Source organism: Oryza brachyantha, chromosome 3 (assembly GCF_000231095.2).
Source record: "Oryza brachyantha chromosome 3, ObraRS2, whole genome shotgun sequence".
Taxonomy (NCBI): domain Eukaryota; kingdom Viridiplantae; phylum Streptophyta; class Magnoliopsida; order Poales; family Poaceae; genus Oryza; species Oryza brachyantha.
In genome coordinates, this window is record NC_023165.2 from 11,919,268 (window position 1) to 12,058,605 (window position 139,338).

A 139,338-nucleotide genomic window follows, 5' to 3' on the forward strand; every position below is an offset into this window, starting at 1 on the left:
AAGAATGGAGAGGAACTTCTCTTGCCTCGGGAAGAAGAAGAAGCAAAAAGGAAACCCGAATCCACGTCCCCGGAATTCGAAATTCTTTCCTTCAATTCCCAGCCGTTGCAAAAGGAAGGGGCGGGCGGGCACCGCGGCTGGACGAGCCGACGCCGATGCCACGTCCTGGACCGAACCGGCCGGCCGGCGCGCGTGTGGCGGTCTTCCTACCGTCTCAACTAGTCAACGGAGAGTCTCACTAACTTCTCTATTTAAGTTGAGCTTCTCCACTTTAAATCTCCAAGGTGGTATTATTGTCTCCACCATTCATTATGTGCTAGTGGAATTTTAATTAACTCTAATTGCGTCTAGTCCATTTTGATTAACAATCCCTACCAAAGTTCATAGCCCACAAGAAAAGTTCTCAAGACTTATCTTGTTTATTATACCAGTGTTTCGGTGAAGACTGTTAAGTTGAACTTTCACCTAGGTAAAGAGCTACACCAGACCACAACTGAATAATAGACTATGCCTTGAATTGTCAGTCTTGTGCGGTCGGATTTTACTCAGAACCTTTACTGATACTAGGCTGCCGTCTGCATCCCCTCTTGTTTGGAGCATATGAGTCAAACTCCATGCCATTTCATGAGTATGTAGAGATTACCCAAATCTCATAGACTGTTATTAGCAGTCGAACTTATATAGGTGTGTTCCTTATAAGATGTTCTATAGGTCAACATCTCTGCTTTGAGAAAAGCCATTCGGATCATATTAAAGCATAAGCCATCTTACCATACAGAGTAGAAGTAAAATACACTATGGAAATGAGTCCTTTCAAGGGTCTTTTCTCTCAGTTATACAACAGCTTGTCTCACCATCCAAATTTACGAGATCTTTGATCACAATGGATAGGTTTCCACTATTGTGCAACTTTAAGTGGGTCTCAAACACATTTCCCTTGATGCATTGTCTATCACATTACGTGATAGTCTCTTGGTAAACTGATCTGCCAGATATTTAGCTGTCTGAACATAGTCCAGTGCTATCACTCCGGAGTTTTTCTGTTTCCTAACAGACTTCAGTCTTCTTTTTACATGCCTAGATGATTTCATGTTGTCCTTTGAATTGTCCACCTTAATAATCACTGTTTGATTATCACAGTTCATTAGAATTGCTGGTACTGATTTTTCAACCACCGGCAAATCCATCAGGAGTTTACGAAGCCACTCGACCTCAACTGTGGCAGTATCTAGTGCTATGAGTTCTGCTTCCATTGTTGACCTTGTTAAGATGGTCTGCTTGCAAGACTTCCATAAAACAGCGTCACCTCCAAGTGTGAACACATATCCACTTATGGCCTTTATCTCATCAGCATCAGATATCCAGTTAGAGTCACTATACCCTTCTAGTACTTTTGGGTACCCAGTATAGTGAATGCCAAAATTGATTGTCCCTTTTAGATAGCGCATAACTCTTTCTAGAGCCCGCTAGTGATCATCTCCCGGATTTGAAACAAACCGGCTCAGTTTGCCAATAGCAAATAAGATGTCAGGCCTTGTTGCACTAGCTAAGTACATCAATGAGCCAATGATTTGGGAGTATCTCAACTGATCCCTTGCTATCCTTCGGTTTTTCCTTAATAGCACGCTAGGATCATAAGGAGCAGAAGCTGGCTTGCGGTTACTAAACCCAAAGCGATTCAAGATCTTGTCCACATAATGAGATTGCACAAGTGTAATCCCACCCTCATCTCCTCTCAGTAGCTTAATGTTAAGAATAACATCAGCCACTCCCAAGTCCTTCATTTCAAAGCTTTTAGACAGAAAGTCCTTAACCTCCTTAATCACATTGAGGCTGGTTCCAAAGATCAATATGTCATCGACATATAGACACAAGATTACTCCCCCTCCCCTACCATAGCGATAGTACACATATTTGTCAGCTTCATTCACAACAAAGCCAGTAGATGTGAGTGTTGTGTCAAACTTCTCATGCCATTGCTTAGAAGCTTGCTTGAGGCCATACAAGGATTTCAACAATTTACACACCATTCCCTCCTGGCCTTCTAGTACATAGCCATCTGGTTGATCCATATAGATCTCCTCCTCTAGCTCTCCGTTTAGGAAAGCAGTCTTAACATCCATCTGATGGATGAGAAGACCATGACAGGCTGCCAGAGCTAACAGTACCCTAATCGTGGTCAAACGAGCAACTGGTGAGTAACTATCAAAGAAGTCCTCGCCTTCCTTCTGGGTATAACCCTTGGCCACAAGCCTTGCCTTGTACTTTTCAATTGTACCATCAGGTCTAAGCTTCTTCTTGAAAACCCATTTGCATCCAACAGGCTTGCACCCATATGGACGCTCAACGACTTCCCAGGTACCATTAGACATAATAGAATCCATCTCACTGCGTACCGCTTCCTTTCAATAGTCAGCGTCAGGAGATGAATATGCCTTTTCTATGGTTCTTGGAGTATCATCTATGAGATATACAATGTAGTCATCTCCAAAAGATTTTGCAATCCTTTGTCTCTTACTCTTTCGAGTATCTACAATGTTATTCTCCTCGGGATTTTCCTCAATAGTTTGATCATCATGTTCTATTGATTCAAAGTGCTCACGGGATGTAACAGGTTCTTGACTAGAAGTGCTAGATGTACCCTTCATGGGAAATTCATTCTCAAAAAATGTAGCATCTCTGGACTCAAAAATTATACCTACACGCATGTCTGGTACACCAGAGTTTACTATTAAGAATCTATAACCCACGCTGTGGATAGCATAACCAAGGAACACACAGTCAACGGTTTTTTTTTTCAAGTTTTCGCTTTTTGACAATATGTACATTCACCTTTACCAAACAGCCCCATGTACGTAGGTAGGAGATATTTAACTTCTTCTTTTCCCATTCCTTGAATGGTGTTACTTCCTTGTGCTTCATTGAAATTTTATTCAGGACATGATAAGTAGTCAAAATTGCCTCACCCCACCATTTCTTAGATAGTCCCGCGGTATCTAACATGGCATTCACCATCTCAGTTAAAGTGCGGTTCTTTCTTTTGGCAACCCCATTTGACTGGGGTGAATAGGGAGGTGTCCTCTCATGAATAATTCCAAGCTCTTCGCAAAATGATGTAAAATCATTGGAAAAATATTCTTCACCTCTACCAGACCTCAACCGTTTGATTTTTCTCTCTAATTGGTTTTCTAGCTCAGCCTTATAAATCGTAAAGTAATGCAGTGCTTCAACTTTTGATTTTAGCAAATACACATAGCAAAATCTAGTGCAATCATCTATCAGTGTCATGAAGTATTTCTTTATGCCTTCAGTCAACACACTGTCCATTTCACACAAATCTGAATGAACAAGTTCTAGAGGTGCCAAATCCCTCGCCTCTGCTGCCTTGTGAGGCTTGCGAGGTTGTTTCGACTGAACACAAGTATGTCACTTAGAACCTTTGGCTAAAGTGAATTTTGGAATTAAACTCATGTTGGCTAAGCGCATCATACAACCGAAATTCATATGACAGAGTCGCGAATGCCACACATTGGACTCATCATTCTCACAAATATAATTCACAACTTTATTATTACACATATCATCCAAAGAAAAGCGGAACAAGCCTCCGCTGTTATAGCCTTTACCAATAAAAGTTTCATATTTTGAAACAACACATTTATTCGACTCAAACACAAGACTAAAACCATCTCTACACAGTAGAGAGCCACTAACTAGATTCTTCTTTATTGAAGGGACATGCTGCATGTTCTTGAGTTGCACGGTCTTTTCCGAAGTAAACTTCAGATTGATCGTACCAACACCATGAACAGCCGCAAGTGACCTGTTTTCCATCAACAAGGAGGAACCTCTCCTGACCTGGTAAGAAGAAAATAAGGAAATGTCAGCACACACATGAATATTAGCACCAATATCAATCCACCAATCAGGTGAATGAAAAACAAAGAAAACTGTAGGTAAAAGATTACCATACCCCAATGTTCCTCCGCCCTCGCTAATGACCATGTTGGCAGCCTTCTTGTCCTTGCGATCATGACAGTTCTTGGCCCAATGCCCAGGTTTACCGCACACAAAGCAGTCACCCTTGGCCTTTCCCTTGCCTTTCTTCTTAAAGGCAGTAGTGGCGTTTGGTTTGACGTCAGGCTTGACTTTCTTCTTGTTGTTGTGGGGTGTATGAGGGTTCTTCTTCTGCACCAAATTGGCGCTACAACCTCGCTCAACCTTTTTGCCTTTGCTGTCTTTTGCTCTTGCCTTCTCCTCAACACCCAAAAAGCCAATGAGATCAGTAACACTGAACTCCTGTCTCCTGTGTTTTAGAGAGGTAGCAAATTCTGACCAAGAGGGTGACAGCTTGTCAATAATGCCACCAGCCACAAACTTATCAGGCAACTCACAGCGGTTGTTCTCAAGTTTCTTTGCCAGCATCTGAATCTCATGAGCCTGTTCTACTACAGAACGATAATCGACCATTTTGTAGTCATAGTACTGCTCCATGACATACAGCTTACTGTCGGCGTCGGAAACTCCAAACTTGGCCTCAAGTGTATCCCACATCTCCTTCCCCGAAGGCATATGCATATACACGTCCACTATGTTGCCGGCCAGTACACTGATTAATGCCCCACGAAACATGCAATCCGTCGACTCAAATTTGAAAATAACCTATAAATTATGAATACAACATGTAGCAACATGCTTAATATATGATAAGCACAAGCATCCATTTGATCATAATATAGCAATGAAATCATTGCTAATAGGCATTCTATAACAATAAACAGAACGAAGGAGAATGCGGTATACCCTGAAAATGACCCTCTGCTGGTGTTTGAGGCAGTACTGCCTCCGTTGGTGTTGTTGTTCCCGTTGACATTGCCGCCGTCGTCGTGCGCGCCACCGCTCTGGCTCCCGTTCCCGTCAGTCGACATGGTGCAGTGAGCAGTCGTGCAAACGCACTCCCCAAAAACCTTAGCATCCGCCTACCTGAGCAGGTACTTTGGCGAGAGGGATTCCAGAGGCCTGCTCGTTCCGAACTCTCGTTCCGAAGGCCACTTTAAATCTTTAGGATGGTATTATTGTCTTTACCATTCATTATAGGCTAGTGGAATTTTAATTAACTTTAATTAAGCCTAGCCCATTTTGATTAACAAAAGTTAGAGGTGGAACCAGTGATTTATTAAGCCTAATGCTCAACAATAGAGTATAGATTTTTTAGATAAATTTTAACTAAAATATAGTAATTTTCAAATACAATTTTTTCGCCGGACGTCGGGCTCAAGCCTAAACCGCTCCACACATGATTCCGCCCATGGTGAAAGTATTCAGTGATTGATCTCAGATGCAAGAGGTGAAAGCTGTTATATTCAAATTGCATTAAAGTGTACAAATACAGTGTAAAATTAAAGTATCGAGGATAGATTATATTCTAATGAACCAGCTGATCTTATGCCGACAGGATTACAAAATACATACTACTAGTTTCTAGGCCTACAAGTTGTTGTCAATTGTGAATGCTCGTACAAAAAATGCAACTAAAGGAGACACTTTTGTTGTCTTTCTTCTCGTGGAGAAGAGAATGTGATGCCATTTCTCGTCGGTTCATGCATGATCTGGCTTGGCTTTTTTAGTATGTGCGCTGGGTATCTCAAGAAAAATAAATCAAAGGAAGGATGCAACCTAATGCTTGTTCCATTTAAGGATGGCTATGGATGTAGTAATTTAAAACCCAAAATATGTTTCACCATAAAATAGTATTCAATTCATTTAATTAGAATTAATTCTAAAATACCAGCGGGTCGACCGATGATATCGCTGGTTCCATTCGTTTCACTTCACCTTCAAGCTAATGGAGTGTTTTGCCTATATAAGCACTACGAGTTCAGGCTCCGCTTGCTGCAATTGAGGTTTGTGCAGGACACGATGCAGACGGAGAAGGAGGAGTCTGCTGCCGTCGCCACCGGCGCCGGCGGGAAGCCGCCGGGCTTCTGTGACCGGCTGCAGAGGGCTTTCCACTCCCGGCCGGCGTTCCGGCCTCTCCGCCGCCTCGGCGTCCGCCCCGGCCATGACGGCGGCGCCGCGCCTGGAACAGGCAAGCCCGCAGGCGCCGCCACTCCTGGCGCTGCGGCGGCGACGCACGGCAACGGCGGCGGCCCACCGAGGCCGCGGCCGGTGACGTCTCCGGCGGGCCATGCCCCGGCGCCTGTCGTGTTGCCGCCGGCGCCGGCCCCGGTGAAGCCGGCCGCCAAGCCTGCAGGCAACGCTCCGGCGCCTATCGTGTTGCCTTCGGCGCCGGCGCCGGCGCCGGCTGCAGGGTCACCACCACCGCGTCGTCGTCATGGCCATGCCCCTACCTCGTCCGGGAGCGCGCCAACCGCAGCGGCTGCAGAGAAGGTTCCGGCAGCGCCGCCACCAGGGATCCCGGTGCCCGTGCCGCCGCCGGCTGCTGCCACCGGAACGCCACCGGCGCCTGACGCGAAGGACGGCGGTGGCAAGGACCAGCAAACCAAGGGGAAGACCTGGGTGAGCTCCAGAGTCCGCAAGGCCTTCTCCTCCAAGTAGAGGCATGCCACGTGGACACAGTAGCGGAATAAGAAAAAAATAATCGTTTGTTTATTTTTTTCTTCTTTTCCTTCTCAGAAGTATTGAAACGTTGTAATTTGAGGGTTTTGTCCGAATCGAATCCAGTATTTTCAAAAACCTTATATTCCCTTCATATATATATATATGACGCGACTTTCGTGTCCACGTTAACAATTTATCTTTTTTAAATTTTATATCCAAATATATAAAACTATAGGACATATTTAAAGCATCGAACAATCTAACCAAAAAATCAAATTCATAGTACAGTAGATAAGGTTCCCGTCTACAGGTGAGAGGTCGTGAGTTCATCTATGATTGACTGCACTACGCGTCTTTTTAACTTTTCTTTTTGCTGTTTTAGCTGCAGCCCGACGCTGTCTCGTCTCTTTAATTTTTTAAATTTAAATAACTAGAAAAAATGCCCATTACACCGGGCCAAGTTCTTTTTGCTGTTTTAGCTGCAGCTCGACAAAATATATATGCATTACACCGGGCCAAGTTAATTTTAATTGTATAAATTAAAGTAAGTTTTGAAAATAAATTGCATATCATGGTTTGTATGTTTTTTAAAAAGAAACCAAGTACATGTTTTGTCTAAATCGGACGTAAAATTCACGTCCAATTCAGATTTCAAGCATATGTTTTTGCTTGAATCGGACTTGGATTTTAGTCCATTGTTTTACAATTGCACAAGAAGAAAAATAGTTTGTGTGGGGGATAAGAAGGGAAAAGAAAAGAGGAGAAAGGAAAAATGGAAAAGAAATAAGAAAATAAGAAGAACGGGTAGAAAAGAAAATAAAGAAAAGGGAAATAAGGATATTTGTAAAAAAAACAAAAATTAAAAGGTTCTCAGTAGCCGCACTGTTTTAAATGAATATTTGTATTAAAAAATTAAAGGGTGTAGGACTTAAAAGAACTTGGTTGAAAATTGATAATAGCGTCTAGAGCGCCTCCATCTTACTTTATACTCCAAATATTATAAGATCATGGTCATGATCAATGTTTTGTGATGAACAATTAGCTTATAAATTGGTGTTGGTGTGAGTGTGCATGACCAATATGGGTTATGTTGCGATATCTGTGTCCGAAAACGGTTTGTTTGTCTCTATGTGTGCAGCTGACTTGAGGTTACATGTGGTCAATGGCGAGGGCCATGACTTGGTTCAGAGAGGAACCGAGGTTTGAATGGCGAGGACTATGACTAGGTTCACGGAGGAATTGAGGTATGGATGGTCGGGATGCTATGTAAGCGTCGGAAAAGTCGCGAAGTAAATCGGATGGAAATTGGACGAAGAAATAAGAAAAACTGTAGCATGCTTGAAGTGACCGTACGGACACCATGGCGTATGTATGGCGGCCGTATTGGACTCGATTTGTGATGTGTGCGTCCGAGTAGATGAGTCCGGTACATGCGCGGGAGTTTAATTTGTTCGGCCAGGAATTTGGGTCGGCCGTGCGGCTGTGTCCGCGGAGTCGGTTACAAATTCGATTCGATTGTTTGAGATAGATTATTTCGATATAAATAGAGACCGAGAGGTATGTCTTTGGTGTGCTTTTGTCAGATTTAGTTGTTAATTCTAGATTGATAATTTTGAGAGAAGTGCTGTTGGTGCACTTGGTAAATAACAGTTGAAGCAATAAAGTTAAGAGCATTCAATCTACATCTTCTGTTTTTTATCTACTAGTGATTTTCTGGATCCCGACGATCTAATCGGCGGCACAGGAGCGGCGCAATCAAGTTAATCTCAGGAGCATCATAAACAGATTGGCGGCATAGGAGCGGCGTAACTAGAGGTAATATCAAGAGCGGCGCAACCAAAGGTAATGTTTTATTTCCGCTAAAAGATTTTAGGGTTTTGGTTCTACCTACCATTTACCCCTCTGGTAGGCGTGCTTAACTCTATTTTGATCTTACAAATATCACCTATCTTAATTTTTTTTACGATATTGAACACAATTTACTATTCTCAAATATAAGCTTCTCGATACAATGTACGTTTTCCAAATCAATTCAATTGTATGTTGACTATAATTTACTGTTCCTATTCCTGACTCGACGTGTAATCTATTTTCAAAACTTATTTTAAAATTTATTTTAGTTATATAATTAAAACTCACTTGATCTGATGCAACGCATGTACATCTTTTCTATCTACTATTGTAAAAAATTGATCGTATTTCTGTTTATCCATCCGCATCGCCCGAGTGAGCCGGTTAGGTCGCGTCGCGAATGTCGCGCGCAGTGTGCAGGCCTTCCGTCTGCCCGAATGGTCTACCATATGATTTATCTTTATTAGATTGTAAATGCAAATAATTTTACAAATTATGAACCAATTTAACATTCACATGCCTATTATTTGATCATATATATATTGAAAATATGTAATGATTAATTTATACTCTTTATGGATTTGATCGTTTATTAAATTTTGCAATGGATAATTAATTAATTCTGAGTTTCATATATGTTTTAGGGATGTCTTCTAAATGTAATGACTTTTTTCCCACAGCGAAGCACGAGAGTAACAATAAAATAGTTAAATATTGAACCACTGCATCACAAAGACATATTTGGACTGTGCTTGAGCGCAACATTAGAATCCTCACGCTGTACGTTAACGGATTGCTTTCTTTTATAATAGGTCTAGGTCTAGAAAGACATGATGGAGGTCCTAGCACGAACACCATGTAGGAGGGAGTATACCGTGGGGCCTTAATTTTTTTTGCCACCGCTACAGTACATTTACATATTTATCACTCTATGTGCTTATGATATGTGGGTTCCGGGTTTACATGTTTGATTAAATGTTAAATCTAAGAGTGACAAATACTCACTCCGTTTTTTAAGTCAGTGTCGTTGTATTTGTCTTGTATAAAAATATTAATTATTAATTATTTTGTTATAATTTGATTTAATAGTAAAACCATGATTTATCATTTTGCACATTTATAATTTTTAAATAAGATTAATGGTTAAACGTATATCCACGAGTCAGCCACGTTAATTAAGAAACTACTTTTGCTATTGATCAAACATTTGATTTTTTGTTCTTCCATCAAACATGCGTGCAATGCATGCATGGGGGCTAGGAGGAGAGCATATATAGGCTTTTTAAGTTGCATGCACGTCTTCAGATTAACTAGACGAATCCTTAAGAAAAGACGGAGAGAGGAGTTAAATATCCCGTATATATAGTAAGTACTCCGTACTCTGATATCGTATCGTATTGTTAGTGGTGCCGGTTGCACATACGAGAGTCCGTACCGGCAACGTCCCGCGGTAGCGAGAAGGGAACCGGATCGATCGTCGTCTAGTCGATCTCGTTCTCTCTCTATATATAGTATAGTATATACCCTCGCTTGCTTCTTTCTCGATCCGCCGCATCTGTCCTCGGCGACCAGTGAGCACCCGTACCTCCTTCGCAATCTGAACCTTCGTCCACCCCACCACAAATTTAGGTGCCAGGCGTCAGGGGATCGGATGTTGTGGCTGAAGCGGTTCATGGCTGGGCGGCGGCGGCAGCGGCGGCGGCGGCGAGGTCGTCAGAGAGCGGCGCAGCAACCCCACAGTAAGCCTCCTCCTCCCCGATCCCTTGTTTGCCACGGGCTGGGTTCATATTTACTCTCCCGTTTTTTTTAACTGATGTTGGTTGACCTTTCATTTTATTTATAAAAATTTATATACTTATTAATTATATCGTTATGATTTGATTTATTACTTTAAAACTTTGAATTTACGTAAAAGATTAAACAGGACGACCGGTCAAAGCGCGGATGAAAAGCCAATAGTATTAAATAAAAAAAACGTAAAGAGTATTATATTATATATTATTGAAAAGCTAATTTGTTGTTTTCTATGTTAGTATCTGTATTATTCATAACGATACACGATTTTTTTGTTGCAGATGGATCAATTACCAAAAGAAAAGAGACACCCTGCCAACAAGATAATCAGGGTGATAAGAGATTAAAATATTCAGAGCCAGACTTACCAGAGGTATGCGTTCTAAAATATTGATTAAGGATGATTTTAATCATTACCAACAGACCTACCACTTTACTACTACTTTGCTGTTAGGACATGAAAATTAAGGGTTCTAGCTTCCTCATAACCAAGGCGAGTTCATTTACAAGGCAACAAACCATATTATTTAGAAGTTACAGTTTTTAAAAACCTGAAAACCTTTGCCCCCTCAGTTAAAAGCATGGAAATACAAATGGACAAATTTCATCCGATCCTGCCATAATCTATTTGACTACCTAATTACCCCCTCCATCCATAAATATTTGACACCGTGAACTTTTTTATACACGTCTGACTATTCGTCTTATTTAAAAAATTCACATAATTATTAATTATTTTTATATCATTTTATTTATTGTTAAATATACTTTTATGTATATATATAGTTTTATATATTTGACAAAAAAAATTAAATAAGACGAATAGTCAAACGTATATAAAAAAGTCAATGACGTTAAACATTTAGGGACGGAGGTAGTACTGGAATACTACCATGAGCAGTTAAAAGTCACAGACTGACATCAGCACTTTGACATGCGTTACTTGAGGGGTCAGAAATTTCTGCTTTCGAAGTCGCTTTCCACATGCTAAATAACTGCTGAGGCATATAGGAGTCAGTGGAGGTAAATAAAAAGACCCTAACTCCAATCAATTAGCTAACCGTAACTAGGAAATGCAAGGGTAAATGAAGCATCTCATTAGGAACTGAACCACTAGCTCCTATAATTATGCTTGGTACAATATTCTCAAATCAAGTAGTCAGTCCATTTATAGTTTTATAGCGCATATTCTATTGACATTGTTTTCAAAATTGGACTTTGGCAACTAATCTATACAAGTATACAATATATTACTAATGACTAGAAAACCAACATAGTTTGAAAGCCCTTTGAAATATGAATATGTTCACACCATTTTATACCATAATTGTATTATGATTTGAATAAGTGTTGGTAAAAATGTACAAAATGTTGATACTAAGATACATGAACACCTTATAGAAGGTGGCATCCCAATGAAAGGAAAGCTCAACTAGCTAGGAGTAGATTCAAACAAAAGAGAAAGTGTCTATTAATGGTCCAATGCATCATTTACTTATTTGATTCAGAACAGTTTAATATGCACAAAGCACCTGTGGTAGAATGTTATTCTGCATGGTCCTATTTTTAGTTGAAGTGCCCATCTGTCTTTCTAATCCCAATGATTCAATCCTTATACAGCATATGTGGTGGCATATACACTCCCTATTGCCACTGCGGGATGCCGCCCGTGTTGCTTGTGTATCTCGTGTATTTCTACGTTCATGGAGATGCCATCCCAACCTCATCTTCATTACGGAAACACTGGGCTTGGAACCAAATGCTGGCAGACAACGTGATAGAACAAGGGCTTTCACTAGCATAGTTAACCACATACTGAAAAATCACTCAGGCAATGGAATAAAGACACTCAACCTTCAGTTGTATGACTATCCCGATATCAACCCGTGCGATCTCAACAATTGGCTTCAGAATGCAATTAAGCCATGGATCGAAGAAATTACGCTGGGATGTATTGATTGCAAGTACATAAAAATGTACAACTTCCCATGCTCACTTTTATTTGGTGAGAATGGAAGGTCACTTCGGTATCTTGACATCCATGGCTGTGCCTTCCGTCCCACGGTTGGCCTTCGCTTGAGAAGCCTAAGACAGTTGTGTTTATATTATGTGTGTATTACAGGGGATGAGTTATGGTGCCTTCTTACCAATTCTTTTGCTTTGAAGGAGTTGGAGCTTTCGGGTTGCAGTGAGATAATCTGTCTGAAGGTACCACCACTAGAGCAACTCAGCCACCTGAATGTGTTTTCATGCAAGATGCTGCAGATGATAGAGATGACAGATTCGAACATCTCCACTTTTAACTTCATTGGTAGCCTACCACAATTCTCAGTTGGACAATTGTCGAAAGTGAAGGATTTGGATATGGAGTGTTCAAATAAATCCAACTTTCTTTTTAATGCTATTACCAGGCTTCCATGTGTTGCGCCAAATGTTGAAAGTCTTGTCCTATTTTCAATCAGCGAGGTATGATCTGCAACTTGTGATGGCATATACCAGTAATCATGCCTTGAGATTTACTTAACATTTATCTTTATGCAGATGGTTGATACTCCAATGGTCGCTGCCAAATTCCTCCACCTCAAGTACTTGGACATAACGCTTTCTGATGCCAATTTTTCACCAGAATATGATTACCTGTCTTTGGTTCATTTTCTCGATGCTTGTCCTGTTCTAGAGACCTTCATCTTGTCGGTAAGTAATGTCCTTGCAAAGATATAGTTTCTAAAAAAACTGCTAGGGGTAGTATGTAAGGCGTACCATTTACAAGTGACATTACCTAATTTTTAATCCTTTTCAGATATTACAGGAGCGCATGAAGCATGTTTCGGTTTTTGGGGATGCCTCTTTACCTATGAGGCAGATGACTGAACACAAGAAGCACAAGAGCCTAAAACATGTGATGATGTTAGGCTTCTGCTCTGCAAAGAGCTTGGTCGAGTTAACATGCTGCATTCTCGAGAAGGCGACATCACTGGAATGCATTACACTGGACACCATAAATAATTGGTATTCTGATGAAAGCGGTATTATTAACCGGTGTTCCGACACCAGCAACACCCGTAAATGCTTACCTATAGGCCGGAAGATGATATTAGAGGCTCATAGAGCGCTCCTGGCCATCGAAAGATACATAGTGGGCAAAGTTCCCTCGGCTGTTAGGTTGGATGTTCTCAGACCTTGTACCCGTTGCCATACCGTTTGAACTTTAATCGTCAATTATACTCTCAATTTATTATAATTTGACTAGCAAAATGCCCATGCGTTCCAATGGTCTTAAACAAAATTGGAAAGTTATAAAGATGCTCGATTGACCTATGCTTGTTTAAAGATTATAACTGACATGCAACGCCTTTTTTTGATTTTGTATTTAAACATGATTTTTTTATTTTAACTTGGAAAATGGACAGTTTCAAATATAACTAGACGGAAATAACATCATTATTTTATTTCATGAAGAATTCAACTATTTAGTGCCAAATTCTAAAGTAGATAAAATGCATCATAAAAAGTAGAAACACAAGAAAAGACGACGAGGACTTACCTGTCGTGAACCGAAGTTAAGAAAGACGAGATCGACATTGCGGTTTCCTCGGGATATTGCCGCTAAGTTGTAATACATGTGTGTTCAAATATGATTTTTTAGACAACAATTAATAGGAGGTGTAAAAAACACAACTTTTATACCATTCCTCAAATCGATGATCGGAGACCATGGACGCGTAGGGTTCATCGAGTAGCGTGAAATAGAGTTTAAGTTTTTATTAATCAGAGTCTGTATGAATCGGCAGTGACCGAATAAATTTGGATAGTTGGATTTTCATTAATATCATCTATTTAAGCAATAAAAAATCGATGATCGGAGACCGTGGATGCGTAGGGTTCGTCGAGTACTACAAAATAGATACAAAATAGAGTTTAAGTTTATATTAATCGGAGCCTGGATGAATTGACAGTGATCAAAAAAATTTGGACCGTTGATTTTTCTTTAATATCATCTATTTAAGCAATAAAAAAGAGAAATAGAGAAATAGAGATCGATCGGATCGATCTACCCAGCCTTCTCAGCCAGTGGGCCACGCACGCGGTCGCATCACTTGTCCTCGTTTCCGTCCACAACGCCGAGATAAACGATCGGCCCACGTGCGGCAGCCCACGCGTGTCTAGTTGGCCTAAGTAGACGACGTACCAATATGCTAGGCAAACAAGGCCGAGAGAAAGCGCTCGGCCCACGCGCGACTGGTCGGCTCAGTTGGACGACGGACGAAAAATGCTGGCAGAATGGTTATCGTTTTTTATAATATTAAAGATATAGATATAGATATAGATTTGATTGACAGTAACTAAATGAGAATGTCTTGATGTCATGGGAAGCATATCTATACATATATTGAGTAATTTTATAGTCTTTGAATATGTACTGAGAGGTACTAAAATTTTAGTATAAAATTCGGTACCTCATGGTATCTAGGTACCAAGAGATATCAAAATTTTACACTGAAATTTTAGTATCTCACGGTATCTTCTCAATAAATGTAAAATTGCTCATACATATTATAAAAGTGAGTACGTCGTCCGTCGTCCGTTTGAACCGTACAGTCATATAATATATCAGTTGCGCTCAATCTCAGTTCAAACCCGCTGCCGTGGCACAGTGGAAAACCGTCTCGCTCCGGAACAGCAGTTCCACATCTTCCTGTTCCTGTGTCTTTTTTTGCCGTAGACTAATGTCAGCTAATTAATTATTAGAATTTAGGTTTAGTCATAAATTTATAGAGCTGTATGTTTTCCTTTTTAATCATTAGATATATCAAGACGATATAATGCAAATTCTAACACTAACTAAATTCTCAAAGGGACTGTCTAAAGAGCAACCGGCTGTAAATTTTGTAGATTACAGCTGAATTTTGGATCATGGGATCAGACACGTGTCGAACATCCAATGCACTTGCTTAGAGTGCGTGGGGAGCAGATTAGTAAAGCGTGCGTGTTGCCGACTGATATTTTATACGACCCATTTTGATGTTTAGTCCTTTTTACTGGCTGACATTGTATGTTTTAAGCCCAATTTCACATATTTACACCGCTAAAACTTAAAAGCCACTATAATCCATCAAATAAACAAAGTGATAATCTTGATTTATGTAAAGATCTGTTAGGACACAAAATGGTGATCTATGTAAACATCTATTAGGACGAAAAATCAAGTGTGGTTTGTTCTAGCCCATTAAACGAATCTTGCTTTGGTACAAAATAAACCAAGCAGAAAATAAAGGGAACTCAGATAACCAGGAATGAACGGAGAAAAAGTTTTAAGCCTCACACATGTTTGTACATGCTTCTTTGCTTTGTACTATCTATGCCTTGAATATATTCTAGGCATCAGCTTTGAGGTGCTCAAAAGAAGGCTGCATCAATTAAAGAAACATGTACAGGTTATCTCTGCAAGGTTGAAAAAACTAGCAATGTTACATGCATCATGCAAGAAGTACTGCTGCATCTGGGATATGGTTTCTCTGTGTTCCATTCTGTAGCGTAATCAACTACAAGTCCTTGTACTTTCATTCTTAATCATAAAGAAAATCGCACTAGGGCTAATAGTAAGTAGTAGCATTCTTAAAAAATATAGTACATGATTCTCGGAGTGAAATTTGTGGCCCCAAAAATCAAAATGAGTAATGGCTTAGTGTTCTTACAAAAATGGCACATGAACAAAAGCACTGAACTGAATTTAGTCCATATCCAAAACATGCACTATATATTTCATAAAGAATCGATAGCTGCATTACGTAGAATTGATGTTGATACTTAATAGTTCAAATGTAGTGGCATGCTAGGTGCAATTTCGACACAGAATTTAGTGAACTTAAACTAATCATACTAACTGCTAAAATAAGAACTTCAAGTACTGACCAAATACATGCTAGCTGAAAGTTTGACAAATCTAGTCTATGATTTTTAGCACTTAAATTAACCGTGTCATTCCTAACTTTATTATGGAATAAAAGTTCCCCATCCAGAAAGTTTATATGTTAATTGTGGAATACAATTTCTCCCTTCAGGGATGTTATATGTTGTGTTCCTAGTCATCTAGAGAACAATTAGGTCAGGTTAGTTCAGTGTGAAAATTATGGTTTAGAATGTTTAGAATATATAGGGATCTAAGCGAAGAATTGTATGGACAAGTGTCACACTGAAATCCATGAAAGGAGAATGAAACTATGGATTTTCAGAGTGAGAGCACCAAAAGAAAAAAAAATACTTACAAAATAGTTATACTCACATTGCTACAAGCTAACTGAGGTAATGTGAAATTTCGCTTCATCTTTTGCTCACCCTCAGTCGTTTCCACGATGTACAATGCTTGCATTCTAAATAAAACACACCAATTAATTACAAATCTAAGGACATAAAATAAACATTTTGCTCACGCCACTCGCCAAGAGAACTAGCGTATATTCTTTGCCATAGTCCCTGCGTCAACACAAGAAAACGCCATGTTGCTTATATTCTTTGCCATAGTCCCTGCGTCAACCAGAGGAAACGCCAGAAGCATCATGGTTGTGTCGCTGCATCGTCGTCGTTGACGAGCACTAGCTGATCTCTCTCTGTTGCATGAATAGAGGAGAAAATGGGAATCCGATTTTGCACTGTAGCAACAACGTGTATTTGTGGTTGGAGACATGATGGACACGCAGCATACGGCTGCCCGCCTGCGCCTCTCTATTGGGTCCATGTACACGAATCTTAGGACATATCGAACGAACGCAAATTCAGTTGAAACAAACAAATAAAACAGCAGGCAACCGTATAGCGCATCCCTAAATATTTTATTTACATTGCTACAAGCTAACTAAGGTAATGTGAAATTTCGCATCATCTTTTGCTCACCCTCAGTCGTTTCCACGATATACAATGCTTGCATTCTAAATAAAACACACCAATTAATTGTAAATCTAAGGACATAAAATAAACATTTTGCTCACGCCCACTCACCAACGGAACTAGCGTATATTCTTTGCCATAGTCCCTGCGTCAACAGGAGAAAACGCCATGATGCTTATATTCTTTGCCATATTCCCTGCGTCAACAAGAGAAAACGCCATAATGCTTATATTCTTTGCCATAGTCCTGCGTCAACCGGAGGAAACGCCAGAAGCATCATGGTTGTGTCGCTGCATCGTCGTCGTTGACGAGTACTAGCTGATCTCTCTCTGTTGCCTGAATGGAGGAGAAAATAGGAATCCGATTTTGCACTGTAGCAACAACGTATATTTGTGGTTGGAGACATGATAGGCACGCAGCATACGGCTGCCCGCCTGCACCTCTCTATTGGGTCCATGTGCACGAATCTTGAGACATATCGAACAAACGCAAATTCAGCTGAAACAAACAAATAAAACTGCAGGCAACCGTATAGCAAATCTCTAAATATTTTACTTATATAAAATTTTATAAACATAAATATTTTATTTATGTTAGAGGCTTACGAATATCTATGCATAAACTTTATAATTAGAAATATTTTATCTATATGTAAAGCTATGAATGTTTATATGAAAAATTGATGAATGGAAATATCATGTTCATGCATAGAAATATTTTCTTTATGTACATAGTTTTCCAATGATTTTTTCATTATATATATAATTCCAAGTAGAAGGTTGAAAATTTAAGTTCACTTTTATTTGAAAATAGAACTTAATATAATAAAAAAGGGGAAGAAAAAAACTGTATAGTCCGGGGGATCGAGCCTGAAACCCCTTATTCAGAGGTAGATCTCGCAAACACTGGACTAACTAGTCATTTTCGACTTTAAATACCCCACGGCCCTAATTAAATCGTCACCGCGCCCACCACCTCGCAAACCAATCCCCACGCCGCCATCGCCATGCGGCGCAGGGCGAGCAGCAGAGCGAGGGGTCGTCCTGCTCGTGTCTCGTCTCTCCGCAAGGTTGAGGAGCTCATCGACTCGCGTGGACGCAAGCGCGGTCTCCGCGTCAAGGTCGCGTTCCTGTCGAGGATGAGCGAGGCGCCGGAGATGCGGAGGCTGCTCCGCCAGCGGGTCCGTACGAAGGGGTGGAGGATCGACGGTCTCGAGCATCTGGACCCACTGGTGGGCATCCACCACATCCTCGCCCTCGCCGACGCCGTCCTCGACCACGTGATCGCCGATTACACCGGCGCTCCCGCTTCCGCTTCCGTCCCGTGGCCCGACGTCCTACAGCTCGCGCGGATGGCGCGGGCGGTCGCACCACGGCGGCGGCGGCGACGACGGCGCGCCCGAGCTCCCACGTCGATCGCGCTCCTCCGCGACGCGGGTGAACCGCTGTGCGACGTCCGCCTCGGAAGCATTGCTCTGGAGGACGTCCTGCGGCAGCTCGGCGAGCTGCTTGAGGAAATCGGTTGTCGGATTGTTGGTTGATTTATCGGTTAGCCGATATTTAGGAAAAGATATAACCACCGTAATCCTATCCGAAATCCATCTCTAACTCTGAAATTCGTAACCCTTATGGGCTGTAACTGCGATCGGTGGTTACGGGTCAGAATCGGATTAGGAAAAGCCCCCGAGGCCCACCAGTGCTATATAAAAAGAGGAGCCCACGGGGACGCTCGTGTCGCTTATTCTCAAAACCAGAAATTCGAAATCAAGCTCTCCCGATCAGAGAAGCGCTGGAAGGGTTTCGTGCGGCGATTCCAGGGCAGTGCCGTTGGAGACCCGAAGGTCGGAGATTCAAATCAGATCACCGGCGAACTAATCTTGCCGGAGACGAAGGAAAGAAGACGGAATTGAAGAAAAGACAAGAAGGGAATCAGATGGCTTCGCCTGCAGGTTATTTAGTTTTCCGCATTTGAAGTAATCGGTGATCACGTGCTGATTAGGGTTTAAATTCGTAATCTATTGTTTATGATTGAGTTGAATTATCTAACATTGTGGTATCAGAGCAATCCTAATCGGATTTGCTCCCATCACTGATTGATTATGAATCAATTGATTGTTTTTCGGCCTGTTAATTAATCTAATCGGTGAAGGATTCGAGTTAGCTGCATACACTGTTGTTGATTCGAATTCCAAACCGAGAAATCAAAACCTCAAACCCAAGATCAAATTACAGTCAACCAATCTATTCGATTCGGCTTCGGATTGAAGAAAGCTCACCGGAGCAATGCCGGTCGTCGCCATCGCCGTCGGGTGGGCTTCGCCCATCCGTGCGTGCGCCGGTGCCGCCGCTATTTGCGCCGGGGATCGGGCGCCATCCACCGCCGCCGCCGCCGAGCGGGCTTCGACCCGTGCATGGCACGCGCGCGTGCGTGGTTGCCGCGCGCCGGCGCAAGGGCGCCGACGCCTCCGCTCTCCTCCTCCGGCCACGCCGGCTCCGCCGCACGTGCGCCGTCACCGTCGCCGGACCTCCGTACCGACGGGAAACGGCCGGCTTGGGCGCCGCTGCCTTCGGGCGCGTTCGCCCCCCCAGCCGACGGGCGACGGGCGTGCGCCCTCCCCGCCGGACCGCCGCCGCCATCCAGCGCCGGGCGCTCGCCGCCCGCCACCAGAGAAAGAGGAGAGAGAGAGGAGTTCGAAGAGTAAAAAAAACGGCTAGGGTTAGGGTTTCGGTCGCGGGTTTTGATCTCGTCGCACCAAATCCTGGCCGTCCGATCAGATCGGACGGCCACGGGCCGAGCGCCCTTATTCCTGGGCCGCCGCCATCATAAGGGCCGTCGGCGCTCATGGGCCGACTCGGCCGTGTGGGCCGGTGCCCTACGCGTGCGCTGTCTAATGGGCCGGCCTCTCGTGGGCCGGCCCGATAAATGGACAGGCCAAAAAAAAAATTGATAAAATATATTTTATTGCTCAGAAAATTATTTCTAGTCAAATGGAACCAACGGGAAGTTTGCTAGAAAGAATTTATGATGTGAAGTTATTTATTGACCAACGTTATTTATGATTTCATGTCAATTTAAATTTGATTAATTCTTCCTTGATTATTTCTGCCCAACGGTGATATAATTAAGGATTTATTTTATTTTTCTAAGTCTTTTCTGCCCAACGGTGATTAGATTTGGAGAAGTATTATACACATATTATTTTATTTTGATCAAATGTTTTATAGTATAAATTGTCATCTGCAGCTTTGTCACAGCTCAAAAGGATTGAGCCACTTGATGGGGCTAATTATGCTGAATGGAAAAACAACATGCTCCTGAATTTGGGGCTGTTGGAAAATGATCTCGCACTTAGAGAGGATCCACCCGTGGAGCCAAAATTAGCTGACTTCATGGATGAGAATGATGAGGAATACACTAATCTCAAGTGGGCTTACGATGAAAAGTGGCCCGCTTGGGAGAAATCAAACAGAGTGTCCCTAATGTACATCAAGAGCAACATCTCTCCTTCTATTATAGGGGGATTGCTGACTCTGACAATGTTAAGACGTACCTGGCAAACATTGAATCGAACTACCAGGCGTGTACCAAAACCTATGCCAGTACTCTTATCATGAAAATGGGCTCTTCTGTCTATGATGGAAAGAAAGGCATCCGACAACACATCATGGAAATGTCACACATGGCTCATCAACTAAAAACGATGGACATGGAAATTTCGGAAGCCTATCTTGTCCATTTCATCCTGAACTCTCTAAACTCTGATTATGATCCGTTCAAAATTCACTACAATACTCAAAGAGAAAAGTGGACCATTTCAGAGCTTATCTCCCATGCAGTGGAAGAGGAAGAGCGTCAAAAGGCCAAAAGGCAGAAACACATTGACCAGCTCAACCTCGTCAACTCTAAGGGCAAGAGGAAGTTCCATCAAGGAGAAGCCTCTGGATCAAAGAAAAAGGGCAAGCCACCTCATCCTCCGAAACAAGGAGGGAGTAAGGCTGCGCAATCAACTGCTCAACCTTCAGCTGGGCCGAAATTCAAGAATCCTCACTGCACTTTCTGTGACAGTGATGGACATTGGCACAAAGACTGCCCCCGCTTCAAGGAGTGGTTGGCCCGTAAAGGTATAAATGAAATTAATGAAATTTCCAACGTTAATGAATCCCTATATATTGAGTTTTCCCGGAATTCTTGGTGGGTTGACTCAGGTGCCACCGTGCATGTTACTAATTCATTGCAGGGATTGAATGGCGTCCAGACGCTAAGAAAAGGGGAGCACATCCTAAGAGTAGCTGATGGAGCAGAGATTGAAGTGGAGGCTGTTGGAGACCTCGCACTCAAGCTTCCCAGTGGCTACAATTTAATACTTAATAATGTCTTAGTTGCTCCTTCCGTTAAAAGAAATCTTATTTCAGTCAGAGTCCTAGCAGAGTCAGGATATGACTGTTATTTTTCCAAGAGAACTTGTTACATTAAGCATCTAAATAAAGTAATTGGTCTTGCCTTCGTGCGAGACAAACTCTACTTGCTCTCTTTGGATCATACTGTGATGAATGTCATAAATGCCTGCAATGATAAAAATGAGACTTCATCGAAATTGTGGCACTGTCGCTTAGGCCACATTTCTAGGGGGAGAATCGAACGTCTCATTAAAGAAGAATTATTACTCCCCTTAGATTTTTCTGACGCTGATCATTGCATAGATTGCGTTAAAGGAAAATTTGCTAAATCAATTAAGAAAGGAGCCACTAGGAGCACGAGTCCACTAGAAATAATTCACACTGATATTTGTGGACCGTTCCCAGTGACATCTATAGATGGTTTTGATTCATTCATTACATTTACGGATGATTACTCCCGTTATGGATATATTTACCCCATAAGCGATCGTTCTGAATCTCTCGAAAAATTCAAAATATTCAAAGCAGAAGTTGAAAACCAGCACAACGCGAAAATTAAAATAGTGAGATCAGACCGTGGTGGTGAGTACTATGGGAAACATGCTCCATTTAGGCAAAGTCCTGGTCCATTTGCTCAATGTCTTCAGATTCATGGGATTATTGCACAATATTCCATGCCTGGGGAGCCTCAACAAAATGGAGTGGCAGAAAGACGCAACCGCACACTCATGGAAATGGTGCGGAGCATGCTTAGTCACTCCAACTTATCAAATAAATTATGGATTGAGGCATTAAAAACGGCTGCACACATACTAAACAGAGTTCCAAGCAAGTCCGTGCTGAAAACTCCGTATGAACTGTGGACCGGAAGAAAACCGACATTAAATTATTTGAAAGTATGGGGCTGCCATGCAGAAGCAAAATTATTCAACCCCCAATTAAAGAAACTAGACCCCAAGACTGTGAGCTGTCATTTTATCGGTTACCCGTCACATTCTAAGGGATATCGATTTTACTGTCCAGACCGTGTCACTAAATTTGTAGAAACCAGACACGCTGTCTTCATGGAAAATTATGAAATGGGGAGCTCACAGGAAAGGGAAATTAATCTTGAGGAAATTCGGGTGAGTGTTTCTTCTCCTCCGAAAATCCAAGAGAATAATGTCCCTATTTTTCATAATGTACCACAAACTGTAGTTCCCACAGTTGGCGCTACGGCTACTGCTGAGGAAAATATTGAAACCCATGAAAAATAATGAGCCTCAACAGAGTCCTGTGATACATAATGAAGAAGAAATTCCGCAACCTGATCCTGAACCGTCTGTGGTCAATAATGAAAATCAAGAATTAAGACGATCACAACGGAACAGGAGATCTGCAATCCCTGATTATTATGAAATTTACATGGGAGAAGATATTGGGAAGGTAGACGACCCCACCTCATTTAAAGAAGCCATAAGTAGTAAAAATTCATCCAAGTGGGTTCAAGCCATGGAAGATGAACTCAAATCAATGAGCCAAAATAAAGTGTGGGATCTAGTAGAAATTCCTAAATGAGTAAAAACAGTAGGCTGCAAATGGGTCTACAAAACTAAATTGGACTCCAAAGGAAATATCGAACGATTCAAAGTAAGGCTTGTGGCAAAGGGTTTTTCGCAGAAAGAAGGAATTGATTACAATGAAACATTCTCTCCTGTCTCTAAGAAAGACTCATTTAGAATTGTCATGGCGCTAGTGGCACATTATGATTTAGAACTCCATCAAATGGATGTGAAAACAGCATTTCTAAATGGCGACTTAAATGAAAATGTTTACATGGCTCAACCGGAAGGTTTTGTTGTGGAAGGAAAGAGCCATGTGGGATGTAAACTTAAGAAATCCATCTATGGACTTAAACAGGCGTCAAGGCAATGGAACCTTAAGTTCGATGAAATTATCAAGAAGTTCGGATTTAAGGAAAATAAGGTGGACAACTGCATTTATACCAAAATTAAAGGTGGGAAATTCATTATACTAGTACTCTATGTAGATGACATTTTATTAGCAAGCAGTGACAAGAATCTGCTGCGAGAAACCAAGGAATTTTTGTCATCGAAATTTGATATGAAAGATCTCGGTGATGCGTCATACGTTTTGGGTATTGAGATTCACCGAGACAGGTCCAAAGGGGTGCTAGGTTTATCACAGAAATCATATATTTCCAGAGTATTGGAAAGATATAATATGAGCAAATGCTCGACATCACCTGCTCCAATTATGAAAGGGGACAAGTTTGGTTCATTCCAAAGTCCAAGAAATGAATTGGAAGAAAAAGAAATGACTAAGGTACCATATGCTTCAGCTGTCGGAAGCTTGATGTATGCTCAAGTTTGTACACGACCAGACTTGGCGTTTGTAACCGGGATGCTTGGCAGATATCTGTCTAAACCAGGTATGGACCACTGGAAGGCAGTAAAGAAAGTATTGCGTTATTTGCAAGGAACTAAACATTATATGCTCACATACAGAAAATCTGATAAGCTTGAAGTTATAGGCTATTCGGATGCTGACTTCGCAGGGTGTTTAGATACCAAGAAATCTACTTCTGGGTATATATTCACTCTTGGGGGGGGAGCCATTTCATGGAAAAGTACTAAACAAACACTGACTGCATCGTCGACAATGCAGGCAGAATTTGTGGCATGTTATCACGCAACGGGGCAGGCTGTATGGGTTAAAAATTTTATCCCGGGATTACAAGTGGTTGACAGCATTGAAAGACCACTGACGATATACTGCGACAATGAGGCCGCAGTGTTCTATACGAGTAACAACAAGTCAAGTGAAGCTGCCAAACACATCGACATTAAATACCATGTTGTGAAAGATAGAGTACAGGATCAAACAATCAAAATTGAATACATAAACACTAAATCAATGCTTGCGGATCCGTTAACTAAAGGCTTACCTCTCAACTTGTTCAAAGAACATGTGGCCAACATGGGATTGTGTAATGACCTTGAATAAAGATCCTGGAAACCGGGGCAATTAAGTTCAATCAACACCCGCTTAATTAATCAAGGGTTTATTCGTATGATATTGTGAACTATAAGTCTTGTCGTCTCAATGATGCGAAATGTTGTTGTGACACATTGCTTTAGGGAGCTGTATTGTGTGATGGACTCGTAATTAACCTCTAAATCAAGGGGAGAATGTTGGTTGATTTATCGGTTAGCCGATATTTAGGAAAGGATATAACCACCGTAATCCTATCCGTAATCCATCTCTAACTCTGAAATTCGTAACCCTTATGGGCTGTAACTGCGATCGGTGGTTACGGGTCAGAATCGGATTAGGAAAAGCCCCCGAGGCCCACCAGTGCTATATAAAAAGAAGAGGAGCCCACGGGGACGCTCGTGTCGCTTATTCTCAAAACCGGAAATTCGAAATCAAGCTCTCCCGATCAGAGAAGCGCTGGAAGGGTTTCGTGCGGCGATTCCAGGGCAGTGCCGTTGGAGACCCGAAGGTCGAAGATTCAAATCAGATCACCGGCGAACTAATCTTGCCGGAGACGAAGGAAAGAAGACGGAATTGAAGAAAAGACAAGAAGGGAATCAGATGGCTTCGCCTGCAGGTTATTTAGTTTTCCGCATTTGAAGTAATCGGTGATCACGTGCTGATTAGGGTTTAAATTCGTAATCTATTGTTTATGATTGAGTTGAATTATCTAACACGCATCAGTACCGAGCGCTGCCGCCGCCCCGGGATGATCGAACTCCTTCGTGGAGACCAGAGGCTGACTCGGACCCTGTTGAACATGAGGATTCCGGCAAGAGAATTCAACCTGCTGCTGTGAGGTGATCCTCGTGCTTCCTCCCCTCCTCCTCTTCCATCTCCATGCCTTCTTCGGCCACACATTGTGCTGCTGCCTCTGCATCCGCCATATCGTCGCTGTGCGGTGATCCTCGTGCTTCCTTCCCTTCTCCTCTTCCATCTCCATGCCTTCTTCGGCCACACATATCTCCATGCCTTCTTCGGCCACACATATCTCCATGCCTTCTTCGGCCACACATTGTGCTGCCGCCTCTGCATCCACCATATCGTGTCGCCAGTAGAGATGCTCCGGGCGGGCGCGGCGATCCTCCCATTTGCTCGTTTTCCCTGTAGCTCGTTTGCGCTCGTTTCCCTCTATTCCTCTCGTTTCCCCTGTAGCTCGTTTCCTCTATTTTTCCCCTGTAGCTCTGTAGCGAATTTCCTCTATTCTGAATCTGTTATTACTCTGTCGGTCTGCTGCGAATTTAGAATTTGATGAGATTTTCGAATTTGATGAGATTTTCTATGCTGCGAGTTTAGAATTTGATGAGATTCAGAGAAACATCATACGAAATATATGTGATTCCAGTTAGATTTTACTGGTGGGATTCAAAGAAACATGGTACGAAATATACGTGATCCCAATCATAAGATTTTACTGAATTTATATGCTCCCTTATTAATTGTTTGTACTGGCTAGCTCATCTTCTAGTTTCATTTGTAGCATTTGGAAGCTGAACACACACTGTAGATCCACCGGTATTAGCACTGCTTCAGCCACCAGATTGTTAATTTAAATGATAGTACCCACATCACATGTCATAACAAACATATCAACATTTCTGTCACTAGAGAACAAAATTCGTTGCACTAATTAGGTGTATAGTGCATCTAGTTCCTACTGTTCCATTTCATACTCAAAAAATTACATGTATTCAGTAAAGACAGTTTCCTAAACCATCTATTCCATTGATTCAAGTGACTATCATGCTGATGGGCAGGCCAGCTTCTGGATCTCCTGAATAATTAGATCCCTCTCCTCATCAAGTTCATCTTCGCCTGTAAGATGAAGTGAAATCAGTACTGTTAAACATATCTGCACAACCTTCCTTACACTGCAATGGACTGTTCAGATTATGCCAATGTGGACTGCAATTAACAGTTCAGATTATGCCAATGTGTTGTCCACAGCTTTAGGGAAAGCAATTTATATTATTTTGAATCTTTCTCCCCATGGGGTTTCAAGGGGAGATAATATAAAAGAATCAGAGCGGCCACCTTTACTCGTAGGAAGATTTTGGAGTAGCTTCAGCAGTTCTCTGCGATTTTCGATCAAAGCCTCGATGATGCTGCGATGCTTGTTTGGATTGGCAACAAAAACCTGGTATTGCAAAGAAAATTTAAATGAATTAGATGAATCGTGTCAGTTTTTCAGCATCATCTTAATTGAACTACTACAGTCTGATCAATTTAATGTCATATGTAATGTCATCTTAGTTGGATAGATTTTGTTTGATTACATAGGATTAGACTGGGTTCCCTATCCTGAAAGGTAGGCGTTACATTGCATAATTCTCTATTCTCTTTCTCCATCCCTTGATGGTGCGTTGTCGATCATGACTTCACCGTAGGTTCAGGGTGCTTCCCTATTTCCTTCTACTATAATCGAGCTAATTCAGGCCCTTCACCCAAAATATCCCCCCTTTCACTTGACATGTAATGCCTTGTGTGCGTTTAAGTGTCGTGTGTTTATGTGCACATCCATGTATGCTGCAAAGACCTTGCTCATGCACACAACCATATTATGAACCTACAGCCTACAGCAAAGCACTTGCGCATGCACAATATCAAATATAGTACCTTAAAAACGTGGAAGGCGCATATTCTAATGTTTTTGCTTGAATCCTACAAAAAGGCTGCAGGTTAGTGACATGGAAGAATAAAAATGTTTATCTGAAATTTGATTATTATATGCAGAAAGTAACAGCTTCTAAATAAATGTGAGATTTCTTCGCTTGATGGTTTCAGAAGATCTGCAACAATGTATTAGCCTTTTAATGTACATCAGATAAGGGGTAGAAATTTGTGTCCAAAAGATTAACAAAATGGTCAACCAAAAGGAAGTAACTGGCTTACTACCATAATCTGTTGTTAAACATTTATGAATGAACAGTATGTATATAAGTAATACCTTCAGTAGAGTAGTCATAATATTTAAGAAACGAACTTCCGTGATATAACGCTTCATTATTCGAGAATTTGGGGCCTCCAACAGAAATTCTGAAAGGAACTGAGACAAAATAGATCACTTTAAAATTCATATCAATTGAATGATGATTAAACAGAATGCTTGAAGGTAATCTAACCTTCACTGATTGTCTTCTTGTTACATAATTAGCTGATGTTAAGAGTCTTGTGTAGAGTTCAAAGAACTGTACAAGAGTATATCATCAGAGACACAAAACAAATGATATTATTCTTTCAAAAAAAATGGAATATCTCAAGTATATTAGTAATATGATTCAAGCTTTCACAAAATTGAGGGAAAACAGATTTTGTAGCACCGTCGGCTAACAAAAGTTTGACATGTAAACGTTTTGATGAATTGGAATATCAGTATAGTCTATCATATTAAAAGGAATTCCGAATTATTGTTTTATGGTGTTATTGAAGAATATTATTTTGATGATATGGACAGACTGTATTTCAGAGCAAGGTAGGGACCTGCTCGTAGTGGGAGCTCAAGAACTCAGCGACAACCGTTTCATGTTTGGTAAGCAGATCCTGAAACCATCTTGTCAAGAACAACCATCAATCTAGATTCTTACTCCAATAAAAAGTTCTTAATTTACATAAACTTAAATATGAAAATATGGATTTACCTTGAAGGTGCTCAGAGCATCAGAAGCAATATCAAAGTTTGGCAGTTCAACGTACTCAAAAAACAGCTCGAAGCTACTGGATTCCAATATGTACCTGAAAGAGGGCTATAGATTCAAATCCATACAAATTAACTACTACCTCCGTTTTATATCGTAAGACTTTTTAGTTTTGACTAAACTCATCAATTAATGAATGTATATAATTTATATATATGTCTAGATTCATTATCATTCATATGAATCTAAGCAATACTAGAAAGTATTACATTACGAAACGGAGGAAGTGGTTAATTAGTGAGCAATTTACCGTCCTTGAGAAGGTAATATGAGGTACCAAAATTTCAGTATAAAATATTAGTACCTAGATACTAGGAGGTATCAAATTTTACACTAAAATTTTGGTATCTCTCAATACCTACTTAAGAATTGTAAAATTGCTATTAATAAGTAATTCTTTTCTGCTTCGAGAAAAAACATCTTGAAACTACTGGATTCCAATCTGTTATGGATCCACTTTATCATAAGGTGGAAAAAATCATTCGTGGATGAGAACCCGTGGTAAGAACCATTTGAAATAACTTCATAATGTAAGAGTTGTGATTTTCTATAACAAATATCATTAAACAACATGCCATTTTTATGTGTTATTTCCGTTTAGAACCAATGAGTTTCTAGAAAAGGAAAATCATCATAAAAATGCAGGTGCAGATAATTTCAGAACAATCACGAACAAAATGATGTCCCAACTGAATGAAAAATCTTGGATCCTTACTTGGTAAGCGTAGGGTATTTTATGCATTCTCTCAACATGCTCCCACAATTCAGTGCAACGTCCAAGTTCTTGTAGCTGCCACAAGAGTTACTCAATTAAGCTTCAAAAGATATTGTGTAGAACCATGGATTTAAAACTAAATGATGTTTCTTCACTAGTAGACAGAAAATGATCAGGAATTTTTTTTGTCTAAAAAGCTGACACCACAGGCGAGGCTCCAAAGTGTAGAAACCTTTAAATACACGCTATGGCTAAAGCCATAACCACCAATTACAGAAAGTCTATAAAGGAGAAAATGTGACAACTGACAAGTGAAAATAATGAAAAGCAGCCAGCTATAACTAAAGGCCACGAGTAGTCAATATCTTGTAAAATATCTGCACGGTCATGTTATTACTATTTACTACAGAATTTTTCTAGTGTTCCAAAAATCATCTGTGACATTAATTAACTCAAGAAATGGATGGCTTACCAGCCAACTAGGAAATCTAAAAGCTCCAGGTGGTTCTCAATATACTTCACACAGCAGTAGCTCTCATCAACCTTCTGTTTGAGCAAAATGCACCAGCAGTGAACCAGATCTTTCCTTACCTGCAATTTATAGCTAATGATTTCAGCAGGCTGGTTAAGTGGAAATACAGGCAGATTTTAAGTGACAACTTAACCACCACTCACTCCCCAACCCAACGAAGGTAGGTTCTGAACAAAGAGGGAAAGGACGTCCTCCTTGCAAATTTCAAGCGTTATTTGCAAGACTTGTTCTTGGTTTGGTTCTGCATCCCCATCGCCAGCGAGCATTTGCCGCAACGATGAGAGATTTTTCTCAACCTCTTCGAGGGCCTAAGATGAAATCAAAAATGGGATTAGGATGCACTTAGTCATTCAAAGTGCGTACAAGAAATCTTCAGAAAACAGAACGAAAAAACATGAAACAAAATGGATGGCTCATCATAATACGACATCACTGACTAGTGAAAACATCGTACTAATCATCATGATTCAAAGCTAACAGCACTATGCATTGAACAGCGACTGAATAAAAACAAAACAAAAATAAACATACGCAATTATGCATTCTACGACAAACCACGACAAACTACAGAAGGAAACTGAAAACTGTATACAAAGGTTTGCTGAAAACTTGGTTCAATAATCATGACGAATTACGCATCATCCACCCCAATTACATTTAATCTCATCACTATTAGGCAGGGCAACCTGCCCCCTGATTACAAAGAAATGATCCCCAGGAAGAGAGAGAGGGAGAGGCAAGAAAAGTCTTCCCGTCGACCGTCGGCAAGATCGCCCGATTTTAATCCACCACCAGATGCACGCGTGGTCAGCGACTAATCTGGATCGGCTCGCATGGATCCCCTCCCTGATCGATCGACCAACGCGGCGGCGACCGGGCCAAGAAAAAAGCAGAGGAAACAAGAGACAGAGGAGAGACAGAGGAGAGAGATTACCCTGGCGCCGGTCTTGGTGTGGAGGGCGTGGAAGGAGTCGTTGATGGAGCGGACCACCTCCTCCGGCGTCGATGGGCGCAGCCGCGACGCCATGCGGAAGAAGAAGGACATCGGCTCGCCTCGCCGGCCGGGGCGACGAAACGGAACGGAACGGGACGGGACGAAATTACGCCGTTGCTATCGCGGGTCCTGGGCGGCTGCGATGGCCCTTTCTTCTTCTTGGTTGGCATGTTTTGCGTTTAGCACCCTCCTATTTAATTTATTTTCTTTCTTTTCTTCCTTTTTTTTTTCTCTTCCGATTACGTAGTAGGCGCACACGTATATACGAAACACCACACTCACGTATTCACGAATGCGTCTTCTAAGACATGCTCGAAACACCCACAGATATATCCCCTAACAGATGTTTAAAGAGACGGAAACGTGAGGCATATCTCTGATCTCACTAAATTTATGTTGAGAGTAATACTTGTCATATCAAGATTTAAATCCTTGTAGGTTAAGTCATGCACCCCCGGCTTCACTGTTGCACCACATATGCTTCCCCCGTTTTGTCTTCAATCATGACATAATTTTATGCGCATAAATAGTCAAAGAAAACTCATCGTTTTGCTTATATTATTAATTATACGTAGATCGGTTTATTAGCGATTAAAAGAGCTAGTTATGAATAAAATGTTTATATACATGTACTTAGTAATTAAAAATAAAAAAATATTTATAATATTTAAAAAATATCTAAAGTAGTAAACTTTTTAGTACTTCTAACTAGGTGCCCGGAGAACCAAGGTTTTCTCAACCACGGTGGAGAACATACTACGGTAAGAAAAAAGTATCAGAATTAACTTCGAGTCTTAAGTTTTAGCGCTTGTGCTTATCAAGGCTAAACGACAAGCCTGCACATTTGTAGAATTAAAATAATAACATTAGAGTTTTGATACAGAGGTTACATAGGCAGGTATATTTAAGCATGGTAGTGGATTGTAACCCAATCAAATCCGCTCAAATCTATTTTTTTTAATTAGTCTACCAAACCAATCCGTACCGATTATTTTTCATTAGAATCCAATCCAAACCAATCCAATTTTGATTTTAGTCCAACCCACACCAATCCATTTGGTTAAAATGGATTCAATCCACTCTTGCAGAATGGATGCACCATTTAATAGGTATAAACTCGGACCTAAAATTTTAAAACTCGCGTTCACACTATAAAAGTTTATCAAATTTAGCTGAAATTTGGTAGGATGATCTGTTATGTATAAAAGCAACTTTGTGCAAATTTTGGTCGATTTCTACATGTGGACCTCACGTATGTCTATTATCTTATCCATTAGCTATCTAATTAAAGGATCTATTTACCCTCCACGGGTTAAATCCATTTAGAACCTAAAATCACCTAACCAAATCCAGTCCATACCAATTCATTTGTCTCTATAACCCAATCCAATCCAGACCATTTGAAGTTACAATCCATTTACACCCAACCAAACACAATCCAAATTAAAACCAACTCATTTAACTCATTTCCATCTAACCCATTAGCAAGCCTAGGTATATTGTTAGAAGAGTTTCACTTATGGTTCCGTAAGGTGAAATTGCACGTCAGCGATACCATAATTATCGACAAACCGCATGAATTTGAATTCACCTTTTCTTTAAAAAAATCATCGTGGTTTGGAGATGATAATCGTGGTATCTAGGAATCACGGCGATTTTCGTGATATCGATGTCGCATTTTTTGTGTGAAAGTGTGAAACCACGTGATATGTCATTGTTATCACAATATATCTCCATGATTTTACTTTTAAATATTTTCAATTTTTGAAATTTTTATAATATTTACTGAACCAAACCCTGGTTTATGTCCTGACGAGATGGGCAACATGGTCCATCCCTTTAGAGCAGGGCTCCGTACCGCTATGTAACATATGCTTTGCATTTTATAGGAAATAATTATAATTCCTGCACTCAAAACTAGAAGACCACACTTTTTTACATAAATATTTGTACTGTCTTATTTTCTGTTGTCTTGATATGCCAGTTACAAAAGCGCCGACATTATATTGAAGATATTACCTTATCTCTAGTTTCTATAAAGTTAAGTCGTTCTCTCTTCTCTCGGATAATACATCAAGAATGTAATTAAGCCATAACATCTTAATTGTTTTTAATCTTAGAATAATATATCAAGGGTGTAATTATATATCTTCACATCATCTCAATTATTTTTAGCCTTTAGATGATTTGTAAATTGCATCTCTTCCCTAAGAAGGCACACCATACGACCCAACCATTTATAACCTATGGGTAATTGATAAAGACACAAAAATATATAAACAAATAAAAAACAATGGTAGAAATTTTTTTAGAATTCATATCTATTATATTATATTATCTAACTGTTCTCTCACAGCAACACACGGAGTCCTCCTAGAGAGAAACGAGATCAAATCCGACACAGTTAATTACGGGATAAACCAAGCTAAAACCCTCATCACACCATCACCACCGCGATCAGGCAATTCTGACTTCAACCATACGTTGTAAGCACCAACATACAAAGATATCCGTAGCAAAGAAAAGAAGCACATTAAATTAATGCTTGGGTACATGACCCATTTGTGCAGCTTAACCTGAGATTGTTTTTTTTATTTCGCAATTCGGTGTGCATCAACAAAATCTGAGTATTCCGTATATATAGTACAGTACAGTGAAATGTTCATACATTTGTCAGCATAAGTCGTTAATTTCCCCCACCTAGCTCCCAATATTCACACTAATCCTCACAAAATTAATTACATGTGACCTATACAGAGATAGCCAAGAGTGTCATGAAGCAATTTGTACACGCATATCATCCTCATCGATTTGCTTAATTTTTTTCCCAATTAATCAGCAGCCCAAAAAGACAGATCATGGTTAGAGATCTATGAGATTGATGCATGTGGCATGCAAGAACATGTGAAGTGATCTCCTTGAAAAATGATTTTTCTTGCTTTTTGTTTTCTTTTTTGCCATTTGATTTTGATCTTTGAGCTTGTGCATGCAAGAAGTGGTTCTGTGTTGGTTTTGCATGGCGAGCTGCGGCGGCTGCTCACTCCTCGAGCACCGGCGAGGATGGCCGGAAGAGGTCGTAGGGCGCCCAGAGGTAGTCGACGGAGCAGGGGCGGCGGGCGTCGAGGCGGATCCATGGCTTGCCCTTGCCGCTCCAATGGAGGAGGCTGATGGGGCCAGGGTGGAGGCCGCGGCACCGGCCCTTGACGTTGTCGCCGCCGAGGCCGTGCTGGTTCCACCGGTGGTCGACGGCCTGGATGTCACCGGCGAGCACGAGGAGGAAGGGCGGGAGGGAGCCGAGGTGGTAGATGCGCGTCTGCTTCTGGACCTCCATCCACTGCTCGACGCGGCGGGTGTAACCGCCGGCGCGCCACTTGCCGACGTCCATGACCATGACGCCGGTGTTGAAGTAGCAGGGGCGGCGGCCGTGGAACGTGCCGTTGAGCGCCGGGTCCGACCAGAAGGCGTCGGTGAAGTAGTTGGTGAAGTTGGCGTGGCAGTACTCGGGCGCGCCGACGACGTGGCCGCCGAGGTCGACGGAGGCCAGGGTGCGGATGTCGTCGACGACCACGACGTCGGAGTCGAGGTAGATGACGCGGCGCACGCCGGGGGGCAGCGTGTCGGCGAGGTAGATGCGCGCGTAGTTGAGCGGCTGGTCGAGCGCGTGGCGGATGGAGCGGGAGATGCGGCCGCGGACGCGCGACGGGTCGAAGCGGTAGACGCGGAGGTCCAGGTACGGGAACGTGGCGCGCACCGCCGCGGCGAGGTCGGCGTCCATCCCGGCGGCGAGGAAGTGGAACGACACGCTCTCCGGGCACGCCGTGTGCTGCAGGATGGACAGCACCCCGGCCATGGTGCCCCGGAGGTAGTTGGCGTCCAGCGTCATGGCCACGTCCACCCGCCCGCCCGCGCACTCCTCCCCGTTGCGGAACGCGGGGGCCTCCCGGAAACTCGGGATCGACGACGACGGCCGCCGGATCACCATCGCGGCGGAGTCGCCCCGCCTCCCGGCGGCCGCGTGCCCGCCGCCGCCGAGCAGTACGAGCAACGCCAACGACGCCACCGCGGCAATGGCGCCGCACGCCATGGTGGTGCCCGCGGCCGTTGCTAGCGGCGGCCGGGCAAGAAAGAGAGCAAATTCAACAAGGACAGGTGGGTGGCCGAGTGGGGGAGGGGGGCTGTAGAGGTATACGTCGCCGGAAAGCCGGCGGCGAGAAAGAACAGCGGCGTGCGGGGGGGAGGAGGAGGAAGGAGAGGTGGCCACCCTGGTCCTTGCGCACCGTGGGGTCTAGGAGACGAGGGGGGCCACCATGGAAATGGTGGGGAAAGGAGATGGCAGTGGTGGAAGAGAGAGGGATAAAAGTTGGCGGCGATGGTGGTGCATGGCGGTGGAGGGACGGGAGCGAAGGTCGGAGACGACGACGATGCTGCCATTCATTTTTTATTTAGAGATATTCTCTTTTCTATGAGCATTTCTCTCTCTCTCTTTTATTTTATTTAGAAAGATTTTTTTCTCATTTACAAAGAAGCTTAATTTTATTTTCCGGTTACACCAACGATAACACTACACTCATGTTCTTATAAATGTGTTAGGTAAACTTGTATCGTACTTCCTCTGTCCCTAAATGTTTGACACGGTTGACTTTTTTATATATGTTTGACCGTTTGTCTTATTTAAAAAATTTACTTAATTATTAATTATTTTTATATCATTTCGTGTATTGTTAAATATATTTATATATATATAGCTTTACATATTTGATAATTTTTTTAAATAAGACGAATAGTCAAACATGTATAAAAAAGTCAATGGTGTCAAATATCTAGGGATAGAGATAATATGTTGCAAAATGCAAATTATCCTGTGGAAATGCAGGATTCAAGGCTTTATATGAATAGGTTTGGTTGCTACAAGATTTGGGGGAAAATGCTAGTATATTTCAAATGAGGCCTAAAATATTGCAAATTGATGGCTACGCAATGCCACATTGCTCTACTGCTATTCAATATAAGTTTGTGTGGGACAAATCGATTGCATGCAGCATTGCTCTACTACTATTCAATATAAGTTTGTATGGGACAAATCGATTGGACTGCATGCAATGCCAAATGGCTTCTACTATTCAACAAGGTTGTTTGGGAAGAGGACGAAGATTAGTTGTGTATTATTAGAGAGAGGGAGGGAGAGATCGATCCAATGATTCGATATTTTTTCGCTGGTTTGTTTGTGCAATTGTGCTTTGCGTCTTGAGGCGGCTAACTTTAGGGGTGAGAGGACCAGTGTTGGGCTATCTTGCGTGGCAGATTCAGTTGCATTGTCACACATCAATAAAAGGTTTCTGTGAATCATGAACAGTTGAGCTAGTCAATTAATTCTTAATATATACAGGTGTTCCTACCGTTTCCAAATTATTTTGGACAGGAAGACGACGAAGAACTAACAAACAAACAGCGACGTATGAACAATACAATGGAAACAGATAAGGGGGGCCATAAGGACTGTGTGCCCAACTAACTATGGGTCTATGGCTGTTGATCAGATATCAGATGCCAAATTTGATTCTTGCTCCTAACAACAAGACCATGTCACCTTAATGAAGATCGAAATATGAGTGAACATGACTGCAAGAAGCAGTCTGTCTGATAAAATTCCGCATGTATTGTACTATGTTTAATGCAGTTGGAAACGATCTGTAGCTTTATAACTAATAACTACCACTTTTAAACACATTTTACTTTAGTCGCGGTTTCTTTGACTTAAGTCAGAACGAACGTGGAGGGCTGACATGTGGTCCACACAGCATGGGTCAATATCAGTGACTTAAGTAGGAGGATCCTCCGCATTTTGATTCACCCATCATGAAACTGAAACGAGTTAAACTAAAAGAACATTTAAACATACTCACAAGCACGTGATATGTAATTATGTATCAAGCGAAGATATACACAACTGCAACAGCGCAACACTCCAAATGCTCTGACACTACTCAGAACAAATGTAAGGCCTTGCGACATAAAAGGGCAACAAATTGATCCCTAAAACTAACAGGGGAGGAATCCCTCTTATAATAAATATTCCATCGAAAGCCTCACAGCTCATAATCAAACCTCTTGCCTCATAAAATGAAGGCAGGTATCAAAAGCTTCTGCAGGACAACAATCAATCACCATAACAACATAATTTAGCTTTACTACATCTTGATGGAAGAATCAACTGATTCTCTATAAATAACCAGGTAAAACAAAACGGAGCAAGAAAACTGGCAAGTTATCTTTAGCTAAACCTTTTAGTTCATCTTAAGATATCGTGCAAGTTTGGTACAAGTGCTGAAACGTATAATAAATGATCCCCATAAAAACCAGACTCGTCCCATCTACAGGGTAAATTGTCACTTAGTACAGACACCATTTCCAAATAGTAAAACTTATCCAAAAAAAAGGTACCAACTGAAGAGCATATAAAGGGATCAGTGCAAGGGGATTCCTCCACCAGCATATTCAACCTCCTGCCACCAGAGAAATAAAATACAATCAGTACATGGCATCAATCCATACAGACTACAAAAGTAAAGGAATCAATCAATCAATCAATCAAATATCAGTGGCTAAGAAGTAAAAATGTCAAAATGGATAAAAGTTTGGTAACTAGAAATCAATATTTACAATTTTTACCAATAAATGTGAGCATATATTAAAAAAAGAATTGCTGCCCTCCAAGTCTGTTAACAGAAATTTAAAGTTTGGGCGCTATTTTGTTGAAGCCATTGACACAGCCAGAACCCAAAAAAGAAAAAAAAAGGGGGGGGGGGATATCATATAGATAAACATGAACCTGGAGTGACAATTCAACCACACAGCATGAATTGTCCCATACAATTTTTATGGGGAATCTTTTAAACTTTAGGTACTTCTAAGTTATAATGGCTCAATTTTTGGAATTATTTACCTTGTTGGGCAAAATCTAACTGTGTATACATCCCAAGTTTCATGCCAATAATGAGGTAAGTAAGCAAACAAATTTCATTGAGGTTGGACAAATATCAAAGGTTTTGAACAGATTGTAGGTTATAGTGAAGTTGCAGATGCTGTGAACAGATTGAGAACTTAACAGACAAAAGTAAATGTAACGGCAAGTTGAGTACCCAGTTTTCACAAAGTAATTACCATCAAATACCAGCCAGTAAGGGCGCACTACCTTGAGTCGCTAATACTCGGTCGTTTTTAACAGTCATTGTCTCTAGTTGTAGCTTTGACCAATAATTCCAATGTAATAAACTGAACCCCCCCCCCCCCAAAGGAAAAAAAAAAGAAATTATCATATTATAAAGTACATTTTGAAACAAATCAACACATGACTCACATATCAAATCTAAATTTTAATGAGATACCGATATTCAAACTTTTGAAAGTTTGACCAGATATTTGTCCAAATTGACAAGCATTTATGATCAGAGAGAATAATACATGTTCCAAATACAACAAAGCTAAAATTTTCTAGATAAAATTCAAGAAGTAATTTGGGTGGCATCAACAACATACCCGAGCAGGAGCCAGCGAAAATACCCAATCTGATACATTTGTTGGAAGAAGACCCAACGTATTGAGCTGTAGAAGCAGTGGCTAAGTAAGTGTGTAAATAGCTTACGAAAACATGAAAATTGTGACTAAACCACGTTACTATAACTTACCTTCCATACGCCTAAACCCATAGCAGCCAAGTTAAGAGCAATAAAGACCAACTTAGGTACTACAGTATCCACCCTTGGGTCCTTGAATGGTTCAAAAACTGCAAAAAGTACATAGGTTTATACATAGGTTTATTAAGGAAAAAAAAGACTCAACACCTAGACACAGAAAAATATAATCATGAACATAATGAGCATCTTTTTTGTTTTTACTGCTTCTGTAACATGATGCTTAGAGTACATGCTACAGTCCAACATGAATATGGATAGTAACATATCAATCAGCACATCAGCACAAGTCCAGAGTAATACTTTGCTGTCACATACAAGCAACTAAATGTCATCACGTGTGTTTGGAAGATAGAAAGGTGATGCAAATTAATCACGGAACATTTTATGCACCAGAATAACCATCTTTAAGTATTCTTATTTGGCTTAACAATGACATTCATTATGAATCAGCTCTATTGTGAAACAAGCAACATCAAAATCATTGATATGTTTACTCTCTTGTATTTTCATACTTTTCTTGGTTTGTTACTACCGTTCAGGTTAGAGGATTTGGTTGTAGAAACATAGCAAAATGAAAACTCTAATTTTAGGGATGATATAACATGATCGCACATGTAAAGATTACCAGAGTATGAAAATCATCATATATTCATTTTTTAAGCATAATACACCTAGATGTTACTTGCCATGTACAGATCATTAAAGGTGACAAGCCTAAGGTGATTAGGCATCAGTAATGCTTAACAGGAATACACATCAATCAACGAATGAAACATAGATCAGAATATGGAAGCCCAAAGAACAGCTAGCCAAACTAAAAGGCATCAAAAAGAAACTGCCAAAAGTTAAATTATTCTCTAATCACAATTCACCGGTATGAATCCTAGTATGAACACTGTACTCTCGAGTTACATTAGCAAGCAAGGCCAAGTATGGTCACAACGAAATACCTTTGCCAACAGACCGGAGTGCGCTGATGGGCTGCCACAGAGCAGAGAACGTGATACCTATGCTAAACAGGTGGACGGTGCTCCCGGCCATCCACATCATGAAACCCATCATCATCAGGTTCTTGAACGGCGCCTGTGCCACCTCCCACGCTTTCTGCCCACACCACGAGCACAGACAGTACGGTCAAACACACGGGGTCCTAAAACCTAGAAATCAGCAGGCGATTTGCAAGCGAATTTCGAAGATTCCGCAAAGAGAACGACTCGGCAAGATCTGATGCATCCCCGATCCTATACTAGTCGTCAAACCATGCCGTCAGCAAATCTAAATTCTGGATCTACCGCACAACCACGTTGGGGGAGTAGGGGATCGATCGAACTCACCGACGCCTTCCACGCGGCCTCGGCATCCTTCCGCTGCCGCGCGCCGCCGGCGTCGTCCTGCGAGGAGCGTGTGTCAGTTCCGCGATCCCAAGGAAGAGGCCGGAGGAAGACGGGGAGGGGGTACCGTACCGCGTCGGGGGCGGATCTGGTGAAGCCGGGGGGGTCGGGGACGGAGGAGTGCGAGGAGGAGGAGGAGGCGTCGTGGAGCTCCACCGCCCAGCGGCGGGCGAGGCCCTTGCCCTTCTCCATCGCCGGCGGCCGGCGGCCGGCGCTGAGGGACGATGGATCTCCTCCGGCTCCGGCGGGTTTGGCGTTGTTGGTGGGAGCTTCTCGAGTGTGGAGTCGACGGGGACGGAGAGGAGACTCCGACTCCGATCAGGGGACGGGTTAAATTACGGGAAAGCCCCTTTCAGAAATTGTAACCATTAAACTAGGCCCAGCATTAGCACCAAGGCTGGGCCGCTTTGGGTCCAAAACTCCAAATTAAGCCCCAGCTCATCTTCACAACACTCACGACCCTTGCGAGAGAAGAGTGGCAAATCTATTGTCACTTAGAGTGGAAAAAAATTTGGGCTTCATCATTTCGTAGTTGTAGCTGCTTATAAGTCAAAATTTGAATTTTAAAATTTAATTTTAAAGTTGATTTTGTGGTTTTCTCATAGTTTGTTTTACATATTTCGCTTTTGAGTCACTATGGATATGTATATAAAAGTTTTATCTGTAAATTATTTTTCATTTGCAAAAACGTGTTTTCTCTTATTCCTCCAAAAAGCAAAACGATGGGAGCCTTTTTGTTTTCGGGAGAGGGAAAAGCCCACTAACATTCCTCATCTACGGGTCAAATTAATATCCCCTACTGTAAAACTGAATATAGGACGTCATCTAACTATCGATAGAGATGCAAACCAAGTCATTGGACAGTATTAAGAGTGGCTTTGGCTAATATGTGATGTCTACATTGCTTATTTAAATTCGTCCATATCCCATGTACCGTTGATGTTGTGCTTATGTGGCACTAGAAGAAAAATAAAAAATAAAACACATATGTGGGGCCATAGGTTAGTCACAAGAAATGATAAAAGTATTAGTGAGACCCACGTAGTAGTCACACACCCTCTCTCTCTCATCAAACTCTATAGTCCAACTCCTTTAAGTTCGGTAGTCTGGTCGTCATCCTTTCTAGGTCCAATAATTTCTACATCGATGGTTGTTGTTGTAGGGGGTTCCAAATGAGATGGCATTGTAGCATGCTGTCAACCATGAGGAGTTAGAGAAAAAGCGAATCTTGATAATAGAGATGAAAAAGTGATGTCTAGATCAAGCAACGGGATCAACAGTGAAGTGGTATTCGATGGGGTCAACGAGGTGGAGCTGGTGTTATGCGATTGTTAGGTCCACCTCAAGTCTACCCTCCTCCTTCTGGAGGGCAGCGACTACAAGCGCGGCCAAGCTCAAGCAACTCCATGTTGTCATCAAGCTTGAGTTGTGCGAAGATGGAGAGCCAGAGATCCTCGTGGTCTCTCTCGACAAGGTACAACATGGTGGTGAGCTCGAGCTTTGTTGCCCTAATGAAACACCTGAAATATTTCTGAGCAATGAGTTGAAATACCATCCGACGTACTAAAGAATACCGAACGGCTGCCGCCTAATCGCCTCCAAAAAGATTTGGTGGCAGTCTAATGCAACCAGCCTCCTCTCAGCCCCATTCCAAATGAAAGTCACGTGGCCATTCGAGTGACTCGCTCACTTGGCTCCAACACAACATAACAATGTAACTAGAATGCTTCTGGTGTTCAGGCTCCCTGTTGGCTCCATAATCCCCAATTTGACATAGATCATGTCTCCTTGCTTGATGACCTGTGTAGATTGTCTATGTCGAAAAATACATCTTCTTGTTATAGGTGACTAGCACTGATGATCACACAACACATGATGCTGGCTATAGAGTAATTGTCCTTGAACAATACTACCTCCGTTTTATAATGTAAAATATTTGACTTTTTTGTTGTAACGTTTGATCATTCGTCTTATTCAAATATTAAGTACAAATATAAAAAATGACAAGTCATGCTTAAAGTTACTTTGATAATAAAGTAAGTCACAAGTAGAAAAAAATGATATTTCCATAATTTTTTAAATAAAACAAATGATCAAACATTACAAACAAAAAAAGTCAAACATCTTACATTACGAAACGGAGGGAGTAGATCCTTATAATCATGTTTGTAGGTGAAAAGACATCAATTTTCTATCATTTCCCCATGAGGGCATCCGATCAAAACTCGGCTAATGAACATCCCCAACCTATCCTCTGAAGTTTTAATTTTAATACTTAGTTGTTTGTAATATCTCATCTATCCTAACAGTTCGCTTGTACCCGTAATACGATCCAATTCTTGGTAACCCATTATCCAAACATGGCAATAAAATAATTGGTATAATGGCAGTACATTTCACCGACGTATTTGGTTAATATTCCACTATTCCTCCCAATTTGTAGACGTTAATGCAGCAATGTTTTGGATTTTGGATTTGATCCCATGCAACTATGCAAGTTGGACCGGCATCCCTACAGCCGAAGAAGCACTTTGCATAGCTTGTGGCCAACGGCCATGCATTCTTTTTTCCCCGTCCCATTTTACAGCTCTCCCCCTCGGCGGTAGAGCTCAGCGTGTGGCTGTGCGATGTGCATCTCCTTCCCCGCGCCAGCTTCTATCTCCCCTCCTGCATGCTCGCCGGCAGCGGAAAAATCCCGGGAGATCACAGCTGGCCCAATCACACCTCTCCCCGCTCCCGCCTTACCCCACCCTCCTTATCCTCCTCCTCGCCACCCGCCAAAACCATCTCTCTCTTCGCGCTCTCGTGTTCACCACGGCGTCCCCAAAAGTTTACAGCTTTAGGTTGCAAGAACGGGAAGCTCTCCCGGACAGGCGCCGCCCATGGAGGAGGTCCTGCTGCGCCACGCCGCGGCAAGCCACGCGAGGCTCCCGAGGCCCCCTCCGTCGGCGCCTCGCGCGCGCCGCCTCCGCGTCGTCGCCGTCGCGCTGCGGACCAGGCCCACCAGCCTCGCCGTCCCGGGGTTCCCGCCGGCGCCGGCGCCGGCGCCGGAGCACGTGCTGCTGCCGTCCCCGTCCGTGGCCGCGGGTGCTGCCGAGGTCTTGCTGGCGGCGGGGGTGCCCCCCGCCGACCTCAGGCGAGCGGCGGGGATGTGCCCCGAGCTGCTGTCCGTGCCCGTGGGGACCATCACGGCCGCGCTGAAGTTCTTGACCGACGAGGCGGGCGTCCCGGCGGAGGACCTCCCGCGGGTGCTGCGGCGGCGCCCGCGGCTGCTCGTGTCGCCCGTCGCAGCGCGGCTCCGCCCCACGCTCTACTTCCTCCGCGCGCTCGGCGTGCCGGACCTGGCCCGCCGCGCCGACCTGCTATCCTTCTCCGTCGAGGACAAGCTGCTCCCGCGGATCGAGTTCCTCGAGTCACTCGGCCTCCCCTCCCGCGCCGCGCGCTCCATGGCGCGCCGCTTCCCGGCGCTCTTCTACTACGGCATCGACGGCAACATGCGGCCCAAGGCCGAGTACCTCCTCGGCGCCATGGGCCGCCACGCCGACGAGCTCTTCGACTTCCCGGAGTACTTCTCCTACGCGCTCGCCGCGCGCATCGCGCCGCGCCACGAGGCCTGCGCCGCGCGCGGCGTCAGGATGCCGCTGCCCACCATGCTCCGGCCGGGCGACGCCAAGTTCAGGGCCACCCTCGCCGGCTGCGTCGGCTCCACGCCGCCCCGGAGGCGGTCGCCGCTATGGCACGCCTACTGGGTGGACGACGCCGGCGAGGTGGAGGAAATCAAGGCGTCGCAGCCGTGAGGCGAGCGCGGCGGCATGTGCATTATTTAGTAGTAAGTAGCGGGCGTTCGTTGGCTGTGCAAGCTGTGCATAAACTACATGTCATCATCTCTGTAAGTAAACATATCATCCGGATGATTTTCTCGTGTTAATCAAGCACCAAATCAAATGAAAGGACTTATAGTTCATACTGATGTGATAGTATGATACCTTAAGCTAATGGCAATGGGTACTGCTACTAACAAAACAGGACATGTGTTCTCATGCCAAAATGGACAGGTTTGTCACAGTTTTGAACAGCCTACATAGCACTTATCAATTTGAATCATTCAAATTTTTATAGGCTCAATGCTTCAAATCCGTTTTGGTGTCATTTCACTTACACTGGCATTTCGGTTTTGCTATGCATCAGTCATACTCGTTTGATCCAACTTATGTGGCATGTTATGCAACCTTCAGAACTCACCTTATCTTCTTCAGAAATCAGAATGCTGGCCTAAGCAGTATCTCAAATATTCTGCTCATACCAGAAACAAATTTTAAATGCATACTCGATCTCAAGCACCTCTTTTTTATAATATAGTGGGTAGCATTTCAATCTGGAATAAACTTATGCACGGAGTCGGCCTCTATTTCTTTTGTTGAATAGTTGCATTGAAGGGGTGAATAGATTAACAGTTTGTGACAATTATTGGAAGGCAAACGAATCAATTAACTTATAAAGTTAAAAAATATGGATTTACAATAGTATTTTAAGAAATTCATATATAGAGCCTTTTTTTTGCAAAAATGACACGGTTTTTATTAGTTCAGAAAACATACACACTTATCCATTCAATTCATTAAGTAGAAAAACAGGGTGCCCTGCTCTAATCTAGGAGTATCAGGATGCACTTTGACCTGCACTAAAATTGATTTATCCAACATAGATACTGACATAAAGCTTGCGGGGTATAGTTTTTGTATCTGAATGCATACCTTGCAAGCTACCAAAATGGTGTTTCAGCTTGATCACCCATATAATACAAATGATCTTTTAACTTGAGAGTATGGATTGCTATAACAAGAACATACAAAATTACAAACACTCCTATTTCCATATTACAATTTTACATGATGTTTTGAGTTCATCTAAAGTCAAACTTCTTCAACTATAAGAAACTTTATTGAAAAAAAACATAGCAAAACTATAAAACCATATTATTAATTAAATCCATCATTAAATATATATTTTTATAATATATTACCTCTGTTTCATATTATAAATATTGTAGCCTTCCTAGTTTATATAGATACCGATGAATCTAAACACATACCTGAAATATATACATTGATTTATGATGAATATTGATAGGACCAAATATAGAATGGAGAGAGCATCTATTTTGTGCTGAAAATAATGATGCATTTTTCTATAAATTTATTTAAACTGGAAGAACGGGACAAAATTTTAACATGAGGGGCATCGTTTGTGGATGAAAGTGTTGCCAAAAGGTACCATTGTACATCACAAGGTATATACTATATACCCTTCCACCCTCTGGTTAAAGAACATATTCTTTTGGACATATTTTAAGTTAAACTTTATAACACTCGTATCTTTTTATATATTCAGATAGGATGTATACACTTATGTATATATTTGTTTCAAAAAGAACATTTTTATAATGTTACAACTTTTTGGATCTTAAAATGTTTTGCACTAAAATTAAACTACATGATTTTCAACTGAAAGGAAGTACAAGAGTGCACAGATATTCAATACTTCATATGTTTATTTTGTAGCCTTGATTCATATGGATGCTAATGAATCTAGACATATATATAAATTATATACATTCATCAATTGATAAATTTAGACAAGTTTAAAAAGTCTTACAATATGAAACGGAGTAGCAACATGTGCTGAGACTCCACATTGTATTTCCAATGTTTTCTCTTGCCAAACAATTTAGTTCATGATTCATATTCAGATGCACTGACCCTCCAGCCAGCCGGCTAAAAAAGCTTCTACTGTTTTTCTCCTTGGGTTTGAATATAATACTCTCTGCTGGTAGTATTCTACTTTCAGTATTATCATCGATAAAGAATCTCGATCGTTGACAGTTATACTACAGTAGAAAAATATATTCTACTATATGAAATTGTTGTGATAGTATAAATAGAGCTGATCCATTGGATTAGAAAAAATAAATAGTATAGAGCGCATTTTAAAACACATGTTTTTTTCTTTTAGTTTTGGTGGGCAGAGGATTCTGCAGTTTGTGGCGACTATGCTGAGTTCTTTTGTCCTGAATGAAAGAATAGTCAATTATTTGATTTCATGATAACTAATAAATTAACTATTATAAAATTGAAAAATGCTTTAAAAGTATTTTGAAAAGTTATTGGAAAGTTTCTATAAATATCACTCTACTTAAGAGGTTAAAAGGCGTCCCATAATCTGCAATAGGAAAATAACGACTAAAATCAGGCAGCAACGCTAACAATTGGTCAGGTTCATCCCGAGTTGAAAACTCGTCGAAGTTCAATGCACCTTTGTGCAGCAGGAACGCAACATCAGAAAAAACAATGAACATAGCTGAACATTGTATAGCAGGGTAAAATATGCGTGATGCTATACATACGGAGAAAATTACTATTCTGCCATCTTCCATATGTCCATTCGCCCTAATATCATATTAGAATTTGCATTCGCTGGAATACCACTCTCAAACAATTCAACTTGCCAAATTAACATTTAGCCTTCTTGCTACATATAAAAATGTGTATATACATATTTGCATCAATGTTATGACTCAAATGCCTCTGGTTGAGCATAATACAATAAGTGAGTTTGCCGTGGAATCGTGAATTAAATGAAACTAGCCGTTGACATGTGTGTTGCGGGTGGCATTAAATATTTATAGTATATATTATATATTAAGTTTCTAAATATTTTGTAAGTATTAATATTTTTTGGATAATTTTTAAAAATCTAGATATAACTTTTGACAACATTTAATAACCAATATTTTATATGATTTAAATTAAATTGTATAGCAGCACGGGTTGACATTAAATATTCATTTTTAATAATAAAATTTCATGTTTTGTTAATGGCATATTCTATTGATATTGTAATCTCATATATAGATTATATTAAAGTTGTAAGAACATTATTTCCTAAAATTAAGTTGGTAACATGATTAGTGAAGAACTAATAGTAATAGTATAATACTATTAGTGTACTAATTCCATCCATCTAATAAGAACCAAAAAAAGTAGCAATACCTTATATGTTTGCATTAACATGATCATAAATTATTACTCCTGTGTTAAGCAGGTGACGGTGTATTATCTTAGATTTTGACTTTTCCTGTGTCGGTTTATCCTATACACAGTATAAATTATTCTATTATACAGTCATTAGCACAAATACAAACGACTATGTAGCTGAGGCTGGGGTGGCTCGGCCACGAAGCCGGGCGGCCGCGGGGACGAAGCAGCGGCGGCGAGACCGAGTCCGCAGCGGCGGCGGGGCCGAGCCCGCACTGACGGCGGCGGGGACGAAGCAGCCCGCGCCGGCAGCAGAGGAGGCGACCGGGACAAGCCCGCGGCGGCGTCAGCAGGCTGAGCCCACGGCGGCGTCAAGATCCGGTCGACCCAGCGGCGCGGGATCTGGCGACGGCGTCGGCGCGATGGGCTGGAGGCGGCGGCGGCGTGCTTCGGTGGCCGGGGCGACGGATGGAGGCGCCGGCGCCGGTCTTGGGTGGAGAGCGCCGGCGTCCAAGCTGGGTAGAGGCGGCGGGGGCTACGAGCGGATGGAGTTATGCTGTGACCTGCGAAGGAGAGGATAGTTTCGTCCGTATTTTAACAATAATACATATAATGTATTTACTTCATACTAATACTAGTATTGAATGGAATCTATTTTAGAGGTAGTTCTTGGTTTAAGAGTGACATTTCAGTTGAACGAATACACATATTAAAGATGGCATAATAGCAATTTTCTCATCATATGACTGGTCCATACGCACTTGCCGTTTAAATCGTACACGGATCAGTGGGATCACGCGAAGCATTTTTCTAAAATATGTCCGGTCTGAAATGTATACGCTCTCCACTTCCATGATTCCTGTCCTTCGCAACAGGACAAAAGAATCATAGACGAATGAGAAAAAAAAACTCATCTCCGTAATTCGCAAGGCCATTTTGTTTTAGTTCATTCGTGGAATTATTGAAACGAGTTATCTGCACTATGCTTTTAAAAGTATATGTTATCTTAAGAAAAAAGACAATTAATCGGGCATCTGATTTTCCCTTGAAAAATCAGGCATTTTTAATCACATCTAGAAAAGTATTTCACCACTGGGATAAAAATATTTTGAATAATGAAACACAGTTGAATGAATCACAATTCACATTTTGCTCTCACGCTTTTGTAGTTCTTTTTTACATATTCATTATCATTTTTTACATTTTCTCATTTTGTATTTGTTTTTCTACACAATCTCCAATTTATTTTTTTGTGTTTTTTCTATATACATAACAATTTGTATAGATCTTTTTAGTTTTTTTAGTGTTTTCTACGCAATCTTAAATTTGTTTGTGTTTTTCTTTGCACAGAATATTTTCTAAAAAAAATCAAAAGGAATAGAACTTAGACAACCGATGGCGGATCATCTGCCACGGGGCTAGCCCTCACTACATTCTAATACCGTGGAGACCCCCTAAACTCCACTAAAATTTTTACCATAGGTTTCTCGTTTAGAGAAAGAGCGGGTAAGTTCTCTCTTAAAGCTAAAGAAGAACGATTCTTCTATATCCACCCCATAGACAGCAATAACAATATTTCGTGTACACTTTAAATCAATTGTATCTATTACCAACTCGACAACCAAATGATTTTGAAAAAAAATTAATTTAAGTAATTAAAATTAACTTTATCCGACATAACTTAGGGTTAATTTTCTTATTATATATATATATAAAATAAATTAGATCCTATATATATAAAATCCTCCGGGCTTGTTCTCTTTGGAGGGAGAGGACTCCCATTCATTGGCAGCTAGCGGCGCCTCTGGGCCTAGGCTTTTTAAGCGGCGTCGCCGGTGGCCACGCAGCTACTTCCGCCGTCCAAGTCCTCCTCTCCTTCACTCACGTGTCGCTGCGATGGCGTCGTCGGGAGTCAGCAGCAAGCAGCGGAGCGAGGAGGAGTGGCGCGCCGTCCTCTCCCCGGAGCAGTTCCGCATCCTCCGCCGCAAGGGCACCGAGTCAGTATCCCCCCTCCCCCCCCTCCCGCAGCTGCTTCGGCAATCTTCTCTCTGGTTCTACCTGGCCTGTTTCGTGAATCGATCCGTGGGGGCCATGCCCATGCCTTCCGATTCTATTCCCCCTGCGAGAAACCGCCGCGTTTAGCAGCCGTGGTGCCTGCGCGTGGCGCGTTCGTTCCCTCTCCGCCCCTCGTCCTGCTTAATGGGGCTCATGGTGGACTGCTGCTGTGGGAGTTTCTCGTCGATCAAGGCTGGATTTGGATGGAGCTAGATGTTGTTCATGAGATGTTTTCGATTTGTTGTGCTATTGGTTGAATTTTTTTTAGTCTCGCCGACGAGTAATTCTGGGCTGGCTGCCTATGCGATTGTCAATCTCTCTCTCCCTACTCTAGAAAGTGCCATTGACTTTGTTGGTCTAGTTATTAATTACATGCTTAATGCCAAATTGCCAATGCTTCTTGGAGCCTCCTAAACTATTGCAACTTGGCATCTCTTTGTATTAGCCAACCTGTTCAAGTTGACTTGAGAGCATACGTGATATGTATTGCAGTGAGTCTTTGAGTCGCTGAGTGCCACTTTTTAATTCTGTAGGTCTATTATACAGTGTTCTGGCTAGTAATGTCATAGCTGATTTGTGTGCCGGATTGCCCAAAACTACAGATTTTCTACATGGAATTCAATTCATTGTAGGTGATACAAAATTCTGCATTGTAATACAGAAGGTTACATAGAGTGCTATCCTAACAACTATCAAAGAAAAGGGTATTTGTTTGCATCAGTGTTATTTCCATGGGGATTTAGTCTACGCCCTTTGTATTTTCTCTTTGTATTTTCTCCCCCTTATACAGGAGGTGGGAACTGGTTAGGACATGTTTATAAATGATTTCAAAGTGCGTGACACTTGGAAATAGAATGATTGCCTTCTCATAGACTTAGAGTTTAGTTGCATGGGAAATTAAAAGTTAGAGCTAACTTGAAAATAACTACATGTGTATTAGAAATCCATGTGTAGTATTAATTGGACTGTTGTTATGGGCGAAAACTAGTTTGACATGGCATATGAGCTTTAGACATTAAAGGTTCAAAATTGCATACATTGGAAGCTTATGCTGCTCCGTAGCCTCTGTTTCATAGAAGAACAGGGCAAGGAATTGTTGGAACCGTGGACTACTGTTGCTAGTCCATGCTCAATTACTTGGTTAATTTGACTCTGAGTGTGTTGTAGTTGTACCATGTATGGGACTAGGACAGCAGCATCCCTGTCCTTGCTTATCTAAAAATAGAAGTGTGGATCTAAAATAGATGTGTGGTTAAACTAGGAAAGGTTTAGTTTGGCCCTTAAGCCATTAGCATTTGGAACAAGTAAGAGTTCCAATTGTTAGGGCTGGCTGCAGCAATATAAGTAGCCAGCAATCCCTGATGAATCAATTAAGCAAAGATTATAATATCTCTATCTCTCCCTTGTCTTCTTGTCACTGACTTCCTGCACGCAACATCCTGGTTGCCGCAGTTTTCTGTCGCTGGCTGACAGGAACAATACCTCCATTAACCAATCACTACTAGCTCATAACAGAATGAATGATCAATTGCTAGGTTGATGATTGAGCTTTTAACGAATTGTCAAGCTGTTTAGATCTTCCTCGGTTGTCGTTGCTTGAGAGGTAACCTGTGTACTGACAGGATATAAGAGAAACACTGCATATGGCATGTTGGTTAATAAAATAGCACATTATTATTATCAGACCATGACAGTTTTGTTTGTTACTTGATGCATAAAATGATTTCTAGAAATGTTGCTTATATGCTGAAGAAGATGTCCTTTCAAAGATATAATTAAACTCTAGTTGCTGTCCAGGTTACCTGGAACAGGTGAGTACAACAAGTTCTATGGTGATGGGGTCTACAACTGTGCTGGGTGTGGAACACCCCTGTACAAATCCACAACCAAGTTTGATTCTGGTTGTGGCTGGCCAGCATTCTTTGAGGGACTTCCTGGAGCCATAAAACGAACAGTATGCTTACAAAACCATTTACTAACTGCTTCACAGCTTTTTTTTTTCTATGAAATACTGAATATTGTATTTCCTTGTTTTTAGCCGGATCCGGATGGTAGGAGGGTAGAAATCACATGTGCAGCTTGTGGTGGGCATTTGGGTCATGTGTTCAAAGGAGAAGGCTTCAAGACACCAACTGACGAGCGTCACTGCGTTAACAGTGTCTCGATCAAGTTTACTCCTTCCTCGTAAATACTTTCCCAGGTTATTGGAGGGGGGGGACTCCACTGGCCTGAAAGCACTACATAATAATAAATAACATCGCATGGACATTTGCGTAACCTGTTGCTCTATATATGAATATGTCTCCTGTTAATTTGGCTGTAAGCTTGTAACTTAAACATTGCTGGGAATGATAAATGAGTCCGTTTCATTATTTAGAACCGTGAGTGCCCTGTGTTTCACGATGCTTTATTAGTTTATACTGTATTATATCCAAACATCATGGTTAGCTAATTATTTTTAAGTGTTTTTCGTTCAGAGGGTAAACTTATCTTTTGCTGGTTAAGTGTGGCATGTCGTGTTCTTCGTCTGTCCACAATTTCTCCAGTTAAACTTAACCAGGTAGTTCATGCCCGTATAAATCATCTTTTCACGTATCAAAACCAAGAACTTCACTAGTCTTTTCCGCAAAAAAGAGAATTTATTAGCCTTTGGTAGTTTGGTATGCCAAAATGACTATTCTGAATAAACTGCAGTATACAACTGATTAGATTTTGGCTAAGAGATTTGCCCCGGTTATAAAAAGTATCTTAAATTGCCGGTATCTTGAGTTACCAAATCGTTTTCCATCATTGAATCTAGTTGAGCAGGATGTGTACTATTTGATCCAACGATCAGAAACGATTTGGTACCATGAGGTACCGGTACCTCTAGATACTTTTTGTTACTTTTTTGTTGGCTGAAACAAACCTCTTTGGCCAAACAGTTAGGAGAAACTTAGCTTCCATGCAAAGCAAGATTTCCTACTTAATTATTGCTCAGGTAAACTGTTAGGAGTACCCAGATTTTGTCTAGCCGTATATTGGAGAATGCAATGCTGATGGCGATGGGCAACGTATGCATTGGTCCCAGCGTTCGTAATCGGAGAGGAGCAGTTAGATGAGCGTGCATCATCAGTTAGTGGAGGGCCCTCATGTTTGAGAGAATTGACCAGGATTAATCAGCTAAACGAACTGTCTGGACAATATGTCCTCCCATTACTGTCAGATTGCAACTTTGCAAGTGCTTCGCAGCATAAAAAAAAATTCAGCATTCTTTACTTCTTTCCTTTTCCTTTTTCCTTCGGACACGCACAGAATTATAAAGGCACACACTCAAAATTTGGACTCTCTTGCGATATACTCCCTCCGTCCATAAATATTTAACGCCGTTGATTTTTTTATACACGTTTGACTCTTCGTTTTATTTAATTTTTTTAAATATGTAAAGCTATATATATATATATATATATATGCATAAGAGTATATTTAACAATAAATAAAATGATATAAAAATAACTAATAATTATGTAAATTTTTGAATACAACGAATAGCTAAACGTGTATAAAAAAAGTCAACGGCGTTAAACATTTAGGACGAAAGTAGTATGAAATATCATGTATTCATGGGCAAAATCAATTGTGGGAAGTTACCAAATGGGGACATTGTTTGCAGTATAAATATAGGGCACAAACAATAATGAAGTACTAGTAATTGTGGATTTGTGGTGCTGAAGCAATGAAGCATCTCCGAGTTTGTGTATGCAGGAAAATCCTGACAAAATGGAACTGTGTGACAGCTCTGATTGTCTGACGCCGACCCTATGATTTGGTGTGTCACTACTAAAACCAGTATGCACATTTAATTTTCAAAAAAAAATAAAAATTTTAAAAATTAAAAAACAATCAACGGGCAATACACACGTAGTACTACAGAACTACTCATACCAAACGACTATTTAATTACGTCAATTACGTTATATGGACCATCAGGCCAACGCTAAGTACTCGTCTCTCTACCACGTAATACAGTAGAGACCAGAGAGAGGGGGAGAGAGAGAGAGAGAGCTACGGCGAAGCGCGCGTGTTCGCGGCGGCCAATGGCGTCGACGGTGAGGCGGGCGTTCCGGTGCATCCTCGACGGCCTGCGCTCCCTGCCGCCTCGCCGCCGTGCGGGTGGAGGGAGATCCTCCAAGGCGCCCCGCGTCGTCGTCATCCGCCGGTTCGGCAGCAAGGATCGTCGTCGGGCCAGCACGTCGGGCGGAGGGACGCCGCCGGCGGCGGGGGCGGCGGCGCCCGTCACCATCCGCGTGGCGACCTTCAACGCCGCCATGTTCTCCATGGCGCCCGCCGTGCCGCCATCGGCTCATGACGACGACGACGACGACGGCGAGGGCTGCTCCACCTGGCGCCGGGGCACCAGTACCACCCACGGCGGCAGGTTGGCGCGGCGGCCAAAGAGGGGAATCCTCAAGGGGCAGAGCAGTTCGAGCGCGAGCACGAGCGCGGCAGCGCCGCCGTCCCCTGGCGGCGAGCGGCGGCGGCGTCACGTGTCCATCAGCGTCCCCAACGACGAGATCACCCCGGACGCCAGCGCGCGCCTGGTCACGAGGCAGCAGGGCACCAGCGGCGGCAGCGGCAGCGGCCGTTGGCGGTCGGTGTTCGGGGCGGTGTGGGAGCACCAGCAGCATTACCAGCAGCGGCGGCAGAGGCAGAAGCAGAAGCAGGCGCAGAGGCAGGAGCGTCCAACTCCGACTCCGACACCGAGGAGCAACAGCGCGGCGCGGCGGCGCAGCGTGGCGGAGGTGCTCCGGGAGGCCGGCGCGGACATGGTGGCGCTGCAGAACGTGCGGGCAGAGGAAGGGCGCGGGATGCGGCCGCTGTCGGAGCTGGCCGAGCGGCTCGGGATGCGCTACGTGTTCGCCGAGAGCTGGGCGCCGGAGTACGGCAACGCCGTGCTCTCCCGCTGGCCCATCAAGCGCTGGAAGGCGCACCGTCTCGCCGACCACTTCGACTTCCGGTACGTCCCTAAACTCTAGCTCCGTCTTCTCCACCACCACAACATCAGCCACGCCATCGCCGTCGCCATGGCCATGGCCGTGCGTCCATGCTGCCTAGCGAGCTTAGCTACTTCGATCGAATCATTGGAGTAAGCAGAGGCTGTACCTCATTTATGTCCTAATTAAGTACAAACATGCCCACATTTCATACATGCCATACAACACAATTATGAAAAAAATTAACTTTATATATTATGATGTTATTTATCACCCCGCAAAAAAAATGAATGCTAATTTCAATATTTACATGGAGTAAAAAAGTCGCTAAGTTTTTACACTCCATATTGGTTGGGGTTAAGGCACCGTCTTTTAGTGGAGATTGGGTCGGAGGTTTTACACTAGGGAAAATGATGTAATACATTAGCACCTGATTAATTAAGTATTATCTAGTGTAACTTAAAAGGTAGAGATTTGCTCTGGACTAACAAAAAGTATCTAGATGTACCAAATTATTTCTCACCATTGGATTAGTTGAGTAGGATGTGCGTTGTTAGATCCAACAATCAAAAATGATTTAATATCGCGAGGTACCGGTATCCAACGGTAGACCCAGAACAAAAATTACCGGGGGTCCAATACATACTAATTATCTAATTTTTTATTTTACATTAATTAACCTGATATAATTTAGTAAGAATATGATAGTTTATCCGGGGTCCGAGGACCCCGGGAACATATACATAGGTTCGTCTCTGTCGGTATCTCGAGATACTTTTTGTTAGACTGTAAAATTGCTCTAAAAATATATTTATTTGATTTTAAAAGAAAATTCTACATAGGTTTTTTTTAAAAAAAATTGAATTTCAACCGCGCTCACAAAGTCAGTGAAGTATCTATTCAAACCTCCAGCAGAAGAGTTTTGCATGTTTGTCAAACAACAAATTCTATACAGTCTGAGAATGTGCACGAAATTAAAGCATGCCGCTTACGTTTTAGAAATCCATCTATTATTTGATAGGAACAGCAAAAAAGTAGCTGACTTTACTTATTTATCACCATTCCTAAGTTAAAGCGACAAGTATCACCTCTATACGACATTGAGACGATGACAATTTAGATGAGAAATGCACATACACATATGCCCTTTTGACAGGAAGCAGTACAAGACCAGTGTCATGGAGTAAGTGCAGCTGAAATGTTTGTTCTTTTAATTAATTTAGCTGATGAAAATGATTTACCAACTCAGCTGCTCCTTCTTCTTCTTGATGACACAATATGGACTCAGTAAAAAGGAGAAATTAGGTTAGCTGCTCCATAAGCATCAGGAGGAGGGCCAACTGCTAGCAATCATCAGCAAAGGTCGCTGCAGCGTCCATGGTCACAATTAAATTGGGGACAGGATTAGTAGCGTGACTCATTATCGAATTAATGCTTCTCGGTTCTTCATTAACTTCTACAGTGCGAGCGCGGGGGGGGGGGGGGGGGGTGTACCCTGCACTTAATTCGTACCCAACCAACGTGACTACGTGAGGAGGATACGTGTATATGCGATCGATCGGAGACGACAAAGGCAAACGCGTTCATTCGACTCAAAACTTTTTTTTAGACAGGATCATTTAAGGCTTATCATATGATCGATTCATTATTTTATTCAACATATGAGAAGCGCGCCTCATCCATCCACTTCACAAATTAAGAACAGATCGGATGGATTTTCGTGTCTTGGTTGGATATCAACTCTTCTCTTGCATATTATCTAACTAATATATTTTTTAAATAAATTAATATAAAAAATATCACTTCACAAACATTCGTTTTCGACGTCTATAATTTACAAAAAGAAAAAAAAAACAACTGCAACTACTATACGTGGATACACGGTTAAATATGTTATTCTTTTATGACACTTATAAGTTAAATTTAAACTTGTATATTTATAGCTAATATATGTCATACTCTCTTTATTACATATTTTAAGACTATATAAATTTGTCTACGTTCATCTATGTATCAATATATTTTATATGTTTGGTATATGTGTTTAAATTCATTAGCACACAACTAAAACTATTATATGTGTATCAACGGTTAAATTTGCTAATCTTTTATGACGTTTATAAGTAGAATTTAAACTTGCATGTTTATAGACTAATATATGTCAATATTAATCTATCGTGTCTAATTTTACCAAAAATAATAATAACTAGTCGTGAGACAAGAAAGGGGCGGATCAAAGTACTGTTATGAATAAATGATTGGTCAACTCCAAGCTAACATGGCGTAATCATCAGGAAACAGTGTACAGAAACTGAGCTTAGAGAGTAACAGCGTGTCAGGTGTGTTGTGCAGGAACGTGCTGAGAGCCACCATCGACGTGCCGGGAGCCGGGGAGGTGAGCTTCTACTGCACCCATCTGGACCACCTCGACGAGGGCCTGAGGATGAGGCAGGTCAACTCCATCCTGCGCTTCGCCGGCGGCCGCCACCACATCCTCGCCGGCGGCCTCAACGCGCTCGACGCCACCGACTACTCCGCCGACCGCTGGGCCGCCATCGCCAAGGTAGTATACTACCACAGCCAATCAATCCATCTGACGATCTTGTCCCAAGAACCCTCATCTGAAGATTTCCGGCCCGGCAGTACCACGAGGAGATCGGCAAGCCGGCGCCGAAGGCGGAGGTGATGAGGCACCTGAAGGCGAAGCGCTACGTCGACGCCAAGGACTTCGCCGGAGGAGGAGCGCGCGAAACGCTGGAGGTCGCTCCCGGTGGCCAAGGTTCGCGAGCCTGGCTGGCTGACTGGCTGACTGACAAGCCGTTGATTCACAAGATTTTTTTTCCGGACCTCCGTGCTGACCTTCCATGGGCGATGGCGATGGTGTGCAGATGTGCAGGGGACGTGCAAGTACGGCACGAGGGTGGACTACATCCTGGCGTCGCCCAGCTCGCCGTACAGGTTCGTGCCAGGGTCGTACGCCGTCGTCCCGTCCAGGGGAACCTCGGACCACCACATCGTCATGGTGGACGTCGCCGTCGCCGCCTCCGCCGACGATGGCGCCGCCGCCGCGGCGGCGCGGCGGCGCAGGAGGCGGAGGGTGGTGAAGATGACGAGCAAGGGCTCGACGAGCGGGCTATTCGAAGCCTAGATAGGTGGATTTGGGCTATATGTATTTGTTTTGGGAATTTGGGGGCCCAGCAGAGAGGCCCGTTAACAAATCCTCCCCGATCGTTGGCCTGGGCAGAATTTAGATCGTTTTGGGGTCTAAACTTACCGCCGAGTCTGTTTTTCATCACTTAACCAAAATATCAAAAATGTATACCCTAAACTTGTATAATTCGTTAAAAAAATTTTTTAACAGTATTGACTTATTTTTTAACTGATTTTTGTTGATATGGCATCGAGTAAATTCTAAATATCATGTTTTTAATTTATTAACCCCTTATTTTCTTCCTTTCCCTTCCTTCCTTCCTCTCCCCTCTTCCTCTCGTCTCTTCTTTAAATCTCTAGTTCTCTCCCGTCCTGAGGCGGTGGGCGAGCGGCGGCAGGCGTGCTAGGGCGCGGTTGGCGGGCTGGGGCGCGGTCGGCGGCGGCAACACTAGGGGTGCGGATGGCGGCACTAGTGATGCCGTCGTGCCAGGCGCCCCGGAGGGTGGCGGCTCACACCACGTCCCGCGGGAGCAACGGAGGCAGCAACGACGCATGCAGTACGAGAGCCTCGCTGCTGTCGTCAGTGAGCAAAGAGGAAGACAGCGAGAGCTTGGGGTCGTCGTACAACTCCGTGCCGCACGATCACGGCGACGGGGAAGACGACGTGGTGGAGGAAGACGGCGGCGGCGAGGGCCGGCACCTCTGCATTATGTGCTGCGACACGCGGAGGGACTGCTTCTTTTCCTCCCCTGCGGCCACTCCGCCACCTTCCATTCGTGCGACACGAGGTAGGGGATGATCGATCAGTCTATGTCACCATTGGACTCACAGCGTGGACAAGAATCTTTATAATACCGAACTGGATGTAAAATTGTAAAATTACGGCGTTGATGTACGTGGATGGATGCAGCCATGCAGGATGGTGGAGGAGGATGGGAGCTTCCCGTTGTACCGTGTCATGAATCTATTTAAAGATAATATTAATTGTAGTCCATCGTATTTTTAAAGATAATATTATTGACTTTTTATACATATTTTACTATTTAACTTATTTAAAAATTTTTACCTATATATATAAAATATTTAGTAATAAATCTAAGTTTATTAGAATAACTAATAATTATGTAAATTTGTTACATAGGATGAATGGTCAAATGTATACTGGATTTAATGACGTTATGTTTGAAAATAGGAAGTAAGAGCACTAGCCAGTTATCTCCCACTATGTACGCTTCCTAAGAGCAATTTTAATAGTATAGCCAATTACTGGCTCCAATTTATCTATAGTCAATTTAATAGTCAATTTGTACAACAGTTAGTTACAAAACATCCTACATGTCATACACACATTTTGTCTTAAAGCCCGTGTGCAGCTGGCTACAAATTAGTAGTCCACATCTCTTCTCTCCCCCTATTATCTCTTTAAAATATACTTATAACTGCCTTATAGCCTGCTATTATACCTGCTCTAAATGGGTGGCTAGATTACACGTTCCAATCCTATCATAAATGGCTAGATTGAGTGGTAGCTATTGGTACTTTGGTATCCCATGTAACTTCTCGAAGGAGGGTAAAATTCCTCTTTCGCAAGAGCTAGCTCCAGGCATGCACTCAGTTGTGTAGTAGTGCGCGCATCGATCTCCAGAATTGGCTCTCGCACGTACGTGGCACGAGTACTACCTACGTGCTTCTTTGTACAAAAGGTCACATATACTGACACACTTGATCTGCTGACCATGGCGACGAACGCTGTCAACGCCGGCTTTGACCCCTCCATGTGGAGGGACTTCTTCGTCACCTACGCCGCTCCCCTCTCTCAGGCACGCCGCCCCTCGATCACCGGACCTTTGAGTTTTCTGTTCAAATCTCAAACAAATTTTGCGCGAGCGACAGCTATCGCAAAATTTGCAGTTTCGTTTGATTGATTTGTGCATTGGTATGTATGTATATGTGTGCGCAGAGCGTGGAGGAGCGGATGAGGGCGCGGCGGGAGCGGCTCGCCGCGGAGGTGCGCCGCAAGATGTTCGGCGTCGCGGTGGGCGTGGGCGTGGCCGAGGCGGCGGCGCTGGTGGACACGCTCGAACGCCTCGGCTTGGACGGCCACTTCCGCCAGGAGATCGGCGAGCTGCTGGGGCGTCTCCACCGCGGGGAGGCGGATTATTCCGGTGGCCATGGCGACGACCTGCATACTGTTGCCCTCCGGTTTCGTCTGCTTCGGCAGCACGGGCTGTACATATCTGCAGGTGCAGGTACAGCTATATATTGCGTACTCTTGATCCTATGAAAAGATAAGAGCATCTTTTTTTCATTTATGTTTATAATTAAGCTAAAATTTAAACTTTTATTTTAAATTTAAAGTTAATTTTGGAGGCCTTTTTTCGTAGTCTATTTTTTTTGCCTTTGTGTTTTAGATCGCTAAGAACAAGTATATAAAAGTTTATTCATAAATTATTTTTTGTCTCTAAATATATCGTTTTGTTTTTTTTCACCACAATCACCCAATTGATGGCCACCTAGCTCTCGTGATATCTGAACGATTAGGGGCAACTAAGTTTAAGAGCAAAAGGTGATACATATACTTAGTTAATTAACCCAACATTACGTTGTATATCTATGTGTGCAGATGTGTTCGACAAGTTTAGAGATGGCACGGGTAGTTTAAGGTCAAGCCTACGTGATGACTCGAGGGCCCTGCTGAGCCTCTAAAAACACTTATTTACAAAGGCAATGATCACATTACAAATAAAAATAATTTACGAATAAAACTTTTATATACATGTATTAGGCTAGGTTAGAAATTAGTACCTTTATTTTAAAATATAATAAAGTTTAACTATATAAGTTCTAAAATTTCTTATATTTTGGAACGACCACAAGTGTGGGCATGGTGGTGACCCGGTGATGTATATGCTGTGTAAGTATGTCGGGAAAACATCAGAATGAAGATGGACCAAACCCCAGCCGGTGCTCCCGATCCGCGTAAGAAATCTGCTCCTCGAACCGTATCAGAATCGTCACACACACACAAAAAAAAAAAATGGTGATTTCTCGGCAAACCAACCAGCAAAATCCAACGCGTTCGCTCAAGAAAAGCAAAAACAAAAACAACGCGAGATTGAGGCCCGCGGGCTGCAAGATGCGTGGTCTCGGCCAAGCCCTCTTTCTCCGATTCTCTCACCACTCTCCACGGCCCATTCCTATGAAAGGCCCAACAGTATTTCCTTGAAAAGTCTATGGGCTATGGCGACGTCGCCGTCGCCGACGACCGTCGCGTTCTAGCTCGGCGATCACGTCAAGATCGCCGTCTTTCTTCGTCCCTTGTTTCCTTCGACTAATGGTTAGAATATGGATCCGCTTAAATATTTTTATTGTGTCGATAAATCTACGGTCCTATTAATCCATGCTGAGTTCACTGATAGATACTCCATGTAAAACAACATTTATAATATTATCTAAATTCATTCATATGATACTACTGAATCTAACATATATATATATATATATATATATATATATATATATATATATATATATATATATATATATATATATATATATATATTATATGCATTCGTGAATAAATAAGTTTAGGTAGGGCTAGAAAGTCTTATAATATGAATACATTATTTATGGATAACTAAATAGGTAGCTCAATTAGTTAAGAGAAAAGATATCTGCATGCAGAAATAGATTAAAATTTGTATACATACATACTAAATAAGCAAGACGAATACGACATCTAAAAAATCCATCCATGGATCATTCGTTTTAAAGCCGGAACTATTTGATCCATTTAAATTTTAGAGACATACCTTTGAATCTATTAAAGTACTCTCTCTTTCCCTAAATATTTGACGCCGTTGATTTTTTTAATAAATATTTGACCATTCGTCTTATTTAAAAAATTTACATAATTATTAATTATTTTTATATCATTTCATTTGTTGTTAAATATACTTTTATGCATATTTATAGCTTTACATATTTGAAAATTTTTTAAATAAAACGAATAGTCAAACATTTATAAAAAAATTCAACGACGTTAAATATTTAGAGAAGAAGGTAGTATAGTATAAACTAGTTCGGTGGCCCGCGTATATTGCACGGCTAGCATCGTTATAAATTGTATGTATATAGTGTCTATCATTTTGATAATAATTACATTTTAATTGTTAATTTGAATTTAAAATTTTATAAGTTATATTTTTACATGAAATCCCATTTACCTGTATTATAAACTATACGGGTACATAAACTCTTTTATGTATAATATTTAATTTATAATTCAAATGTGAGATACTTCTAAATTGTATTTATATGTTAACTCCCCCTCTTAATTTTTTTCTATTTTTAACCGAACTTTTAAATCTTTTCAAATTGTATATAGATGGACTCTTCCATCAGTATCAGTTATTTTAAATTTTCTAAATCCAAGATTTAGATTTTCCTAAACTGTGGACTCTTTCTTTATTTTTAATTGATCTTTTCTTTCCTTATCCGATTAAAAAAAAGTTATCTTTTCTTCTTTCCTCTTATTTTCATTTGATTTTCCATGTTCGATTCCATCAAAACCGTTATTTTCTCTTTTTATCTCTTGTTGAAATCTGAAACGTGATCTGGTCTTTGTTGGTCCGATTAAAAACAAACATTATTTGAAACGTGATCTTGTTACTCTTCCATTAGTATCAGTTATTTTAAATTTTTTAAATCCAAGATTTAGATTTTTTAAACTGTACTTACATATGAACTCTTCCAAGATTTAGATTTTTTAAACTGTACTTACATATAGACTCTTTTATTATCTATCTTTATTTTTAATTGATCTTTTCTTTCCTTATCCGATTAAAAAAGGTTATCTTTTCCTCTTTTTTTTCTCTTATTTTCATTTGATTTTCCATGTCCGATTCCATCAAAACCGTTATTTTCTCTTTTTATCTTTTATTGAAATCTGAAACGTTATCTGGGCTTTCTTGGTCCGATTAAAAACAAACATTATTTGAAACGTGATCTTGTCTGAAACGTGATCATGGTGCTGCATCATTACCATCAAAATATGGCAACGATCGCGGATGTTATCTTTTAATTAGAGATTCACTTTCCTTGGATTAGGGTTTTTTTCTGTCACAGTTGTCCGATCCAAAAAATATTTTTTTCTTTTTTTAATATTTTTCTCCGATTAATTTTAGAAATTTTAGCCCGTGAGAACGAAGACTTTTTATAATAGACATATAGATAGATGTGTTCAAACCATTGCCCTGACCGTGGACCCGTTCGTCGGTCGCCGGGCGTCTCGTTCCGCCTCCCGCCCGCACGCACCACACCCACGTACGCAGGGCCGTCGCTGTGCGGATAAGAACCGGCCGAAATTTCTCTCTCGCTCCAATTTTTTTCCTTTTCGTTTTTAACAAGGGAACAGCAGCAACAGGGGGAGGGGGGCCGTGGACTGGCCTTGCCGCTGGATTGCGCTTCTTCTTTCTTGCACGCCAACGCCAATGCGCTGGCATGCATCCGCCTCCCGTCCTTGTGCCGCAGTGAGGAGAGGAGAGGACAACACCACCACTGCCCGGTGCGCGCCCACGCACGCCCCCTTCCTCCCTGAAATGGAGTATTTTTCTTGATCGCTTCTGTGGTTGGTGGACCACGTTAGTACTCCTATCGTTGGGCAGTCCAAACCGATGGGTTGTCATAATATAAAAAATAAAACTATTTTTTACAATAGAGATGTCTTTAAGTAATAATGGTTTTTCTTTCTCTCTCCTAACTCTATATATTCCACTAATGGTGAGCATGACATATGACCCATACAAACTAGTGGCTTCTTTCCAATAGTAAATTTATACTTCCCTATCCTAAATTAATCATCATATAAGGGATGGGTATAAATACCGAGAGTCTATTTAATTAGCATTGAAAAATTAAAGTCATAAATCCCAAGCTGCATGTATCCATGCAAAATCAAAATTTGCAAATCACATTAAAGCTGATTGGATGGTTGCATGGAAGCATTTAATGTGCGTGTAAACCGAAGGGTTATTCGCACTACAATTAACGCATAATAAGCTCTTTTTTTTATACGATGATCAATTTGGGATTTCTCCTTTTCTTTTATATGATGATCAATTTGGAATGAAGGAAGTACTTTCTTGGTGTATTGGGTGAAGATAAGACTTAGTTTCTTCATGAGTAAACCATTTCTAAGTTTTTTCCTCTCTTTCTTTATTAATTATGTTGTCATGTCATTATTTTACAAGCTATTTCACGAGAATAGAAATCATCATTAATGCATCAGTGGGACTATCCTTAGCTCGTTTAACCATTTATTTTACTTAAAATTTTATCGTTAATTAGTTTGTTATGGTTAGAATTATTGCTAAATAAACTTTAAAGGTAACATATAATTTTATATTTGTGTATAAACTTTTTAAATAAGATAAATAATTAGACATAGATTTAAAAGACAACCACCTCACATGAAACGCCTCAGAGTAGCATAATAGAAGTATTACTCGGTACTCCCTCCCTCATGACAATATATCTTAATGAACAATTTTACAGTTCTGGAGAAGATATCAGGAGGTATTATTTTTTTTATGTAAATAGATACTAGGAGGTATCATATCTATTTAAGTACTGTAAAATTGCTGTATCTAAATGTGTATCTTTTTAGATTATGATATGTAGTTATTTAGATTATATCTAATAAGATGGTAGGTAGCTACGTTTTGGAACCGAGCATGCTTGTTCGGTTGTTCCTCCACCAGGTGAGATCCCGTTTCTCGGAAATCCTGTATTTCTTTTTGGACTTTCTGCCACCCAATCACATGATTCTTCCACGGTTCCATCGGGATGGATGGATAAGAGCAACATGGTTTTATTTTCATTGTCTCCTGGGATGGGATGGTTGGACGTTAATTAGTAATATTAAATATAAATGGATAATAGAACTAATTATATAAATAAAAGCTATTTTTTAGATAATTTTTTAAGCCTAATTAAACCACGATTAGCAAATATTTACTCTAGCATCACATTCTCTAAACACAGACTAATTAGGCTTAATAGATTCATCTCGCGAAATAGCCTAGAGTATGGGGTGAGTTTTATTAATAGTTTATATTTAATACTTCTAATCAGTGTCTAAATATTTGATGTGACAGAGACTTAAAAAAGTTAAAAAAAGTTAGGTGAAAACAAACACTCCCCAAGTTAAATAGTATAGCCAACTACTGGCTTCAATTTATTTATAACCAATCTAATAGTCAATTTATACAATAGTTATGTACAAAACATATACTGCTATGTCCCACCTGTCATACACACATTGAGTCTTGGAGTCCGTGCTGTAGCTGACTATAAATCTATAACTCACTGCTCTTCTCTCTCATCTCTTATCTCATTAAAATATATTTATAGCCAGCTTATAGCCTGCTATTGTACCTGCTCTAAGAGCAAGTTCAATATAGCCAATTATTATCTTCAATTCATCTATAGTCAATCTAATAGTCAATCCATACAACAGTTACGTACAAAATATTAATAAATAGTCTCACATGTCATATACACACTGTGTCTTAGAGACCATGCTATAGCTGGATACTGCCCACGTCTTTTTCTTCTCTCGCCTTATCTCAATAAAATAAGCTTATATACTATTGTACCTGCTCTAAAGCCGCGAGATGCCGAGATATCCCCAAGTATCACATCCACTGGTCTACACGTCGAGAAGAAGCCCCCATGATGAAACATTTTCTCTTCTGCTACCAGTTGACCGTTGACGTTCGTTTTACACTTTAACTGCCATTGGCAGGTTGATCCAACCAGAAACCTTGTCTCCTCTTGCACCCAAGCTTCCACCACGCTCGCGTCGCGGCTCGATGAAGCACAGGAAGGGCGCCGCCGGCGAGGCCAACGACGACGGCGGCTCGACGAAAGGAGGTCGCGACGCGCCGCTGAGCATCCAGCTGGAGATCGCTGAGTGCCATGGAGGCCGGGGAGGAGGCCTCGGGAATGGGGGAGGTGGCTCGACGTCCTTCTTTGAGCCGTGGCGGGAGGCCACGCCCGGGAGCGGGAGTGGACACGGGAGCTCGGGCAGGGGTTGGGTCGGCGGAGGGCGGGAGCCGCCGGAGAAGCGGCTCACGCTGTTCGCGCTCCGCCTCGCCGTGCTGGAGAAGGCGGCGAGCGGGCTCGGGAAGCTCGATTTCGTGTGGGCGACGGTGGTGCTCCTCGGCGGCTTCGCGAGCGCGCTCAGCATCACCGACTTCTGGTGCGTCACCGTCATCCTCGTCGGCGAGGGCGCGCGCGTCTTCAGCCGCAGCCACGAGCTGGAGTGGCAGCACCACTCCACCCTCACGTCCACCGCCGGCAGCGCGCTGCGGTCCAGCTCCCGGTTCTTCCGCCGCCTCGTGCACGCCCTCGCTGACCCGGCCGCCGCCGCCGTCACCTGCGGCGAAACTGGCCAGGACGCGCGCGACAGGGCGGCGCAGTTCCAGCGCCAGATCGTCGCCTTCATGAAGCAGCGCGCCTGGCACGCGCCCGACGTGTCGCTGCTCCCCTACACCGGCTGGGTCTTCGTCTCCAAGAAGATCGGGAGGTTCCTCACCTGGATGCAGGTGCTCTCCGCCTTCACCTGCGTCACGCTCTCCGTGATGCGCCTATGGCAGAACAAATTCGGCGACGAGCCCAACAAGCGGCCGGCGCTGCTGCTCTTCTACACCTTGGCGCTGACCGAGGCGCTGCTCTTCCTGCTCGAGAAGGCGTACTGGGCATGGAAGATCAACATGTGCAAGCTGCTCGAGCAGGTGAGCGGCGACTGTGAGCTCGGCGCGTACGGCCACGTCTCCGTCACGCGCTTCTTCTACGACGCCTACTCGCGGTGCATCACGGGGAGCATCTTCGACGGCATCAAGATGGACCTCGTCACCTTCGCCGAGGAGCTCATCCTGTCGGAGTTCCTCGACGAGCAGCTCATCGGCGTGCACATCCTGCAGCAGTTCGTCAAGGCCCAGGGCTCCGCGCGCGACACGCTGCGCAAGGTCGGCACGAGCTCGCGCTCCATCGAGCGGCTCATCGAGATGCTCAACTGGAAGCGCCCCGAGGAGGAGGAGGTGCGCCGGTGCGCCGCCGAGGTGTTGTCCAAGCTCGCCGGGAAGCGCCAGAACGCGCTCCGCGTGTCCGGCATCCCCGGCGCCATCGAGTCCATCATGTCCCTGCTCTACACCGGCTCGACCACTCCGTCGTCCGCGGCGCCGCACGACGCCTCACCGGCGGCGCGGGGCTACGACCACCCACAGCTCAACCTGTTCGGCCTGCTCATCCTCAAGAAGCTCGCCCGGGACCACGACAACTGCGGCAAGATCGGCAACACCCGCGGCCTCCTCGCCAAGATCATCGATTTCACGCACGCGTCACCGGCGCTGCTCGACAACCCGCTGACGGCGGATTCGCAGGTGCGCGCAGTGAAGCGCGCGCTCCAGGTCGTCAAGATGCTGGTGTCCACGACGGGCGGCACCGGAAAGTTGCTCCGGCAAGAGGTCGCCGAGAACGTGTTCACGGTGAGCAACCTGCGTGGCATCCTCAAGCACGGGCAGCAGCACAAGCCGCTCCAGAAGCTGGCCATGGACATCCTGACGGGGCTGGCCATGGACGACGGGGCCAAGCAGGTGATCGTGTCCACCGGCGGGGTGGTCAAGCTGCTCCTGTCAATATTTTTCAATGCCGACGAGAGGGAGCTCAGCGGCGATGCCGGCGAGGCGTTGGCGATGCTGGCGCTGGAGAGCGAGGCGAGCTGCGCGGCGATCCTCAAACGGGGCGACGTGCTCGACCACCTCATGTCGGCCCTGGAAGACGACGGCGAGGCGCGTCGCCGCAACGCGGCGAGGGTGCTGCGCAACCTGTGCGCGTACGCCGGCGACAAGCATCGAGAGCGCCTCTCCGCGGTGGTGACCAACGCGATTCCTATGGTACGCGTCCTACAAAAAAATGCTCTCGTGCTCAGCTCATCAGCTTCTTCTCGACGCCTCCCGCGTCACAGGCAATGACATTAATTCTGGAGATCGACATGGTCGTCAAATTTTTGTGATCTAAGATTCTGACATTATAGGAGAAGCTTTCTTGAGTCGTGACATAATTTTGATTGATTTTTGATTGAAAGCTTTATTTGATGACTTGTACGTTCAGGTACTGAAGGCCACCATGACCGGGAGAGACAAGATCCTGGAGGTGTCCGTCGGCCTGACGACGCAGATCTGCAGGTTCATCGACGGCGAGAGGTTCACCGCGGAGCTGCGGGGCGCCGGCATCGACGAGCGAGTGTACGTGGAGCGGCTGGCGGCCATCCTGCGGGAGCACAGGTACCCGGAGATCAGGGTTCCCCGGATGCGGCGGTTCGTGGTGCAGCAGGTCATCTGGCTCATGGACTCGTCCGCCGGCGGCGGTGGCGGCGACTACGTCTCGCTTCTCCGGGGGGCCGGGATGGAGCGGCTGCTGGAGTCCATCGCCGACACCACGTCGGAGCTGGAGTGCTACCACGTCTTCTCCGGCAGCGTGGGCATCGGCAAGCACCGGGAGAGCTTCTCCGCCGCCGTGGACGCCGCGCTCGAGCTGCTCGCCGGTGATGGAGCTCGAGCTGAGGCCTGAGGCCGAGGGGAATCAATGAGAAACCCGTCTTGCTAATTGCATAACACAAGCCCTTTTTCTGCAAATTTTTTTAATAAAAAAAGAGCAAATACTGATACACTAACATCCTTATAGGAATTATACTGCAGCTCAATTTGTCCTTGTACAAAGATACGTGTACACAATCTGTTCATTTAAATGATTAAACATTTTTTTACTTTTACCGCTACTTTGCTTTTTTTGGATTGGCAAAAATACCAAGTCTCCCAACTGTTGTGCGCAACTCTGTTTGTACCACCATGATTTTGAGTTGGATCATCATTTTGATCGATCAATTGATCCGTCGCTTATACTCCATCCGTATTTTAATAACTAATGTTGTTGATTTTTCTTACATTTTTTACTATTCATTTTACTTAAAAAACTTTTATAATTACCATTTAATTTATTGTGATTATATTTATCACTAAGTATATTTTAATTATAACTCCCATTTTCGTATTTTTTTCAAAAAAAATTGACGAAACCGTGTAAAATTTCAGTGGTTTTGTGTCCACCGTATGGAAGTAGGTGTGGGCCCATTCTGTACCAGACGGCCCATCAACAGCCCACCCAATCATCCCATCCCACAGACTGCTGCGTCCTGCGGCGACGAGGCGGCGGCGCCTAAATCGGAGACCCGCCTCCCGCCTCAGCGCGGTGCGAGCTGCGGACTCGCTCTGATGGAAGCAGCCGGTGGAGCAGGAGGAGAAGCCGGCTGCGTCGGCGGCAGAGGCGGGGAGTCTCCGCCGCCGCCGCCCAAGACGCTGGTGGACTGGGCGCTGGAGATCCTCGACACGGCCGACCCCGACGAGAAGGCCCGCCTGGGGGACCTCGCCGCCGCGGAGTGGCTGCGCGGCGCCATCCCGCTCCCCTACGACCCGGCGCGCCCCCCGCGGCCCCCGCCCGACCGCCCGGCCCGGAGCGACGCCGTGCGGCTGCTCCCGCCGTCGCAGATGCCCAAGCTGGGCAAGGGCGGCAGCGCGCAGAGCCGGCTGGCGCTGCTGCACTCGCTGGCGCACACCGAGAGCTGGGCCGTCGACCTCTCCTGGGACATCGTCGCCCGCTTCGGCGCGCGGCTGCGCATGCCCAGGGAGTTCTTCGACGACTTCGCCCGCGTCGCCCAGGACGAGGGCCGCCACTTCACGGTGCTCTCCGCGCGCCTGCGGGAGCTCGGCTCGCACTACGGCGCGCTCCCCGCGCACGACGGGCTCTGGGACTCGGCGACGCGCACCTCGCACTCCCTCCTCGCCCGCCTCGCCGTCGAGCACTGCGTCCACGAGGTGAGGTACACCAATAGCTCTGTGATCTGTATATTGAGGATTTTTACTTGTAATCTACATTAAGCTTGAGGATACCCCTATACGCATATTAATTTTAGTAGCATATTGTCGCGGAATCGACTCACTTTGATCTATGATAATTCGACTGAGCTGAGGTTACTTAATACTGGTAAACTTATAGTAGCATCTCATTGACAAAACTGGGTAGTACTATATCATGATTGAAGTGATGTAGAGAGGTTACCTGTACTAACTTTTGCCATCGTAAGAGCCAAAAACCTACAAAATTCAGTGCCGTTCATGAAATTCAACTGATAAACAAATCAGCACGTTCATCGTATTTGGTTGCTTTCATAGTTGCCTCTCACAAAAAGGTTAAGTTGTGTTTGGATTAAACAGGGAAATTGATATCATGGTTAAAAAGGAGTGTGTATATATAAAGGAAATCGGACTAGAGAAATATCCATCCTTTGTTTTTTTTCTTACTTTTTGTATCAGAAAGAACCATTTTACTAGGTGTAAATAGACTATAATTTGTTTTTTCAGGTCTAGTATAACTGTATAAAGTATGACATAACTGACATGTTAGATCTGTGAAGTAACTGAGTAAGATAATGCACCATCACTACCATAACCCCAGCCTCCAAGTATCGTTTAGTGATTGGCAATGTCTCTTGACTGTTCTGGCGGACAATACTTAGGCAACAAAAATGAATTGGTGTCACCATGGATCTACCACACTGCTTTGCCAAATATAATATTGTGTGTTTTTGGTTTTCTGAGTGAGCCATAGAGAAGATGAAGTACACATTTATCATTAAACTAGATGTAGACAAAATACTAAGTCACTTGGCAGATGCATGATGATTTCAATAGATCTATAAGGTGTATATCTAGATGTTTGAAATTTGAAATGGTATTTGAAATCTTGGGCTATGGTTTGAGATCAGATGAACTTCCAAATCAGTATTTTTTAATGTTAATGTGCCCAAAGTTTACTCTAGGGGAACAAATAACACTTGCAATGCAGTTTCTTCAGCATAGTTGTGGCTTATTAGTGTAGCCTTCCATGCTAAATATTTTTTGTTTAATTTGCCGAACCACTAGTGTTTTTTCCTTGATTAAAAGCCATCAAACGCTACTTTCTACTCTTAGGAGTTACTATGTTCAACATACCTGTAATTTTGCAGTGTGATGTGGCAATAATAATATATGTAATCTATATTAATGTCCCTCAATCCTGCACATGACTGATGAATGTCCATTTGGAATACAGGCTAGGGGATTAGATGTCCTACCTACCACCATATCAAGATTCCGCGCAGGTGGGGATGAACAAACAGCCAAATTACTAGAAATTATTATTTATCCTGAGGAGATAACACACTGCGCAGCTGGTGTTAGATGGTTCAGATACCTGTGCCTCCGGTCTCACAATGGTGATCCAACCGCCAGTTCAGTTCCGCAGGATATAACACAGTGCTCTGTGCTCCCACGAGGTGGTACCAGTGACATCAACAAGGTTGAAGAAGTGGAAGATGGGCCGGAAGCCAAGTTGGCAGAACCCTCTAATGGCCATGACAAAACAGTCCAACAGGTGGAGGATGAACTGGCACAATGCAAACTGGTCGACATTGACGACGATGCCGAGGCAGCAGTCATTCGGACTTTCCACAGTGTTGTTAGAGAGTATTTCCGGGGACCCCTGAAGCCTCCCTTCAATACAGAGGCGAGGAAAGCCGCTGGCTTCGATCCTGCCTGGTATGAACCCTTGGCAGTGAAGGAGGTCGAGAGACAAGCAGTTGAGTGAGCTGTATACTTCCTGCCATGTAGCAGGCTAGAACCTCTTTCCTGTCCCTTCTTTTAGCAGGATGACTTACTGAACTTGTGATTAGGGCTGAAAATGGAGCGGATAGTTTCTGTCTGCTCCGGAAAAAAACGGATACGGAGGTAGCTCGGAGCGGATATTTCCCGGATAATTTGAATATGGATACGAATACGGATAATTTTCTTCGGATATAAATATGAATATGGCATGACAGTTTCCGACGGATACGGATATTCCGACGGATATCCGCAGATTGTAATGAGCGGATATTCGCAAACACCTAAAATCAGTTCAGCCCGCTTGATTCCAGGTCTGGCCCATCAAGGCATCAATCAATTTACTACAAATTGCTTTTGTATTATTAGACTATCAGTATTTGTTGAACTTATTATATGTTATGGGGTAGACTTATGTCACTTATATGTTACCCATGAAACTAAATGTAACGTGTTTAATCTATGGTGAGGCCTATAATGACCACTATCTCGATTAAGTTAGTTATATATATGTGGTGCTATTTGTCTTTACGAACGACTTGACTGATTTGTATGTTCCGAGAAATATTTGTTTTCGTATTCGTGTTCGACTACATCCGATCCTTATTCGTCTTTGAGATAATTCGTATTTGTTTCCGTATCCGAGATATTCATATCTGTTTCCGTATCCGCCTAAAAATATGGAAATAAATACGATACGTGTATTATCCGGCCATATTCACTCCGTTTTCAGCCCTACCTGTGATCATGTTTGTGTTTGCCATACGGAAACCGGTTGGTCTGTCCGTGGACCAACCAAACCAAATTAAAGTCAGAAACTTTACTTTTGACCGCATGTGCTTCATTGTGATCTACTACTGATCTTCAATCATCTGACTATCTGTGGTGCGTTGCAATTTTTCTTCCCCCAACACAGTGGAGGTTTTCTTGTTTGTTTAGCTGCTGTAAAACACAACATAAGTGGTCCCTTTGTGTTACTAGGGCTTTGCATGCTTGCATTGGGCCCAATTGGGCCTGCAAGAAGCAGCCGTCGTCACTTGTCAGGCGGAGGTGGCTTGCCGTTGGAAGCAAGGGGATAAACGAAGCACCACGGGATACTGTATGTAACGCAAATTGATAAGTGACAGATCCTTTCTTATGTGTAGAAAACACCATGCCCTGGAGAGTGGAGTTGGTCTCAAATTTGAAGGAATTACCATGGAGGACGGTGAAATTTCCCAAATCACAAAAAACTTATGAATTTTCAACTAGAACTTCAACCAACTTTTGTTTCCTTTAAGTTTTATAGAATCATAGAAAAAAAAATTCAAATTTGCTATTCAAATTTTGTTCTATTTTTAAAACTGTGGTGATTTGGGTAATTCAGGATCCTTAAAGATCATATTAATAATAAAGGAATAAGAGTTTGCCGTGAGTGTTCTCATTTGGTGAGAATGAACTATAGTAAAAATAAACATACTGGACTGGCGGTTGAACAAGAAAAAACTAGAACCGGCGATCTTGGTGGGTTCTGCTCAAATATCGTCTCTAATCAAACTTGTAAAAAATCGATGAATCGGTCAGCTAAACCATTCTACTACACTATTGCATTATAAATTTATTACATAACCATATCAAAATTTGATGGTTGTATAATAAAAATAATATAAATAAAAAAACCAACGGTTTGACCGATTAACCAATGACTAGAGCGGGTAGACCTCCCGATTTTTTTTACTATGGAAAGAACCACTACTAAGGGGGTCATTGTTTGGCTTTTCAGGAAAAAAGTCAAAAAATTTATAAATAAAACTTTTATACAAGGGTTCTTACTGATCTAAAAACAAAGTCTAGAAAATAAACTACTATGAAAAACGCTAATATCAACTCTAAATTTAAGGTCAAAAATTTAAAATTTGGCTTATAAACATACGCAGATGCAAAAAGATGAGGGGTGCATTATTATACTCCATCCGTTCCATATTATAAGACTTTCTGGGTTTTCTAGATTTATCCTTGTATCGATGTATATGTTTTATATAGTTTGTCTAGATTCATTAGCACATAAATAAATTTAGAAAATGCTAAAAAGTGTTATAATAGAGAACGGAGGGAATAGTATTCACAGTATGATGTTCACCGGTACAAATATGACAAGAGTCCATGACAAAATGGATGGATCAAAGTAGTGCGTCTTACCAAGCGCAAGCAGTAAGCCTTGGTTTACCGATGCCAGTATACATTAGCGAGATGGGAGGAATGGAATGCCGAATGCGGTAGGGTCTGGAGAGTTCGGGAGGATATATTTTCTTCCCTCCTGGGCTTTAAATGGGCTTCATTAATGGTGCTGTAGTTGGCTCAGCCAATTCCTTCTTTTTTGCTTTTTTTTTTCCCATTGTAGTTATAGAGTTCCCTTTGTATGTTTCACAAATTTTCCACCGGATAGCACTACAACTTAGGCACTACATACATGATCTTTTTTTAATCTTTTTTTTTCCAATTTTTAAATTTGAATTCAAACAAATTTAGGTTAAACACATTTAGGTAGAGGAAATCATGTTTAAAAAAAACACATGAAACATGAGGAGGCAAGCATGGCAGAGCCAGAAAAATAGTTCTTCGATGTCATTGATGTCATAATACACTAGTCTCATTTAATTTAGGCCATCTTTCCTTGTCATTACCTAGAATATTTAATAATGAATTTCGCCGGAGGCCCAATATCGCTATCTCCGTCCATATTCTCATGGGCAACGCAGGAAAACAGTCACACTCATGCTTGCAAGTGCTTTGAGTCTGATAGATACAGATTCTACCTAGGAAAAGTACTGGAAAGCGACGACGAAAAGAGAATAAAGTTGAAATACGACTATAGGAGGGCAGCCATAGATAGATCATGCATGTATACAGATCCTATGTGCCAGCTGATAGATAATCGATGGTGGTCATGCATACGATGAACCAATGGCTCATATTCGAAGAGAGATGCTGTCTGGCTTGGCGCATTGAAAAGGCAACTAGCTAGGGCTTGAGAAGCCACTTGGTGCCGTTGATATTTCCTTTTAGTAGATTGATCGGTTAACATGGACTCCCTAGCTCTATATATCCTAAAATATACATGTCTATTACTGAATATGACATATCTTATCATTATGAATCTACCGACGAATGTAGACAAAATCTATGTTCAGATTCATAGCAGTAAAATATATTCATCCGTCCAGTACTAGGATTATTTATTTTATGACAGGGGAGCAGCTTATAATATCATCCTAGGGAGCAACGTATAATATCGTCCCAGGGAGCAACGTATAGTTAGAGATATAGAAAGGGATCACATGTATTATTGGGAACACCTAGAATAGATTATGTAAACCTATTTCAATTTCTACATAATCTGGTTCATCTTCTCCACTAGAAATCTTTGACGTAGGTAGTTGTATGTCTACGGTTTAATTTATATTATGTAATTACGTACATGGTTTTTATTGCTCCACTTAATTATCTCATTTTGAACTTAAATGCAACGTTGTGAACAACGGACTTCCAAATAAATGGTAGTTGAACAATAAAAGGGACATATCATTAAATAAATAATAAGAGATTATTCAAGGAGTACTATCCAAAACCTAAAAAAAAACATATCGTTGAAACATGTATGTTTCATGCAAGTTAATTGAAAAGTCTAATATTTGAACGTATGGAAAATCCGATTTCCTTATCGGATACAACTTTCGGTACCAAAACTTTATATATGAGAACTTTTTCTACGTAAAATCTTTGTGTATTTGGGATTTCAAACATATTCAAAAAAGATAAAACTGTTATACACAAAATTCTATTTCCGATTTGGAATCCCACTTTTAGTATTTAAATTTACATCTATAAACTTTTACACGTGAGTTTCAAATGAATTCTCAAAAAACATGTTTCCACTTGAAATCATCAAATTTCCACTGGATACCTAAATGTTTCTTCTCAAAATAATAGAGATTTCATCCAAATATTGGAAAATGTCTTCTCAAAGAGACAAACCAATACATGGAATGCAACACATTCATGGAATGAACAGGTGCGCAAATTTCATGTATAAACCTACCTCAAATTAATTCCAGTCAAAGTTAACCACAACCAAGTTTTAAAATCTAAACATGTGTTTGAGTGTAAAAAAGTAGCATACTTATATTCACCACTGCCTCCTCTCTCCCCACGGTAGGGTGCTGGCGAGCGTATCCTAGGATTTTGAATGGGTTCGAATAATTTGCTTCCGGGACTAAAGAGTTGGAATTTCGGAATGATTTTCATAAGATTTCTCGTGAAAATTCATAAAAAACAATAATCTGTACAGATATCATATCAGATATCAGGCTGCTCACTTTGTATGGCGGATTAATTCTCAAGATGTAAAATCCTAAAGGGAATTTTCCACCTCTAAAGATAGGCAATGGGGAGCGACGATTAAAAAAAATTCCTTCACAAGTTTCTGTCCCTTGGCTGTCCATGGTACACCAATTATTCACTGGACGTTCACACCATAGTGTTAATGAACCAAAGATATTGAACTGTTCGGTCTCTTGTACCAATTGTACGTTGGATCCTAAGGGTTTGGAGCTCCCCTACTTATAAACTGTCCCATGCACTTCCGCAACTAATATGAGACTATTCAACAAAACAAACAAGTGAAACATGAGGAGACAAGGCTTCATAACATCCATTTGTCTGAATTTTTGTGAGCAAGAAATAAATCACACTTGCAAGCTTATATATAGGTCGTGCTCGAGTATGATGGCTATTCTACCTAGGACAAGCAGAAGAAAATGATGACGAGAAAAAAAACAAATTGGGAAGATGGCCATTGGCCTGGAACACAAGGACGAATGCATATAGGAGGCAGAAGCTAGATGATTATTAACCATGGTGAGCGTGAAAGGACGACTCATGAACCGAGCATGTGGATGTAGTCAGAAGGAGGCCATTGCGTTGAAAACCACCAGGATGGATCCACAAAGCCACTAGTGTTGTTGAAAGTTCCTCCACCACAGATCGAGTGATTAACATGTATCACTTGTGGGGCAACTCTCCGGTGTATTTTACTTGTAATATTATACTACCAGTAGAAAAATGATATTTTTTACTTTGTTAATTACCTGATTAGTATTATTTTGTAATTTTGTTTTTTTGCAATAAAGATCAAAATAAAAAGGACTATATCATCCCTTTAAATTTCTACTGCACCTAATATTGTTGGCAGTATAATTAATCACAGCCGTTCTCTACTACTAGTAAAATACACCGTAGTCAGCCCCTTATCCTAGAGAGCAATATATAGACAGACAAGAGACAAAGGAATTGTTTTGGTTCTAATATTACTTGAGGACAACATCAAGATGGCTGATATACATAGATTAAGAATAATTATATTGCTGGCTGTTGCCTGGTTACAAGGAGCAAACTTAACATTACATGAGGAATCGGGATTATTTGGATCAAACTTAGCACATATTGAGGTGAATTAAAGAATGACGACATGTATTCGCATAACTAAGATTGGTGAAGTTACCATGGACATCTCTCACTATCAACTGGCCGGTATGCCACTTAGTACTGAAAGAATAAATCTTTAGTCTGCAAATCATAAATAAAAGCATACGTGTTAAGTCTAGGACTACAATTAATCTAGGTGAGCAGTTTCCACCATGAGAAGGGACTAACCGGCTGAGCTACCCTTAGTCTGCAAACGTTATAATCTTCACCTGCACTTTAATCAACGTTCTAGATCTTTCTTCTTTTTTCTCTTATTAATATGAGAATGTCTGTGTCTTCAAAGCAAATAAGGAGACCCTTTCTATTACTTGAGATCCTTAATGGTAGACCATACTATTAATTTGCACTTTAATAAATGGATCATATTATTAATCTAATGGTTCATATTCACTCGATCTGTACTAACAAAATAATATAGATAGTCCATATAAATAACGTATAGGGATTTTGCGAGCGAAAATTATAGCACTACAGTAATTTTTTAAGAGGCTATTTTAGGACACATACAACACAGTTAATACCACCGGTGTGTGTGACTCACACATAATGTGTGCGTGCCTCACTCACCCACTCCAAAAAAAAAAAATATCATGTGTGTGTGCCTCACTCACACATAATGGCTCCGGTAGTCCAGTGCATGCAAATCACACTCAATCCAGCTAAGTGTAGACGCTTTTGTAAAATTTGTACCATTCCTAATTGAGGTTAGTCCTAAGGTTAATCCAGGGAGCAATGAATTTGAAGGGCATAAAAAGGAGTAGATGAAAGCACGATAATATGTATAAGCAATTTTGTCACGAATAATTAAGTCATTCAATATTAAGGTGACTAGAACGAGAAAGCGTAGTTATTTTTCTGACAAAGATATTTTTAATATTTCACACCTAAGAATTACTGTACATTCTACAAGAAGCACATGAAACATTAGGACATAAGGCTCCCATCTCTGTCCAAAGACTACTCGCACTTGCCAGCTTTTATATACTAGTCATACACAAGTATAATAGCAACTGTATCTACATTTATCCAAGTATTGCATTCCTTTCATACTACGTGTATTGTTAAGTACTACTCGTCACGTTATTCACTCTTATTTAAACCACAAATAACTCATCATCCCAACCATACCATTATTTAAATAGGAATTTTAGGTTATTTTTTTCCAAATTTTTTCCCGAATACTACAAATGCATTTTATATCGGGATGTCCTACATGAAACTGACGACGAAATCAAATAAACAAACTGGAAAAAAATGAATACTATGATGAACGCAACTATAACAATATGCCAAAAAACAGCCACATCAAGCTTTTCTACACTAGTACTCCCTGCCACTCAAATCTTACTTGCTATGGTCGTATATACGGCTTGAATACTTTCCCAAAAAAAAAATTCCAAAAGCATTTGTGGGCTGGTGGTGGAGCTTAATTATAGATGGCCAACTGGGCGGGCTGGGTCGGTTTGGCCCAGGCATGGTCGGACCCGTGCCGAAGTCCGTCGGGCCGGCGTGACCCGATCAACATGCTAGGCCATGCCGTGCTAGCCCACAGGTGACACCAGCGGCCCAGGCACGGCCCAATACCACTCAGCCTGTGTCGAGCTAGCCCGAAGGTACGATGGCCCATCGTGCTTCTTCAAAAAATAAGTCTATATTTCACCCCTCACTTCTTTGGGCTGTTAAAATAAGTCTATTTCCGCTCCCTTTTCTTTGGACTGTGTTATATATGGCTAGAATAAATCTATTTTACATACTTTTTTTGCTAGGCCTTATATGTATAAATTAAGTCTATTTAAGGTTCCTAATAATTTTTTTATTGAACCGGGCCGTGCCGGGTCGGTCCACCGTGCTGAGGGTGCGGCCCAGGCACGACCCAACCGTCGGGCCGGGCTGGCCCGAGCCCGACATTGACCGGGCCGTGTCGTGCTTGGGCCGGGCCGCAACGCCGTGTCGAGCCATCGGGCCTCGGGCCTTATGGCCTACTATAAGCTTAATGGAATCTTCATATATATACACCATGTGGTGTATTTGGAAGGTTGTTCTAGAAGGACTCTTCAACAATATGAGCTTGTAGGAAGGCCGCATTTGACGTGGTGAAAGTAGAGAGTTAGTTATCCGGCACAGAAAACGTAATTATAGATTAGTACATGATTAATATAATTTTTATAGAAACTTTCCTATAAAAATTTTTTACAAAAATACACCGTTTAATAGTTGGGGAAGCGTACGCGCAGAAAACGAGAGAATATGGGGTAAGTTATCTTATGGTGAACGCGACCTAAGTGTTCATTCCTATCATCTTTAATGTTGACCAGGATGCCCGTCCACACGGAGGAGAAAATTCTTCGTCCCTGTTCATGTCCCTGTCAATGGTCGGTCATAGTGGATGTTTTCTCCCCATCTACGTCAGGTCCCCTTCTCGTAAAAAAAACAACAATCAAAATATAAGTGTTAGTAAAAGTAGAGTGCATGAGGTAGGGCTAGGGTTATGGGATAGCCTTGTATACTATAGACCTTGATAGGTAGACTGAATGTGTATAACTAGAGCGGGGATGTAAGGAATATGGATGGGGGATGGAGAACCATCTCTGTTCCCATGAACCTGATGGGGCTATATTCTTTGCCATTTGGTTTCCCATGGGGAATAAATGAACCTCGTCTACCTCCCTTCATAGGAGAATCCCCATGAGGATTTAGGGATCAGGGGCTATTGACGTCTCTACATACGAGCAACATAATTTGCTTTTTTCTGGCCATATGTTTATCTTACTAATTGACTTATGCTCCGTGGTGCCTTTGTGTTCGGCTAATTCTTTGAACTTATATCTTTTCCACCTCTAATCAGAGCTTCATGTTTTCCTTTCAAATATAATAACGATATTGCTTGCACGTTTTTTTTATCACACGTCTTTATGATGAGATCATTTTAGTTTCTCTATAGCCCGGGACATGATCCTACATAAATAATTTATGTATATATATAGTTTTTTTTTATAAAATTAAGGGCACATTCTAAATATATTATTGGAATACGGGGGGACTATTTGTGTCATCCTTTCAAAAGTACGATTTCTCAAAACAAACTTGCATGTTAACATTGCTTAGGAAAATTTTTTATCAACCTTTTTTAGCATTAGAGTGGCTAATCGACCAATCCCCGTGTGAACCATCCATTCCCTTTTTTCGCACCTAAACACGCTTCGGGATTTTTTAGGTGAGCACGTAGGCTGGATGAGTGAGATGTCCAAGTCCAATTCGGCGGCAAACTTCCAACTTAGGAACTTCATACACATAAACTTTTGATGTATCCAAAAAATAAATCAATGCATAACCTCTATGCATTTGAAATTTCAAACGAATTAAAAAATTAAAACTAGCCTATTGCAAATAATATTTCGTAAGAAGATGGTAAAAAATATTTTATTGTTGATTTATTATTAATTTGCACTAGACACATGTTGTACATAATGTTGAAGTACAAATATACAACGATGGATATAGGAAAAATATGTATATAGGAAAATTATATGTGCATGTTAGTACATACATAACAGTTTTGTTGGTAATGGTAGTATGTATAGTTGTAACACAACAATCAAAATAAAGTTGTTGTTACTTGTTATTGATGTGAATTATTTTTGATGTGAATTATTTGGTAAAGGGTGATATGCATGATGATGCATGTTTGTATGTTGTAATGTTAAGAATTTAGTAAAGGTCTTGTTAAAATTTTTTTGTTTTTGCTATAACATGTCCTAAATGTCACAATATAGTCACAAAATATTTATCCTATTTTTCCTGTATTTTTTTCAATTTTTTTAAAGTTTTTTTTTCATTTGACATCTCACATATTTTCTTGTTTTTAAATCTTCTTCTCCCCGCGGTTTCCTTACGGTAACCGCGGTTTTGACCGTGAAAACCACATGGGAAACAACGGTCTCCACCGTTCTCATGCGCTGTTCTGGCAAGCACTAGTCATGGTTACCATGCCAAACCACGTGGTAACCATGCAAAACCGTGCGGTAACCGCGATTATCACAAAGATTTAAATTTAAATTTTTGATTTTCAAATTCAACCCGTTTTTACGATATCCGCGGTTACTGTGCGGTAACCGATGCTGCGGCGGCAGGGGCGGCATATACGGTAAGTGAAACCCTGCTCCATGCAGCACATCCCTGCTTCTCAGCAGCATAAATCATAGAAAACTCACCTTTCAGGCCAACCTGTATTTTAGACATACAAGTTACATGCACTTCGTGCACTTGGCACTCCAAATTTAAGCTGAATTTAGTATTAATTGTCAATTTAATCATACTTCAGTCAAATATCAAATAAATTTGTCTCAAATATTAAACATATATCAAATATTACAATTAAAATCGCCGCAAGTAAAAATTTGTTTTTGAATGGAATAAGAGAATTTACTAAACCTTAAAGTAAATATTAAACCCCAACATACGACCAAGAAAATTTTGAATGTAGATCGGACTTTTTTCTTAAATTCTGCTTGCCATAGAATACCTCCATAATTTTACTTAGTCTTTTCAGCAAAATAATTTTAACAGCACAAAAACAACTACAGAATTTTTTATAAAGGAAAAAAAAACCTAAAACAAATCATTCCTACAATTTGGACCCAAAATCTTCCTTTGGTACACCCCGTTCCCTCTCCTCGGCCAATTCTTTCATGTAATCAACAGGTGCGTGCATATGCATGTAACGCACCTACCCTAAGTTGATTTCAGTCAAAGTAAACCACAACCATGTTTCAAAACCTACACGTGTGTTCGAGTGTAAAAAATAGCATTAATGCGAGACTATTTAGCAATATATTCCTTCACATGTTTATGTCCTTCGACCATCCATCGTAGTCCTTCGGATATATAGGTAATATATACACCCACTTTTCATCAAACCTTCGCACTGTAGCGTTAACTAGATCAAAGATATTGAATTATTCAAACTCTGATACCATCCTAGGCCCCTAAAAATTAGGGGCTCTCCCGCTAAGAGCATCTCCATCCGTGTACCAAATAGGTCCCCAAAACAATTTTTTTGGGATTTGTGTTGAAAGCAGACGTCTAATAGAGACCCAATCTCGTTCCTAAAATAATCGTACTCCCGATCATAGCCTAAAAGTGGCTCAAATATGAGGACAAAATCGGTATTCTCAATCTCATTCAATGGAGTCCGTCGCGTGAAATATTGAAGTAGGGGAGTACGAGAATGCCGGAAGGAATGCCAGATCTGTAATGATTTTTTTGCTTAGGTGGTCAACTAACTATTTTTAGGATCTCTTTTTTGGCTTCTATTATAGTAAGGAGTAATTTTTAGACCCATTATTTTTTAAAGGCCTCAAATACATGATTTTCATGGCTTGATTTTTAGTCCTCTATTGAAGATGCTCTAAGCTATGTCACGTTCCCTTCCACAATTAATATGGGGCTACTCAACAAAATAAACAAAATGAAACGTGAGGAGGCAAGGCTCCATAACATCCATGTCTTTGTCTGAATTTTGTGCATAAGAAAGAAGTCACGCAAGCAAGCTTAACTATAAGTCACACTCGAGCAGGGATGGCAACAGGGAATTTCCCGTCGGGTTTTATGTCCCCATACTTGTCCCTGTGAGTTAAAATTTTCCCCATCACCATCCCCGCGAATTGCAACGGGTTAAGAATTTCTCCCATACCCGTCCCCGCATGAGTAATTAATCCCCGTGGGTTTCCCGTTCCTACTTAAACAATATAATATAGTATACATCTCAAATCATATATATAATCCATATTTTATATTAATATAGATGAATATATATTCATTAATCCATATTATAAAAATATTAAATTATTATTTATTGAATATAACAATGAATATAATCCCATGATATGAAAAAATAAACTTAAAACTCATATATTTCTATTAATTAATCGGGTCTCCACGAGAAAGGGGGGGGGCTAGCTACCATACCCACCCCCGTGAGACTCGACGGAGACGTATTTTCCTCCATTTAATTCCCTGCGGGGAACCAATAAGAATCATCCCCGTCTCCTAATAGGAGAATTCCCTGCGGGGAAGCGGGTAACGGAGACCCATTGACATCTCTACACTCGAGTATGATCGCTATTCTGCCTCGGACAAGTAGAAGAAATTGACAACGGAAGAAAAAAGGCGTTTGTAAAAATGTGTCTTCAAGTGTATGACATGTGGATCTATCTGTGTCTATGAAATATGGGCCCAGGGACAAATCTACGAAATACCATGATTGGAGACCTATTTTTCCAATTTTTTCAAGAAAAACAAACTGAGAAGATGGTGATCGACCTAGAGCACGAGGATGAATGAACCTAGGATGCAGATGCAGAGCTGATTGAAAGGGTGACTCATGAACCGATCGATCAGGCATGTGGATGTAACGTTGAAAGCCGGCCACTAGCGTCGTTGAAAGTTCCTCAACAAATCGATTGATTTACATGTGTACGTAAGCTAATTGTCCCATAGGGCAATAGAGAGAGAGAGAGAGACTAGAAAGAAAGGGATCGTGCTGGTCCTATTACTTGAGTTGTACAGCGTCAAGATGGCTGATATATATACCTAGGCCATGTTCAGGTAAGTTAACTTACCCTCTCGTTTTCCATGCGCACGTTTCCCGAACTGCTAAACGGTGTATTTAATTTATAAAAAAATTATAGAAAAGTTGTTTAAAAAAATCATATTAATTAATTTTATATTTTTTAATAATTAATAATTAATTAATCATGTACTAACCTATTACTACGTTTTTCGTATCGGGATAAGTTAACTTACCTCCTTACAAACGAACGTGGCCTAGGTTGGGAAGAATTATATTGCCGTCTGGCTGCCCGCTTACAAGGAGCAAATGCAGCATGAGGAAGCCGGATTATTTGGATCAAACTTCACACTGATTGAGGCAAACTAAAGAAGCACGTACCACATGTATTCGCGTATCTTAACACTGAAAAAATAAATTAGTTATAAATGGAAGCGCATGTAGAGGACTAGAATCTAGTTAGACAGTTTACACCATAAAAGGAGACTAGCCAACTGATGTACACTTAGAGCAAGCAAGTATAATAATAGGCCGTAAGACAGCTAAATATTGAGGTAGAGAAGAGATGAAAAAAGAGAGAAGAAGCGGGCTGTAAGCTTACAACCGACTCGGACGCAAGAACCAAAAAATTTTGTGAGAGACATATGAGTCATGTATTAATGATAAATATCTAACTACCGTATATATGAGCTAATAAAAGACTATAAAAAGTCTTACTAGCTTGCATGCTGAATATTAGTCTTGTTGTTAGTTCACTAACAGTTATAATCTTCACCTGCACTTTAATCATTGCGCGCCAAGATCTTTCTCTTTTTTTCTCCTATTAAAATGAAAATTTCTACATCTTAGAAGGGAGCAACGAGCAAGGACTCTATTATTATTTTATCTTCTTTCCTTAATGGTACACCGTACTATAATTAATTTGCACTTTAATAAATGGACCGTGCTCTTGATCTAACGGTTCATACTCACTCTTAGTAATAAAATATTGTAGGTAGTATATAAAATAATATGTACTAGTATAGAGATTTTGCGAAGGAAAATGTAAACACCCCATCTATCTTTTGGCATTTACTTATGCTTATAAACAAATATTTGAATTTTTAATCTTAAATTTGGAGTTGATTTTAAGGTTTTTTTTTATCATAGTTTATTTTTAGTCTTAATATCTAGATCACTAAGAACTCATATATAAAAAGTTTATTCACAAATTATTTTTTATTTTTAAATATGACATTTGGCTTTTTTGCTTCAAAAAGCGAACAAAGAGATTATTTCATAACACTGCAACACACGCAACACCACCGAGACCCAGGACGTACAAGTAGAAGAAACTGAGGACGAAAGAAAACCAACTGAGAAGACGCGCGGTGATCGGCCGGGAACACGAGGATGAATAATGCATCTAGCTAGGAGGCAGATGCAAGTTGATTGAAAGGGATGACACTCATGGACCGATCATGTGGATGCAGTACGTGTTGAAAGCCACCGGGATGACTTGACAAAACCACAAATCGATTGATTAACATGTGCAACCTAATTGTGTCCCATAGAGCAATTAATGTATACATATAGACAGAGACCAGAAAGAAATTAGTTATAAATGAAAGCACACGTACAAAAATAATTAGTTATAAAAAGAAAGCACACATGTATTAAGTATAGGACTAGAATCTAGGCAGATAGTTTACACCATAAGAGGAGACTAGCCAGCTGAGCTACCCTCCTCAGTTCGCAAACCGTTATAATCGTCACATGCACTTCAATCAGCAACGATAGATATTTCTCTTTTTTCCCCTAATATTTACTTATGCATAAGACAAAATTAGAATTTTTAACTTTAAATTTGAAGTTAAAAAATACATACGTGGAATGTTGAGGTTTTGTCATCTATTTATTTATTAGCCTTATCTTTTATATATATATATATATATCGCTAAAAATACATATTGTGGGATACCTATAGAAGGGGTATCCGTATACTACATGAATACATACAGTCATAGGGGTATCGAATAGAAAGAAGATTATATCTGTATGGTATCAGCCGGAGTTTAGTAACTGTCGGTTGCATGCCACACGTACCGGATCCGAGTTATAACTGAATTAGGATAGATATTAGTCTTATCAGATTAGGACTCTACTATATCTGTAAAGACTACTCCCACGGGGTACGGGGCACCTCGCAGGGGACACAGTCATACACATCCAATACAATCGCTAAGCATAATTAGGGTATTATCTCGCCTAGCTGAGAGCCTACACCTGGTTAAATCGAATTCTTCTTCATCCTAATCATCGTGTTCTGAGCCCAATAGCCACCCTATAAATTTATTGTCGATATCAATCATCGACACATATATAAAAAGTTTATCTATGAATTATTTTTCATTTATATATTTGTTGTTTTTCTTTTGCTTAAAAGGTGAAAAGATGCATGAGGCCCTAAGAGAATATTTTAGAACGCGTACAACACACGCAATACCATCCATAGTACAGGGCGTACACTCCCCGGTACACATGACCCCAGGTAGACTATTCATTTCTAACTAATTTACATCATGTTAATTACTATATTAATCAATAATTACATAATCAATATGTATCAAACCCAAACAATTTTTGTTCTAGGTCCCTTACTGCCAATACTGGTCATGCCTACTCCACAAAAACCTCACACACTAGAGGAGATATCAAACCAATCATGCCTAATTAAGGTCAGTCCTAAGATTAACATATGTATAAGCAGTTTTGTCACGCATAATTAGGTCTTGATCGACGGCATTTATATAGCTAGTCTACCTATCACTAAATACTAACGTGTCCCGAACAGAAAAAATCCGTAGTTATTTTGCTGACAAAAATATATTTAGTATTTCACACCTAAGAATTAGGGTACATGCTATAAGAAGCACATCAAACACGAGGACTTAAGGCTCTGATCCGAACCATCCTTAGCTCTGTCCAAAGACTAGTTGCTCCTACGAGTTTTACATATAGGCAATTTTATTTTCCTTACCGAAGTATCTCTGGTTATCCAAATTTGCACTTAAAAATTTGATATCTTGAGTTACAAAGTAATTAGAGTTGCCAAATTTCATATTAGAAAATATAGTAGTATACGTCATGTCGATACTGTCATTAATTTGTGCCGGTGTTTAGACCCCGCTCAAATAAGTCTAGTCATTTGTGCCGGGGATATTGTGCGGTTGTATACCCGGCACAAATAAGGGTTATTTTCCGGCACAAATGTCCCATTCCGTAGCAGTGAGTATCTCCCATCATTTTCTAAGAAATGGTAAATTTGTTCTTTATATATACTAGTACTCAGGTATAATAGTCACTCAATGTTTATATAAGTATTACCTTCGTATCATAATATGTATATTTGTGTAGTTTAAATTTATCCCTTACATGTATATTTATCTGCACCAGTTGTCACATTAATTACCTCTTATTTAAACCTCAGATAACTCCCCGTGCTAACATATCATTTTTAATAGGGGATATTTAGGTTATCTTTTTTTCTCTAAAGTAGTCTCTCAATCACTAAAAATGTCTTTTATATCGGATGAAAGAAAACAAACAAACAGGAAAAATGGGAACACTAGGATGAATGCAACTATAACAAGATGCAGAAAACAGTCACATCAAGCTTTCCTGCACTAGTACTGCCTACGTCCCAATTTAACTATATTTATGAATTTTCGTATCTAATATTTAACCGTTTGTATTATTTAAAAATTTTATAAGAAAACATAAAAAGTCAAATAAAAATATTATTCATGTTTTATCATCTAATAATAATAAAAATATTAATTATAAATCTTTTAAAGCAAGACAAATAGTCGAACATCCAACATACACAGTGCAAAAATGCACTCTACATGGGACGGAGGTAAAACTTTCTAGCACTCAAATCTTGCTTGCTATGGTTTTATAAAGGGCATGAATTTTTTTCAAAAGAATAATGATTCCAAAAGCATTAGTGGGTAGGTGGTGCGTTTGGTTGGCTACACACCCCTAGATAGGAGATAACCGCTCAGTTTTTAGGTGCGTTTGGTTTATGGGCAAAATTGAATATGGCGGCCACGAAGGAAATATTTCATGAAGACGTTAAATGAGTGTATATGGACAAATTGGCTGAATGAGCTCATCCACCTTCACTAAAATTGATCACTAGTGATTATTCACCTTCATTCGATGATGGCGTGGCAAGCTATTTGACCACACCAATATTGGTGGCATGGCCAAAAGATTCATGCGGTAAAAATATTTTTTCCTGGATGTTAGTAATAAAATTATTTCTTAAAAATATTTTAAAAAATAAAAAAAATTCATTAGACTCGTCCCACTATCATTTCACATTATTTAATGATTTTCTCTATAAGACTAGGTTTCAGGTCTATAAATAGACAGTCTACCACGGCTCTCCTAGCAAATTAATTGGATGTACAATTGCTGGTGCGGACACAACTACATACTAATTGCAGGAACGATCCTTGTAGCTGCAGGCTGCAGCAGAGACCTTGTAGATACATGGCAACTAGCATTAAGGTTGCAATGAACAAACCGGAGGAGAAGAAGGATGTCAATGGCAGCGGCGGCGACGACGTCCCCTTCGACCCCTCCATGTGGAGGGACTACTTCATCACATACACCGCTCCCCTCTCACAGGCAAGAACGGAGGAGTGGATGGGCGCGGGCACAGACGCTCACCGGGGAGGTGCGCCGCACGATGTTCGTCGCCGGCGATGCCAACGACTCGTCGGCGGCGGCGTTGGCGACGTTGGTGGACACGCTCGAACGCCTCGGCTTGGACGGACACTTCCGTCAGGATATCGGCGCAGCGCTGGGGCGTCTCTGTCGCGAGGTGGCGGATTCTGCAGCCTCCGACAAAGACGACCTGCACACCGTTGCCCTTCAGTTCCGTCTGCTCAGGCAGCATGGCCTACGGGTGTCTGCAGGTAATGCAAATACACTTGTTACTCTTGCTCCTTCCGATTAATCACAAATAAAATAAGTATCGTTTGGATTTCATTTATGGTCAAATGGCATGATTTTGACCACTCTATTCTTTTGCATAAAACTAAAAACAGTTTGAATAGAATTAATTTTACAAAAGCTTTTGTTCCCACCGATGTTTTTCTTTGACGGTGTGTTGCCGCTAAAATTTACTTCTGACTATCACACAAGACCTGGAAGTCTTTATGTTACTTTAATGCTGGATCTATTTCTAAGAATCTTAATTGAAAATAGACGTGTCAGTCATTTTGACACTACAACCAGCGAGGTATGAAATAAGAAATCAAAAATAAACCCAATAATTAGTAAATCTCACCTGCGGATCTCGTACCTGATGGGCATAGACATGGGTAAAAAATCTCACCCGTGAGTACTTGCGGGTCGGGTACCTGCAAATATGCGGGTCAGTCGCGGGTACAAGTCTTCACCCATGGTTGCCCGATGGGTACCCGCAATCCTAAAGAAATATAAATATCCTACCTTCATGCAACATGTAAAGTAGTCCATCTCATAGAAAATTCTATAGCATATGTTGAATCTGTGTGTGTTGTGGAGCTTCAGTATAAACTATGAATAACAATAATATTGTTGTGGCCTGTGAATTCTAGACTTCTAACAATATTCATGTGCATGGTGCAAAAAATACATGGTGGACAATAATATGTATGTTAGATGTGACACTATTATTTGATTTAATTAATTGATATACATCATTGCTGGTTGATATGGTAGAAATATGTGCTAGGTTTCAATTAGATCTCTTTGTTCTGATCACTATGATGTGATATTTATCAACACCCACCGGGTACCCGAAACCCGGTAGATACCTGGTGGGCATGGGCGGGTAAAAGTCAGGGTCGCGGGTATGCATGTGGGCGGGTAAACTCTTAACCCACACCTTACCCGACCCGTTGCCATCCCTAGGTATTTGGGACCCAATGAGTATTTGACATATATCTTTTAAGTAGTTGTGAGAAAAGCAATTTCATCTTATCAGTAGTTTCAAATCATAAATACATAAGTCAGGAACTAGATATAATTCACCCTCCAAAGTACCTGTTCTGCAAACTATTTTTATTAAGAGTGAAGTGTACCAGCGGTCCCTAAACTTATGTGCATGTGTCATCTAGGTCCCTGAACTCTCAAAATGCATTTTTGGGTCCCCGAACTTGTCTGGGGGTGTCATATAGGTCCAAACGGGCTCCGACCCACTCCATCCGCTGACGTGGCATGCCACGATGGCGCCTACGAGAAGGGAGAGAAAAGAATAAGGAGGAGAGAGATATTGACATGTGGGACCCACATGGCACCACCAACACGTAGGCGCCACCATGGCATGCCACGTCAGCGGATGGAGTGGGTTAGAGCCCGTTTGGACCTATATGACACCTCCGGACAAGTTCGTGGACCCAAAAATGCATTTTGAGAGTTCAGGGACCTAGATGACACATACACACAAATTTAGAGACAACTGGTGCACTTCACTCTTTTATTAATATAATAATTCTAACATTCAAAATTGTCAATGATCTGGATCGGCAGTAATATATGGGGTGACTAACGAGGCGCGGAGATTGATGGTTAGATAAAGACACGGGGTTACGTACCCAGAATCAGACACTCGATATACGAGATAACAACCTACTCCTTCTTAGCGATTGTATTGGATCAAATATGACGTGCCCCTTGAGGGGAGCCCTTCTCCCCCTACATAGTATGGGATAAAGTTATAAATAGAGACCTAATCTGATAAGATCAAGGCCTACCCGGCCCAAATATGGTAGAGATCAGCAATCTCGACATACAATCTGGATATTTATCAAACTCTTTACCGACCTAGTACAAGATAATATTGTCTTTCTATTCGGTACCTCCTAAGCTATATGGACATGTACAAATTACGGATACCCCTAGTACATGATCCCACAAAAATCAATAAATAAAAGTTCTATCTGTTGCTTTGGAGTCTTGATCTAGTTCTTTTTTGTACAATAGATAAATTTGTTCTTGAAATTTGTAAATAAAAGAACCATTTTTCATAAATTGTAGTTTGTAGTATAATTTAACAATTCCACAATTCTAAACCAACAAGTATGATTTCTGCTTGTCTTGCGGGTCGCAGCCTCACTTAAGTATTCCTTATCAACTAAAAAATAATGTTTAAAATGAAATATCATATCATTAAATTTACAATTAGTAAATACAACGTTTTGATGGTTGGTTGCTGATTCCGCTTGAGAAGTCAGATTTATTCGCTCTTTCTTCAATTTGAAATTTCGCTCTTGGTGTCCAGTTATCACAAGTGTAGATTCAGTACGAATAGCAAACTATAATGCACTTGGTAAAAAATATTCCGTCTTCCCAAAATATAGTTAATTACTATGTCAATTGGAATTATCTGAAGCAGACAGGCACTTTTCAAATACTTGTTGGAGAATGATCAGATCTAGTCTATTTTCATTATGCATATTAATTTCCCTTTCCTATCTGATATAGACGCTGGCGGTTGCCTATAACCGTGTTGGACTCTCGTAGGAACCTCCAAAAACAACAATATGTTTGACAGAAAATCAGTGCATTGTTACTCCTAGAGAAGTAGTTTCCGGCGGAGTGAGCTCTTAGCTAGGCTGCATCGGTTTAAGTTTGATCCCCGACACCTGAGCGAGTTCTCGTCGCCTTGGTAACTGTATCAGCTAGATTGAGACATCTTTGTTTAGGTCTAATATTCTAATCAAACTTATGTTATCATATCAGTTCAATTTGACTACCACACCCCAAATATCGAGATTTTGGACCTACACTAGAGTTAAGCGGATCTCTCGGGACTTCAGCGGTGTTGCTACAGATATTGTAGAACTATAAAAGAGGAGATGTGCCGGGCATGCATATTATTAATATGCATTATTTTTCCTCTGAGGCTATGTATACATATAAAGAGTACAATGGATAGAAATATGAAAGGGATTGGTTATAAGAGTACTCTAAACAAATTAAATCAATTGTATCCTAATATTCCTGTAACAACTATACACATGTGAGTAGTGTGGATACTTAGACCGAAGAAGACACCGGCTAAAAGAGTTAATGATGATAACCCTTTGTACCATAGTCAAGATAACCAGAGCATATGGTCAAGGTAATTGACGTAGCATAGCAACGGACTTCATGATTGATGTAGCCAAAGTCAAGTCGCAAGGTACATGACGGGTGTCATGGTGTGATCATAGGCATGCGGAATGGTGTCTTGGAACATGGTGTGTGAGGACAAACTCGAAGATACTGAAGAAATGATGTTGTACTGTGAAGAATCAGACATCGCACCATGTTTGTCAGTACAAGGGAAGGGAAGGCTCAGGACGAATGCACAAATGGTGGTAAAGATGACAATAGTTGCGACGTTGTGGCCCGAGGGAAATAGAATTTCCACTCCAAGTCAATACAATAGCAAGTGACCACAGACAACAACAATGTAGTCCGAGGGACGATGTAGTGGATGACCGAAACCTTGACATTGTACTCAATGTTGTCTGGTTGAAGAAGTCGTTGTTGTTGGACGTTAATTAGAAGCCAGAGGAGATGTGGAGCGCCAACTGAAAGAGTATGAAGGCCTAGAGGGGGGGTGAATAGGCGATTTAAAAAATAAACCTAAAAAGCGGAAGCTGAGACTTTCGGAAGTTCCGGTCAGTGGCTTCGGAACTTCCGGCCTTCGGAAGTTCCGTTGATCTTCGGAACTTCCGACAGCACCAGATCTAGAATGGGAAAGGAGTAGATCTAGCCAACCAAACCTCAAATAAGCAAACCACCTCCAAGCTTTGCACAAACAGCAACTAGAGTACGCGCGACAACCAAAAGCAAAGCTTAAATAACAAGTTAGAGAGATTTCACCACAAGTGTAGACGGAAACTTTTTACCGAAGTTCTAATTCTTGAGGGGATTGTACTCTCCGTTGAGGAACTCAAACTTGAGTCGGGTTCCACAACCCTTTCCTCGGGGTTGCACTCGTGCACTCTCCTCACTCGAGGTATCTCTTTCCTTTCGGAGGTGAGATCCAACCTTCACAAACCTTTTCCCGGCGCACCACAAGAGCTTCGGTAGCTCGAGGAACGACGCCTAGCTGTCTAGGTGTCCTCAATCACCAAGAGTAACAAGCTAGCAAAAAGATCTTAGGATGAATCTAGTGCTCACGAAATTTCTCACGAAATCAACACCAAGCACTCAAACCAACTCAAAATAACCAACTCTCACACACACAAAATCCAAATCACTTAGATCCGTGGAGAGGAGGAAGTGAGAAAGCAAAGCTCAAAGTGAATCTCAAGAAAACAAATTAGGGGTCTAGATGCACTTTCACCAACAATAAAGATGGAGGTGATGCCAATGTCGAGGAGCATAGAGCTCGACGTGGTAGTGGGCAACGGAAACTCGATATCTGATCACAAAAAAAATAAAAAAAATACAACAGTAGAAAACAAAAGGCACAACCTCTTGGTTGGTTGCACCACTCTAAAGGTCCATGTCATAGCCAACACAACCAAAGTAGACCCACAGTGCTGGCTCTAGAATTTTGAGGGCCCTAGACGAACTCGGTGCAACATACCATTTAGACTAAATATATTTGTCGACGATTGGGGTCGGCAATAAACTTATGGGGTAGCTATCAAGCTCAGAATTCGATGGTTAATGATGAAGAGGGAGAGGGTTTACCTAGGTTCAGGCTCTTGACGTGGCGAGATAATACCTAACTCATGCTTGGCGATTGTATTCCGTAGATGAATCTCTCTTGCCCTCGAGGGGGCACCCCGTACCCCTTATATAATGGGGGAAGGGTTACAAATATGATAGAGTCCTAATCTAGTAAGACTAAGATCTATCCTAATTCGGTTATGGCTCGGGTCTAAAGTACACGGCATGCAATCCGGTATGTACCGGACTAGCTCCTAGCCAACACCGTACAAATATATTCTCCTTCCTGTTCGGTACCCCATTGACCGTACGTATTTGTATAGTCTCCGGATACCCTCGGTATAGGTATCCCACCATATTGTATAATTATTTATGCTCTAAAGTGACACAAATAAATATCCAAGTATTAACGCTTAAGAGTTAACTTCAAATATATTCACAGATCTAAATTTTCATAAATAATGTTGACAATAAATTGAAAACGAAAATAAATAACATTGAATGAAAACATGAAGTGAATCAACAAATAATAATTTATAATTAAAACTTTTTTATTTGTGTTCTTAGCACAATTAGAACACAATGTTGAAAAGTAAAATACAATAAGAACAACTTAAAATCAGCTCTAATTTTAAGTTTTAAAATTGAAATTTTGGCTACGAGAAAAAAGCTAAGTAAAAGATAGAGCTACTAATTTTAACTAATAGATAATCATCATCTAAAAAGTTTTATAAGTTGATTAATCATCTACTTTTTTAGAAAGAATAAATATAAAAATCAAGCCGCATGATCATATACACATAAAATTGGTTGGGCCCCCTTCCGTCTGAGGCCCTAGGCATCGCCCCTCCCACCAAGGCCCTCAGTCGGCCCTGTGTGGTGTTCTTATCGTTTGATGGAATACAATGGCTAAGTGTTGGGTTCAATTGAATACAATTGGGTTGAGTGATCTCGAATTTAATTGAGATACTTGCTCCGTTGGGCATGGTTCTCATTTTATAGTATCAAGGGAATACCATAGTGCCAGGAAGAGGGGATGGATAAAGAAGCCTAATACATTTTTCTAGCAAAAGACAGGTGACGTGACTAGTGGTGCCGAATGTCAGTGAGTGGCCCACAAGGGCTTGTACCCATCTGCTATCCATCATGAATGGGGTGATAGATCGTGACAAGATTAATGAGACTGGACATGGGGTGCCACGTTTTGACACCATCTGCTATCCTTCTATCGCTTTTAATGCGGCCAAGTGGGGCAGAGCGTGTCAAACACCGTGGGTGGCTAACACATGCATGGTAGGTATGTTGGATGCCCCGTGAGACCGTCGTTATGGGACCCCTACTAGGAGTTAATGGTCCTCAAGGGAGCACCATGCAGACGGTCGTTGGGTGTTACACTGCCCCAATGCTAGCTTGCTCTTCAGGGAAGGAGGTTAGGCAGCCCAACTCCTCTCGACGGAGCATGCCCAGGTCGAGGGGACACACCTACTCCTCAAGATAGGGGTCAGGGTGGCCTGACTTCTCCTAAGAGGGCTGAGGCTAGACCCTGAGGCATCAAAAGTTATTTGGTATGGGAACCGTAGTTCCCATAACACCGATAGAGACAGAGAGAATGGAAGGGGAGAGAAAAAAATAAACGACCGTAACCTCCTTGGGATAACAGGAACCTAGCGATGATAACGATGCAAGGAGGAACTCTAGTATAGGTCGTGTAGATCTGGAGGTAGAATATAGCAACGAGGTAGACGGGTGTTAAGCCGGCTGCCTCCAAATATAGAGGTGGAAAAGAGACAAGGCCATTAGTCGGTGGAGCGATATAGGTTAAGTGAACAGTGGCAATGGTGAGAGACGATCATGACCCAATGCCAATAAGGACGATGACCACCTGATCTGTCGATGGCAAGGAATTCTTTATGATAATGGTGATGACTAAATATGTGCCTAGGAATTCTTCATTGATCCTTCAGGCGAAGCTCGCCGACAAACAATGAAAATGGGGTTGGCCACCCCTCAAGATTAGATCCCACCTAGGGGCGATACCATAAAATTGCTCGGTCTGATACCATAAAATAGTAAATCCAAAATAAATGTACTGTCATGGAATCTCCAGGACCAATGAATATGTAGGGTACGATGGATATATATAAGAAAGAAACTGAATATTGAAGGACTCCAAATAAATTGATTTTATCCTAATATTCCTATATACTATAGCACATATACCCTCCGCTTTGATTGAAATTTAGGATTTACCCTAACCCACATGTTAGTGACCTAGATGACTCAACATGCCATTAGAACAAGAGAGCAAATCCTCAAATTTTTTATCTAAATGGATGGCATACGATTCAATCTTTCTATTAGAATGTCTTCGATCACTAACCCAACATTAGTTTGTAGCGGATTAGTTCCTAATGAAGATGCATTCTAGAAAAAAATCGTTTTATTAGTTAAGATACACACAAATTTTTAAGAAGAAGAGAAACAATGGGCATTAAAAAACAAAGATAAACTAACACTATTTATATTTGTAGATGTGTTCGACAAGTTCAGAGATGGCTCTGGTGATTTCAGCCCAAGCCTACTCAATGACCCAATTGGCTTGCTAAGCCTATACAATGCAGCTCACATGGTGACACCTAGTGAGACTAGTCTAGACAAGACCTCGAGGCCATGAAAGGTAAGCTCAAGCCACCAATGGCGAAACAGGTGTCACGTGCCCTCGAAATCCCTCTCCCACGGTTCCCAAGGAGACTTGAGACCATGAACTACCTTGTCGAGTACGAGAAAGAGGATGGACACGACAGCATGTTGCTAGAGCTAGCGAGGCTCAACTTTGATCTTGCTAGGTCTCTTCACCTCAAGGAGCTCAAGACCCTCTCTATGTGAGTTTAAGAGTTTATTCCCTAAGCTTATAGTCAGCTCCATTGTTGCTACTCTTTTAAACATTTGTTGAAGTGTAGTGTAAGTGGATGGAAATCTTGTAGGTGGTGGAGAGAACTTTATGACAATGTGAAGCTAACCTATTCTCGAGACCGCCTGGTGGAGTCCTACCTATGGACTTGCATCGTGTTCCATGAGGAGGAATACTCTCGTGCCCGGATCATATTTGCAAAGGTCTTTGGATTGCAGGCCCTGATGGATGATACCTACGATGTCCATGCCTCCTTGGAGGAGTGCCGTAAGCTCAACGAAGCTATACAGAGGTTAGATCAATGGCTTGTTATCTCATACTATGGTAATAATCATTATGTTGATGAACCGGCTCACATGCATTCTCATACATATAAGTTGATATGCAAATGGGACTCGAGTGCAGTATCTATCGTACCAAAATACTTGCACATGTTTTACATAAAGTTGTTGAGCAACTTTGACGAGTTGGAGGATAGCTTGGAACCACACGAGAAGTACCGCATATCTTACATCAGAAATGCGGTAATACATGTGATTCGTACTAGTGGATTACTTTGAGAAATTTTACTATTATTGAAAGAGTACCCGGAGATATGTACTATTTTTGGCGTAAAATTTTGATGCTGCTAGGTAGCTAATACTTAGTGGTACATTTTTCAAGAACGGTAAAGTTATTCAAACTCTTTAATTAGAATATGTCATGTGAATTAACTGTCTTTTTTCTATCCAATATGTGTAGTTCAAACTCACATCCCAATACTACCTCCATGAGGCACAATGGTGCAACGACAAGTATGTACCGGGATTCGAAGAGCATATGGAGGTGTCGATAATGTCATGTGGCTGCGCGTTGCTGCCCCCTATGCTGCTGATGGGCGTGCACGACGGCGAAGGCGTGGCGACCAGGGAGGTGTTCGAGTGGGTGGCCACCTGCCCGGACGTGATGAAGGCAGGCGCCGAGGTGGCCCGCTTCCTCAACGACATCGCCTCCTACACGGCGGGGAAGAAGAAGAAGGACGCGTGCAGCGCGGTGGAGTGCTACATGGCCGAGCACGGCGTGGACGGCGACGCGGCCGTCGCGGCGGTGGCGGCGCTGGCAGAGCGCGCGTGGAGGACGATGAACCAGCTGTGCGTGGAGATGGACCCGGCGCTGCTGATGGTGAAATTCACGAGGACGTTGGAGGTGATATACCTCGGCGGCAGGGAGAGCTACACCTTTGGCGGCGACCTCAACGGTCTCATCGCCGGTCTCTTCCTCGACGCCGGCCCGTTAAATATTAATGTCTAGACGCCGCGATATGTGCATACGATCGAGCTGCATCCGCATATATATATATATATAGTACGTTGTAGGTTCTACTACAATATGCTCCTCGGGCTTGTTCTTACGATGATCCTCTGATCAATATTTTTTATTGCCGTACTCTTTGTTATCTTTGTCCTTCTCTTTGGAATCAAACAGGAGGGACTATCTAGTTATTCTCTTTGTTATATCTACTTCTATTCTTTAACATCTGTCATCATTTATCTTACATCTTTGAGAGTATATAGTTGTCCCTTATATTAAACATTTATCTTTTGTATAGATCTCTATAACCGTACTTTGATAAGTGTGACGACATACATGTATTATTGGGCCGGAACACCTAGCATAGATTATGTAAACCTATTTCAATTTCTACATAATCTCTAATTCATCTTCACCACTAGAAATCTTTGATGTAGGAGTTATATGTCTACAGTTTTATTATGTAATTACATGGTTTTTATTCCTCCACTTATCTCATTTTGAACTTAACTGCAATGTTATGAACAACAGACTTAGAAATCAATGGTAGTTGAACAATAAAAGGGGCATATCTTAAAATAAATAAATAGATCAAATAGGAGATTACTTGAGGATTACTATCCAAAACCTAAAAAAATATCGTTGATGTATGTTTCATGCAAGTTAATAGAAAAGTCTAATATCCTAACGCACAGAAAAGAAAAATCCGATTTTGTTATGGGGTACAGCTTTCAGCACCAAAACTTTATGCATGAGAACTATTCTACGTAAAATCTTTGTGCATTTGGGATTTCAAACATATTCAAAAAAAATAAAATTGTTATACACGTGAATTTCAAATGAATTTGGAAGCCCACTTTCAGTATTGAACTTTACATCTATAAACTTTTACACGTGAATTTCAAATGAATTCTAAAAAAACATGTTTTCACTTGAAATCATGAAATTTCCACAGGATGCCTAAATTAATGTTTCTTCTCAAAATAATAGAGATTTCATCCAAATATTGAAAAATGTTTTCTCAAAGACTGAACCTTCAATTTTCAGTGTAGAAACTTTGTATTTAGAAAATTAAATGGACGTAGGCTGGAACCATGGCCAGCTAGGCTTCCTTTAGCCAAAGCTACGGTGAGTGAACATCCAAAAGGGGAAGGGCCATTACGTGCACATGGGATAATCCAAACAAGAGAAACCAATACCTGGAATGCAACATATTCATGGAATGAACGGGTGCGCAGATGTGCATGTATTAGACCTACCCCAAATTAATTCCAGTCAAAGTTAACCACAACCAAGTTCAAAATCTAAACATGTGTTTGTGTGCAAAAAAGTAGCATAATTATATTCTCCACTGCCCCCTCCCCCCCCCCCCCCCCCCGGTATGGTGTTGGCGAGCTTATCCTGTGATTTTGAGTGGATTCGAATAATTTGCTTCCCGGATTAAAAGAGATGCAATTTTGGAATGGTTTTCATAAGATTTCTTGTGGAAATTCAGTAAAAAAACATATAATTTGTACAAATGTCAGGTGGCTCATTTTGTATGGAGGTTTAATTCCCAAGATGTAAAATCCCAAAGGGAATTTGCCACCTCTAAAGATAGCCAATGGGGGAGCGAGTATTAAAAAAACTACTCCTTCACATACTTGTGCTCTTTAGTTCTCCATCGTACACCACTGTTCCCTCGCATATAGAGGCCTCATAAGCACCCATTATCTATCGGGCCTTCACACCGTAGTGTCAATTGGACCGAAGATGTTGAACTATTCGATCTCTGGTACCAATTGTAGGATTGTAAGGGTTAGGAGCTCCCCCACTTATAAACTTCCCCATGCCCTTCCACAATGGATATGAGACTATTCAACCAAAGAAACAAGTGAAACATGAGGAGGCAAGGCTCCATAACATCCATGTCTTTGTTTGAATTTTTGTGCACAAGAAATAAATCACACCTGCAAGCTTATATACAGGTCGCACTCGAGTATGATGCTATTCTACCTAGGACAAGTAGAAGAAAGTGATGACGAAGACAAACAAATTAGGAAGATGGTGATTGGCCTGGAACACAAGGATGTAGGCACAAGGAGGCAATTGCGTTCAAAACCACCAGGATGGCTTGACAAAGCCACTAGCGTTTATTAAAAGTTCCTCCACCACAAAGCCTGCAAGTGCTTTGAGACTGATAGATACATATTCTATGTAGGGAAAGTACTGGAAAGCGACGACGAAAAGATAATAAAGTTGGAATACGACTATAGGATGGCAGGCATGGATAGAGCATCTATGCATATGTACTGATCCTATGTGCCAGCTGAAAGATAATCCATTGTGGGCATATGCATGAACCAATGGCTCATATTCGAAGAGAGATGCTGTGTGTGGCTAGACGCATTGAAAAGGCAACTAGGGCTTGAGAAGCCACTAATAGTGCCGTTGAAATTTCTTTTTAAGAGATTGATCGGTTAACATGGACTCCCTAGCTCTATCCTAAAATAAATATACTTATTACTGAATATGACATATTGCATCATTATGAATCTATCGTATTATTATGAATTTACACAAAGTTCAGATTCATCGTAGTAAAATATATTCGTCCAGTTACTAGGTTTGTTTATTTTATGACCGGGGAGCAGCCTATAATATTGTCTCAGGCTCCCAAATAGCAAAATATAGTCAAAAATGGAGAAAGGGATCACATGTATTATTGGGAACACCTCGCATAGATTATCTAACCTATTTAAATTTCTACATAATCTAGTTCATCTTCTCCAGTAGAAATATCTGATGTAGGTAGTTGTATGTCCAAAATTTTATTATGTAATTACAAGGGTTTTATTTCTCTACTTATCTCATTTGAACTTAAATGCAACGTTGTGAACAACAGACTTCCAAATCAACGGAAGTTGAACAATAAAAGGGACATATCATAAAATAAATAAATAAATAAGAGAGTACTCAAGGAGTACTATCCGGAACCTAAAAAAAACATGTCGTTGAAACATGTATGTTTCATGCAAGTTAATAGAAAAGTCTAATATCTGAACGCACGGAAAAATCCGATTTTGTTATGGGATACAACTTTCAGCACCAAAACTATATGAGAACTTTTTCTTCTTAAAATCTTTGTGCATTTGGGATTTCAAACATATTAAAAAAGATAAAACTGTTATACACAAAAAAAATCTAATTCCGATTTGGAATCCCACTTTTCTATACAATATATAAAAGAACCTACTGGTGGTGGTGACAGTGAATCTAGATGACATGTGTGGGCCCGAAAAAGGCTGGGAGGAGGACTGCCGACTGCCGTTGGAGAGGGAGCGATGCCGTCGCCGCCGCCGTCGCCTTCACCGCGCGGGGCGCTCTCATGCCGTGCCACCCCGCCGGCGCGTGGGTCTCCGCCGCCGGCCACCTCCAGCCCGCCATGCCCCTCCGCCGACGGCCACCGGGCCGCCGTCGCCACCCGTGGCCCCTGCCCTTCCGCCGCATGCCCGCCCCTCCGCCGCTGGCCACCAGGCCGCCGCAGCCACTGGCCGCCCTCCTCGCTGGCACGTGCCTGCCGTGCCGCAGAACAGAGAGGGAGGGAGGGAGGGAGTGAGTGAGTGAGTGAGTGAGTGAGAGTAGGGTTAGGGTTTTTAAATGGTCTTTGTGGGCTTTTATTTTTACTGGGCTTTTAAAGTTTATAATGCCTCCTCTTTTTTATTTGTAGTCTGTTTTTTAAGAAAAAAAATAACCAAAGATTACATGTGTTAACTACTCTCACTTAATAATATTTTGAAAAATATAAAATCCCGATGCAAAGCACAGGCGATTTGCTAGTATTGCTAGTAGTATTGAAATTTACATCTAGAAACTTTAACACGTGAATTTCAACTTAATTCAAAAAACATGTTTTCCACTTGAAATCATGAAATTTCCACCGGATACCTAAATATTTCTTCTCAAAATAATAGAATTTTCATCCAAATATTGAAAAATGTCTTCTCAAAACTGAACTTTCAATTTTCAGTGTAGAAATTAACTTTGTATTTAGAAAATTAAATGGACCATGGGCTGGATCCATGGCTTGCCAGGCTTTGTTTAGCCAAAGCTACGCTGAGTGAACATCGAAAAAGGGACGGGCGTTAGGTGAATCCAAACAAGACAGACCAATACATGGGATGCAACGCATTTATGGGATGAATGGGTGCACAAATTGCATGTATTTTAGACCTACCCCAAATTAATTCCAGTCAAAGTTAACAACATTAACCAAGTTTTAAAATCTAAACATGTGTTTGAGTGTAAAAAAGTAGCATAATTATATTCTCCACTGCCCCCTCCCTCTCCCCGGTATGGTGTTGGTGAGCTTATCGTAGGATTTTGAATGGGTTCGACCAAGACTAAAGAGATGTAATTTTGGAATGGTTTTCATAAGATTTCCTGTGGAAATTCAGTAAAAAAAAACCTATAATTTGTACAAATGTCAGGTGGCTCACTTTTTATGGAGGTTTAATTTCCAAGATGTAAAATCCTAAAGAGAATTTGCCACATCTAAAGATAGCCAGTGGGGGAGCGAGTATTAAAAAGAACTACTGCTTCACATGTTTATATCCCTTAGTTGTCCATTGTACACCAACGGTCCCTCGGATATACATGTCCTGCAAGCACCCATTATCCATTGGGCCTTTACACCATAGTGTCAATTGGACCAAAGATGTTGAACTATTCAATCTCTGGCACCAATTGTAGGATCGTAAGGGTCAGGTTCTCCCCCACTAATAAATTGCCCCATGCCCTTCCACAACGGATGAGACTATTCAACAAAAAACAAGTGAAACATGAGGAGGCAAGGCTCCGTAACATCCATGTCTTTGTATGTTTTTTTGTGAGCAAGAAGAAAATCACACCTGCAAGCTTATATACATGTCACATGCACTCGAGTATGATGACTATTCTACCTAGGCCAAGTAGAAGAAAGTGATGACAAAAACAAACAAATTGGCTAGACGGTGATTGGCCTGGAACATATAGGAGAGGCGGACGCTAGCTGATTAATATCCATGGTGAGCGTGAAAGGATGACTCATGAACCAAGCATGTGGATGTAGGCACAAGGAGGCGATTGCGTTGAAAATTAACCTCCGGGATGGCTTGACAAAGCCACTAGCGTTGTTGAAAGTTCCTCCACCACAAATCCATATAGCCTAATTGTCCCAGAGAGAAATATGTAGATAAAGGCCAGAGAGAAAGGGATTTAGTTGGTTCTATTACCATCAAGATGGCTGATATACATAGATTGAGAACAATTATATTGCTGGTTGTTGCCTGGTTACAAGGAGCAAATATTTCATGAGGAACACTACTACAAAAGTGATGTACTGCACGAAGCTGACGACAAAAACAAATAAACAAACCGAAGATATAGGAATACTATGATGAATGCAACTATAAAAAGATGCAAAAGAAAAAAAACACATCAAGCTTTTCTACACTACAGTAGTACTCCCTACCACTCAAATTTTGCTTGCTATGGTCGTATACAGGGCATAAATATTTCCAAAAAATATTCCAAAAGCATTTGTGGGGCTGGTGGTGAAGCTTAATGGAATCTTCATGTACACCATGGTGGTGTATTTGGAAGGTGGTTCCAGGAGGAATCTTCAGCAATAGGAGCTAGCAGTGTGTTCATCCCTATGATCTTTAATGTTGACCATGATGCGACATGCGAGTAGGGATGTCAACAGGAATCCCCTGTTGGGGGATGGGTCCCCATCCCTGTCCCTGCAGAGAAGAAAATTCCCCAACCCCATCCCTGTCCCTGTCCCTGCCAAAAGTCATGTTGGATGTTTTCTCCCCATCTCCATCCCGTCCCCGTACCTAAAAAACATGAGTACATATGTTTTATCACATAATTTTATATATTCAACACAAATCAATAATCAAAATATAAGTTTTAGTAAAAGAGTAGAGTGCACGAGTAGGGCTAGGGTTACGGGATAGACATATATACTATGACCTTGATAGGTAGATTGAGAATGTGTGTAATTAGAGCGGGGATGTGAGGAATAGGGACAGGGATGGAGAAGCATCCCCGTCCCCAGCAAACCCGACGTGGCTATATTCTCTACCATTTGGTTCCCCATGGGGAAGAAATGAACCTCATCTACCTCCCTTCATTGGAGAATTCCCATGGGGATTCAGGGATCAGGGGCCCATTGACGTCTCTACATGCGAGCAACATAATTTTCTTCTTTTTGGCCATATGTTTATCTTACTAATTGACTTATGCTTTGTGGCAGTGCCTTTGTGCTTGGCTAATTCTTCAAACTTACCTAATTCACCTCTAATGGATACCAGAGCTTCATGTTTTCCTTTCAAATATAATAAATGATATTGTTTGCAGTTTTGGTTTTTTGATCATACATCTACAAATCTTTATGATGGGGTCATTTTAGTTTGTCTATAACGTGGAAAATGATCCTACATAAGTTATTTATGTATATAGTTTTTTATTAAAAGTAAGGGCACATTCTAAATAGATTATTGGAATATGGATGGATTATTTGTGCCATGTTTTCAAAAGTATAATTTCAAAACATAAATGTATGTTAACATTGCTTAGGAAACTTTTTTATCAACCATTTTAGCATTAGAGTGGCTAATCCACGAATGCACATATGAATTATCCATTCCCTTTTTACGCACCTAAACACGCTTTGGGATTCTTTTAGGCGAGCATGTAGGCTGGACCGCTGGATAAGTGGAGATGTCCATGTTCAATTCGGTGGCAAAATATTCCACTCATTATCATGAACTTTTGAAGAAAACATATGAAAGATTCTACTCTAAATCACTCGAATGCTACACTCTAAATCATAAACTTCTGACTAGAGAACAAAGACTCATAATTGCAAAGATATAAGACCAGGAAGGTGCATATAACTAAACCTCCGGGTCTACCTAAGAGAAGGAAAAAGAGGTGACCACTAATGTGGTAGACTCCTAGGTAGTACATGTGGCAGAGCCAGAGGTGTTGATGAGGAGTAGAGGTTGGAGCAAGATAGTTATGAGAAGCCAAGGAGGAGGTAAAAGGATAGAGGAACGAGAGGAGGAGAACAATGAAAAGTGGAATGTCTCTCTCTATTGCTTAGGACGTGGAATAGATAAGAGAAGATGATCGATAGAGATGAGAAATGAGAAGAGATGAATCTATCTTGATCTAATGGATAAGGTAATTGTGTGTGAAGGATGTCATAGCAAATGAGCGTGTATTAGACTCACCCCGCTAGCATTTCCCATTCTTATATGTTATCATTATTTAATCGTTTTCTATAGAAGGCTAGCTTTTTGGCCTATAAATAAACAACTCCAATAGCATTTTTCATTTTTATTTGTTATAACTATTTAATTGTTTCCTGTAGAAGGCTAGTTTTGTGGCCTATAAATAAGAGGAAATCTAAAAAAATGCTATTGACAAACATCTAATTCCAAAAAGTATCATTGATGAGTCCGAGTTATAAGAAATACCATCGTACAAATGCATTTGTCTGGGAAATATCATCGTCGTTAGGGTTCCGTCCACTTCTACCGCATTAAATACACTATTTATACTATAGCATTTAACGAGACGGAACCCTAACGGCGATGACATTTCTTACATAAATTCGTTTATATGATGATATTTTGTAGAACTCATCTTCGTCGATAGCATTTCTTAGAGTTAAGTGTTTATCATTGGTATTTGTTAGGTTTTCATTATTTAATTTTTCATTCCGATTGGTTATCATTATTTAATTTTTCATTCCGATAGGTTAGCATTATTTACTCGTTTTCTCTGTAAGGCTAGGTTTGAGGCCTATAATAAGCAGTCTAGCTACGGCTCTTCTACAAACCAATTGGCGGTACAGTTGCTCGTGCAGACACAAATACGTGTTACGGTTATATACCTCCTTGTAGCTGCAGCACAGACCTTGTAGATACATGGCGACGGGCATGAAGGCTGCAGTGAAGCAACCGGAGGATGTCAATGGCAGTGGCGGCGACGACGTCCCCTTCGACCCCTCCATGTGGAGGGACTACTTCATCACATACACCGCTCCCCTCTCACAGGCAAGAACGGAGGAGTGGATGAGGGCGCGGGCAGAGACGCTCACCGGGGAGGTGCGCCGCACGATGTTGGACGTCGCCGGCGATGCCAACGACGACTCGTCGGCGGCGGCGATGTTGGTGGACACGCTCGAACGCCTCGGCTTGGACGGCCACTTCCGCCAGGAGATCGGCGCGGCGATGGGGCGTCTCTGTCGCGAGGTGGCCTCCGACAGAGACGACCTGCACACTGTTGCCCTTCGGTTTCGTCTGCTCAGGCAGCATGGGCTACGGGTGTCTGCTGGTAATGCAAACACACTTGTTACTCTTTCTCCTTTCAATTAATCACAAATAATAGTCAATTTCAGAACTTGCAAGGCCAAGGTTATACACTAATTTCAGTAACATTGTAACGACAAATTGATACACTAATTTCATATCTACTTCAAGATCAAGTTCACAAATTGCCAGAATAATTTTAATTAACTATTTTTTTATATTATCTAATATTAACACAAAATTTAAACTCTGTGAAGCTCAATTTTATGAAAGCTACTTTATACAAATATGTTTGGTATCCAATATGACTATCTATCTTCTTATAATAAATGAAAGTCTATATATCAAATGAATAAAACAACTGCGTGATTTTCAAATAATATGTAATTTGAAGCCTAAATTTTAATGAGTTTAAAAACAAATTACATTGTGTCTTCTTTACATGAAAGATATTTAAATTAAATATTAAGTGATGATATAATACCTAGCAAATATATCTGTCTTTAAGGTAGTAATATTAATAATTTTGTTGTTTCTAATCACGCTCACACCGTCATTTGTGTTGTATGCTATGTAATAATTTTGTATACTTATTTGAAAGTAAAGGTTAGAGTTAATTCTATATATTATCTAAAAAATATACCAGATTAGCCGGTTCCTTCTGAAAATGAATTTTTTTTGAAAAACCGACCGAACACTGCCAATTGATTTCGTTAAGAAGGCCGGAGTAAAGACCTTAGATAGGTACAAAAAAAAACTCATGACTGGAGGTCATAATTAACTAATAGATTAGGCAGCAGATCGTAGACCCAACTCACAGCACATGAGCTGCACCACAACTCTACAACACCAACCAAAGACGAAGGCGGAACCCAAAGCGAGGTGATGTGGTTTAATTTGGATGCAAGCGACATCGAGGCTCTGATTTGATGATACCCATGTCATCGTTGCTGAGTTTGTCGCCATGCGACACAACAGCTCCGACTACACGACTATCATGTCATCAATGTCAAGAAGTAACCAAAACAAACCAAACCAATATCAGCATCACAACTTGGACCTCGGTCCAAACTACCAAGCACCAGAACCTAGACCTAGTAAGCACCGGCACCCTTGGAAGAAAACTGCAATGTGTTATCGTTGCCAAGCCTGGCTGCACCCCCAACAGCAAGATAGCTCCGACTCCACCTAACAGCAACCAAACTCGAGAGCTGATCATTCACTAAGGGATAGGGAGGGGCTTGGGTAGCAAGAGCCTCGCCGAACAACCGAGGCTACCCGAATGACGCAAGGGAGGCAGGAGACTGACACTGCACACAGGTAACTTTCTTCTAAAATGGTGCCCCCAAGGAGGACGCAACGTGAATACCGCCACCGCTCATCCAAAAAGAACAAGGTTTTCACCTGAAGAAGAGAGTGGTGGACGGACGCTAAAACGACGCCTCCAAGGAAGGTAACGGCACCTAAGGCGTTGTCGTCTTCAGGTCAGTTAAGGCTAACCATGGCTTTCGCCAGTGAGTTCCACCCAGCCCTAAACCATTACCCGCACACACTCAGTCATTGCCAGCCACTCACGATGTCCCAGTACCCCGCATCCACGCGCCATCACCGTCAAAGCCGGCGAAAGGCGGCCACAGCCCCCTGCCGCTGGGCGACATCCTAGATCTGGGCCGGCTTCCTCCCCGGTCGCCCCCGGCCAACGTCGTCGTCAGATTTTCCACCGAAGCGGATCTACACAGCCTCCGGTGGCGTTGGCCGTGCTCCTCCAGGCAGCACCGCAGTCCTAGTCTCCTTCGCCACACGTCACCGTTACGTCGTCTCCGGGCCCTGCCAGGCGCGGCCGCATGCCCCGCCGGCCCCCTCCGCCGTGAGCCGCTGGCCGCTGCCACGAGCCACCGCGTGCCACCATGAGGCCACGCGCCATTGGGACCCGCCGCCTGTCGTCGCGAGGCCGCGCGCCGCCGCCCGCCGCGAGCCTCCGCGAGCCTCCGCGCGTCACTGGCGCCAGTCGCTGCCGTCCACTGTGAGCCTCCCGCCGGTCGGCGCCACCATTCGCTACTACTGACCTACGCTGCACGCCCTCCACCACGGACGCTCTGGTTCCCCCTGCCGGGCGCCTGTGGAGGAGGTAGAGAGCCTCGCCGCCGCCGTCATTGCGGTCGGCCGGCTTGCCGACGGCCACTCGGGTAGTGGCGAGGGGGGAGAGGATGGGAGGGGCGGCGGCAGGGAGGATTTGGTTGTCCCTGCCGCCCTAGGGTTCGGGTGGCAGGGGTAACGGGCAAAAGCAAAACCGAGACGACGGTGGCCTGATGAGTAAAGGAGTGAATCTGAAAATGAACTTTGTTAAAGGCCTTTGAACTAGTTAAAAAGCGCACAAAATTTAAGAAGAAAAACAAATTAGCATTACACATGAAAGATGAACTCACACACCCCATGTCCACAGATGTGTTCGACAAGTTCAGAGAGGGGTCAGGTGATTTCAGCCCAAGCCTACGTAATGACTCGAGGGGCTTGCTGAGCCTGTACAACGCTGCTCACACTGCAACACCTAACGAGGCCAGCCTAAACTATGCCATCGCCTTTGCCAGGCGTCACCTCGAGGCCATGAAAGATGAGCTTACACCACCAATGGCGAAGCAAGTCTCTCGCGCCCTTGACATCCCTCTCCCAAGGTTCCCAAGGAGACATGAGACCATGAATTATCTTGCTGAATATGAGAAGGAAGACGAACACAACAGCATGTTGCTTGAGCTCGCGAGGCTGGACTTCGATCTTGCTAGGTCTCTCCACCTCAAGGAGCTCAAGACCCTTTCCATGTGAGCATGATATATAGTAGTTCAGTTTCGTGCTTCAGCTCCATTTTTGTCACTTTGTTCGCCATTGTTGAGGTGTAGTCTGCGCTTCACTGGTAATATATATCTCGTAGGTGGTGGAGAGAACTCTACGACAGCGTGAAGCTGAGCTATGCTCGAGATCGTCTAGTGGAGTCGTACTTATGGATCTGCGGTGTGTTCCACGAGGAGGACTACTCTCGTGCCAGGATCATGTTTGCAAAGTTTTTTGGATTACTGTCACTGATGGATGATACGTACGATGTCCATGCCACCCTGGATGAGTGTTTTAAGCTCAATGAAGCTATACAGAGGTCACACTAATGGCTTGCTGTGATCTCACATTAATATTTATTAGTCCGTGACCTAATGATCCACCTCACATACTAATTGATCTTCCTGCAGATGGGATGAGAGTGCGGTTTCTATTCTACCAAAATACTTGCGCGTGTTTTACATCAAGCTGCTGAACAACTTTAACGAGTTGGAGGATAGCCTGGAACCACACGAGAAGTACCGCATATCTTACACCAGAAATGCAGTAAGTAAAAGTCGCATTTGAGACATGTATTGCTAACACATGTACAATTTGGTGCGCTATAAGGTTAGTCTCAATACATATTTTATGGGGTGTCATGCACATTAAATAGGGTGTCACATCAGTAAAATTGCTGACTTGCTTGGGTCATTAATTAAATGAGGAAGTTTCATGAGATGAGAGAAGAGTTTCATCCCGATGAAACTCATCTGGCTCAGTTACCTAGTTTACCGTCTTGGTAACTATGCCATGAGATGAGACTGGGCTATATGTAGTGCAATTAATCCTAAGAAAAATATGCAGAATTAATCTCATGTAGTGGGCTTAATTTGTCATTTCATGTCCATATGTACAGTTCAAGCTGTCGTCTGAATATTACCTCCGTGAGGCCAAATGGTCGAACGAAAACTACGCACCGAGCTTCGCTGAGCAGCTAGAGGTGTCATCCATGTCGAGCTACCCGTTGCTGGCCCCAGCAATGCTGATGGGCGTCGGCGACGACGGCGTGGCAACGGCGGAGGCGTTCGAGTGGGCGGCCGCCGTCCCCGACATGATCAGCGCTAGCGGCGAGGTGGCCCGCTTCCTCAACGACATCGCCTCCCACGTGGTGAGGAAGAGCAAGAAGGACGTGCCTAGCACGGTGGAGTGCTACATGGCGGAGCACGGCATGGACGGGGAGGCGGCCGTCGCGGCGGTGGCCGCGCTGGCGGAGCGCGCGTGGAGGACGATCAACCGGGCGTTCCTGGAGATGGACCCCTCGCTGCTGCCGGCGGCGCGGCTGATCGTGAACCTGACCAAGATGCTGGAGGTGATATACCTCGGCGGCGGCGATGTCTACACCTTTGGTGACGGCCTCAAGGGCCTCATCAGCAGCCTCTTCCTCAAACCCGCCATTGTCTATACACAATGATATATACTAGAGCAATTTTACCATCCTTAAAAAAACCATACTAGCAGGTACCACTGTTTTCTTGGTATTTAGATTCGTAGTATATGTGCTGTCCAGTCGTGTACTATGTGGCTATATTTTGGGACAGTGGAATAATTTATATGATGTTGTTAGTCCAAGCGTGCATGGCATGCGTGTAGTTGTGGAACTGGAAAAATTGGAGCGTGGGATGGCACGTTCTAAATCTCATGCTCTTGTAAGTTGGTAGATGCAGTATATAAGTAGCAGTAAGTAACCTGCATCTTGTATGTTTTTCACTTTAGTTCCCAAGAAAGAAAACCCCTAAAAACTGTCGCAAAATGTCTCTTTCTTTCGTTCTTCGGTTCTTCCCTGGTTTGCCGGATGAGCTACAGTGTTGGGTGCCATTTGGTTCCTGCCAACAGGCGAATCATCTCAACCAATGTATCTCGAATTGTTGGTAAAAACCACTATTAGAGATGATCCTGAGTACATTAAATCTCTTGAGAGCTAATTAAACCACTATCAGGTTTTGGATGATTAATGATAATGCTATTAAAGCTCTTGTGAGCTAATTAAATTGTGATGCAGAGAGAAAAGCGCTTGAAGTCTAAGGTGGTTTGCAGGATCAAATGATTAAACACCTTAAAAACTCATGTTGATGGTGAATAAAACCATTTTTATGTTTGAGTCATATGTATAATGTATTAAGAGGGGTTGTAAACACCTCTCATGCATCCCTTCATGAACTCAAGATCAGAAAATGGGTCATTAGTGTCAGGTTTCGAGAGGGTCTTGGTCGAATAGTCCGGTCAGGCTGGCCGGACAGTCTGGCTCAGCAACTTTCTCAATGGCTGCATGATGTATGGCATCATCTATAGAAATCCACCTACCCCTGGCCATTGGTTGGCCACTTACTTTGAACTAGAGCTTATCTAGGGTTGTTTTAGGATTTATTTGATCTCCCTAATTAGTTACATGATCATCTAGTGTGATTCTAGTGACGATCTAGAGTTTATGGTTGAACTTTTAGTTGATGAGTTCTTGAGTGATCTTCGAGAGTTCATGCATGCATACGGTATGACGCTTGGAGCTTATTTCAATTGGAGATTCTTCTCCTAGACGGTTAGGCGTCATTTGGCAGCATCCAACTCATTGTGGATTGACCGGGAAGTTTGTTAATGCTTCACCTTGCCTCCGGATGGAAAAGAGGAACGTCTATTCACCCTCATCTAGGTGACAACTTAGGGACTTCAATATGTTCTAAGATAATATTGAGTTTGATTTTTGCTAACATAACGCTGACATGGCTAGTTTGACTCGACAATTGTCTCATGTGGTACTGATGTAGCATTAGAAGCAAAAATTAAAAATTAAAAAAAGATATTTAGGGGCATATGTCAGTCACAAAAAATATAAAAAAATCATAGCGCCTACATGTCAGTGGGTCCCACCCCTCCACCTTACCATTTCGCGCGAAAGTAAAGATGGTGAAGGGAGAGAAATGAGGGAAATGATGAGGCGAAGGGTGGGACCAATAATTTTATCTTTTCGTTTGACTGACATATGAGTCTCGCATATTTTATTTTAGTTCTTAATGTTTAAATTTTGCTTCTAATGTCAACTCTAACACCATGTCAGCAAAAATCGGACTCAATACTGCTTACAGACTTCATTTGCACCGGTATAAACAGTGTTACAGATGCATACGGTTAGAGATAACATAGTCTAATAAAAACTCTAGAGATAAAGATAAAATTCTAGAAAAATACGATAGAATATTTATCTTGTACTCGAAGTTTCTATCTCCTATGTACGCTATAAATAGACCCGTGAGGACTAATGCAATATACAACAGATCATAGATTTCTCTCACATCCAATATTTTCCACAAACAGACGAGGGATGTATCAATACGTGGTTTTGCCGATGAGGGATGTAAATCGGACTCGCCCAATAGCTGAGGCGGCAAATGACCGCATACTCCTGTGTTGGGCCCAAATTGGGCCATATATTGGGCTTTGAAGAATCAGCCATTGGAGCGGAGGAGGGGATAAGCGAGGTTGAAGGGAGGAGCAATCCCGGCGGAGGAGACGACGAGGATGCTGCTGCTGCTGCGAGCCGCCGGGGCATCGCCGGCGGCGTCAATGATGGCCGCAGCCGCCGGCGGCGTCAGGAGTAGACCCACCCGCCTGAACTCCATCGTTGGTCTCTCCTCGTCTGCGGGTGGGAGGAGGAAGAAGGGCGGGCGGCGGGGCGAGGCCAAGCCCCAACTCCCGCCCCCGCCGCCGCCGCGGCCCCAGCTGCGGAACGGCGAGACCCCGGGCAGCAAGAACTCGAAGCCAGACGCGAGGACGACGGGTCGCCCTGCGGAGGAGGCGGCATCTCAAGGGCCGCAGAGGCAGGTGGGTGAGAGGAGGAAGAAGCCGCCGCAGCAGCAGCAGGAGAAGCCGAAGCGCGTGGTGAAGTGGAAGTGCGCGGCAGGGTGCGGCGCGTGCTGCAAGCTGGACAAGGGCCCCGACTTCCCCGCCCCCGAGGAGATCTTCGCCGAGCACCCCGAAGACCTCAAGGTACTCCAAAGACGCAAAATTTTTGGTTAATTTCATATCACCACCACCATTTTGTACTGTAAACTATGCAAACAATTGAAGAACGCTTGAATGAGTGATGCAAGCAACCAATGTTGATCAATTCATGATGATGATGCTTCATGTCAGCTGTACAAGAGTATGATCGGCACCGATGGATGGTGCACCAACTACGATAAGTCCACACGCACCTGCAACATCTATGAAGGTAGTCACAAACTCAGGGGATTCCTCTACTACCCTTTTGTGGAACATTTCGCATGACTCGGTTCCGGTTGGTCTGTCGCGATTGTAGAGCGGCCTATCTTCTGCAGGGTGGAACCAAAGGTTTTCGAGGAGTACTTTGGTGTTCCAAGCAGACCCAGCACGTTCGACAGGGAAGCTTGCAGGTTTGCTATTCTTTCATGTTTCATGTATCTGCAGATTAGCTCATCAGGATGGTGATTTGGTTTGCATTTTTCTTGTTTGCAGTGCTTGTGTGGATACCATCAAGATGGTGTATGGTGATGATTCTGCGGAGCTAACTAACTTTAAACGTGTCATAAGGGAAGAAAGTAAGAAGCATGAAGCTATTATGAATCAGAATAAATTGTTGGATACATAGCTCCTGGTAAGAACTTGCAATAGTTTGTGCATTTGTAAGACCAATCCTGCCATGGCCGATGAACAGCACTATTATCTGAACTCAAAACATTGCCAGTCTAATTCACCCTGTCCGTCTGAAATGTTGTCAGTCTTTCACTGAGACATAAAATAATTAACCCTAAATAATTAGTAACTTGTAATCAGATAGCACTTAAAGACTAAAGTGAGTATTGCTAAGCATTCATCATAGAATTGTGGGTATCTTCTGATCAGAAAGCTCCATTACAACAAGGAGTTCAGCTCCTTGTTAGATGAAAGAATAAGATTGAAATTACATTTTTTTACTGATTTGCTGGTGAGGCTACTTTCTTTAGGTTCTTACATTTCGGCATAAGTTGTTCTATAGGTTATTTTGATTGGTTGATATTAGAATTTTCGTTAATGGCTGTAAAAAATAGTAAACCAAACAGGTTGTGCATTGCATGCATAAAAGAACACTAGTTGAATCCCCATGCTTTACTATGGATAAAGAAAATATATTACAATGTTGCTTAAACAAATAATAGTATATCCATTCAGATTGGATTGTTTTTCTTAATATTAAGAGGTTCAAGGTGTAATTTGCAAAATATATAGGGAGTTGGTTGTGTGGCAGATTCACTTACTGCCACCACTATCTTATTTTAAATTAAAATTTTAAGAGTATAGATGAGTCAATGAATTGGTTTGTGTTTTCTATGATTATTAATCCTGACTCCTGAGGCATCTCAACCGGTTTTCTGATTTCCCAAACTTTTCCTCTTTTCTTTAATTCCTTCCTTTATTTCTTCCTTTCTTGGGCAGGGGTCAGGGGCTTTAATCTTTATTGACTTAAGGGAAGTGTTGCCTATTCTGAAGCAACTGAAAAATCTAGTACTCTGTTTACCCATTTAGATTGTAGTTTGGTAAATCCTGTTATCCAATAACAAACCTTCTATCTTTCATTTGCATGTTGTTTTTCTTAAATATATAGATCCAATATCTACTGTTATTTTGAACATGGTGGTACGATGATAGCTCAACTGCCATACACTAACTTGTGTGAAAACGGCTCCACCAAATGCAATTACCATAGTGCCCTACAATGCCAAACATTACAGTGATCACTGATCAGATCTCGTACCATGTTAAGCCCTTACATGACATGCTTGCTGATATATATAGGTTTCTGTTTCAGGTAAAACCAATGCTTTATTGTAAAGGTCCACATATTTATGGTTACTGGTAGCATCACAACACCAGTGCCTCAAATGGTTAAACACGGAATACAGTGTGTGGTATTCAGCGGAGTTTACCTGAGATGTTGCCACCGCAGTTCGGAGGAAGTGCATTTACACTTTCAAGCTAAGAAGGCTTGTCTGATATGCTCAAGTTTGCATTTACACTTTCAAGCTAAGAGTGCTGTCTGATATGCTCATGTTTAGAAGCCTATGGGTGAGGGTTGGCGGTGTTTTTCTTTCTTTGTTGACGATTGTTTGCTGAAGCATATGACTGTAGTTAGTTTGTTGTGAAAGCCTTCATCTGACTCAGATTTGATTCTGAATTACCAAATCCGAATCTAATCTCACTAACGATTTGATTCTGTGCGAGGCAGCACGTATTCTCCTTTTGTATTCCTCATATGAAACATTGCTGTTGGAGAATGGAGATACAGATGGATGTTTACACTCGTACTATGCTCCCCCGTTAGTATTGTTCTAGTTGAAAGATCAAAAGGCTCCCTTACGCACTAGCAAGCATAAAAGGATGGTTCGTGCTCTGCCTCTATTCTGATAAAAGCTCATATCTCAAGCTTAAGTGCATAACATGCACTGAAAAGCAGATAAAATAAAGGAAAAGCCAACAGAAAACAGAAGTGGGTTGAACTGTTGGTACATAATATCGAGAGGCACTGATGCACTACAGAAACGACGTAGGGTTCTGCATAAACACACGAGTTTACAAGTGGCAAGATCATATCTTTAGGCTTTACAAATAATTCGAGAGGATAGCGACGATTACTAAATAGGATTTACAAATAGTTCGAGAGGATAGCGACCGTTACTAAATAGGATTTAGTAAGCTCAATGTCTTTATTTTTTGCCAAATCACTAAGCTCAATGTCTTGATCTGTCATGTCAGCGACTCTTGGATCTCTTCGAGTGTCTTCCCTTTTGTTTCAGGCACTAACCTTGCCACGAACAACACAGTAACCAAGCTCGCGGCAGAGAACAGGAAGAAGGTGCCTGCGCACACAAAGGAAAACATCCCCACAATCAGCTCATAACGGCAAGTGGAGATGAACAGAACGCTCATCTCTTATGTAGCTAAGTTCGACTGCTTTGTTATATACTGGTGATGTATGCTGTAAGGGCTGAAAATGCTTACCTGCAGAGTTCCAATCCATGAGGAAGTTGAATGAGTAGGAAATTGCGAAGGAACCAATCCAGCTGACCAGGGTTACCAAGCTGCCGGCTATTGCTTTTATTTCAATTGAGAATATCTGCAGAAATAAATAAAGGGTCAGGAACATGAGTACCTAATGGGCCTCCAAGAATTCGGGAGCATAATACATACAAAATTAACGTCCTCATGTTCCTTTTCCTACCTCAGACATGATAACCCAAGGAACAGGTCCCATTCCAACTGAGTATGCAGCATAATACACCTATTGTAGGAAGCAAAGAGCATAACATTTCAAAAATTCAAAGATGTAATTATCATGTCATATAAATTTTATAGGATTGATCCCAATCAGCATAGTTTCAAGAAACTTATTTGAGAACTGGCTGATGGTTGTGAAATAATGATTTTACATCAGAAGTACTGAATTACACAAAACTGTAGGAATGGGTCTGTAACTTCCTTACCAATATGCCATAAAGAGCCAGTGTTGGGACCAGGTGTGTGTACAGTCCTTGTAACTGTAAGACAATGAAAAGAGTAATCAAATTTCATTTTGAGTGAAGTGTACCAGCGGTCTCTAAATTTGTATGCATGTGTCATCTAGGTCCCTGAACTCTCAAAATATATTTTTGGGTCCCTGAACTTGTCCGGGAGTGTCATATAGATCCAAACGGGCTCCGACCCGCTCCATCCGCCGACGTGGCATGACACGGTGGCACCTACGAAAAGGGAGAGAAAAGAATAAGGAGGAGAGAGAAAAACTGACATGTGAGACCCACATGGCACCACCAACACGTAGGCGCCACCGTGGCATGCCACGTCAGCGGATGGAGCGGGTCGGAGCCTGTTTGGATCTATATGGCATTCCCGGACAAGTTCAGGGATCTAAAAATGTATTTTGAGGGTTCAGAGACCTAGATGACACATGCATACAAGCTTAGGGATCGATGGTGCACTTCACTCTTTCATTTTAGGTTAACGACAGCAGAATATCTGCTGGAATATATTAGAAGGGGAAAAGGAGTTACAAAAAAAAGATGTTATGTACAAGGGAGCGAAAGAGAGAAGGGAAAAGGGCAGCTAGATTAATCAAATTGGAAGAGAAAAAAAAAACTCTGCTAGCCATGTTAACCCAACATGGATAGATTCATTAACCTTCACAACATTGCAAATTAGAAAAATAATGACTTTTATCGAACTCTTCGGCTTTGTTTGTTTGGTCAGTTTCATTTTCTAATGGTGCCTGAAAGGCTGAACTCTGAAGTAATGATGCCCTGCCACTGTTTCTCCACCACTAAATATAAACTCTGCACAGGATTGAATACTGAAAGTAACCAACTCCAATAAACAAGAGCACGCTTACCTTGAAGTAGAATGATAGTCCAGTCAGAAAGCAGCCAAGAAATGTTCCAGATGCAGAGACCTAAGTAACAGAAGAATCTCACAATACAGTAATGGTGATCTATTTTGTTTTGAGCGTTCACCACAGGTTTTGGATTGTTCGTACCAATAGAAGTGCTCTTCTTCCACTCCTATCCATCAGAAGGGCTCCAAAGAAGGTGATTGGAATCTGAAACAATAACATTTATAGGGAGAATGTTAGTCTTATAGCCATTTACTTCAATGGACAGAAATGACTTATTGTTGACCTGAAAAATTCCAATCAAGGTGGTCCCAAGCTTTCCAGAAAACCCTGAAGTTTGGGAAAGAACAAATTATAGAAAGTTCCTCTAATCACAGGAAAGAGTCAGAATAATTATTAGGCATCTGAATACCTGCAGACGAAAAGATATAGCTTGTATAAAATCCCAAGGCATTTATTCCTCCCAGCTGCTGGAAGACCATCAGTCCAACACCCACCTAAGCATCATAGTTTGATGATTATGTTAATTCTGAAAGACAACATTATACATTTCACATCATCAAAGTTCAGATCTTCTTTTAGAGTAATGTGCAAGGACTTTTAACTGTGGAAACTTCTTACAATGACTGCATACATATTTTTGCTCTGAAACAAATCTTGAACCCTGGCCTTAGGTAAGCTACGAAGTGATTCAATATATTCCTGCATAGAACATTTGTTATAAATATATTCTCTGCAAATTATTTTTATTACAAAGGATCAATTTCGGAAAGGAGCTAACTCTAATATCAGTAGCCTCTTCAGATATGTCAGCATTCTCCCCTCTAAGCTTTTGCAATGAAGCTTGAAATTCTTTCACTCTCCCTGTATTGGCCTGTCATGTTATTAAACAATGAACTTCAATTGGAGAAGTGCATTGTGATAATTTATGTCAGTGTTTAATTCTTCACCAACTATGCTACGTTTCAAATTGGACTATTAATATATTTGTAAGTCAACCTAAGTCATGACCTGTTCTCCTTTTGCATATTCTTCTAAGAAAATATTTTAATAGGAAGGTACACTGGTCTACAGCAACTACAAGATTGCAGCATTTGGAATTTGTGTATCCTGTAAAACAAACGGAAGGAGAAATTCCATCTGTCTACTTGCCTGAGTGGCTGTCAGATGGAATCCATGGACAGGAAATAGTGTTTTCTTCCTACAAGTTCAAAACTAAGACTAATAGTCAGTTAGTTATAAAAATTTAACTTGGTACAATTAATGTTTTCTAACATCCATATTACAAGCTATACCTACAGGTACTATCTTACCAGCCACCTAGGAGACTCTGGAATGAAGAGAAGCCCAACAAGGAGGAACGCACAAGGCACTAAGCCTGGATAAAAATACTGCATTAGTTTCCTTTAGCGCATATCTTGAGATACATAGTGCATGCATCTTACCTACTAGAACCAAAGACCGCCATGAAAGAAGTGCCCCAATAATGTAAGCAGCTGAACATCCTGAGCAAATGAACAACTGCATGTACAGAAGGGCCAATACTAACTTTTAAGAACTATTAAATAAACATAAATAGGTTATCCAGCTCCAGTTTTCTAACCTGATTTGAAGATGCAAGGCCTCCTCGAAGATCCTTCGGTGCTATTTCAGATATGAACACAGGCACCTGTGTCATTCCATGGTAATGTTGGTGCACTGTAAGTATGTAATGCTAATATGCTATGTTGATCAAGACACAAGATACGTTGCTACATAAGATGTATATGTGAGCAAAACTGATACTGTCTAGAATTGTATTACTCAGCCAAAAGGATATATACGGATTATGAGATTAGACCCTACAAAAAGAGAAACTCTAACACTTACATGGTACTACACAAGTATTGACACATTACACTAGTACAATGAACTCTACCTTTTAAAGTATGAATAGTCAGATGTGGATTGAGAAATTAGAGATGCCCACCACATAGGAAAGAACTCCGGTACAATACCCGAGCAAGATTCTTCCAAGATAGAGCATTGTAGCACCCTACATATCATTCGAGGCAAAAATTTCAAGCTCTTAAAACCACAAATGAGAGCTAGAGAAGAGAAATAGTTCACAGAGGAACATACCTTGGCAAAATATATGGTAAACCAACCAACAATGCCAATGATTGCTGCCAACCGCATTGTCTGCGGCAAATGCAACAGAATACATATCAACGGGAACAACTTAAGCAAGTTATCAAATTACCATCAATTCAGGTACCTCACCACTTTGCGCCCAAGAGTGTCTGCAAGGCGACCGCTAGTCAGAGCGCCCATCATTGCTCCAATTGTCAACACAGACCCAAATACGCCGTACTACAAGGTTATCATGAGTTGAAATGATTTAACTCTGGAAATAACGGAGACCACCGAGAATTATCAAACAAATTAACCTGAACTTAGATGCGTATCCAAACGCTCTCAATTGGTAATGCAAAAGGATTAGGTAAAGGACATTTTTGCAATGCTGAGACTCACGGGACAAAGATCAGTGCTACGACCTTGGATCACGAAAGTGAAAAATAACATGTTCATGCTCAAGCAAAAGAGGGATGATTTCGTGGCCGACCAACCTCGGAATTGGAGAGCCCAAAATCGTTCACAATCCCAGATTGTGCTGGCGCCGAATATCCCACCTGCATTTGTACACTCCATCAAAGCACACGCATACGAATGAAGTTAAGCAAGTAACTGCGCTGCACGGCTTGTGCTTCTCGCGATCTAGCAAACTTCCAACGCGGGAGCAAGCGACACGGAGAGGATAGGAGAGCGGGGATGCCTACGCAGGTGCCGAACACGAAGGACCCGCACACGGCCACCGCGGTGGAGAGGAAAACCATCCACAGGGAGCCCCCCTCCGCCTCCGCCTCCGCCTGTCCCTGGGCCGCCGCCGTGGCACTGGCACCGGCACCCCGAGCAGCGGCCATTCGCGGCGCGCGCGCGCAGGGCCCAGCATCACGGCGCCGCGGCCGTGCCGCGGGCGCGGGCGCGGCACACCGCCCCCGGCGCGCGCCGCGGCGGCGGTAGAAAGCGAGGGGGGAGGTGTGGGAGTAGTAGGCGGCGACGGAGCGGCCGACGAGCGGCGAGAGAGGAAAGGCGGCAGCCATCGCCGGAGCGGAGTGATCGAGCCCCCTGGTTCACATGTTTGTTTGTTTTTTTCTCGGTGCCTAATCTGCTTGCATTTTATGGTCTTTCTTCGGTTGGCAAGGGGACCCACCTGTGTGCGCCGCCAAGCCTCAGCATTTTACAAGAATTAAATAAACTATAATATTTTCCATCCTTTCCGGCATAATACTTAGGCATGTTTACTTTAAAAAAACATCACATCCAATCTTCAGACACTTAAACAAAGCATTAAATATACATAGACATTAAAACTAATTATAAATTGAGTGAAGGGCACCAGCGGTCCCTAAACTTGTGTGCATGTGTCATCTAGGTCCCCGAACTCTCAAAATGCATTTTTAGGTCCTCGAACTTGTCCGGGGGTGTCATATAGGTCCAAACGGGCTCCGACTCACTCTATCCGCTGCCGTAGCATGCCACGATGGCGCCTACGTATTGGTGGAGCCATGTGGGTCCCACATGTCAGTATCTCTCTCCTCCTTATTTTTTCTCTCCCTTCTCGTAGACGCTACCGTGGCATGCCATGTTAGTGGATGGAGAGGATCAGAGCTCGTTTGGACCTATATGACACCTCCGGATAAGTTCGAGGACCTAAAAATGCATTTTGAGAGTTCAATGACCTAGATGATACATGCACACAAGTTTAGAGAACGCTGGTGCACTTTACCTTATAAATTTATAGAGGAAATCATGAGACGAATTTTGAGTCTAATTAGTGTATGATTAGCCATAAGTGCTACAGTAACCAATATATGTTAATGATAGATTAATTAGACTCAACAGATTCGTCTTAGGGTTTCCAGCGAAATCTAAAATTTATTTTGTAATTAGACTACGTTTAATACTTCAAATGTATAACCGTACGCGTCGACGTGAACTCTCTTCCAAAGATTTTCCCTAACTGAAGGGCATTTATATAGATTTATATGAATGCTACAATATATATATATGTATATATAATATGAATTAATAGATAAATTTAGCCAAAATACCGATAAAAGATGACGTGGTAAGTTAGGTCTCGTGGAGAAATGGTTTCTATAATATTTTTAATCTAATGAGAAAGTGGTATTATTAAATTAAAATATAAATTATTTGCAATGAGCGAACAATGTCGAGCAAGTTTTTTTATTACGTGGAGATATAGAAATACAGTGTTTTACATTGTAAATACCCTAACTAGCAGCTAGGATGAACAAAACATTAGTTGGAAAAAATTGCTCGTGGCATATTTTGTTGCTATTTTTTTCTAAAAAAATGAAACCAAAACTGTATTTTTCTTTTTTGCTGAAAATGAAATCCAAGGAAAAAACGGTTATCGATAACTATACAATACTGTTGGAACATCAAAAGGTATTGGAAAAGGAATTATCCTAATATAGCATTAACAATGGCAACATGTAAAAGGTGTGGTTAAGTTATGATAGTTTCTTCACAAAACCAGATGAAAACAATTTCGCTTCTATTTATGCTTATAAGCAAAAATTCAAATTTCCTATGCCGCGTTCGTACGAGCCGGTAAGATAATTTATCTCTCTCGTTTTCTGCACGCATGCTTCCCGAACTGCTAAACGGTGTATTTTTTTTCAAAAATTTTCTATAGAAAAGTTGTTTAAAAAAATCATAGTAATATATTTTTATATTTTTTAATAATTAATAATTAATTAATCATGTTCTAATCTATTACTATGTTTTCGCGCCAGATAAGTTAACTTACCCTCTTTACTCACGAACGCGGCCCTAGTTTGTTTTTCACCGTTGCATTTTAGATCGTTAAGAATATGTATATGAAAAATTTATTTATAAATTATTTTTTATTTGTAAATATGTCATTTGACACCTCAATACGTCTGATCATAAAGATTCATCGACCATTTCCGTACTACAGTGATTTTCTTAACTCCTCACTAAGGTAAATCTATGTGAAAAAAGTTTTTTACATGTATAGTTCTTTTGCTAACATTGTGCGTGTATAGTAATATAGTGTTTCAAATGAAGTAGGGTGATCATATACCTTACAAACCAAGGGTACTTTGGCTGATTAAGCTACTTATAAAAGAACGTGCTCACTTAGTACGTACATGAATATACTCATACTTATATAGATATAATGTGCACGCAGCACACGTGTTTATTTCAGTGAGATCAGGGGATGATCGTACACTTATCGATAAAAGTAATGGTAGAAAATAAACTTCGATAAAAAAATCTAAAATTAATTCTAAATTTAATTTAAGATTAAAAATTTAAATTTTGGTTTATAAACATAAGGATGGATAAGCTAAGTACGTTACGATGTTTCAAGAAAAAGTTGATCGTTCACTCATTTTGATTGGAATTATCGTTCACTCATTTTGATTGGAATTAGGGATTTAGATTCATGTTTCCTAAGTCGGTGCCTTGGATGACCCTCATTGGTTTTTTTTCCTTCAAGAAGAATAGGTGGGTGTTGTTATTTTCTCGTGAGGTACTCAATTTTTTTTGGATTATCTAATTCTACAATAGCTATTTAAGGTTATAAATGGCTGAATTAATTGCTACAAAGTTAAAAACTCTTTTTTTTTCCAAAAAAATCCAAATGAAGAACTTATATGAAAAAAAATTTACACAACACATCATTTGGAGGTTTGAAAATTGTGTCCATACTTTTCTAATGGGTAAACCAGTACACTCACGTGAAAACAGCGTAAACCTCATAAAACATCTGTGTGTATGCTCTATATATTGTTAAAATATTTAGAGTGACATTATACATAGCCTGCCTGCGTAGTATATTAATTCCTCATAAAACATCTGTGTGTATGCTCTATATTCCAAGTGAAGAACCACTGACTACTGAGTACACTACTGGTATTGCATGCTGCTGGTTCGAAATTGACAGAAGTGGAGTGGAGTTGAGGCAGGAAGAGAGAAAACAGCTCGAGTCATATCATCTCTCCCTCTATCTAGTGGAGCTGAGCAAAGAGTCCTGAATCTCCTCGAGTGTTCTTCCTTTGGTTTCAGGCACCAGCGTCGCCACGAACAGGATGGTCACCAGGCTCGCCGCGGAGAACATGAAGAAAGTCCCTGCGTGTTCACCACCGGCAAAGGGGAAAAAAAGAATGAAAAATGCTGCCAGGAGAAGCCAGCAAATTAAGCAAGCATTTTCCGTTTCTATAGTTTATAAAATGAATCTCCTTCAATTTGAAATGCACTGTCGGAATAGCGAAACAATGGATGGTTAATTAATTTGGCCATTTCTCTCTCTTTTTTTTAGAGAGAGATGAAAATTTGCTGTTATTAATTACTGGCAATACAGCATTGGAGGAACTACAGTGCTGTGTTGGTGGAATTATTTACCTGCGGAACTCCAGTCCATGAGGAAGCTGAACGAGTAAGAAATCGCGAAGGAACCTAGCCAACTAACAAGGGTCACCAAGCTTCCGCCGATTGCTTTCATGTCAATCGAGAATATCTGCAGGAAATTGATCATCCAGAAAAAAATGATCACTCTTCTCCTGAATTACTAGTGATTTTTGTAGAATCTTGTATATTCAATGTAACCATCCAAAACCAACACTTCATCATTTGTTTCATACCTCAGACATGACAACCCAGGGGACAGGACCCATTCCAATCGAGTATGCTCCAATATAAACCTATTACAGAGAAGCATCATTAGAAGGCAGTATCAACAGACTGCAGTGATACTTATCTCTCATAGCAGTGTAGACTACTACATGTTGCAATTTGAAGTGACATTAGAATGTGGAGAGCATGCAATCCTCAAGAATTCTGTACTTCAACTGAGGGAATGGGATGTACATGGGTTATGTACTTACCAGTATACCGGTAAGAGCCAATGCAGGAACACATTGTGGGAATAAACCTTGTGCCTAACAGAACATGAATCAATTACCATGAAACAGACAGATTTGATGTACTTTGGTAGGAAAATAATTTAGTTACCTTGAGGTAGAAGGATATTCCTGTTAGAAAGCAGCCCAAAAATGTTCCAGATGCCGAGACCTAAAGAACGAAAGGGTCTCACAAAAAGATTCTGTATAGCACGCTTTTCTTTATATATATGAGCTCAGCTTTGTAGCATTTATACCATTAGAAGGACCCGTCTTCCACTCTTATCCATTAGAATGGCTCCGAACAATGTGATAGGAATCTGAAATTATCACGGTTATAAAAAAAATGGGATTATTAGTTAATTTATTAACTAGAAGCAGCCTATCTCAAACCTGAATAATGCCAATCAAGATGGTTCCGAGTTTTCCAGAAAATCCTGAATTGCAATAAAATAAAAAAGTTCATACATAACTGTCAGAGAACAACAGCAATTATCACAATATTTACGTACCTGCAGAACTGAAGATAGAGCTTGCATAAAAGCCTACACCATTTATCCCTCCTAATTGCTGAAATATCATCAATCCAACACCCACCTGTGCATACAAGATCCAATAATTATGTCTGGTTTAGTTCTTTTGTGAATAAAGTTTTACACTATCAGTTTCCAGAGTTAGTGAAAAAATGGTCTCTTTTGAAAAAAAGAAGAGAGAAACTGCTGGATTCAATTGTATCGATGCAATAGCGATTTTGACATGTTGCTGAGGTGATTTCTTACAATGACCGCATATATATTTTTTCTCAGAAACAAATCTTGAACCCTGGCCTTCGGTAACCTATGGAGTGATTCAATATACTCCTGAGAAAATGATTATTATGAGCAGACTCATTCACATAAAATTCTATAATATACAAGCTATTAGGATAGAAGTTAACTTTAATCTCGATGGCTTCTTCAGATACGTCAGCATCCTCTCCCCGTAGGACCTGCAGTGAGATGTGAAATTCTTTCTCCCTTCCAACGTTAGCCTGTAATTTAAATGCAGTTGAACTCAATACAAAAGATGTACAATGAAATGACTGATGTCTCATACTAGTTCATCAGTATGATAATTCAGAACCCCTGTGTGCCATAGAACATTTGCCTAAGGCAGAACTGAGAAGTTCCTCACCAGCCATCTTGGTGACTCCGGAATGAAGAAAAGTCCTGTTAATAACAGAACACATGGTGCTATACCTGCACAAAGAAAATGTATTTATTACCATCCAGGATTAATGTGAAGAATAAACATGCTAAAATCTATGGATGTGAAGATAAATTACCTACTAAGACAAGATTACGCCATGCAACCAGGGCACCTATTATGTAGGTAGCTGAACTCCCAGAACAGATCAGCAACTGCATGTGAAGAAGGTGCACAGTGGAAACTATTAGGATTTAACAAAATGTATATTGGTATTTATCAATATCCAATTCTCATTTTCTGAAACCTGGTTTGACGTTGCAAGGCCTCCCCTGAGATTCTTTGGTGCTATTTCAGCGATGAACACAGGCACCTGCCATATCCAGCAATGTTTTGAACGAACATATCCAGCAATATTTCAGCACTACTAAGAAAATAAAGGTGATAATTGATCAAGGTAAAAACAGTAAAGTTGAAACTGACTTAAGAGGGGAAGAAATACAGTCAACACTGCATTTTGAGTTAAAAGATGTATACCACATAAGAAAGGACGCCAGTACTGAAGCCCAACAATATCCTTCCAAAGTAGAGCATGTTAGCACCCTGCACATCATAATTTCGAGATAAGAAATCCATAAGAAATGGATAAGTACCCAGAGCAAGAATTATTTCACCGGAGAACAAACCTTAGCCAAATGCACAGAAAGCCATCCAAAAATGCAAATAATAGCTGATATCCGCATGGTCTGTGACAGATGAAAAATAAGACATAACTAGAATATCAATTTAAACTAAACATGTAAATTAACCCGATTGAAAATAAACCCATTTTACCATTTTACGTCCAAGAAAATCTGCTAAGCGACCACTAGTGACAGCACCAATCATTGCCCCAATCGTCAATACAGATCCGAAAAGCGCAAACTGCAAGGTTAGAATTAATCTACAGATATCAGAGTACTTGATGAGACATTACAGCCGGTGATGGTTCAATACAAGTAGCACAGCGGGGTGAAAACCATGGCATGAAAATCACTGACCTGAGAAATGGACAGCCCGACTTCATCAACAATCCCTGACTGAGTAGGTGCAGAATACCCAACCTACATATGAACATGGCTGAGTAACTAAATGTTCACATTCGACATAAAAATGGAAAAAAAAATCATGGAATCAATCAATGCATTCCAGTGGATTATAGATATATGAATATTGTTAAGTGTAATAGCATGTGTAGAGGGTATTTTTGGCCCTTAACAAGCACTGTACTCCAATTGTATGTCTAGAGGAGTAGCATATAATTGGAGTAGGAGATCTTGTACTCTAGTTGGAAATGGACATGAGAACATGTACATTTTCGGGGATACAGAAAATGTGAGCTGCCCATTTGACAATCCTCTGCACTTCCCATCCCTGAAGCTTTGCAATCTCTTACTAGTTTTTTTTTTTTTTTTGATGGATGCAATCTCTTACTAGTTGTTTACACTAGGTGGCGACTGAAGGATATGAAATCTAACAGAGGGAGCCCTGTAATGTAAACCCAACTTCCCATTAGCACTGCAGATACTTTGGCCTTTCTTAGTTTTTAGCTCTGCATATGCTGTACCGTCAGGCGTCAGCTGTGAGATAGCCCAGATAATGTGTCACTCGTTTTGTTTTACGCGTTTCTTCAACTCATGGGTCCCGTTAACCGAAATACTCTAACACTAGAGAGGAAAGAGAAGGGAATTTGTAAAGACAGTGGAGGCCGGGCGTCTTCCCACTGCAGCCAGAATGGAAAGAATTCTGGCAACAGAAACACTTGCGATCACGAGCAAATTTCTGGGTGGCAGGAACAGTTCACATCGACAGAGAGCGTACGTGTCCGGTTCATCGTAATGGCAAGTGCAGGTGCTGTGAGCTGTTGGAGGTGAGGGGGGAAGGGAGGCTTACGCAGGTGCCGAACTCGAAGGAGCCGCACACGGCGACGGCGGTGGCGAGCATCAGCATCCACATGGACCCTCCTCCTCCTCCTGGCCGACCCCGGCCGCCGCCGCGCTCCGCCCTCTGGATCTCGTCGCAGTACCCCTCCTCCTCCTCACCATCATCATCATCATCACCCCTCCTCTGCTTGTGATGCCGCAGGAGCGGCGCCGTCACCTCGCCGCCGCCGCCGCCGCCGCCGCCCGCGGCCCCGGCCACCAGCGCTCCGCCACCCTCCACATCCTCCGCCACCCTCACTATCCCCATCCCCTCCCTACGAGACACCGGACGCACTCGAGAGCGCGCGGCGGCAATGGCCACGAATCTCAAGATTGGCAGGCAGGCAGGAGCGCGAGGGCGTCGGTCGTGGTCGGTGACTCGGCTCGGCTCCTCCTGAATTCCTGATCGAGGTGGAGCGCGCTGCCGCGCTCTATTTATACGCGCGCGCGAGAAGGAGGGGACTGACGGGTGGGGCCCAGCGGTCTGACACCGCGGCGGCGGCGCGTAGCGTAGGGTGGGACCTACTGCAGCTAGGAGTACTAGCTAGGCGTAGACAGAAATATCTCCGCCCGTTCTTTTTTTTTTTAGAAAAAAAAATATCGAAATAACAACACCGGCTGTTTCTAGAGAAGAAGCGAAAAAGTAAAAGAATATATCTGATGTTTGAGGCGGAACGAAAGCACGCGGTAATTAATTACTTAGCTCGATTACTATTGATTTTTAAATCTAGATTGGATCATTTATTTTATTATATAAATTAATAATTATTTTTATGCGTTGTTATTAAAGTAATTTTAAAAATGGTTTATGATTTGATTTATTTATATGATCAAAAGTATACCTAAAAATCTAGAGGGAGCAATTAATTAAAAAGTAATCTCATCGTGATGATAATGCTAGAAAATTGCAGGAGAACTCGATAGACGACGAGACGACAGAATATGAGAGCGAGCTAGCCAGCCTATTTAGCAGCTTGCTTGATTAGTTTTTGTTTTAATTTGCATGGTGAGCTGGAGCCATGGCAGCAGCATATACATACCGCTACCTAGCTATACATGTGTGCTGAATATGCAGCTAGCTATCAACGGCACATGCTGCATGCATTTGCTGCTTTTAAAAATATCGCAATATTGGAAAGAAGAAGACGAAGACCAAGAAATGGTAGGTTAGCATTTTTTTTTTTTTGGTCATATGATGCCAAGCTAACTAGCTAGCCTTATCAGATCAGTCGGCATGGCTGTTCGTGGCCAGTCCGCATCTAGCTAGCATGTACGCGCAACGCAAGAACAAAACAAAAGTAGTGTTCGTCTTGCCGACCGTGTTCTATCGTGCTAAATCAACACCGATGCGTCGTCTGTGCATATGCTATTATATATGTTTCTAGCTTAAAGTACCGTTTCTTTATATATTCTTTCAATCTAAAATTTACTTCAACAATCTCTCTAACTGGATGGTCAAGTCATTTTGGCTTGCCAAATATCTTCCATGTTATCTAAAGTTGGCGAGCCAAGATCACTTGCTATCCCTCTCATCCACCCTGAAACATAACCCCCGTTGGCTGCATGCCTGCATCAGTTGCTTAGATGCCAAGCGTCATCGTTGCCGTCCTCGACCTCCTTGTTCTCGAGCTCTGTCACCGGAACACTAAGCATCATTGTTAGTGTACCTTGATTCGACCGTCTACCCATCTCCATCATGGCCACTGCCTTGCTCTAACATCGCCAGCAACACATAGCGGTAGCACATCGTTCATCTGGTGCCACCCCAAAATGTCTCTCCCTTCACCGACTTTTTTTCGCCATCCCTCGACTGCAACACCCTCCCACTACTCATTCCTCCTTCACGCAAAGCTGCCTCGTCGTTCATCTTGCTCGTCGTCTGCCCAACCGTTGTCGTCACCTACTCTTGGAGCACCATCTCCAAAGCCGTCGGTAGCTTGGAGCGCCACCTGCGAGGTTCTAGTCACTCATTGATCTGCTTGGGTGCCGTCAATCTCCTTGGGTGAAGACTGAAGAGAAAAGACAGAGATTTTTTTATTTTTAAAACCTTTTTAATAAATAATTATATTACTAAGTCTTCGGGGAAAATATTTTCACCGTATAAATCTTTTGGCCACGCCACCAATATTGGCGTGGCAAAACAGCTTGCCACGTTATTATCGGTGACGTGGCAGCATTGTCTTGTCACACCACTGACATTGGCGTGGCAAGACTGTCACGCCATGTCATGCCGATCAGGCTGCGTGTCAGCGTTGTTTTGCCACACCCTCAATATTGGTGTGGCCAAAAGGTTTAGTTTTAAAAAATTGTTGTGGTTTAGTAATAAAATTACTTGCTAAAAAGGTTTATTTAATAAAAAAAAATTTCGAAGGGTAGGGTTGCGTTCGCCTTCCCTTTTCTAACCCCAGATTCTCTCGTTTTCTACGCACATGTTTCCCGAACTGCTAAACGGTATATTTTTTGCAAAAAAATTCTATAGAAAAGTTGCTTAAAAATCATATTAATTTATTTTATAAATTTTTATAATTAATAATTAATTAATCATGTACTTAATATATTACTATATTTTTCGCGTCGGATAACGAAAAACGGCCTATGAAGACTAACAAACAGGGCTCACTATGAGATTGGAGGATGCAATTGAGAGATTGCTAGAGTGTAAACGAAAAATGACTTGGATAGCCGGTCAAATAGAGACTTGGATATCCAAAAATAACCTTTATGCTGAAGATGCTCTATTGAGACATACTGGTTCATGTGAGATTTAGAAATCAACAAATATCTTGGAAGCCACGTTGCGCGCAAAATACAGATTTATAAGCTCTATTGAGACATACTAGTCGTTGGTCTATGTTTATTTGTGCGTGTGTTAAAAGGATGTACTCGCAGATGTATAGGGTGTGCATTGGTGTTATACGCATTGGTGTTATACGTATGTGTCTTCCGGGCAATTAAAAAAAAATGTGATCAGGTATGGGAAAAGGCTCTTGTTTTTTAAGTGGTGATATAGTGCATGTCCAGCATTATCAATGGGAGTATAATAATTTATCAAGGTGGCATCAATCATACTTTTTTTACTTCCAACTTATGCTCTAAATTATCAAGATTATTATAGCTATAGGATCTTTTTCCTAATTTCGGTTAGTTCGGTCATTTCGGTTAATCTACAATGATGACCGAATTAACCAAATTAATTTCAGTTAGTGAAAAATGCTATCCGAAAATTTTGGTCTCTGTCATGTCGGTTTTGGTTTCGGTTAGTTTGGGTTGGTTCCTCAGTCTCGGTTATTTTTGCCCACCCCTACAAATGATGTCATTGGCTTTTAAAACACACATATGGTCATTCGGTTTATTCAAAATAATTATAGAATTACCATTTATTTAGTTATGATTTGTTTTATCATTTACTTTAAGAATAACTTAAATTGTTGCATATTTATATTCTTTTTAATAAAAAGAATAGTCAAATGGGTGTCTAGATCGTCGACGACACCAAACATTAAGAAATGGAGGTAGTAAATTCAAATCCTGCTGTGCATAGCTCTGTGCCAAGGCTGGCGCGTTAATATGTATCTTGCAAATGCAGAAACACAATAACACAATACGTTGTACTCTCCCTGAAACCTCCATGCAACCAGCTCCAGCCTCCAGACGAGTGACAATCTAGTCTTCTGGACATTCTTCAAGACCAGTTCAGACATACTACAAAAGAAACATATGGCCACGGTTGATGGAAGTGATGCAATGCACATGCCAGTTTTGATTACACGAGCTGTCTCAGTAGCATTATCAAGAATTCTACCCAGCTAAGGAGGAGGAACAAAAAGAGCTCTGCTGCTGGTCAAGCAGGTTGCTACGTACAGGTTTTGCTTAGGTGGGTGGTTTCCCACGAGCTAAAAAAATGTTTCAGAAGTCAGAAAATGCCACATACGTCCTGATTAAGTTCAACTGAAAATCATGCAGCCTCAGCTAGGGTTGTGGTTGTGGTACCTATATTCAAACCGTGCTGTCCGTGCAGCAATGAACACAGACTGGGATTCCTGAGGTCACGGAGAATGGTACTCCTAGAGTAGTTTATATTTCTTTCCCTTGTGTACTCTGTTGAACTAATGAGATCATACTTTCAATTTGCCCGAATTTGTTCTTTAGGGAAATGACAAGCAACAGACAAAGGAAGTGTTTTGCATCCTGTGATTTAACAAAGCTTCAGTTTAGCGTCCACACAGAACATTGAAAACAACTTCATTCAGACTATTTGCTATTTTTATAACTATTCGCTATTTATCCTTTCTGGATACATCAAAAGTTTAGAAAGGCCTTATACAGAAAAGATAAGTAAACAGAGATAATATGAAATAAAATGAATAAAACTGCACACCTTCTTTGTAATATTTTACCATACACAATAACATGTTGATAATGTAGCTCAGCATTTCACATTTCATGTTGGTAGTCACCATTAGCCAGAAAAACCAGTTCCTTTGTTGAAGCTGCAGGAAAAAACAAATCATGCATGTAAGCAATATGTATTTATCTTCTTCCAAGCACTGATAAAAAGATTAATTAATGGGTTTAGTGAAGTACAGAAGTGATTGATGCATACGGGTTCAATTCAGAATCAATTTATTGCAATTTAAAATGCTTGCAGGGTGGAAATGTACAAGGGCACCCGACAAGGTGCTCGAATATGCTCACAGGGTGAAAAATGTACCAATGTTTTAACACATCATTTCTTCAATACTTTCTGAAAGATCATTTAACTTCCAGAGGTGGTTGGAAGCAGGTTATCTGTGAAATGCTCATACCCCATTCATCTTCAACGCATAAAACATTTTGAGTTCTTGACTATGACTATGATCCATCCAAAAGCTCAGCAATGGTCATGCAGAAATTGTCAACAAGAGCCAACCTCAATAGCAAGGGATTATGCCAGCTTGGGCCATTGGAGAAACAGTTGTAAGTAGCGAACACTGATAATTCAGTTCAGAATAGAGTCCTTAACTCCTTGACCTTCAATAGAAAAAGAACTATCTAGATTTTCATTTGTGGACCCTTAAAATTCTCTACCAAACTTGCACTGAGCCTGATCACTGTATCATGACACAAAGATGTTGCAGTGCTTGGTACACACATTTTGCATTGCTCAAAACTCTGAACCTTGAGATGGTTCTGATTTGTGAATGATGAGCCACCTTTTTTGACTCATGCTCTAAAATACTGCAAGTGTGCACAATCTCCTTCAAGGATTTACTGGAATGGCACAATGCAGAGTTACAAAATATAAATGAATCAAAGGTTAGCCGTTAACAGCAACATCAATATCTTGAGCACCAGAATCTTCAAATGAACAGATTGCTCTCTTTCCAAGACAGCGCCAACAAATACATTGTTGTCAAGGAGGCATCAATCTTGGGTGAAACGAAGAAAACATGACCATAATTAGCAAAAAAACTGGTTGCTACTAGTTTGTTGCCAAAATATTCTCCAACTCATGAGAGTAAAATAACTTGCCTGTGCATAGCTTTTCGACAAGCATAGTACAAGCCAAGCTTCCTAGTTCATGTCCAATTTTGAGCATTAAATTTAGGACTAACAGTGCATCATCCACCTGCCCAGAGGAACTCAGCAATTCCACCAAGGAATTGAATGTTTGTTCCCGAGGTTTCAGATTGTTCTTTAACATGCCCGCCAACCATGCCATGCCATCCTCAGCTCTCCTTGCTTTACAGAACCCATTTAAGATACTATCATTGGTTCGCACCAATGGTACCAAGCCCTTAGCATGCATCAGCTTAAGAAATTCAGTTGCAGAATCAACCTGTCCTTCCTCACACATAGTGTCAATGAGCGGTGTGAAGGTTGACACGCTTGGCTCCAAACCAGACGACAGTAGCTGCTCGTACACCTGTATTGCATCACCCAACTTCCCAGCCTTGCATAAGCCCTGAATCAATATGTTGTAAGTAATCACATCATGCCGAATCCCCCTTTTAACCATTTCCTCAAACATCCCAAGCGCTTCGTCCAATCTCCCGTGGACACAAAACCCTGTGACCATAATGTTACAACTGACAGTACTCTCCTTTAAACCCTTCCCGAGCATTTCATCATACACCTTGTGAGCCATCACGAAATCACCAGCTTTGCAGTGGTAGTCGAGCAGGGAGCAATATGCATGCTCATTAGGCTCCATTCCTTTGCCCACCATCTCGCTCCAGACACCCCGCGCCTCGTCTATGCAGCCCATTTTGCACAAACCGTCGATCGCCGTTGTGTATGTGACTGCATCGATGTGGTAACCTCGCAGCTTGATGTCGTTGAAGACGCGCAGGGCCTCGCTACCCAGCCCGTGTGCAAACAGCCCGTGCATAATGCGCTGGTAGATGAACGTGTCTGGGACGGTGCCCGCTGCAATCATGAGGTGCAGCGTCTCGGATACCTTGCCGAAGTTACCGGCGGCGGAAAAGGCCGCGACGAGATCCGCGATGGCGTCAAGCGAGGGAGGGAGGCCGCGGCGCGCCCCGTCGCGTTGGAGGCGGAGGCCGTCGTGCGGGCGGCCGTCGGCGGCACAGGCGCGCACGAGGAAGGCTACGGTAGCGGCGTCGCCCGGGAAGTCCGGTGAGGAGGAGAAGGCGGAGAAGAGGCGGAAGACGAGGTCGGGGCGCGCGGCGCGGAGGGCGGTGCGCATTGCGCAGTGGAGGACGCCGAGGGAGGGGTGGAGGCCGAGGCGCGAGGCGAGGACCTCGGCGGCGTCGACGGCGTCGGGTGGCCAGAGCTGGATGAGGAAGCCGTCGACGCCGGGAAGCGGCGGCGAGGGCGCCTCCGCGGCGTCGTCGGGAGCGGGCGCGGGAGCGGGGAGGTGCGAGGAGAGGAAGCGCAGAAAGCGGAGGGAGTGGTCAGGGGAAGGCAGTACGTGGGAGAGGGCAAGCCGGACGCAGTCTGGGTGGAAGAGGAGGTCGCCGGGGAGGAGCGAGAGGAGGCGGGACTCGTAGCGCGGGTCGCCGAGGATGTTCGCCGCGGCCCTGGCGGCGATCTCCAGGAAGGTGGCCGGTGGCTGGCTGGTGGCGTCGGCGTCGGCGGCGGCGGCGGCGGAGGTGGAGCAGAGGCGCTGGACGGAGTGGCGCACCGACCGCAGCATCGTGGCGGCCGGCGGCGGCGGCGAGAACGTGAAAGCAGGTGCGGCGCGATGCGACGGGGAGGGGGGGTTTGCTTGGAGACGGGTCGGATGGGCCAAAGGCCCATGGGCCCCCACGACTTCTCCTCGATAAAACAGTCACGTGCTCTCCTCCGCATCGGAGGGCACCGCGGCGTCACCCACTTCCGCTCTCCGGAGAGAAGGAAAAGGAAAAAAGAAAAATCCAAACCCTCGGAGAAACCCTAGGTCGGCGGCTCTCTCGTAGGTCGCGGCGACTCGGCGGCGATGGCCGGGTACGGGTACCGCAGCCGGAGCCGGAGCCGGAGCTTCAGCCCCCCGCGGCGGAGGTACAGCCGGAGCCCTCCGCGGTACAAGCGCTACGACGACCCGCGCGACCGCTATCCTCGCGGCGGCGGGGGCGGGGGCGGAGGGGGAGGGCCCCGCCGCGGGTACGGCCGGCCGCCTGCGCCGACCGGGCTCCTCATCCGCAACATCTCTCTCACCGCTAGGTGCGTTGTCGTTGCACTCTCGACCTGGGTTTGGATTTGGCCCATTTAACCTAGGGCTTAGCACAGTGTGAATTAGGCCTGGCTGATACTCGAGGTTTGGTTGATGTTTGATATACTCATTGGGTAATCCCTGTGAATTTAGGGCGAGTTATCCATGTGAATCTCACATTGCTATGTTTGGCAGTTGCATACATGCATTAGGCTTTATCAAGCATATCCCAGTGGCTTGGTTCTGTGCTTACGTCTTATGTATCCTTGTTTGTTTGTTGTTATGTTCAGAATAAATTGTTTTGATGCGAAAATTGTTGAAAAAAATACTATGGTTTATTGCTCATGTTTCTCACTCGTTTGTGGGTTGCAACGAAAATCTTGGTAGCCATTCACTTAGTAAGGTTGAACATGTGGGTATCATTAGTGACTTAATTCATTTTAAGAATGGTTTCCCCCCACATTGGATGTGCATACACAATACTATCTGCCCAATGTTCCTTGATATTCTTTCATCAGTTAAGACATGGAAACCAGAATTCCCATATTCAAATAGTTCTATTATTCATTAAAAATCCACTAGCACTTCAGGGAGATCCATCAGTGCATGGATGCTCATATATATATCATGGATTATCATTTCTCATACAATTTTTGTATCATCCAAGCTTACAACCAAATGTTTGGTTTAGTAGGTTTTAACAACTCAAGTGCCAAGTTGGATTTAATTGCATATATTGAGATGAAATGTTTCAGAACTCTTTTGTTACATGCGAATTAAATTTCATTTTAACTACTTAAGCACTAAATTGTGTTCCTTTAAATGTTCATAGAATTAATCTAACTCTTTTAGATTTTGTTTTGTTAGAAGATCCATTATTTCATGAAGTTTGCATCATATAATGCCGCTTGTATCTCTGGAAAGCAATAACAAATGTATGAACTCTGGATGCATTACTATTTGTATGTTAGACAGTAGTTCCAACCATTGATGATTCAGATAATGTAGTTTGCAGAAGTTTTTCTTATTAAATAGAATTAATACTACCATTCCAGTCTCTCTTTTCTCGATAGTTTGGAACAGTTATCACGATCATTTTTAATTCAACATTTTTTTACACTGCAAGCATGTAAAAGTAGTATAGTACATAAGTATCCAGTTCACACTGTATCACTCTTATATACTGCTTTGCATGATCATTAAATGAGCTATTTTCTTTTCTTTATATAAATGAATTTGTGCACTGTAGGTACTAACTATGTTCTACAATGTTTGGTTTTCATGTTTTGCAGGCCTGAAGATATTCGTATTCCCTTTGAGCAATTTGGCCCTGTGAAGGATGTCTACCTTCCAAGGAATTTCCACACGAGGTAATAATTATTTGTATTATGTTTCTTTGATTTGTTTTGGTGCATTTGAGTTCTACTTCAAATCAATACCTTTATTCTGGACCTTTGACTATGTGCACACAGAAGGTAATCAATTCTTTGGACAGTATGAAGAAAGTACGCAAACTAAACCAAGTATTTTATATCATTAATTATGAGCATTTCGAATAGAGCATTATTTCCAAACAGTCATACTCTTGTGCAAATATGTTGACCTGAATAATGTATTCTTCTTGGAAATAGGGTTTGCAGATGCTTGTTGCACATTCTCTGTTTTTTTTTAAGAATTTCTCTTTTGGTATGTATAGTGATTTTTGTCTGATTCACTATCACTTCCATGACAATTGGTTAATTTGTTGTAGGGAATTACGTGGTTTTGGGTTTGTAAAATTCCGCTACCCAGAAGACGCTGCAGCGGCCAAGCAAGAAATGAATCATCAAGTTATTGGTGGACGAGAGATTTCAATAGTTTTTGCTGAGGAGAATAGAAAAACCCCACAAGAAATGCGGATGAGGACAAGAACAAGGTGCTTAATCTCTTTTAACCAACTTGTGTAAAGGCATTTATAATATTTGATAGTAACTACTGAAATTTGATGTAACCAAAAAAATGTGTTGTCTTCCGTTTGTGCAGTGGAAGATACATGGATGGTAGCCACAGAAGGCGGTCGGTATCAAGATCTCCAAGGTCTCGTTACCATTGTAAGTATAGAAGTTCTTTTATATGAATTACTACTTTATGACTTTTGATCTCAACACTAAATGTTCACTATTTTGTCAGCTTATTCACCTTCACCCTCTCCAGCTAGACGTGACTACAGGTATCATCTCAATATTTTAATACTTTAAATAACACATAAGATAGCAAATATGATTGTGCTTTTCTGTTTGTCAATGTTTCACTCTTCTTACTTCTGAACATCTCCCTGCAAATTTATCTATGTTTGCTTTCAGCATATCCTGATATGCGATTGTCATTTGTTTCATTAATTTTTGTTTTGGTGGTTGATGACTGTATCGTTGTGATAAACAAAGTTTATAGGATTGTATGCTACATTTATTTTTAGTGGTCTAGTTTTTTTCAATACCCATATGGAGTAAGTGAACACTTCACGTGTTTTTGTCTTCTGTTGAGTTAAACAAAGAGTTAATCTTGGTAGTAATCACTACATATTATATTATATACTATTGAATTTTAGGTCAAGAAAAAGGGAAGGCAGAATCAACCACAATATCCAATTTGTAGTTATTTCTTTCTACCTTTCTATTGTTATAATTGTTAAAAAATACAAGCAGGATCAAATGGACGATTTTCCATGGTATCTGTTTCCTGCTTAATAAATGAGCAACAAGTGCCTTTCATCAACGTCTAATTCCATTGATTATTGTCTTGCCGTAGAATTTTTAAATATTTGATTTACTGTCAATATATCCTGCTTGATTTTAGTATAAAATTGTTATACTTATTTTATCAGCTCCTTACTCAGGCTCAATAGAAGTTGCTTCCTGAGAGTATTGCTAATTTATGATTATTATGCTCATGTGATTGGAAAAAAATTATGATTATCAAATAGACCTTAGTTATTAATGATATGTCATGTGGGCCGCACCTATGTGCGTCAGCGTCGAGCCCGTGACGTTAGGAGAGCCGCGGCCTGGGCGTCCACAGCAGACTCAATCAGCCTGCAGGAAGGCAGGGCCAAGGATAGTAGCTAGCCTTGATTGTAGGAGAGTTATTTCCAAATTAGTAGTTTCTAAGTTTGTTGGCCGACAGCCTACTTATCTGGTACTTTGGGTAACAATTGAATTAAGCAAGGAATTACCAATCTAATCTTCTCTCTCAACTAAGCCCGCGGCAGAGGGCAACCTCGCCGGAGAAGGACGACGAACCAAGGCTACGAGCTGCGTAGCCGAGGGCTGGCTACCCGAGGGCTTGACGCCCTCTACATGATATAGGTAGAATGTTCGAAGGAACAGGTGCTTAGAACTCCGCTTTTCCTTCTAAATTCCATGGAAATACTTGGCATGATGAAACAATTACCCGGGAGGTTGCAATTAACATGATGAAACATGGTAAATATTAATGAAAGTAATGAAAATAGCTTTCTTTTGTATACACCCTTGGATGTATGCCATCACCCCACACATCATAAATCTCAAACGCTAGCAATTTGATTGTCAGATTATCTGATTAACTGTTGATGAATTGCTATTTTATATTTCCCTTCTTGAGGTGTAAGGCTATTAAAATTTGCTCTAAATTTGTTGCTTTGATTTGATATTATCCAGTCAAGAAAGAATCTAGAGTCTAAAAAGCCAAAAGAGAATCATGATGTTTGGAGAATAAAGACCAACATGAAAGTGTCGTGACCTCCAGAGTTGGAGCATGTGAAAGGCATTACTCTTTAAGATAGAGTGGTACTGTTGCCCATGGTTTAAAGATAATCTTTGGCTAAGAAACCTGAGGAAAAGAGTTATTTTCAAGTGTGCTGATGCTGTTGAGCATAGTCCATTGCATGTTTGGATCAGAGTGGGTAACTTATACTGGGATTGAACAGGTAAAATTGATATCTTGCATTTTGATTCTGTTGGCTTGGGCTAGGTATGACCGACTAATGGTGGTGTTGCATTTCAATTCTGTTGTGGCTTGGGCTAGGCATGCCTGACTAATGATGCTGTTGCTGCCTCAAATTCAGTTTGTTGATTATGCTTTTATCTTGTTCTTGTATTTGCTGATTGTCAGTTTTTTTGTACTGCTGTTTGTATCCTGTGTAATGTAATTGGGTATTTGAGCCCCTAGTTGTTCTGGAACAGGGATCAGCGTGATGATTATTCACCTGGGGAATCATACTCTCCACATGCTCAGGACAAGAGGCACAACAGATCAAATGGTCGATCTGCTAGCCCAGATGAGCATGGGCGTCAGGTATCTCCATCCAATAATGGACACGCTCCACCAGTTGATGGAAAGAGCCCATAAAGATCTCACTTCTAAAGGTTGCCTTCTTGATTTGTCACTTTTGTGCATTTCTTCCAATGTTACTGTACTTGATTATGAGCTGACCTTTCCCTTCCTGTGCAGGCTGGACAACTGTTTGAAGTTTGGAGTTGAACCAAGAGATGGAACCTGGGAGCGTGCAAATTACACCACCACGGAATGTACCGTGGTAATGTCTTTTCTGCTATTTTGTCTAGAATAGATGAGCAAGTATGGTAGTGAAGTTTGTACTCCACACAATTAGCGATTGATACTTCTGTTAGCAACTGCTGCTTTTGCTGACTTTGTTTTTAACTTATATAATGATTTTCTATATGATCTTAGTTTGTTTGCCTTCATCGCGACATCTTGTGATCACTGATCCAGTTGATTCTGTTCCACTGCTTCCACTGTTTTTTTTCCTCTAACAGGGTCGTATTGCTCAGCCTAAATATTTACCCAAATGCCTATTGCTTAACAAACTGTTGCCTCCTGTTTGTTGGGCGTGATTAGTGAAAAATAAAATGCTGGTAATGAAAATCCTAGTCTGCAGCCCTGTGGTATAGACATTTGGCAGGATCACAATTCACAAGTGAACAGTTGATCTACATTCAGCCAGCACAGTGATGAAGTGGTCTGTGCTAACATCGAGATGGTGTCCGATGCTCGTACAGATCAAGGGGAAAGTGAGTGAGATAATGCCATGGCACAGAGGCAGCGTGCTTGCTTGCTTACCAAGCAATCAATTGCAGGTTCACAACACACCGATGCTTACGTGAATAATAAATCGATGATGACCCTGATTATTACGTGAATGATAAACATGTGATAGCCCTGATTGTGGTTGTATGGCAGTGGTTGAGAGAGGAAGGCCGCTGTGAAGCATACGGACGTTTGGCGGCTGAACGCCAGCAAGTAACTGGTTAACGGACCGCGTGTAGGTGTGGTTAAGCACAAGAGAAGATCAGGATCCACACAACTAAGTTTACGGGGTAATCATACTGTAACCCCGATATAACTCAAACAAATTTAAAAATAATTTAAATTTCTGATAAGTTGTCCTTTTTTTTTTAGTTCGCTACGGTTACCGTCAGCGTG

At 41.8% G+C, this 139,338-nt stretch overlaps 17 protein-coding genes and 1 pseudogene across 26 annotated transcripts; 12 read left to right on the forward strand and 6 right to left on the reverse strand.

Moving 5' to 3' along the window:
• Positions 1–5,918: 5,918 nt before the first annotated feature.
• On the forward strand, positions 5,919–6,702 carry LOC102706927 (skin secretory protein xP2-like). Its single transcript, XM_040522845.1, has one exon. It carries the CDS (start codon positions 5,920–5,922, stop codon positions 6,556–6,558), a length of 639 nt encoding a protein of 212 aa, XP_040378779.1. The 5' UTR covers position 5,919; the 3' UTR covers positions 6,559–6,702.
• Positions 6,703–8,164: 1,462 nt separating this feature from the next.
• On the forward strand, positions 8,165–13,518 carry LOC102707202. Of its 3 annotated transcripts, XM_015835068.1 has the most exons (6): positions 8,165–8,403; positions 10,042–10,151; positions 10,488–10,579; positions 11,827–12,672; positions 12,748–12,900; positions 13,007–13,518. In XM_015835068.1, the coding sequence occupies exons 2-6, from the start codon at positions 10,064–10,066 to the stop codon at positions 13,409–13,411; spliced, it is 1,584 nt and encodes a 527-aa protein (XP_015690554.1). In that variant the 5' UTR covers positions 8,165–8,403; positions 10,042–10,063; the 3' UTR covers positions 13,412–13,518. The 3 variants fall into 3 exon arrangements, with proteins under 3 accessions (XP_015690554.1, XP_015690553.1, XP_015690555.1); XM_015835067.1 differs by lacking the exon at positions 8,165–8,403 and having other exon boundaries at positions 9,976–10,151; XM_015835069.1 differs by lacking the exon at positions 8,165–8,403 and having other exon boundaries at positions 9,976–10,151; positions 13,016–13,518.
• A 7,156-nt stretch (positions 13,519–20,674) lies between these two features.
• Positions 20,675–25,328, forward strand: LOC121053796. Its single transcript, XM_040521599.1, has 3 exons — positions 20,675–21,212; positions 21,329–21,514; positions 25,209–25,328. Exons 1-3 carry the CDS (start codon positions 20,856–20,858, stop codon positions 25,326–25,328), a joined length of 663 nt encoding a protein of 220 aa, XP_040377533.1. The 5' UTR covers positions 20,675–20,855.
• An 813-nt stretch (positions 25,329–26,141) lies between these two features.
• On the reverse strand, positions 26,142–30,740 carry LOC102717225 (putative MO25-like protein At4g17270). Its single transcript, XM_006650038.3, has 11 exons — positions 30,401–30,740; positions 29,610–29,774; positions 29,407–29,525; positions 28,935–29,009; positions 28,163–28,256; positions 28,005–28,064; positions 27,647–27,712; positions 27,472–27,570; positions 27,141–27,185; positions 26,559–26,661; positions 26,142–26,339 (listed from the first exon to the last, which is right to left on the reverse strand). Exons 1-11 carry the CDS (start codon positions 30,509–30,511, stop codon positions 26,266–26,268), a joined length of 1,011 nt encoding a protein of 336 aa, XP_006650101.1. The 5' UTR covers positions 30,512–30,740; the 3' UTR covers positions 26,142–26,265.
• Positions 30,741–33,002: 2,262 nt separating this feature from the next.
• LOC102707759 (probable galacturonosyltransferase-like 4) lies at positions 33,003–34,896 on the reverse strand. Its single transcript, XM_006651339.3, has one exon. It carries the CDS (start codon positions 34,542–34,544, stop codon positions 33,498–33,500), a length of 1,047 nt encoding a protein of 348 aa, XP_006651402.3. The 5' UTR covers positions 34,545–34,896; the 3' UTR covers positions 33,003–33,497.
• Positions 34,897–36,730: 1,834 nt separating this feature from the next.
• Positions 36,731–39,865, reverse strand: LOC102717503 (ER membrane protein complex subunit 4). Its single transcript, XM_006650039.3, has 6 exons — positions 39,618–39,865; positions 39,489–39,545; positions 39,105–39,258; positions 38,146–38,243; positions 37,997–38,062; positions 36,731–36,963 (listed from the first exon to the last, which is right to left on the reverse strand). The coding sequence occupies exons 1-6, from the start codon at positions 39,735–39,737 to the stop codon at positions 36,925–36,927; spliced, it is 534 nt and encodes a 177-aa protein (XP_006650102.1). The 5' UTR covers positions 39,738–39,865; the 3' UTR covers positions 36,731–36,924.
• Positions 39,866–42,271: 2,406 nt separating this feature from the next.
• Positions 42,272–43,522, forward strand: LOC121053883 (transcription termination factor MTEF1, chloroplastic-like). Its single transcript, XM_040522266.1, has one exon. The coding sequence runs from the start codon at positions 42,428–42,430 to the stop codon at positions 43,340–43,342; it is 915 nt and encodes a 304-aa protein (XP_040378200.1). The 5' UTR covers positions 42,272–42,427; the 3' UTR covers positions 43,343–43,522.
• Positions 43,523–48,348: 4,826 nt separating this feature from the next.
• On the forward strand, positions 48,349–51,112 carry LOC102717780 (peptide methionine sulfoxide reductase B5). The gene is made up of 3 exons (XM_006650040.2): positions 48,349–48,576; positions 50,432–50,588; positions 50,673–51,112. Exons 1-3 carry the CDS (start codon positions 48,476–48,478, stop codon positions 50,820–50,822), a joined length of 408 nt encoding a protein of 135 aa, XP_006650103.1. The 5' UTR covers positions 48,349–48,475; the 3' UTR covers positions 50,823–51,112.
• Positions 51,113–52,664: 1,552 nt separating this feature from the next.
• On the forward strand, positions 52,665–56,935 carry LOC102718065. Its single transcript, XM_006650041.3, has 4 exons — positions 52,665–53,630; positions 55,960–56,170; positions 56,251–56,386; positions 56,496–56,935. The coding sequence occupies exons 1-4, from the start codon at positions 52,711–52,713 to the stop codon at positions 56,753–56,755; spliced, it is 1,527 nt and encodes a 508-aa protein (XP_006650104.3). The 5' UTR covers positions 52,665–52,710; the 3' UTR covers positions 56,756–56,935.
• A 7,508-nt stretch (positions 56,936–64,443) lies between these two features.
• Positions 64,444–67,712, forward strand: LOC102718345. Its single transcript, XM_040522017.1, has 2 exons — positions 64,444–66,716; positions 66,934–67,712. Exons 1-2 carry the CDS (start codon positions 64,632–64,634, stop codon positions 67,390–67,392), a joined length of 2,544 nt encoding a protein of 847 aa, XP_040377951.1. The 5' UTR covers positions 64,444–64,631; the 3' UTR covers positions 67,393–67,712.
• A 333-nt stretch (positions 67,713–68,045) lies between these two features.
• LOC107303760 (uncharacterized protein HI_0077) lies at positions 68,046–70,672 on the forward strand. The gene is made up of 2 exons (XM_015834419.2): positions 68,046–68,693; positions 69,970–70,672. Exons 1-2 carry the CDS (start codon positions 68,094–68,096, stop codon positions 70,501–70,503), a joined length of 1,134 nt encoding a protein of 377 aa, XP_015689905.2. The 5' UTR covers positions 68,046–68,093; the 3' UTR covers positions 70,504–70,672.
• A 16,391-nt stretch (positions 70,673–87,063) lies between these two features.
• LOC102708045 lies at positions 87,064–96,870 on the forward strand (annotated as a pseudogene).
• Positions 96,871–104,380: 7,510 nt separating this feature from the next.
• On the forward strand, positions 104,381–109,480 carry LOC102708323 (eudesmanediol synthase-like). The gene is made up of 5 exons (XM_040522018.1): positions 104,381–104,887; positions 107,306–107,678; positions 107,789–108,007; positions 108,099–108,234; positions 108,587–109,480. Exons 1-5 carry the CDS (start codon positions 104,479–104,481, stop codon positions 109,139–109,141), a joined length of 1,692 nt encoding a protein of 563 aa, XP_040377952.1. The 5' UTR covers positions 104,381–104,478; the 3' UTR covers positions 109,142–109,480.
• A 1,707-nt stretch (positions 109,481–111,187) lies between these two features.
• LOC102708605 lies at positions 111,188–114,015 on the forward strand. Its single transcript, XM_006651341.3, has 5 exons — positions 111,188–111,708; positions 111,856–111,934; positions 112,022–112,115; positions 112,198–112,336; positions 113,528–114,015. The coding sequence occupies exons 1-4, from the start codon at positions 111,241–111,243 to the stop codon at positions 112,328–112,330; spliced, it is 774 nt and encodes a 257-aa protein (XP_006651404.1). The 5' UTR covers positions 111,188–111,240; the 3' UTR covers positions 112,331–112,336; positions 113,528–114,015.
• A 160-nt stretch (positions 114,016–114,175) lies between these two features.
• LOC102708883 (sugar transporter ERD6-like 16) lies at positions 114,176–119,061 on the reverse strand. Its single transcript, XM_006651342.3, has 18 exons — positions 118,918–119,061; positions 118,708–118,770; positions 118,361–118,450; positions 118,220–118,279; positions 118,068–118,133; positions 117,702–117,767; positions 117,544–117,619; positions 117,412–117,476; positions 116,880–116,972; positions 116,720–116,800; positions 116,511–116,595; positions 116,385–116,428; positions 116,243–116,305; positions 116,099–116,158; positions 115,200–115,253; positions 114,938–114,997; positions 114,718–114,832; positions 114,176–114,575 (listed from the first exon to the last, which is right to left on the reverse strand). Exons 1-18 carry the CDS (start codon positions 119,059–119,061, stop codon positions 114,463–114,465), a joined length of 1,398 nt encoding a protein of 465 aa, XP_006651405.3. The 3' UTR covers positions 114,176–114,462.
• Positions 119,062–121,904: 2,843 nt separating this feature from the next.
• LOC102709163 (sugar transporter ERD6-like 16) lies at positions 121,905–126,593 on the reverse strand. The gene is made up of 18 exons (XM_006651343.3): positions 126,214–126,593; positions 125,322–125,384; positions 125,116–125,205; positions 124,968–125,027; positions 124,819–124,884; positions 124,589–124,654; positions 124,421–124,496; positions 124,270–124,334; positions 124,034–124,126; positions 123,876–123,956; positions 123,609–123,693; positions 123,490–123,533; positions 123,354–123,416; positions 123,209–123,268; positions 123,082–123,135; positions 122,839–122,898; positions 122,600–122,714; positions 121,905–122,326 (listed from the first exon to the last, which is right to left on the reverse strand). Exons 1-18 carry the CDS (start codon positions 126,508–126,510, stop codon positions 122,202–122,204), a joined length of 1,563 nt encoding a protein of 520 aa, XP_006651406.2. The 5' UTR covers positions 126,511–126,593; the 3' UTR covers positions 121,905–122,201.
• A 3,157-nt stretch (positions 126,594–129,750) lies between these two features.
• Positions 129,751–133,412, reverse strand: LOC102718631 (pentatricopeptide repeat-containing protein At5g18950-like). Of its 8 annotated transcripts, XM_040521545.1 has the most exons (4): positions 130,846–133,412; positions 130,621–130,732; positions 130,233–130,430; positions 129,751–129,944 (listed from the first exon to the last, which is right to left on the reverse strand). In XM_040521545.1, exon 1 carries the CDS (start codon positions 133,378–133,380, stop codon positions 131,704–131,706), a length of 1,677 nt encoding a protein of 558 aa, XP_040377479.1. In that variant the 5' UTR covers positions 133,381–133,412; the 3' UTR covers positions 129,751–129,944; positions 130,233–130,430; positions 130,621–130,732; positions 130,846–131,703. The 8 variants fall into 8 exon arrangements, with proteins under 8 accessions (XP_040377479.1, XP_040377480.1, XP_040377478.1 ...); XM_040521546.1 differs by lacking the exon at positions 130,233–130,430; XM_040521544.1 differs by lacking the exon at positions 129,751–129,944 and having other exon boundaries at positions 129,969–130,430.
• A 137-nt stretch (positions 133,413–133,549) lies between these two features.
• On the forward strand, positions 133,550–138,638 carry LOC102718909 (serine/arginine-rich SC35-like splicing factor SCL28). Its single transcript, XM_006650043.3, has 7 exons — positions 133,550–133,886; positions 135,168–135,245; positions 135,626–135,790; positions 135,898–135,965; positions 136,045–136,084; positions 138,078–138,260; positions 138,346–138,638. The coding sequence occupies exons 1-6, from the start codon at positions 133,663–133,665 to the stop codon at positions 138,241–138,243; spliced, it is 741 nt and encodes a 246-aa protein (XP_006650106.3). The 5' UTR covers positions 133,550–133,662; the 3' UTR covers positions 138,244–138,260; positions 138,346–138,638.
• Positions 138,639–139,338: the final 700 nt, after the last annotated feature.

What these genes read in the sequence shown, in the direction of transcription:
- LOC102706927 (XM_040522845.1), top strand. Translation starts at nt 5,920, where the DNA reads ATGCAGACGGAGAAGGAGGAGTCTGCTGCCGTCGCCACCGGCGCCGGC.
- LOC102707202 (XM_015835068.1), top strand. Translation starts at nt 10,064, where the DNA reads ATGTTGTGGCTGAAGCGGTTCATGGCTGGGCGGCGGCGGCAGCGGCGG. An exon ending in AGCGGCGCAGCAACCCCACA is followed by an intron (nt 10,152 to 10,487) that starts GTAAGCCTCCTC and finishes TTTTTGTTGCAG; the next exon opens with ATGGATCAATTACCAAAAGA. An exon ending in TAGAGACCTTCATCTTGTCG is followed by an intron (nt 12,901 to 13,006) that starts GTAAGTAATGTC and finishes AATCCTTTTCAG; the next exon opens with ATATTACAGGAGCGCATGAA.
- LOC121053796 (XM_040521599.1), top strand. Translation starts at nt 20,856, where the DNA reads ATGATCCGTTCAAAATTCACTACAATACTCAAAGAGAAAAGTGGACCA. An exon ending in GGAGTGGTTGGCCCGTAAAG is followed by an intron (nt 21,213 to 21,328) that starts GTATAAATGAAA and finishes AATTCATTGCAG; the next exon opens with GGATTGAATGGCGTCCAGAC. An exon ending in TTATTTCAGTCAGAGTCCTA is followed by an intron (nt 21,515 to 25,208) that starts GCAGAGTCAGGA and finishes AACACGCATCAG; the next exon opens with TACCGAGCGCTGCCGCCGCC.
- LOC102717225 (XM_006650038.3), bottom strand. Translation starts at nt 30,511, where the DNA reads ATGTCCTTCTTCTTCCGCATGGCGTCGCGGCTGCGCCCATCGACGCCG. An exon ending in TACCTTCGTTGGGTTGGGGA is followed by an intron (nt 29,526 to 29,609) that starts GTGAGTGGTGGT and finishes TATAAATTGCAG; the next exon opens with GTAAGGAAAGATCTGGTTCA. An exon ending in TGAGCTCCCACTACGAGCAG is followed by an intron (nt 27,713 to 28,004) that starts GTCCCTACCTTG and finishes ACTCTTGTACAG; the next exon opens with TTCTTTGAACTCTACACAAG.
- LOC102707759 (XM_006651339.3), bottom strand. Translation starts at nt 34,544, where the DNA reads ATGGCGTGCGGCGCCATTGCCGCGGTGGCGTCGTTGGCGTTGCTCGTA.
- LOC102717503 (XM_006650039.3), bottom strand. Translation starts at nt 39,737, where the DNA reads ATGGAGAAGGGCAAGGGCCTCGCCCGCCGCTGGGCGGTGGAGCTCCAC. An exon ending in CCAGATCCGCCCCCGACGCG is followed by an intron (nt 39,546 to 39,617) that starts GTACGGTACCCC and finishes CGCTCCTCGCAG; the next exon opens with GACGACGCCGGCGGCGCGCG. An exon ending in TGGGTTTAGGCGTATGGAAG is followed by an intron (nt 38,063 to 38,145) that starts GTAAGTTATAGT and finishes CTGCTTCTACAG; the next exon opens with CTCAATACGTTGGGTCTTCT.
- LOC121053883 (XM_040522266.1), top strand. Translation starts at nt 42,428, where the DNA reads ATGGAGGAGGTCCTGCTGCGCCACGCCGCGGCAAGCCACGCGAGGCTC.
- LOC102717780 (XM_006650040.2), top strand. Translation starts at nt 48,476, where the DNA reads ATGGCGTCGTCGGGAGTCAGCAGCAAGCAGCGGAGCGAGGAGGAGTGG. An exon ending in CTCCGCCGCAAGGGCACCGA is followed by an intron (nt 48,577 to 50,431) that starts GTCAGTATCCCC and finishes GTTGCTGTCCAG; the next exon opens with GTTACCTGGAACAGGTGAGT. An exon ending in CTGGAGCCATAAAACGAACA is followed by an intron (nt 50,589 to 50,672) that starts GTATGCTTACAA and finishes CCTTGTTTTTAG; the next exon opens with CCGGATCCGGATGGTAGGAG.
- LOC102718065 (XM_006650041.3), top strand. Translation starts at nt 52,711, where the DNA reads ATGGCGTCGACGGTGAGGCGGGCGTTCCGGTGCATCCTCGACGGCCTG. An exon ending in GCTGGGCCGCCATCGCCAAG is followed by an intron (nt 56,171 to 56,250) that starts GTAGTATACTAC and finishes CCGGCCCGGCAG; the next exon opens with TACCACGAGGAGATCGGCAA. An exon ending in GGTCGCTCCCGGTGGCCAAG is followed by an intron (nt 56,387 to 56,495) that starts GTTCGCGAGCCT and finishes GATGGTGTGCAG; the next exon opens with ATGTGCAGGGGACGTGCAAG.
- LOC102718345 (XM_040522017.1), top strand. Translation starts at nt 64,632, where the DNA reads ATGAAGCACAGGAAGGGCGCCGCCGGCGAGGCCAACGACGACGGCGGC. An exon ending in TGACCAACGCGATTCCTATG is followed by an intron (nt 66,717 to 66,933) that starts GTACGCGTCCTA and finishes TTGTACGTTCAG; the next exon opens with GTACTGAAGGCCACCATGAC.
- LOC107303760 (XM_015834419.2), top strand. Translation starts at nt 68,094, where the DNA reads ATGGAAGCAGCCGGTGGAGCAGGAGGAGAAGCCGGCTGCGTCGGCGGC. An exon ending in TCGAGCACTGCGTCCACGAG is followed by an intron (nt 68,694 to 69,969) that starts GTGAGGTACACC and finishes TTTGGAATACAG; the next exon opens with GCTAGGGGATTAGATGTCCT.
- LOC102708323 (XM_040522018.1), top strand. Translation starts at nt 104,479, where the DNA reads ATGGCGACGGGCATGAAGGCTGCAGTGAAGCAACCGGAGGATGTCAAT. An exon ending in GAGCTCAAGACCCTTTCCAT is followed by an intron (nt 107,679 to 107,788) that starts GTGAGCATGATA and finishes TATATCTCGTAG; the next exon opens with GTGGTGGAGAGAACTCTACG. An exon ending in TATCTTACACCAGAAATGCA is followed by an intron (nt 108,235 to 108,586) that starts GTAAGTAAAAGT and finishes CCATATGTACAG; the next exon opens with TTCAAGCTGTCGTCTGAATA.
- LOC102708605 (XM_006651341.3), top strand. Translation starts at nt 111,241, where the DNA reads ATGCTGCTGCTGCTGCGAGCCGCCGGGGCATCGCCGGCGGCGTCAATG. An exon ending in AGCACCCCGAAGACCTCAAG is followed by an intron (nt 111,709 to 111,855) that starts GTACTCCAAAGA and finishes GCTTCATGTCAG; the next exon opens with CTGTACAAGAGTATGATCGG. An exon ending in CACCTGCAACATCTATGAAG is followed by an intron (nt 111,935 to 112,021) that starts GTAGTCACAAAC and finishes TCGCGATTGTAG; the next exon opens with AGCGGCCTATCTTCTGCAGG.
- LOC102708883 (XM_006651342.3), bottom strand. Translation starts at nt 119,061, where the DNA reads ATGGCCGCTGCTCGGGGTGCCGGTGCCAGTGCCACGGCGGCGGCCCAG. An exon ending in CCGGAGTTCTTTCCTATGTG is followed by an intron (nt 117,768 to 118,067) that starts GTGGGCATCTCT and finishes GGAATGACACAG; the next exon opens with GTGCCTGTGTTCATATCTGA. An exon ending in CCTTGATTGGAATTTTTCAG is followed by an intron (nt 116,306 to 116,384) that starts GTCAACAATAAG and finishes TTATTGTTTCAG; the next exon opens with ATTCCAATCACCTTCTTTGG.
- LOC102709163 (XM_006651343.3), bottom strand. Translation starts at nt 126,510, where the DNA reads ATGGGGATAGTGAGGGTGGCGGAGGATGTGGAGGGTGGCGGAGCGCTG. An exon ending in CGGAGTCACCAAGATGGCTG is followed by an intron (nt 124,127 to 124,269) that starts GTGAGGAACTTC and finishes TTTAAATTACAG; the next exon opens with GCTAACGTTGGAAGGGAGAA. An exon ending in CCTGGGTTGTCATGTCTGAG is followed by an intron (nt 122,715 to 122,838) that starts GTATGAAACAAA and finishes AATTTCCTGCAG; the next exon opens with ATATTCTCGATTGACATGAA.
- LOC102718631 (XM_040521546.1), bottom strand. Translation starts at nt 133,380, where the DNA reads ATGCTGCGGTCGGTGCGCCACTCCGTCCAGCGCCTCTGCTCCACCTCC.
- LOC102718909 (XM_006650043.3), top strand. Translation starts at nt 133,663, where the DNA reads ATGGCCGGGTACGGGTACCGCAGCCGGAGCCGGAGCCGGAGCTTCAGC. An exon ending in TCCAAGGTCTCGTTACCATT is followed by an intron (nt 135,966 to 136,044) that starts GTAAGTATAGAA and finishes CTATTTTGTCAG; the next exon opens with CTTATTCACCTTCACCCTCT. An exon ending in CCAGCTAGACGTGACTACAG is followed by an intron (nt 136,085 to 138,077) that starts GTATCATCTCAA and finishes GTTCTGGAACAG; the next exon opens with GGATCAGCGTGATGATTATT.